Source organism: Rhipicephalus microplus, chromosome 9, assembly GCF_043290135.1.
Source record: "Rhipicephalus microplus isolate Deutch F79 chromosome 9, USDA_Rmic, whole genome shotgun sequence".
NCBI classification, from domain to species: Eukaryota; Metazoa; Arthropoda; class Arachnida; order Ixodida; family Ixodidae; genus Rhipicephalus; species Rhipicephalus microplus.
In genome coordinates this window covers 53,508,730-53,614,169 of record NC_134708.1, presented here as the reverse complement: position 1 = coordinate 53,614,169, position 105,440 = coordinate 53,508,730, and the positions used below count along the sequence as shown (strand labels likewise).

The following is a 105,440-nucleotide window of genomic DNA, read 5'->3' as shown; positions in this document are numbered from 1 at the left end:
GGAAAATTAGGTGGGTGGTCGACTGAATGCTCCTAATCACTGGGTTTAGAATCGCCCAATTGATTGATTTGATATGTGGTTTTTAAGGTGGTAGGCTACTCAAAAACAAAAAAAAGTTTAAGGGCAGGCAGCGTTGAAATAACTTTTTCCTCAAAACCAGCTTGTCTTATTTAATTTACCCAGCTATCTACAGTGCAAAATATTGAATATTTGTTTATTGAGAGGTTATCTTTGTCAAAAATTGAATTAAAAGTGCTTGCCACGCCAGCTGTGATAAGTGACTAATGAGTAGCTTTATTCAGTAAAGCTTCGACATTTTTGTAACTAATGGCTGGAGCTATGCAGTGAACTAGAATAAATATTATGCAGTGAATATCAAGGAATTAATGCTAAAAAACCGAAAAAATGGGGAAAAAGAGCTAATTTAGACTGAACCTGTTAGAGAATTCAGCTGTGAACTGAAAAATATTCGATGTATTTCTTTTATTCTAATTCACTGCACACGCATATTTGTTGTAAATCATTGTGCAAAATTTCAGTTCAAAGTATACGCTGAGAAATACGTTCCCATATACCATACGATTTCGAGAGACACCGTAGTGGAGGGCTACGGAAGTTTCGACCACCTGGGGTTGTTTAACGCGCATCTAAATCTGAGCACACTGGCGTATACAGCATTTTCACCTCCATTAAAAATGCAGCCGCGGCAGCCGGGATTCGATCCCGCGACCTGCGGGTCAGCAGCCGAGTACCATAGCCATCACACCACCACGTCAGGGCAACTCAATTTTGATACCTTTCCTTGAGCAACATTTTAAAGAGGCTTATGAACTTGGTGAACTTCCTCCTTCTTTCTATCAGGGCCGTACAACATCGAAAGTACTGATCCTGAAGCATTAAAGAGAGCTAACGTATATAGGCATATATCGTTATCTAACATTGGTTACGAAATATTTTTTTTATTTGCTGACAAATCAGCTACAGGTGGTGATCACTAACTGTGTAGGTGACCACCAAACATGTAGAATTTGAGGTCACTCTATATAGACAAATATCCATATAGCGCGGTCAGTCCTTGAGTGTATTGATCCGAGTAGCCATTTTTCAAACAGACCTTGATAAAGCATTTGATTAAGTACAGAATGCTTTTTTGTTCCGGCCCCTAACACATCTGCAGTCACGTAATGTACTGTACAATCGTATTTCACTCTGTTATAAAAGGTGCACTACAAGGTTGATTTTAAATCGTACACTCTACAATATAATAGAGTTGAATTCATCTGTGCGTCACGAATTTCCGCTTTCGCCTTTGCTCTTTGCAATTTATCTGGAACCATTACGTTTAGGTGTGCTTCTAAATTCTAGCATAACTGAGTACCGATATGAGGCTGAGTTCTTGTTTATGCAGATGACATTGCCTTCTTTTGTGTAGACAAGCCCAGTGTCCAAGGAGCAGTAAACGATACTTCAAGTTTCTGTGTTGTCGCTGGCACCAGTATAAATTTCGATAAAAGCAGAGGATTATGGCTAGGCATGTGGGCACAAACTCCTTCAGTCTTCTCATTCATTGAAATGCGACTCCTACATGGTATCTTGATATGCCTCTCGATAACTATCGTAACAGCGGCCCACATTAGACCTCTGCGATAGCTACGATCCGCCGAAAGATGGCAGCTTGACACGGGCGAGACCTATCCACTTTTGCGAGAGCGAAAACGTGTGATATATTCTTTGCATCAAAACTCATTCACGTTCTGCAGGTGTATTACTTCTCTCGTGTGCAAACTCAATTCTTTCACAGGAAATTTGCCTGTTTCATTCGGCGCTCTTCATGGGAATTCATGAGGAGAGACAACGTTTTTCTTCCTCTTTAAAAGGGTGGCCTCGGCCAGCTGCATTTGTCTGCGCAACAGTGGGTGTTGCGACCCCCCCCCCTTTTTAAATGCGAAGCATTTCTTAGCGAACTTCGCCGACTTTTAACGTATCTATCTATCTATCTATCTATCTATCTATCTATCTATCTATCTATCTATCTATCTATCTATCTTTCTCTCATTCTATCTATCTATCTATCTATCTATCTATCTATCTATCTATCTATCCACCTGCGACTATTAGCTCTCCAGGCCATTTGAATAATGGTATCGATACCAAACTTGGTATGGTATAACATGACTGTATGACAAGCATATCTAGTTATTACATGAAAATGATATGTATGTCATTAATATCATGATTTACATTTCATGATCTTGCTGCTCTAGTGGTGGTTTCGTACACATGACATGTTACAAAAATGGTATGGTACGATATGATTGCATGGCAAACAAGCGACAGACCCTAACATGTAAATTATGATATGCGTGTCATGTAACAACATGACTACATGCCACGCTCATGATGCTCTCACGGCTATTTCGCTAGCGTCACATATAGAAAATTTGGTATTACGGTACCTCAATGGATGATGAAGGTATGTGACTGGTGCAAACATGATGAGATGCGTGTCATGTAACAACATGACTACATGCCACGCTCATGATGTGCTGGCGGCCGTTTCACTAGCTTCACTTATACCAAATTTGTTATTACGGGACGTGAATGGATGACGAAGATATGAGACTGGTGCAAGCATGATAAACATGAGATTCATGTCACGTAACAACATGACTACATGCTACGCTCATGATGCACTCGCGGACGTTTCGCTAGCTTCACATGTATTACGCGACGTGAACAGATGACATAGGTAAATGACACATCCAAACATGATAAACATGAGATGCGTTAATGTAACAACATGACTACATGCTACGCTCATAACCATAACCAGTTACTCCTCAGCGAGATATTCATTAAGTCATCTTACCCTCCCATACCAATTTTGGTTTACCCTTAATTGAGAATGTTAACGAAAGCACCCAGACGTAGATAGATAGATAGATAGATAGATAGATAGATAGATAGATAGATAGATAGATAGATAGATAGATAGATAGATAGATAGATAGATAGATAGATAGATAGATAGATAGATAGATAGATAGACAGATAGACAGACAGACAGACAGACAGACAGACAGACAGACAGACAGACAGACAGACAGACAGATAGATAGATAGATAGATAGATAGATAGATAGATAGATAGATAGATAGATAGATAGATAGATAGATAGATAGATAGATAGATAGATAGATAGATAGATAGATAGATAGATAGATAGATAGATAGATAGATAGATAGATAGATAGATAGATAAATAGATAGATAGATAGATAGATAGATAGATAGATAGATAGATAGATAGATAGATAGATAGATAGATAGATAGATAGATAGATAGATAGATAGATAGATAGATAGATAGATAGATAGATAGATAGATAGATAGATAGATAGATAGATAGATAGATAGATAGATAGATAGATAGATAGATAGATAGATAGATAGATAGATAGATAGATAGATAGATAGATAGATAGATAGATAGATAGATAGATAGATAGATAGATACCAAATGTGCTTGCAGTAAGCAAGAAATGCTTCGCTTAGGTCGGCTTGGCCCTGTTTTGCAAGCGAAAACTTTAAAATGAAACGCCAGGTCCCTACACTACCAACAGACGCTCGCGATGACGTGCTGCTCTGCTACCAGATGTGTGCGCTCCGGCCATTCTCTCCTTAGACGCTGAGGAAGGGCATTCCAAGAGGTACAGATGAATCGGTGAACACGTTCACTGTAATCTGGTGGACGACTGTAACTCTGTGTACTCAAACACTTGTATCTGTAAAGACGAGTATTCCCATTCGACACCATGCATTCTTTAGGGCGCAAGCCCTACGCAAGGCAGTGTGACCTTAGGCTATTACTGGCCAGTGCGTGTACTAACCCTGTGGTTCTTCATGTCTTATACCCTGAACGGTATTCCAGGGCACACCGCCCTTCTTGTGGAGTATTAACAACATTCAACCATGTGTTGTGACAATGTGAAGCCATCGGCTCCGCCATCAACGAAGACGGGTGCGCAGCGCAATCGCACAGCCCACACAACCCTGGTCCTCCGGAGTGGCCGCGTACGCCAAGCTCGGCTTGGCGGTCATACGTGGCGCTAGCCGGGTGGCGCGGGGTCTCGATCACCTACGTCTTCACTGAACCCAAATAGAAGTTTCATTGTTATCATGATGATCATACACACCCACATTGTTTTTTCGAACTTCAAGCCTACATATATTTGCAGGGCACGGCGGCCAAGCTACGGCCAAGATCCTTGATGCGTGGTGAACCCTACGACCTGAGACAATGAGTTTGCGCGCAGCAGATGGGAGTCATTCAGATTCCCAGCGAAGTTCCCAGGCCGGGCGGGAGTGCACCGGTGGCCGGAGCCGCGGTTGCAGCCGCGGCCGCGGCAGCGGCCTCGAACGCTTCCTTGCGCGTAACGCTCGTGTAGATCTGCTCCAGTGACGTGTCCGAGATGAAGAAGTCCTGGAGCTTGAAACGCTTCTTGATCTTGGCCATACGCGTGAACATCTCGCTCCAGGGCATCTCCACATGCGACATGCGGAACTCCAGGAGACCCTATGGCAGTTCGAGAGGGTTAGTGGACCTGATAATGAAGGTATTATTAGTAGTGGTAGCAGTAGTACTAGCAGCAATAATTGTATTACTAGTAGCCCCATAGTCGTACTAGTAGTGCGGAGGCGATAGTACTTATACAGAGCTCACGAATACAGAGCTCACGGCAGAGGTAAGGACTAAAGGCAAACAAGCCAGACAAAGGTCCTTATGCATTCACAGTTCGCGACAGTTCATAATCCTCAAAATCAAAACATTCGAAAAAAGTTTCAGTAGGTCGGTTTTCAGAAGTCACACGATTACTCATTTGCCCAGGACTACTGGAAGGCAAAATTCATCTGTTCCTTTTCAGATATTCATATTGGTCTCCCCCCTCCGAATGCATTCCACATGCAACGTCATATTGCACTGCCTCCGGTATCAGAAGAATTGGAAGTTCTCTGCACCCCCCGTTTTGCTGTGCCTCCGTCACCAAGCTTTGATGTAATGTGAAGACGTAATCATGCGACCTCGAAAATTATGGGGAACTTTGACATGATTAAGAATTATTGCGTCCCTAGAGTTGACACCGCTGACGCCGATGGTAGGTTTTCGGGTGTGATATGATGTTTACCACCTTCGTCTCAATATTGTTGGGTTTTAACGTTTCGAAGTGACGATAAAATCATGAGAGCGGTTCCATAGTAGAAGACTCTGCAAGTTGCGACCACATCAGGTTCGTTCAAGTACACCTAAATCTAGGCACAAGGGCCTCGATCTGAATGCAGCCGCCACGACAGGGATTCCCTCCCGTGATCTTCATGTCCGCAGTCAAGCCGCCGCGGTGAGTAGAAGAACACTGATAGCCAAAAATAATTTATTTGGGATGTCTATGCTTTATTGAGTACCTATGTGTAGGATAAAGTTAAGAGGACATAGGTGTATGCTATAGTTAACAGTGGCTGTGTCTATGGGTATAGCTTTGTAAATGTTAGCGTGGTTAATCTTGGTCAAGATTGAATGTCACTTCGATGCAGCTCCTAGAAACAAACTGGCACGTCATGGCAGTGGATAGAGCATCAAACTACGGTGACCACAGGAACATCTGCTCACTCCTATCGGAGCCGTAGGTGCTTGCTTTTTGACGTGAAACAACCGGTAACATACTACTGGCCGAGCCCGACGTAAGTTCAAAAGGCGCGATTGGTCAGAGGCGCTTTTTGTCTCGCGTGGTACCGCCATGTGCCTCCGCCACGCTCCGTATATAGTCAGTTAACATTACGCAGTATTTGCAATGGGAGAGCGCGATGATGTTTAAGCACGCGGCCGTGCAGTGCACCGACAACTTTTTTTCGCCTTAATTCGACAAATTCAAGAAGTTTTGGGACAACTGATTCACGATTCAATAAACTGGAATACTGATATCATACAATAATCTTCATATTCAGAAAGTGCTGCAGAAGCCGATTAAGCTATACTGTAGCGTGATGAAAATAAACTGGATGTGTGAGGGTCGTAATACGGCGCGATCCGAGGGTTCTGCACGTTACAACGCATTCGTAAAGCGAGCCGATTCTGGGCATTCTTACGGCACGTGGTTTGTGCGCAGCCTGAGCGTTACGTATTAGCTGAAGCGACCGTAGAGAGATGCACAGTTTTTTACCTGGACACTGTGGACCATCTCGGTTTCGGGGAAGGTATTGCACACGGCATCGGCAACCTCCTTCTGGTATACGAAGTCCTGCTTCTTGTCAGGATACGTCTTCACGCCGATGGTGTAACCCTTGCCGAACTTCTCCTTGAGGTGCGTCAGGGAGCCGAGACACTGCAGCCGCCCTTCGCCCATGATGGCGATCCGGTTGCACAGAAACTCGACGTCCGACAGGCTGTGGCCGTTAATTGACGAGTGAGCGTATACCCGTGTTTATAATACAGCTTAGCGCACTTCTCACGACGAAGCACGAACCGACAGCTTTGAGAGCTCTGGTAGGTAGTTGTTACTTTCAAAATGCGCAGCATAACGACGTGGGGACAGAATATGGACGCATGGTTCGTACTCGCCCGTCTTTTTATCGGTGCTCGTTTTAGCATGCTTGATGGAGAGAAATGATATTTTGAGGGCATAACACTGTTTAAGGAGAGAAACAGTTTACAGGGTGCTATAGCTGCTAAAAGGATGAGCTCAAGCATTTGTTCCCCATGGTCAGTGCCTTAAATTTTTGGCAATAGCAAACGATGGCCTTAACGGAGACCAGCTAGCCGAATTTATTACACTGAGTTTGTTCTGCTCGAGTTTCTTTTCGTCGAAATCAGTCCGTGTAGCTCTAGCAGAACGATCGTTCAGGCGCACCTTTGGACACCCGGATTATGAAACGGACCCTACAGAGCAAGACTATTCGTCGCCTATTAGTAAGTACGCTATCCCAATCCTGAAAACACCGCTGTTATCAAGACACGGCACGACTTTTGGCAAGCAAAAAAGCGAGTGAGCGGAAAATGCGGGGGGGGGGGGGGGGGAGACGCCACGTTGAGATTCCCACAACAAATACCATGACGTCATAAATTTTGAAGACGTCTACTGGGCCTTCTAGTTAGGAGAAATTAAGTACACTTCGAGAATATTTTTACGTCACGCGTGGAGGTCGGCGCGAAATTTGCACCTTCATTTGATCCACTAATAATGAACTTGTGGTCCTGAAATCTTGGAGCTCCAAGAGTGCATTTTGTCGATCTGAACCTAGTCATCGTTTCTCTTTAGTGTCTTTTCAACAGCGGAGCTATCGAAGGGCTGGAACCGACGATAGATGAATGTCCGCAGGTCACGCTGCAGTTTCTAGATACGCCCACAAACGACATCACGGTCTCACCAGTGGACGACGCGATAGCTGCTCAGCGAAACGAGTGCCGGTGTCCTGCTGAAGCTGGTCCCCATATGTAACCACGGGTATACAGGGTAACTGCCTCGTTCACGGACCAAGCGGTAATCAAAGAGTGATAATAGAATATTGTGATGGAAACGCAGGCATTATGAAAGCGGTAATCGCATGAAGATGGGAACAAGAAGACGACACACAGAGTCCTCCGTGTGTCATCATCTTGTTCACGTCTTCGCGCGTTTACCGCTTTCATAATGTCGCTGTACCAACTAGCTCAGACCCATCCTCTGATTCAGAAAACAAAGGGGCATATTGGGCATGTCTGCGGATTTTACGCTGCACGGAAGTTGGGTAACCACAATATTTAGTTGGTAAAGTAGCGCATTTTTTACAAGGACGGATGATACACGACACTCGTAATAAGGTATAGTGATCAATTGCCAACTATAATTGGGTACAAGTAGAGACAAGAGCGGCTTTTCGCCGTAAAACTACTTCCCCACATTCTCCAGCTAACGGAGTCGCAGAGTCATCGTCACGTAGCGGCTCATCACCTCCACGTCGTGCTCAGGAGAGGAATCAAAAGCATGGTCTTGAGCACTGACGGACCTCAACCCAAATTGGGACCTCCACTGTTGGCGACGATCCACAGACGTCATTATTAAGATGGCGATCTGACATGCTGACTTGAGTGCCACTCATTCGTATTCAACAAAAAGCCACCAAAACCCTTGTTTGGGTAGTGTGTGCGTAACGCCGATCGCCCGTGGTGTTTCCTCTGCTGCGTATGCACTCGGCGCTCCTTACAGCTGCTACTGCACACAGTAGAATTTTTACGGCGCTTAAATACATTCTACGATAAAAGCGGTCGTCATCAGCCTGTGTGCGTGTTTTGTCCTGCGCGTGCAAGTTCAGCCCGTTCTGAATTTTTCTCCCTGCGGTGTCTTCTCTGCACTAAACCACTGACCAGTGAGAGCTGAGCAGGATGGACACCTTGCTGACCCGCTGTATAATATTGAACACACACCTGTTGTAATGCCAGGGTCCATGACTAGTATAGATAGCAGTTTGCTTATTTTTTCATCAATTACTGCATTAGATTGTTAAGGGGCCAGTAAACAACCCCGAAATAGAAACATTGTTATAAAAAGAAATATGTGCACTGTTCCTTTGTGAACATGCTGCCGCAAGAATTTTGAGAATCTGTGCTATATTAAGGAATTTGCAAGGGTTAGAACATTGGTTACAGCTGGTTTCAAATTTTCGCACAGCCTCGTCACCCTTCTCCTTCACAGGGAGGGGAAGGCGGATTCTGTCGTCGTCGCTGGTTTAGACCAATCGACTAGCTGCGTGCTACGTCAAGTCACCCGTCGGCGACTTCGCGTCGTTCCGCGTGAAAGGAGGATTTGTCAGGCGTAGGAAAGGAGCGCGGGAATCACTTTTCAATGGGAAGGCTCTGCGCTGCGAAGTGGGCTGTAATACTCGGAAAACGTGATTGCCACCGTCTGCTCTACGAAATAGAAAGCTTCTTTAGAGGATAAAAAAAAAAGTCGGAGCCTGTTGGCTGGTCTTTTGAAATTAAGGACAAGCGTGCACCAGCTATGGCACGCGTTGTATTGAAATCAAAGATTAATTAAGCTTTTTATCTTCGCTCTTAACAAAGGCTACCCGTAGAATTACTTCACGAAGGAGATGCAGTCATAGAAGCTCGGGCGGCTCCACGCAATCCCTTCAGGTGCAATGCGGTGTGGGCCGCGATTTCGCGATGACACAGAAATCTCGATTTGCTGGAGGTGGTTCCTTTGGCGGTGAAAACCTGCTTTTTTGGGATTTGTGTGCGAATATAGCCTGCAGCTTTCAACCCTGCTTGTGTAATAATTTGAAGCAGCCCTAAACCACCGACCTGTGAGAGCTGAGCAGGATGGACATCTTGCTGACCCGCTGCAGCTCGCTGATGTAGTTGACGATGCGTTTGCGCGCCGTGGTGGCGATCGTGTTGTACGGCTCGTCCAGAAGCAGCATCCGGGGCATTCCCATCATCGAGACGCAGATGGACAGTTTGCGCCGGTTACCAACACTGCGCGACACCGACAAGCCCTTCTCTGAACAAAACAGAAGTTAAAAACGTTTTTTTTTTTTCGAAAACTTCTAAACGGTTTTTTTTTTTACCAAGACAATCAGAGAATGGAACCTACTGCATTCTAGTATTGCCTATATCATGTGAAATGATTTGTTTTATTCTCTGTTAAAATGAGTTTGTTACATTTTTCTTGAGTGTGTTGCATTTTTATTGATATAGGTATTTGTGTTGCGAACTGTGAGGTGAATGATTATTTGTTTATCTGACAATGTATCTTTTTCTTTGTATTTTACTTTTTTGTAAACGCTCTCCCACTGTAATGCCAATTGGTGTTGTGGGTAATTAAATAAATAAACTCATGTAGTCTGCTATATGATACACTAGAGGCAACTCTGGCGCCAGTGAGAGCTGCAAATGCACGGCACTTCAGTGAGCACGGAACTGATGGGCAGTACACGGATTTGTCTGATCTTCGTACTTCCGGCTCTGTTTGCCTTCGCGTGGCTTAGAGCTGCTTTGTCAGGAAAAGAAAAATCGGCAAACGCTCAACAGTTACACTTCACCACTTTAACCTTTTCGGCTCACCATTCCAAACACGGAGTTCATAATCGGTCATTGTTTCATTGGAAACAAAACCAAAACGCAGCAATAAACACAACCACAAGCACCTTCAAAGTCCGCATTTAAGAAAATAAGGCAAATTCACAAACTGTTCCTCATTCCCATGGTCGTTGAACGATCGCATCGCCCTTTAGTTAATTTTAGGAAACTATGGTTTAACCATCAAGACACACTTTTTTACAGGGCACATGCATGTGATTGGTCCCCTATGTTATTATGGTGTGTGTGTGTCAGCAATAAAACATTGACGACCCAAGAGCGCAAAAAACGGGAGCATGATGATGATGTGTGGAGTTCAACGTCCCAAAACCGCCGTATGATTATGAGAGTCGCCGTAGTGAAAGGTTCCCAAAATTTCGACCACCTGGGAAAACGGGACCAGGACGGATTAAAGTGAACCACCATATATAGAGAACATACCTGCAATATCGAATGGTCAAGCAGCAGCACTTTGGCAGCCCATTCTTCTACGTGCGTCTGCCCTGCTCTCTTCAATGAATGTGAGGCGATCTTGAGGAATCGAAATGGGATTGAGCGCGAACTCGACGAACTTTCTCCAGATCAAGAAAAAATCTGTTGTACGCACGTGTGTCAGCGAACCACGAATCGCTGTCCCACAAAGGGAAATAATGTTCTTGTGAGATTAAATTGTGATACTGTGGCTCGCGGCGGACACTACGCATACGTCATACGCTATCGTCTCGGATGGCCACGTAAAGGTACGGAAGTAGAAGACAATTGTACAAAACAAACCGTCCAGCACCCACGGGAAAAGAGGCGTGGTGTGTAGAATGTTGGTGTTACGACGCGACTTGAATCTAGAGTGGACGTTTAGCAAGGCACCTGTACGTGACGACGAGGTGGTCGACGATTTCCTCGAGTCGGAAGATGTGCGCGAGCACGTTCAAGTACTGCGGCGTGATGTTTAGGCCCCTGAGACGCCCGAAGAGCAGCAGGGTCTCGGTGCCGGTCAGCATGTCTAGCAGGCCATCCCGCTGGGGGCAGTAGCCGAGGTACCGCTGGCACTGCGACGCACAAGAACGCAGTTTATTATGCCTTGCTATGTGGGAGGCTTGGGATAGTTGGTGCATGGCTGCAACAGCGGAAGAGAGGGCGCAATATTTTAAGGTAACGCAGGATTACGATGCAATGGCAATACTGATGCTGTTATCACCACTTCTAGACATGAAGTCGTTTCAAACTTTTGCACAGCTTTTCATCTGTTCCGAGTATATTCCGTGCGGCCATTATCTATAGACCACGTTGCACAGGCAATATGGCACCACGATGCTTTATCGCCCCACAGTCGTCGGCTCCGATCTCTATCATTACGAAGCAGGATGACGTCTGAAGAACTAGCGATACTTGCTTCCATCGTCACTCGTCTAATCGTTGGCCGCCGAGCCTTGTCATATTCAGACTTACCAATTTTCCCGCTCCTTATTAGGACCTAAACACGTGGTGCAAGTTGCGTGCAGCCTACCTTCATGTAAAATTTTGAAATATTGGGAGCCGTCGAACAAGCCTAGACGATATCAGATGCCACAATACATGCACAAAGGGGTTCAATAATAGTATTATGTGGGTTAAAGAGCCCCACATGGACAAGATAAATGCCGCAGTGGAGGGCACCGCAGATTTCGGCCATCTGGAGTTCTTTAACGAGCGCTGACAACGCAGAGTACGCGGTTCTCCACTATTTCAACTCCTTGGAAAGGCAACCGCCACGGCTAGGATCGAACCGATGACTTTCGGGTCTGCAGCCGACCACCCCAACCACTGCTCCATCACGGCGGACGACAAATTGGTCAAGTACTTGTAGAAACACCGCAGCGCCTGCAGAGAGTGCGACGTCTCCTTTCCCAGAAAAGTACAAAAGTTCACTCACATGCCGCGTCTGGTGGACGATGGAGAATCCAGAGACGTTGGCATCCCCGAAGTGCGGCAGGATGTCGCCCGTGAGCACCCGGAACGTGGTCGTCTTGCCCACGCCGTTGACGCCCAGCAGGCCGAAGCATTCGCCAGTGCGCACGGTGAAACTCAGCCCCTGTGAACAAACAACGCATAGAGGTACACGAATAAACCAGGTGATCGGAAAAAGAAAAATTCCATCATTTTTGTAGTCCTGGCATCTTCGCCAGCTCCGTCATTTTCAACGATCCCTTCACCCTCTGTTATGCATGCGTAAGGCACCCATTCAATTAGGAGTTTCCCGTCAACACGCCCTCCTTCCTCTTTTCTGTGTCTCCGGAGAGTTTCAACTCGGACTTGCTTATTCATCTCGATGGGGACTGGTGCGCCTAAAACTCAGGGACACAAGAATAAACACAGATGGACCATCTTATGAAGGCTCCTATCGAACTAAACCACGTGCAACGCGCGCCTTCACGCCATTTAGTGATAACTTCACGTATTGATAAATATGTGGGGTTTAATATGCCTCAAAACCACCATATGATTATTAGAGACGCCGTAGTGGAGGGCTCAGCAAATTTCGACCAGCTGGGGTTGCACGCCTATCTGGGCACACAGGCCTGCAGCATTTTCGCCATCTAAAATGCAGCCACCGCAGCCGGAATTCAATTGTGCGACCTGCGGGTCCGCAGCCGAGTAACTTAGCCACTAGACAACCACGGCGGGGTGATCACTTCACGTACTGCCACAGCAGTACGTCAAGTGATCTAGTGAATATTTTAAAAAGTATGGGGAGGCTATACTACAACGTAGAGACTGAGCCACAGCGTAAGGAACTTCGCCTCAAATACCTGCAGGCCCGGGAGGCCGAGTGCCGGCAGCCGCTGAGTACCGATGATCCAGCAGCCTCCGCCGCACTAAATCGTGAACGGAAACGCAAGCACCGGTGATGGATGGGTCCCGCAAAACACGCCGCTGAGTTAGCTCGCGACGTCAAATGCTTCCAATAACGCGGCGTCGCGGCTTCGATAGGAAGTTTTCGAATAGCGTACCGAAAAGCTATAGCGGACGTTGCGGGCACAGCGCTTGCGTATGGGCGCCATGTGAGTTTTCGAATATCATTTGGTCCCGCGAACTCTGACGCATGCTCGCCGCATGTTCGCTCACCGCAAAGGGGCTTTGGGGTTTTGCGAGCCACACCATATGACCAGACAATATTTCAGATTTCTTGAGGGGTTCACTTTACGACACATGCGCAGTGGCAGCGACCGCACCGCAAGGGATTGCAATACACTGTTCAAAACTCCCTATTGTGGTGATTGCGGGAGCGCGTTCAACAGGATTAATGCCCGCTTTCGTCGGGAGTTTCTCCAGCGGAAACATTGGCTTCGGCGGCGACGCGTATGTGACCACCTGTGATTGGAGCACAACCAATGATTAACGCATTGCGAAACGCATTTACCCACTCATTACACGCCGCCCTGACCGTGATCATGTGATGCACAATGTGCGGCATGTGAAATAAACGCTGTGGTAAACACATTCCAAGCGTGTGTCTGCCTCATAAGGAAAACGAACATGCAACCAATTATTAAGTGTGAATACACTTTATAAGCGACCCCAAACCATCCACCGCCGTCGGCGGCGTCCGCAGTCTTCTCTCTATCTTTAAAAGAAGGAGGACTTGGTGGGCCGCAGCGCGACGCTCTACCGAATAAGCCACGGACGCGACGCTGATATCGGTGTCAGTAACGCGCCTTATACCTCCTCTCCCTTCGCTCGCTCCTCCGCTCTCCTCGCTCGCTGCAGCTGCGCGCGCACCCCTTTCTCTCGCGCGCCCGCCTTCTCTCTCAGTCTCCCGTCGAGAGCGGGTCGTGCGATAGATGTCCCGGAGGCAACGCTACCATCAACAACGAATGCAGTACAACCGAATGCCAGCACTGCACTCGTCGTTGGAGGTGACGGTACCGCGGTTGTTTCGCCGACGTTGGAAAACAAGGCGGCGCTGCGAAGGGCTCGTGAGACCGAACGTAAGCGGGCGAAGCGTGCAGCGGATGCCGAACTGCGTGCTCGCGAGGCCGAGTGCAAGCGGGCGAAGCGTGCAGCGGATGCCGAACTGCGCGCTCGCGAGGCCGAGGACAAGCGGGCGAAGCGTGCAGATGATGCCGAACTTCGCGCTCGCGAGGCCGAGGACAAGCGGGCGAAGCGTGCAGCGGATGGTGAACTGCGCGCTCGCGAGGCCGAGATGAGGCGTCAGCATCGAGCCGCGAACGCGGCCCAAGAAGCGGAACGACAACGCAAGCGTCAGGCGGAGAAGGGCGATGAAGGCCGGCGTCAAGACGCCGCTCGCAATCGTCAACGGCGAGTGGACGTTCCCGAAGCCGTTCCAGCCAGTGAGCGTGCCGCGCGGGAGAGGGTGCGAGCCGTGGACTTTGCTCGTCCGGACGCGTCGTGAAGTGTAAATAAATAATACTTCGTATATAATGTATCTATGTACAAATGCTTCATGACAAACAACACTTAAATTCATTAATTACACTTTAATCATCATTATCAGTAATAAAGCTCCCAAGCATTTCCTCGAGGGTGAACATGGTTAAGTGTGAATGCACGGGGTGATGCTATGAGGGCGAGTAAAGTTAAAATCCGGTGGCATTCGCCAGTGAGTTAACGTAAACTCCCCCGTGTGATCAAATTGCGATTCCCAGGAACCATTACACCATAAAGGCACCATAGTGTGATTAACAAATATAATAGTGCGTATTAATAAACACCCCTCAGAGCATCACCCCGTGCATTCGCACTTAACCATGTTCACCCTCGGGGAAATGCTTCGGAATTTTCGTGAAAGGCTTCAGTACTACAACGGGTTGAAAGCACTGCTAACCACCGGGGCTGCACGCTTCAATTTTGGCTGGTTAACCATTTGTACGGGGCGCTTGGGTGGTGTTTTCTTTTCTTTGCATTCTCATAGTATATATCTCACAACGTCATATTCATGACATAATTACGTTAGTAGAGCCGTGGTGGGCCATGGCGTAAAAGACTTTAGCCTTAAGGAATAAATAGTACACTGTAGCGTCTACATAGGACAAATGTGAAAACGCATGCCATCGCGACAATGAAAGAGCTTGCCTGCAGCACAGGATTGCTCTCCAAGTAGCCGTAGGACTTGAAGAGGCGATTCACCACCATGAGAGGCCGCAATGCGCCCGTCGCGGTCGGGTTGTTCACCAATCCGTCTATCAGCCCGTTCTCCAGCATCACCTCCGTGTCTTCCGGCTGCTCGCAATGACAAAAAAAAGCAGCAACACACACAAACGCTGACGTCACTAACGATATCAGTCACGCACTGAGTTTGCTGCTCGTAATTCTTATATGAGGAGGCATATGTGCGGGAATGTTGTTGTGACGTGCTCTCTTGTCACACCTGAAAAAGCTGGCACACCGCCCGGCGAAGATGTTGGGGACGGGCGTGTGTATAAAGCAGTGTTGGCGGTAACGGGTTACAAGTAACACCGTTACCGGTAACAGCGTTACTCATTTCCGTAGCTTAGTAACGTACCTGTTACAATTTTAGGACTGTAGCGGATAAAAGGCTTACACGTTACAATTTTTTGCTAACTTGCTGTGTCACGTTACTCGTTCATTTTAATCTAGTAGGTGCCTTTCCTTTTTTCAGAGAGCTTACCCCAATTAACTCTTTTGTTGCAGCGTCAGACAGCTGTCCGCCTGCAGGCTTTGACAAAGAAACCACGGTTGTAAGCACTTTTTTTTTACAGTGAAAGCTGTTAACAGACCACAACAAGGATCCCGTGCGCCGTAGTTGTTCGCCGCCGCCACCACCACCGGTGTCCGTAACCGCTATCACGCGAAATATGAAAAAAGTAAGTAAAAATGCGAAACACCAAGCACACAATAGGATTCGAGCCCGGGTCGGCTGCCTGCCAGCCCAGTACTGTGCCACTGAGCCACACCAATGCTTGAAACGCCGTTGCAAACTGGCCTTAGGCAGGCTTGATGTCGGGAGAAAAAATCACGTTAACATTAGTAATAAAGCGTTTTAGAACAGCAAAGGAACAACCAGGCGTCACACAATGCGAATTGCGTAATGAGCGGGTCGTGGAATACGCCGACCCATTACCAAAGGTTCAGGCATAAATGTTAATTGTCGTCAGCTGCAGCATCAAAAATAAATTGCGTGAAATATCTTGCAATAGTGCAGTAAACAGCTCACTTCTCTTAATAATAATAATAATGATGATGATGATGATGATGATGACAACGACGACGGATGACATGGTGATCGCCTCTTTAGAACACAAAAAAATTATGGTTTCCTAAAAAGTGGTAGCCTAAAAGTGTGCTTTTAGTAGTTGACCATTCTCTTCGTTCCCGACGTCAGCGTTGTGCGGAGCACTGTTTATTTCCTGTGGCAATAAGAGTGTTTAAAAAAAAAGGCTCTGAAAGGCCACTCTTCCACCTTTCGCTGTTACTCCGCTGTGCATTCCGCGCCGGCCTGGCGGAGTTTTGTTTGTTTTGTTTTGTTTTAAAAATTTCACAGAAATTTCTAAAACGCGCTGACTCCAAGTGAGCAGCTTTGGGCCATCACCCCATAAAGCTTGAACAAAGCCACGGAATTCGCCATAAACTGTAGGAACAGGCGTTTGATGGAAGTGGATTGAAACAGGCGGGTTGCTGGCCCCTGCACCTTGCCTTGCTCAAAAGACAGGCTGCCCAAAAAGCACGGAGACACGGACGGACAACGGAGACACGGAGACACGGGCGTACAACGTTACACAGGCTGGTCAAAGAGCTGCTTCGCATCTAATATACCTGGACAAAACTTATCGTGAATCCCACACTAAGATGACACCAACAAGCACATAATCCACACTGGCACTCGATATGCGCTCGCGTCATCCCCTGCTGCTTTCTATAATGAAGAAGAATGTTCTTAAAAAAGTCAAACTGCAGCCTTGATATGTGGGGTTTAACGTCCCAAAACCTCCATTTGATTATGAGAGACGCCGTAGTGGAGGGCTCCGGAAATTTCGACCTCCTGGGGTTCTTTAACGTGCACCCAAATCTGAGCCCACGGGCCTACAACATTTCCGCCTCCATAGCAAACTGCAGCCTTTCAACTTATCTTTGCAAGCTCGATTTAAAAATTACAACAATACTCTTTTCGGCATCATTAAGCGTGCAAAACGAGAATATTATGAACGGCGCATACTTGAAAACGGAATAAATACTAGGCGCAATCGGGAGCTCATTAATGAATTTCTTAATATTACAGTCAGATACGGGTTTTAAAAAATAATTTACAATGATAGAGAATGCCCTAACGAGGTTGAAAACCAAACGTTTTTAGTGATCATTTTCCCGCATGCCAAAATACGTCTTCTTTTAGTGTTCCAGCCCATCTTCCACGTAGCTCTCGGTCTTTCTTACTTCGTCCTGTTTCATCAGAAGGAGTGTTTAATGTAATTTCTTCCCTGAAAGTTACGGAACCAGGGCTGAATTCTATCCAGCCTTCTAGAACATAACTGGTTGCTGCGGATATATCAATGGTTGTGGCAGATATTGCTAACAAAATTTTCGAGACAGGTAAATTTCCCGAGTTGTTGAAACGTGGTAAAGTGATTCTGGTGTTCAAAAAATGTGCTCGTGATAACATTAACAACTACCACCCAATTTGTATTTTGCCATTTTTATTAAAGTCATTGAAAAGCTTCTGTACACTCATTTGATGAACTATCTAAACAAATTTCATCTTCTCTCGCCACGCCAGTTTGGTTTTGGGAATGATTATTCGACGGAACCGGCCTTAATCAATTTCACAGACAGCATTACACAATAATTTATTGATGAAGGGTTTGTCGTAGGAGCCATATTTATTGACCTAACAAAAGCATTTGACACAATAGTACATTCAATTCTTCTCGATGAGCTGCAGCCTTTTGTTATTACTGGCCCACCATTAAACTTATTTCGCAGCTACTTGTCCGACAGGCCGCAAGTAGTGTATAATAATGGCCAATTTTCATCAAGTAAATTTATTAACTGCCGCGTTCCCCAAGGCTCTATATTAGGCACTTTGTTGTTTCTCCTATTCATTATTGTGTTACTTACTACGCTTACATCTTCTAACTGTTTGCTGTAGCTGATGATACAACAATTTATTCTCCACATAAAGCAGTGACCGCACTTCAGGAGATACTTATTACAGATCTTAAAAACGTTCACTCATGGTGTATGAATAACGATCTTAAAATTAATCTTCCTAAAACAACATTTGTGCTTTTTCATAGCCCCCAAACGGTGATTACTTCTTCCATGCTTGTCTCATGGAATAATCATGATATTCCGGCATCTGATAATGTTACGTTTCTGGTTATTACTCTGAACAAACATTTTAAATATAATATTCATGCCAACTCGCTCATCAAAAAGGTTTCTTTTGGTATCTGCGTTATCATTAAAACACGTTCTTTCTTTCAACCTCATATTCTTATCTCACTTTATCCCGTTTATATTAACAGCCATTTATCATACTGCCTATCATCTCCAACCGCTTCAGCGCCTTCAAAACAAGGCGATAAAGCTAATGACATAGAGCCCATTCCGTTCCCATTCTATACCCATCTATCAACAGCTGCGCATTCTAACAATTCAAGAGTCGTTTTATCACAGAATATCCCTCATCACATACCGTCTTATTCATCGTGAAATACCAATGGATAGTATTCCTTACCATGTTCTTGTTAATAACAATATTATCAGGTTTTCAGAGCAAAAAAAAACTTTTTTTGCCCAAAATAAGATTGAACTATGGAAGATTTGCAGCTCGTTTCTATGGTATTCATCTTTGGGATCGCATACCTTTTCATACTAAATCATCTCGGTCACTGCAATCAATTAACGCAACATGAAAAACATATTGTTAAAGGAACGTTTTGTTCATCCGTAATAAATTTATTTTCATCATCACTTCACACTTCTGTATTGGTATTTTTAAGCTTTGTATAATGCTACTATCGTAAATAAATATATATATATATATATATATATATATATATATATATATATATATATATATATATATATATATATATATATATATATATATATATATATATATCTTTCCTTTTTAGTATAGATCGTTCTTTTTTATTGCGTTTTCAATTTGTTCGCTCTTTTTGCTGCCGCTAGGTTTTATGTACGCCACTAATTATAGGAGGCCCCCTGACAGACTCGTACTTTGGGACCTTCTGATTCTGTATGTTTATAATGTAACCCGTTTTTGTACATGCAGTAACAATGAATAAACTTGAACTAAACTTGAACTTGAGGAAAGAAGCAGCATAGTGTAATCTACGCCTCAGCACATGCATACACTACCACTCTGCGCTTCAGCAACGCGAGAGGCACAGGTTCGTAACTTTCACCGCGAACGCGCGCAGGCTTTCCCGTCCCAATAGCCTCTGTGTCACTTCTTCGTCAACATTGTTGTCTTAATGGGTCGTCGTTTATTCATTTTCGGTGCTCGCTAGTGTGGTGACTAAGTACTTAAACGCTCACAGATGTCGCTACCACGCTGCCCCACCTAGCCCCGCCAATAGACGGCAACGTGCGAGAAAAAAATGTGTGAGAGATAAGGCGAATTTGTGAGGACTCGTTCATGTGCCCCGCTGGCAATGTTAGTAGTGCTGCCGGGCGCCTATCGTTTCTGATCGAGAGTCATGAATTCCCAGCGAGAGACCTTTTTTCTGGAGTTTCTTCTTCCTAATTTTACCGACGTCCTGTCTGTGACTGAACTAGGTCAATGAAGTCTTGCTGGACCCCGAAAGTACCCCCTTTTATATTTAAACTAATAATGCCGATACGCACTTATATTGTTTCCTTCTCGAGCACAAGCGCTTGATATTTTCTTGATAACTTGATGACAGCGTTCAACAACGACAAACATAAGATAAGGGTAACGGTGCTCAAAAGAATCTGCGGTGGTGTTCGGCTCTCGGAACAGCCTAGCAAAGTACAGCTGCACAGAACTGCTCATCGTGGACACGCGTGTGTTCCGCGGTCGCTGCTGGCATGTTCCGCTTTAAAAAAGTGACCGGCTGTAGTACATCGCAGACCCCAGCTTAGGCAGTCTGGTAAGAGTACGTTGACAAGCGATAAAAAGTCGGTAGCGGTATTGATTACCTTCTTTCTGCCGGCCAGTGCCTTGCCGACGGCGGGCGAGGGTGCGGACGCCGGAACCACGCCCTCCTTGTAGACGTTCTGGTCGAGCGAGCTGAGCGCCATGTCCACGGATGGTAGCCAAATTTCGATGCACACCAGCAGCGCAAACAGCACGGGTCCCTCGACGGTCAGAGTGACGAACTCGTAGAAGACCGAGTACGGGCTCACGTCCAGCGGCTTGATGGCGTACTCGGACGGGTCCGGCGCGTCGAGGTCTGTGGTATACGGACCACGCGAAGGCACATCGAGTCACGCATAGCATATTGCCACGCGTCATTCACCGTCATGACATCGAGAAAGTGCACGAGCACGGCGTTTCGTGGAGGAGCGGCCGCCCTTAGAGAGCCGAGTGTGGTACTAAAACACATCGTACATTCAGCTATAGTAACCACTGCTGCCCAAGACAATAGTAGATTCTCGGCTATTTAAGATTGAAAAACTTCAGTCGAGTGCCTTCTTTTTTTAATTCATGTGGGCAGGTTCCAAACTGACTTCATACAGGGTTGGCATACACCTGCTGCGGTGGTCTGCCTGCTGGTTATGGTGTTCCATTGCTGACGTGTACAGACCACGCGGTCCAATCCCGGCCACAGTAGCCACCCTTCTATGTACGCGTAATGGTAGATGAACATGTGCTTGAAGTTAGGCGCATGTGCAAAAACCATAGGTGGTCTAAATTTTCGTCGTCCTCAACGTCTGTCGTAGTGGCATTTTTGATTTTGTATGTGAAATCTTCCCGAAAATGGCCATTTTTTTTTCCATTACAAAGTGAGGTCATCAGGTGTACATCATCAGGTGATCAGATTCATCACGTCGCAGCGTGACTTTATTCATTACGCAAGTTACATTTACGCCATGGACACACTTGCCTTCGTTCGAGCATCCTGCGAGCTAACTGACCTTCATTATCTATTTGCATAATAAGTGCTGACGCCCCCGCAGCCACAAAGATCTCGCGGATTACCATCAAGTCACCCCAGAGACCTTTCACTCATGAAACATATCTCACACTTGAATCATTCTTGCACCATTGCGAACTAAGCGGTCGCCCTTCTTCGAGTAGAAAGCTGTCTAAGTAACAAAAAGTAAGTAAATAAGTGAAGGTTTGGCAGTACATGACTTACGCAAGCAGCACTGAAGCAGGGACAGTCTGCCCTGTGCCTGCCTGGTGTGGCAGCGGCTCTCCAGCTGCAACCCTCCCTTGCGGCAGATCCCTTTCTCCCTGGCCAGCTGGATGATCTTGGTCATGCCTCGAGAGTAGGACTGATTGGGCAGTAACCGCAGCACCTGCAGGGTCACTTCGATCACCGTGGTCAGCAGGGTACTGTGGAGGTCCTCTCCGAATTGCTCCATGAACACCGCGGCCAAGTTACCCCCGGACGCTGCGTATTTCGACAGAATCGGGTTGTCAGCTTTAAATACCTAGTTAGACCCAATCCACAATACCAAAAGGCGATTAAGCCAAGGAGAGCCAAGGTGGTGCAGCGTACTAATTATGGCGTCAATGTACAGACACGTCCAGCGTTCAGTGGAACACTCGAGCGGCCAGCATGGCTGAATTTCGCTATCTTACGGTAGCATAGACGCTTGAAAATTCAAAACACTACTTGTGGTTGAAATTTTACACTCCTCTTGACACAATGGTGACGCGCATTTGCTGTTAGAGGGCCACCAATGTTGATGGTGCGCATGCGATTGTTCCATTTACCAGTGGACGGTACTGCACTTGATTGAAGTGAATGAAAACTACACTTCGGAGAGATTGACATTGAACCTATAACTTTCGAGTAACGCTTGCGATGCTAAACCGATTTAGCTAAAGTAAATATTTTATCTGGGGTTTTACGTTCCAAAATCAGGACACCCTTACAGGATACGCCATAATGGTGGGGGGGGGGGGTGGCTCCTGAAATGTCAACCATACGGTGACATTGCACAGTACACGGGCCACTAGCATTTCACCTTCATCGAAAAGCGACAGCCGCTGCCGGAATCAAACCCGCCACCTTCAGCTCCCAATTTACATACAGTGGTGGCCGTAGAACAAATCGCCTTTTTTTGCATATATCAGGTTGTTTGATCTGGCGTCATCACAATGGTAAGTCCTCTGGGTCCTACAAGGACTCATAAATGACCGCAAGTACCACACACAGCTCGAATGCGTTATCTTCGGGTGTTTCCCCGTCTTTTAGGCACATTTCCTGAAGCCAGTGGACTGTTTACGTGACTTCACGCGAAAAGAAGGCCTAGATCGGTCCGCACACGGGTTAATATTAGTTTTGAATGGTCTCCTACCCTACTAAATTGCCATGCTGTCGCACGCCCATTCCGCGTAACTCAGCGCAAATATTCTGCTCGATCGATCGACTGCACTTCGTTGTGGTGCTTTTCACTGCGCAAGCAGTCATGATAGCGTGCATCTGAAAAGTGGTAAAAGTAGAGCTCAACGTTTATCACTTGCGCTTTCCGCACATTTTACGATGATGAAGACACCCCGAGATTATTAAAGTGGACGTGAATATCCTGACCACTCTTTTGAACTTCTGTGTAACCCCAGCCGCTGAACGCAAATTTTCACAGGCGGCCTTGGCACACGGCTGGCATTCCACATGATTGTTTAGGAGGGTTCCACAAAGCAGGTTCCACACTCCACATGGCAGGTTTATTCACGACTTTACAGCGTCTCAGAAGAAAAAAACTATTGTTGATCTCCAAGAGGCAAATATTTTAACAATTGTCATCAATCACCACCTCAGAGTAAGACAGCCTTCAATTCCTACAATCCTGAACACAAAAACACGGATGCACGCCTGTATGTATGTTTTTAGTTTCGTAGCAACTATGCGGACGCTCTCCACCGGCTTTGCCATCGCCGCCATGTTCATAATAAAGTCGAACTGCATGGATATCATCTCCCCGCGCGCAAGGGCTCCCGTCCATACCTCCTCAAGATGGCAGGGAAGCGCTTCCTTTCTTCTCCCCGGATTGAGACCCAAATGGGAAACGTGTGGCCCGCGCGTGCCGTACATCTTTATCAGTAAACTGTGCATACCCTTTTACATGCTCTGTTCTCACTGCTTACGTCACCTTCGCGTCAGACAATACGAAGCCCGATTAGCTCGTTGGAGCGGACGTACAATACACCAGCGTTTTGTAGAACTCCAGTCAGAAACCTTCAAAAGGAGTTTGCTGGTAGCTCTATTTCGTATCATTGAAATGTGTTGCCCAATCGCAATCATTGTTACGTCTTTGCGCGAAAACTACGGCTTGCTTTTTTTTAGACCGGAACTCAAATGGAACTAAAGGGAACTTGTTCTGATACCACAAAAACGTCCCAACCATAAATACATCATGCCTCACGTGTGCACTTCTAAAGATTCGAACGTGAAGCGCAGTTTATATTTTAAAAATAAGTTACGCATCGAATTGTTTGTCTTTTTTATTATTTTTACATATTATTGACCCTTAATATACTACTCACAGATTACGAAGGTGATAAGGACGATGGCCGAGTAAGCTGTAATCGGGCTGTCGAACAGGAAGGAGCAGATGTAGATTGTCGGGAGAGCAGCGTAGCCGTGAAGCAGGTTGAGCACGAAGATAAGATCTGCGAGCCGAAAAAAAAAGTGTGTCGCAATTTGGGCAGGATAATTTTCGGCGAGAGTACGGAAGAGTTTCCTTCTGGCTTACCACACGCATGTATAGTCTGTTTCACACTTATAGGGGGAAATCTCAAGGCAAATGGCGTCGCGATGCGTTTAGGACTGCAGTCGCGCGCCGGCGACACCTCGCGCATGCGTAGAAGCTTGTGGAGCGTGCTATTGAAACGCATTGTCTGTCACGGTGGTGCACGCTAGCCACATTGTCGGATAGCCCACTGATTTCGTCGTTGCTACAGAAACTAGGCCGATATTCTGTACCAAACGGTGTGCGATGCCTACTTCTCACCCCCGTATTCTAGAACGTCCCTCCACTCAACGCTTCCCCTTCACTTGAGAAGGCCGATGGGAGCGCAGTCTCTAGGCAGGGAAAGTCACTGCATATCAAAGATAATCTCCTGTGATTTTTGAGTAGCGCAGCGTCACTTTCAAACAAGCAGCGGTGCAGTGCTCAACTCTGTCAAGTGAAGGGTGAAAGTCGAGTCGAGGAGCGTTTGTGAATGTGGGGGTCAGCCTTCATTGGCGGTAATGGGTTTCTAAAAACAGTTTGACAGCATACGTTGTTTGCCCTTTCGAAACGCTGTGGTACTGAGTGCGTCCACGTAAATAGTTTTCTTTGTGTGTGAACCGTATATGTGCTCCGACGGGGAATACCGTATGAGCACGTACCATGCATGCCATTTATTTCACACTAAAAAAAAAAAAAAGCGGAGACTCTACAGCGACTACCGTGCATCTATGCGGCACCAACACGATAAAACAGATGACAGCTAGTTCAGGAATGCTCTAGGTTAAAATAACAACCTGATCATGCTTCTTCTTGATCGCATTTAATTACTTGAGGCAGCACTCACTCACTGGCACCGAAATGCACGCGTTAAGCTTCCAGCTTAATACTCCGTCGCGTCCCCAGCGGCTGCGATGACGGCCGCTGGGGACATGACGGCGTACTGTGACCGCGAGGTGTACTGTGGCACGATGAGAAATGTCGGTCCAGTTCCCGCAGCAACGATAGAATTCGCCCGCTGCCTGATAGATACATTTAGTTGGGCGCACGTAACGAGCCTACGTACGCGGCACGATACGTTTCGTACGCTGTATGCGAAGCGCTAAACGACACTTTTAGTTCACCGTATTGACCGTACTGAGATACGTTTGCTTCCGCTAGACGTACGTTATTAGAAATAAAACGGCTTTTGGGTGCTTTTTAGCGCACTTGTACGCTAGCAGCCGTCATAATGGCCACTAGCGTCCAAGCCAAGGCGAATCGTTTTGGATCCATGGTTTACGTCGGTTTGTTCCGGATGCCTAAACAGATCGCTGGTTTGTACATCCAATAACAGCGCGACATCGTCCCTCAATGTAAAATATACTCAATTCGGGCTGGCTTTGTTGCTCTCTGCATTCGACGCCATCACTGCCATTTTGCTATCTGGTTCCCATTTCGATCGAGATATCGCGAGAGCGTCACGCCGCGTACGCTCCGCCTTGCCACGTTTACGCACGCCCCGTTTTTTTTTTTTTTTCGGCGTACGCGCAAATCCATGGAGTAGACACGTTAGATACTGCGCATGCGTACTAGGCACGCTGCGTACGTAGTCTCGTTACGTACGCTACACTAAAGGTGTCTAGTGTGGCCAGCTTGCGCCGTGCCGACGATGCAGTTCAAACATTCAGCGCAATTTCCCTGAAGCGTCCGCGCATGCTGCCAGCAAACGAATGCCACGCTGGCCGCATCGCGAGGCCACGCGCTACGAGGTTTCTCCTGAGTGTGAAACAGACTGAACACAGACCTAAGCACACACCAAGAAAAATTCTAAATCCATCGTTCCCTGTAACGCCAATTATGATCCAACCCAGCGTAATTCTAAGGTCAATTCAGCTCTAATGTGGTTGTTTAGTTGGCCTTAAGGTGCGTTCACACGTGGCGTCGAAGAGAGCGAAAGAGGTGAAATTCTCTGGAAATCGACTCATTTGGCCGCCCAAGCGGCGGGAAAACCACGCCACGCAGCCGGCGCACAAGAATCGCTCCGAGACCGATTTTTCCGCCACACGAAACTGGATCTCGTTTCCACTTCACAGCCTTCGCTGTGCTACATCGGACCACGGGACATAACCAGCCGGCCGGAGATTCAACATGGCGACACAGGCGTCGGCGGTGGCTCGCATCGGCTCAAATCGCAAACAACCAGTGCAGCACGACGAAGCTTGATGGCCTCAACGAGGACGCGTTCATCTAGAACCTGACTATGATTACAATCGCCGAGAACTCTGGAAGTAGACGGTGCAGCGGCAGCGAGTCGGGATGCCCCAACATGTATCACTTTTGTGTACAGCCGGTTGAAACCACGCCGCCGCTGCTGGTGCGTTCGCTCGTGTCGTTCCTGCTGGCGTATTTCCCGAAACGACGTTTGAAAAGGTGCGAGCAGTTTCTTTTCACTACTTTGTGTCAATAACTATAGTACGAACTTTAGTTCTCAGAAAGCAGGCAAAATCGAGTTGTCAAGATAGCAACAGCAGCGGTGGCGGGATAGGGCAGAACGAATGTGAACACATTTGAGGCGCGCGGTCGTGGTTTTCCGGCCACTCTGGCGTTTTTCGTTTCTCTTCACTTCTCAAGTGTGAACGCACCATAAGCGGCCGGAAAACCACGCCGCGAGGCCTACGCGACAAAAAAAATCGATCCAAGACTGATTTTTTTCGCCACGTGCTAGCGGATCGTATTTTCCCTTCACGGCTTTGGCAGCACTAGCTCAAACAACGTGGTGCACGGTGTAAACAGCTGCAAGTTTAAAACGGTGCAAAAGCTTCAGCGCTGGTTCGCATCGCCGCAATTGCAGACTACCCGCGCAGCACAACAAAGCTGACGGCCTCAACAGGGACGCATTCACCGAGAGGCTCATTTAGATTATGATTACCGAGAAGAGTCAAGGTAGAAGAAGGTGCAGCAGGAGCGAGTCCGCATGCCCCCAAAGTGTCTCGCTTCTACGCAGCCGGCTGAATCCACACCACCAACGATGCGTCCACTCGAGTCATTTATGCTGGTGTATCTTCCGAAACAATGTAGGAAAAGGTGCAAACTGATTTATTTCAGTGCTTTGTATGCATGATTAGAATTCAGTACGAAATTCAATGCTCAGCAAGCGAGAAACATGGAATTAATTATCTCATTGGTGGTGGCATGTGCGCGGGGTGGAACGAATGCGAACGTTTTCCACGCACGCAGACACGCTTTTCCGGCCTCTCCGGCGTTTTCGCTTTCGCTTCCCTTCTCAAGTGTGAATGCGCCACTTGTGTGTCGACATTGTTTATTCTCTGGTGTCGTTCTCGCGCTTGCGTAAGTCTTGCCATAATTCTAAATCCTGCACTTAGTGAAACCCCACTACGGTAAAACCCGAGGAAGTGAACAGCACGGACATCACCGTAGTTCGCGCGGTAATCGCATGCTAGCCATCGTTTCGACATTCAGTCGCGTGCTTGCGGAGGCGCCCTTTCTTGCGCGGCGAGGAGTTCAGCCGGGGTGTTTCAGGAACGTTTTTAGCAAAAATAGTAGCTTTTCTTAGTTAGTCATTTAGCTTATACTATTGTAATCCTCGTTAGTTGATTTTTAACTCGTTATGAGCATTGCTAGCCCCGTTTTAAATCTACGTTGACGAATGCGTAAGCATGCGACACGAGGCAGTATATGGACGAAATACCCGCTCAGTGAAGCGCTAAAAAAATACGCGGGCAGTTCAGACTTCTAAAACGCATACTTTGTGTTTATGTCATCGAGGCATTTGTAGTCGTTGTGACCCACAGGCTGCGGGATCGAATCGCGGCCGCACTTTACCGAAAAAGCGTTAGAGAGCTCGTGCCGCAGAAATTCCGCCGTCGGCGTCGGCCCTGTTACGGTTGTGAGCGAAAAATCAAGAACAAAGCAAATATGATAAAGATTAAAATTTTCGGTGCCATTGAGGATCTAACCTGGGCCATTCGCGTGGCAAGCAGGTGTCCTACCACAAAGCTACGATGCTACTTGCAGCTGCTTCGGGAAAAAAACACTACATAAATGCCATGTAGTGGAAGGAGTCTCCTTAACGCATTGTGTTCGACAGGTGTCATGATGAAAACGAGCCCATTCGGCGATTAGCAGGCGCATTCGGGAGGCCATCAAACTACGTCGAAAAATGCCGGGATAGTGCAGCCAACACACAGGAACTTTCAGACAGCTCGGAAAATGAACAACTATGCCAATCTAGCGGAAAACATATGGCTTTCCAGAGGCATTCATCAAGCAAACAGCAAACGCTAGACAATGTGCTACGATCTCTCAAGCATTGTGGGACTCTTTATGGCTTCCGAGATGGCAAACGCGTGGCGTGTATCTTGGAGGATATGAGACTTTTGCTTTAGATCAAAAACCGCTTCTCCTTATTTTTTTTTCAATGGGAAGCATTTGGTTTTTTCTTCGTGGTCTTACAGCCGGTCGCTTGGCTACCTGCTTTTCACGTATATTACAGTCATGTACGTACATAGTCTGCTTTGGAATCCCCGTGAAACGTGTGGGGTGTGTGTGTGTGCGTGTGTGTGCGTGTGTGTGGGGTGTGTGCGCGCGTGTGTGTGTGGGGTGTGTGTGCGTGTGTGGGGTGTGTGTGCGTGTGTGTGGGGTGTGTGCGTGTGTGTGTGCGCGCGTGTGTGTGGGGTGTGTGCGCGCGTGTGTGTGTGGGGTGTGTGCGTGTGTGTGTGTGGGGTGTGTGCGTGTGTGTGTGTGGGGTGTGTGCGTGTGTGTGTGGTGTGTGCGTGTGTGTGTGTGCGCGTGTGTGTGGGGTGTGTGTGCGTGTGTTTGTGGGGTGTGTGTGCGTGAGTGTGGGGTGTGTGCGGGGTGTGTGTGTGCGCGCGTCTGTGTGCGCGCGCGTGTGTGTGTGCGTGTGTGCGTGCGTGTGTGTGTGCGCCCCCAGGATTCCGGCCCATGAGCAGGAGGCGCGCTTTCCCGCATGGTGTGGGTGGTGCCCCGCGTCACTCTATGGGAACGGAGAGCAAAACGATGATAACTCCTTTCCCTTTCTGATTTTCTCATTGCTTTCCTGGATTCAAGTAGCAACTGTATGAATCTTTCTTTTGCCGGAGTTATAGTATCGTGGTTGTAATAGTGCGAGTTCCCCAGCTTATTAAAACATAATGCACAGCGCCTATCGGCGCTCTCGGAAATATCGGCTGTTTTACCGCATTTGAATCGCTACCATGGAGCCGTGCTTGAAGATATCCAATTGCTTTCTGGGATTTAGGTACTGGCATATGTCTAGTTCATGATGGTATAGAGCGTGTTTGAATCGCGTGGTAAAAAAAAGTTCCCTGGCCAGTTTTGTTCGGGGTGTGAGAGCGGTCAGGCCCTTGTCGCTCCATCTATCGTTGAGATGGTGTACTCTACGGTGCCACGTAAAGTTTGAAATAGGGTACGCGTGAAAAAAGAGGATTCCTATGAAAGGCACTTTTATGACCCCGCTAAACAATATTTAGGGTTCATTGAGGTAAAGATTGATAGTATATCACATCAACAGGGTAATGTTAAAAAGGACGAAGTGCACGTTTTCGAACATTTAGTGTATGTACCATTTAGAGGCCTCAATTTACAGCTTATTCTCGAGTTTTACAAGTTACATGGAAGTTATAGTTATTGACTAATTAGTTAATAAGTACTAATAAACTATGGCATCTCAAGTCAGGGTTTGAAATTGCGAGCAATATTCACCGGGCGCGATATTACGGACGGGGGTATCAACTCACCGTCCGCGCCGCTTAAATCCGGCATACCTCAGGGACTCATTCGGGCCTCTTTCCTTTTCGGCTTATATCAATAATTCCACCCGTGATATCCCAGCAAATCTAAAGCTTTTTGCAGATGCATGTGTGCTTTAATGTAGTCAACGCTTCCAGTGAGCAGGTTCTTTTAAATAACTCTTTATCTAAAATTCCAGTTTGGTGCACAAAATGACAGATTACCTTTACCGCGGGAAAAATGGGGCGATAACCATAGCCCGCAAAACAGGTCCATTAAATATCCAATACAACCTAGGCAATCAATTCTTGTCCTGTGTCTCGCCTTGGTCTATACACACCTTGGTCTTATCATCACATCTGATTTAAGATGGAACGAACCTGTGTCGTATACTGAGAAAAAGGCTTTGAAAATACTAAGCTACCCAAAACGGGCGCTCGCTAAGGCATCCGACGAACCTAAATGACTGCATGTGAAACGTACGTATTACCAATACAAGAATATTCATCGGCTGTCTTGGACCCGCACACGCAAGCTAACACAGATAAACTTGAATCAATACAGCGAAAAGCTGTAAAATTCATATTCAATGCCTAAAAGTAACACATCTCCGTCAGTTTTTTCTGGAGAGCGCTAAACTAGAAACCCTGGAATGGAGACGTTATCGCGAAATAACGAAGCTGTTCTATCTCATATATAATAATAACCTGGCAATACAAAAAACTAATTATACCAAACCAATTTTGCGCCACGAAACACATGCCTCCAATCCTGAAAGAGTGACTGAGCCCCTATATATACACAGGCATGCTTTTTTTTTTCGCACAAGCAGAGAGTGGAACAATTTACCACCAAAAATTCTTGAAAGTGTCGATCTCAACTAGTTTCTTCGTGCGTTAGCTGTTTCACATTGCTCATAACTACACCTTCACATATATTACAGTGCGCTTCATTTTAATACCCACCTTGATCAGACTGATTATTGAGGTTCAATGCCTCGCTTCTGAACGATTCTTCAATGCTTCGATTCTGCATTGTCTCGATTCTTAATATTGCCGACTTTATTACTGCTACAGTTGGTATTTGAGTTCTTTTTACTTTTTGCCCAAACAACATAGCCTAGTGGGTACTGTTTTTATAGTTTTTTATTGTTTAGTGTATTATGGCCATTTTTGGGATATTGGACCGTATTTCATGTCGCTTCTCTTTTTTCATTTTGAATTTTTGCGCTTTCATTCAACACTATCTATCATGCTGTACCTCCTACACAATGTTGCGTCCACTGCGCCACACACCCCTGCCCAAATCCGGCATTAGACTGGCAGTTTTCTCTAAAAATTAACAAATCTCTAAATAAATAAATCCACTTCCTCTTTTTTATATGACACTCTCCAATTTAATGATATAATAATATTAAGGGAAGTAAGTTAAAAGAGAGAGGTATAATGCTGAAAGGTGGGGAGGTTAAATTCTTTAGGAACAAATAACCTTATTTGCACTGCGTTATGTCCACCGTAGCCGGAATAACAAGCGTACGTAACAGGGAACTAAGTTTATTACTTTCAAGAAAGGCATTTGCGCGCAGCACAGTCCAAATTGTCCGAGCGCTGGCTTTCGAGTCCGCTGTGGACCATAAAAGGGGCGAGGAGCACAAAGGAGAGGCCACCAGTGCGCGGGCGCACTGATTGCCCCGACAGTCAGTCAGTTCCCGGGCGCGCGGCGTCAAGTATCGTGAGGGGGGGGGGGGGGGGGGCAGGGCGCATCCCTGAAACTGGCGGGAAGGGTAGGGGGGAGTGATTATAAATGAAAAGAAAAGTGAGCCCCGTACCTCTCTCTCAAGGGGGAGGGCACCTCAACAGTAGCTCACGAGAGATGGGGTAGAGAAGGGAATAAAAGGATAGAATCAAAAGGTAGAGACATAGAGAGAGAGGGAGGAGAAGCAAGGCGCAGGGACGGGGAGTGACGGAAGTAAGGAGAAGATGGGAAAGATGGACACGGTTGCAGGAGTCCGAGGATGGGGCAACACAGGCGAGAGCTCTTGTCGGCGACAGGGTGGGGGCGGGAATTCCCGGTCTATAGCCCCTCCTTGCGTTTTCCGGTAGAAGATGCGATGGCGGGGTTTTAAATTCCACAAGCTGATATCTTCGGCTGAGACTTTTCTTTCTTTTTTTTTACGATGACCGCCGTCCATTCAGGCATTCTGTGAAAATGGCGGGCGACCACTGGTTGTCATTTGTGAAGTTTACAGCAACGTGAGGCGTCTTCTTTACCTGGTATGACCTTTCAAGGCGGTTCTGGTGAAGGGCTGAGATGTGTGTTCGCAGCTCGCAAGAAAACATGATATTCTCCGGTACTTGGCCCGTCTCGCCCGTTGTAAGTTGCTTGAAAGAAAAAACATGCAATGCGCCACTGTAATGACCTCATAGTAGAGTCTCTTGCATGAGCACGTTTTAGCTCTACCACGTAGCGTTTGGCCTGTCCTTTTGTGGCAGGGTGGTTCGGAGCACATTTCACCTCTGTGATGCAGTTGTCACTCGTAGGAGTTCTGTATTTTAGCTGACACAAATGCGATTCCGTTGTTTGAAACTACCTTGTGGGGTAATCCGAATGTTTCGAACAACCGCAGGAAATTGATGGCAGCTGTCGATGTTGTTTTGTTCACATGGCGAATTTGAACCCATTGGCTGTAGGCATCCGGAATTACCAGAAATGTCTGCCAAGGTGTGCTCGCTCTTCACCAGTCCGGTGCTGGATCTCGTGGCGGTGCGCGTTCATTTAAGTGGCGGGCTGTGCACTCTGCAGCTATCTCGATGCCCTTGTCGATTCCCGGTCACCACGTGTAGCTGCGGGTGCACTTCATTGTGATCACGCCTTGGTGTCCGGCATGAATGAGAGCCATTGCTCGGGCCATGAATGAAAACTCGTGATCCCAATTTGATACAACTACGATGACAGCTGTACTCCGTTTCTCTCTTGTGAAAAACGTTGAATTTCTCATTCTTGAAGTTTTGAGCTCTGCCCTCCATCAAGACGTTGTAGAGCTTGAACAATGTCGGGTCATCTTGCATGGCCATTGTGACTTCGTCCGCTGTTAGTGGGGGGCCTTGGTAGCGCTTTGAACATGAGCACGCAGCCAACTTGAGGTGTATCCCCAATGTTTTCGCTGAAGGGTAAGCGGCTCAGTGCGTTGGTATTTCCATGCTTGTTTCCAGGACAATACACGTCGTCGTAGTCGTATGCTGACATTTTAATGCACCGTCGGATCATACGACGCAAAAGTGTCTGTGGAATCGGCATCTGGGGCCCTAGGATACTCAGAAGTGGCCTAATAAATTTCTGTAACATAGCATAGGCTTTTGCAAACACAAGTGATGTTCATGAAGCTTTCATCACATTCTAGCTGCCTTAAGCATTTAGTTCAAAATGGTCCATATTTATTTACTGTTTTTTTTTATTTGTTTGCTGTGCCAGCAGTGTAGCCAGAAACTCTTTTTAAGTGGAGGCTTTACTGTTCCTTATGCATGCTGGTGCATCTATCTGTATGTGTACGTGTACAACCCCCCCCCCCCCATCCCAGCACTGCCTACGCCAGGGTTCTGTGCAATTTTTGCAGCTGAAGTGAGTAGTGGCAACGCCTGGTTGATGATGAGCTCTATCTCATAAAGAGAAAATTGTTGCTGAGCCTTGATAAGGACAAGAAATGAAAGTACTTGGAATACTTTATTTTTTACCTTTTGTTTGAATGTATACAAAGTGCATTTATTACTAAATACGGTGCTTGAACATATGTACCTACCTTGTGTTATAATCTTGGCATTTGCATATATTTATAGGTATAATTTGTAAACTTGTGCGCGCCATAGTTCTTTTATATTTGTATCGGGATATGTATATAGATTGCGCACATTTTTTGGCAGCCTTCGTGTTTGATTTTTCGCGCATTTATTTCAATTGTGTGCATAATGAATGTATAACAATCTTTTTATTTGTTAGGCACATTGTGCAAATAGATCATAATACAGTTTTACAAAATGCTTTTTTTTTTCAAAAAAAACGAGCTGCGTTGTATTTTGCATGTGCATTTTTTACAACAGAAGACAGCTCTATTGAGCCTATCACTCCACACAGGTACTTTACCTTATCAGTGGAAGGTATTTCCACTTCTCAAATCAAGTAACAAAAGCTTAACTACCAACTATCGCCCCAATTCTTTTACCAGCACATGCTTCTAACGATTATATAATCACTTCGTAATCAGAAGCATCCTCAATTTTTCTTGAAAATAACATCTTCTTTTCGCCTTCACAACATGGTTTTAGGAAATCATAATCATGTAAGACTCAACCTGTACCTTTCACTGATCTAATTCTTGATCGTTCATCATCCGCTGGCTGCATTTGTTTTAGATTTTGCAAAAGCATTTGATAAAGTGTGTCATAAACTTCTCATCCACAAGTTACGGAACTTAAATATTGACATTAACCTATTAAAATGGGTCGGATGCTGTCTTGCTAATCACTTACATTACGTTACTGCTTACGGCTACAGTTCATGAATGTGCCATGTCATCTCAGGAGTGCTCCAGGAGTTGGTAATTGGTCCTTTGTTGTTTCTAATATATATTATTGACCTACCCTCTCAAGTATAGCTTCCAATATCCACCTTTTTGATGATGATTGCGATACTTTTACAGCAGTTGCTTCAAACGACTATTGTAATCGCTTACACTCCGATTTAAATAAAATATCTCACTGGTGCAGCTTGTGGCTAATGGAACTAATCATTCACTTATGCAAAGTGAAGCATATATTTAGGTAACCAAACTCTTCTCGGGCATACTACTTAAATAACTTCCCTTGAGATCAAGTAACCTCATACAATACTTAGGAATTCATATCACATCCAATCTTACTATACACATGGACTTGTAATGGTGCAATGGTGACTACCCGGTGCCCTACACAAGCCAGGGTGTAGGAGGAGAATACCCATTTGACAGACAGACGTTTTTTGTTATCTCGTTGAACGCGAGCAAGGGTTTGTCTCGAGGTAGGCGGACTGGCTAGGCAGCATGGTCCTCTGGCGCCGTCATCCGCACAATAAAAATTCGGCGAACGCCTTCCTCAAACCACATTCCCACAAACACAAACGATGCGCTGGGGGAAGGGGGGTAGGATGGACGCCAACAATGGTCAGAGATCCAGCCTAGCTCCCAACGAAAGAGAATTAACATTTTTCTCTTTGCAAAGTCTACCCCCCCCCCTTTTTTTTTCTGTCAGTATAGTCGGCTTGATGGAGGGATAATCATTACGGCGGGAGCAGGTTTTTCTTGCCGAAGTGCCGGTGTGTGGACAAGTGCGGAGGAGTCATAATCGTGTCCGAGTCGGATACGTGGCAGGATTCCGACACTGCTTTCGGAAGCGATAACCACAGCATGCAGCCAGTGACCCAGTGCTTCCATTTTGGACTCGCTCGCTTCATATAAGGCCTTACGCTGGCTGCTCTCCGTCTCATCATATTTCGGTTCTGGTTTTACTGCGCGGTTGCTATTGAACACTCTTTGCTATTTTGTATTCTCTTTCTATGGTGTGCCTGGATGTTTATTCACTCGTGTTCTTACCGATGGAACGGGCACACGGGAGAGGTTTTCCTACATGATTCATTTCATTACAGTAAAAATTTGCAGATCCCACGTACAGTGAGAATCGATGATATGCGAAACATGCACAAATGAGAAATGTTGATGTCTCCCTTTAAAATCAGCGCAACGTTACGAGGTGGAAGTAATTGATGCCGTACATGACTTCCGTGTCATGATTATCATGTTTGGATGTGTCGTTTACCTTTTTCATCTGTTCACGTCGCGTGATACAAAATTTAGTATATGTGGAGCGAGCAAACTGGCCGCGAGCACGCTATGAGCGTGGTATGTTGACATGTTCCTACATGACACTCGTGTCCGGATTAGCATGTTTCCACCAGTCATATACCTTCGTCATCTATTGACGTCACGTAACACAGAATTTGGAATATGTGGAGCTAGCAAAACGGTGGCGAGAGCATTATGAAGGGCCCAATATCCTTCAATGTAGCGTCGACGCTCGAGCACACTGGGCACAGCGACGCTACGTTAGCAAAACGCGAGCACTGTATAACCTTACGCCAGGCGCGACCAGCGTCCGTCAGCGCCACCCGATGGCAAGTAGCATGAAATGCGACATGCTGCATTTAGTGCCGATGCGTTACCAAGACAACACTGCATCTTCCTCTTTTCAATATGGAGGTACGCTGGACGCGCTGAAACGCGCATGCTTCAAAGCAACGCAGCGCGCCTGCGGGTATATGGCAGGACCGGCGCCTGGCGGGGCAACGCCAGCGTGACGCGACGAAATGAATGCCGGCGAGCACGCGCACCGCGTCACGTCAAAATGTATTGTCGCCTTGACTTAGGCATGTAGTCATGTTCTCACATGACACGCATGTCATGACTATCATGTTTGCACCAGTCACATACGTTCGTCATCCATTGGCGTCACGTAATACGAAACTTGGCATATGTGAAGCTAGCGAAATGGCCGCGAGCGCATCAACAGTATAGAGGCTTCTAGCCTCTATAGTCATGCTGTTGCATGACAGGCATGTCGTGATTATCATGTTTGGATGTGTCATTTACCTATGCTGTCCGTTCGCGTCGCGTAATACCGAGTTTGGTAGATGTGAAGCTAGCGAAACGGCCTCGAGGGCATCGTGATCGTAGCATGTAGTCATGTTGTTACATGACATGCATGTCATGTTTATCATTTTTGCACCAATATCATACCTTCTTCATCCATTCCCGTCTCGTAGTACCAAATTTGGTATATGTGACGCTTCTGAAACGGCCGCGAGCACATAATGAGAATGGAATGCAGTCATGTTGTTACATGACACGCGTGTCATGATTTTCATGTTAAGTGTGTCGCGTGTGTTCGCCATGCAATCATACTATATAATACCAGTTTTGTAACATGCCATGTGAACAAAACCACCGCAAGAGCTACAGGACCATGAAAAGTAAATCATGACATTCATGACATACATGTTATGATTTTCATGTTATAACCAGTCAAATATGTTCTTCATACAGTCATGTTATGCCATACCAAGTTTGGTATCGATACCATTATTGAAACGGCCAGGAGAGCTAAAAGTCGTAGGCGGCTAGATAGATAGATACGCTGAGAGTCGCCGAAGTTCGCTAAGAAACGAAGGAAGGAAAATAGGAGCAAAAGAACGGCAGGGAGATTAACCAGCCCATAGGCCGCCGGTTTGCTACCCTGCACATGGGAAGGGGATGGGGGAGATGAAAGATAGAGAGCAGAGAGGGAAGAGAGATGAACACGTCACATTCGGCACCACACGCGCGCGCACTCAGTCATAGTCCAGTCTTGTCTTTCGCGGTGTGTGACATAGCTGTTACAGCCGCTTGTTCAAGTCCGTGTCGCGTAGGAATTTCAACAGAGCTTTTGTCGCCTTCTGTGTCAATGTCTTTTCTCGGGCACTTGACAGAATAGTGTCCACAGACATTTGGCGGCTGTCGATGCGCGCAAAAACGGACGCCAGTGACTGTATCTGGATGTCATACAGCGGACAGTCGAACAGGATGTGGTGTAGCGTCTCTTCGCAATGACAGGCATCGCAGAGAGCGTTGTCGCCCATTTCTATGACAAAGGAATAAGATTTTGTAAATCTCACTCCTAGCCATAAGCGATGAAGAAAGGTGGCTTCTCTTCGGTCGAGCCCAGTGGGCATGCGGAGAGCCATCAAAGAGGACAGGTGGTGTTCACGATTTGTCTCGTTGCTTGGTGGGCACCATAGTGAAAACGTGACTCAGGCGCAAATCGTCGAAGATTACTGGCAGCGTTGGTCCGCGAAAGTGGTATGGCTTCTTCGCGTGTTTCCTCAAGAGCTGCCCGCGCGGCATCGGCATGTTCGTTCCCTATGACGCCGCAGTGACTATACTGAAACGTCACATGATGCCCTTTCTCATGTGTTAAGGGGGCATTGAATTTTGAAAACAAGCTGTTCGTACGGACCGCGACGCAGTGCCGAGAACACAGATTGTAGGGCAGCCCTTGAGTCGCTGAAAATCGATCATTGTTGCGGTGGTTCCTCATTGACCACACAAAGTGCAGCGCGCAAAGTAGCTAGTTCCGCTGCTGTAGATGCCGTAGAGTGGTAGTCCTAAACCTGATGGTAATACATCTTGCTGGAACAACTACTGCAATGCTTCGCATTTAATATTGTGAGATGAGCAATGCGTGCGTGTGGGCGTGTCTACCCTCTCTATATGTAAAGTTTATTAGATCTTGTGGTACCACTCAAGCCTCGTGATGCTTTTCAGGCCACGTGCAGTAGTTTGTTCGAGTTTTAGGCCCGTAAGTTATTACTGAAATATTCTGAATTTCTACTTGAAGCTTATCAGCATAGTGATTGCCATGCATGTGTTGCAAATGACTAACGTTGATTACGAATCAACCTAACCTTATTTTTTGGTGAATGAGAGAAACATAGTAAGAGGCGTGGCTTTACTGTTAGTCCCCTAGCTAATTCCGCGTTTTTGCCGGACTGCCTAACATTGTTTTTGTTTTCTTCGGGCCCCTTTTTAGTCATACTTTAACGCGTATTTCTTTCACATCTCGAAATTATTATTTTTTTTTTGTGAATCATCGCCGGCATTACTAAAAAACGCGATATTGTCCGCAGAACTGAAATAACAAAGATATTAAACGTTAAGTCTTATTATTTTGTTTTCGTTCTACTTTTTTAATGTTATGAAAGTGTCGCGAATCAAATTAAAGACATTCTAACTTTTACTGACCGCATTATCGATCATGATTTTCTTGCTTTTCTTCAGGTATACTGTGGTTATGGGGTCGTTTAAAAGCACGTAATAAACTGTTATGTAGCATATGCTACTACGAATATGAGTATTGCTAATGACACTTTCTTTTATCATATTCGTACTTACGTCGTTGCCGTAAGTGTCTGCTTATATCTCAATATTCGTGTTTCTTTATAGGTTGATTTTTTCAATTTGTCAGGGGCAGCAAAATGTATGGAACCTTGTTCTAGAGGAGGAGGGGGAAGCAGGTGTTTAACCATACTTCATTATCTTCATACGGGTAGTTTGTATGTGTGCGCGTACATAAACACATGCATCCACGCACTCCTGCCTTGGCCAGGTGTCCGCACAATTTTCGCAGCTGTAGTTAGTTTTGATAGTAATTAGGTGTGCATAGCACTACCATGATTCTATGCTTGAGAGAACTGAAAGATGTAGCTTTAATAATCTATGGTCTCGAAACGGTGATAGGATCTTTCTCACGCCAAGAAAATTGTTGAGACTTGATAAGGACAAAAAACAAAAGTACTTTCAATGTAATATTTCATTTTTTCGTTCTTCGTTTTGAATATCTCCACAGTGAATATAACATTATATTGTGCATGCATATACGTGCCTTGTATTGTTATGATCCTGACAACCGTATTCGTTTACAGGTGAAGTTTGCAGATTTGCACAGCATAATTTTGTACATTTTAATCAGGACATGCACATACGTTTCACACACTATATTGAGGTATTTGTGTTATTAAAGAAAACTTATTTCTTATTGATTCCTTAAGAGCACACAATAAGTATCCAAATATTTTTAATATTTTAGACACATTACAAAATATACCATAATATTGATTTGTAGCGCATGTTTTATTACAAATGAACTGCGTCGTATTTTACAGGTATGTTTCTTGCTTTAGGCCACCACTCTATCAATGACAGAAATATTTCACTTTTCTCGGAATATTTTACAGACTCAATATTTTCGGAGTATTTTACATGACTCAATTCTACAAATTGACAACAAATTGAGTACCAATTGGGTTACTACTAATTGACTACAAGTTTGGTTACTATTATTCGGTTTGTGGTGGCAGCTATAAAACTCCGACGACAGAAAGACTCATGAAAACATGCAATTGACGACATCACTGCCGTCTATTCTTATATTTGCTCGAGTAGAAGAGTTTGCTCAGTATTATACACTGCACCATGATTCAGAAGCATAGCCTCAGAGGGACGGGACTTGGACAATGTCGGTAAAAGGATACATAGTTCCCACGCTGAGTGATAACACCTTCACACCTAAGATATTTTGTGTGTGCCAAGGCATCTACTAGAGCACACAGTGCTCTAGTGGATGCCTCAAGGCCTTCAACGTGCACTTTTGTGACGTTCAGGATGGTAACTATCTGTGGATGAGGGGGTTCTGACCCCCACCAGATTTTTTGTAATGCTTTAGCTTTTTGGGTGATACCAAAGTATCTCCACGCCTTCACATCGACCACCGTTGCCAAAGTTAGCCGATTTACACAAAACCAGGCGGGTATGCTTGAATTCGTTCAATTATTTCTTCGTAGTATCAACTTCCAAGACAAGCACGCTCCATGAATGGCGAAGACACGAACGCAGATCGAAGCAGCAATTCAATTACACAAAGTATAAATCTGCTACTTCAGGTGCTTATTAGCAAAGCAAGACACATACAGATATTGAGACACCCCCCTCCGCACACACACACTTATATATATATATATATATATATATATATATATATATATATATATATATATATATATATATATATATATATATATATATATATAGTGGGAGTAATAATTCAATGGGCCAGTTAGTCTTCGTGAAGGTATGGGATATGGCCCAACGGGAGCGTTGTCAACAAGGATAAATATATTTATTTCCCAACAGTTTTGGGAGGGGACCTCCCTTCATCAGGGGATGAGTTTACGACGTTTAAGTAAATATTCGTAATTCGACATTTATAAAAATTTATTGTTAAAGTCGTGAACACTAAGCTTCATGTGCCTGCACAGTACAAGCAACATTTTAGCAGCTAGCCCTACCAAAACATTTTTTTTTATTTTTCGCTTTTTTGGAGGTCGTTAATTTGGGGAGTGTGAATTCTATAAGCTTAAATGTAAGCATTTGGACTGAAATATGTTGGGCTCGGTAGAAGACTTAAAAATTTGGAAAGATCGTAGAGGGCCTGGGTTGTGAGGAACGACTTGGTAACTTTCTAAGGATATGTCTGTGTTTGTCACAAAAGAATCTCCGTGTCTTGTTTTGCCAAAGCGGTGGCTTCCCGTTTCCGACACGTTTCAAAAGCCATGAACGTATACTGAGGAGATTGTTCCTAGAGAGCGGTTCAAGTTTGTTGGCATGTTGTAAATGTGCCAGGATTCGCGCAAGGACATCATTTCGAAATTCCCTGTTTCTAGAACAGAAAAGCTGTAGAAATCAATCATATTGTCGGGCTTCTCAGGGGCTCTGCAAAAGCGCCGCGTTGCACTTCTGCCTTCCTGACGTCGTTCTTAAGTTGGCGTAATCTTAACGAGTGGGCGCGGAAGTTTATTGCGGCCCGGCAAGGCGCACGTTAGCGCTCAGCGGCTGACTCCCTCGTCAGGAACGCCAGTCGAAGCCTTTTGGCCGCTCCACGGGCTTTTTGAATGGAAACATCCGCTTTTGCCCACGTAGCTGGCTGGACACTCTAAACACGGCAACTTGCAGACTACTCGCTGGTGTTGCTTCTTCCTTCGGCCGTGGTAGCAAGCGGGTGAGCATCGAAGCAGGCTTGTGAACCACCTCGACCCCTGATTTTCCGAGAATCGCGGAGAGTTGGCTGGCTTCAACTATTTTTCTGCTAGTGGGGTGACCAGCGAGGGAAGGTTGTCACGTAGTGTGTCTTTCACGTGTCCCTCTACACGGTACAGTGATCGTTTTCTACCCATGGTGACGCCTGCTTAAATAACAAAAACGCAGGCAAAAAAAGGGAAAGAAAACAAGAGCTGTCTAAATGCACCTCACTGGGTAATATTTTTGTCAGTTTGTACCTCTCGAGGGGGCGTCACAAAAGTGTAAAGAGTGAACTTTTTCGTTGATAAATGTAAAACCAGGTTGCCGAGATGTATTAATAAAGGCAAGCTAACTGAAAAAAAAAATGTTAGGAGTGATTTATGTTGTTGTATACCATAATTAAAAAAAAAATGCCATAGGTAAATATTGTGTTACTGTGTTGCTTTCCGGCACTAAAACTCAGCTGTTCCTCCAGCAGTTCGTCACGTACACCTCAGCACCAAGAATGTAACCCTACCATCTGTGATCAATATTTTAATATGAGCATTTAGTGTGTTCACCTACCTGTACGGTGAACAGTTTAAAAAAAAAGCAGGCTTATCTACAGAATGCTATTCTAGTTCCATGATGCATTTTATTGTCGCTTCCCTTTGTAACATTTACAAACTAGACCACTCCGGGCGCTTTAGCACTGTGCGAAGAAATGTGAATTGTATAGCATTAGTATATAAACGATCTCGTTATTGCTAAGCTTAAGAAAAAAAAAGCAGATTTTACTGGGGCACACGAGAAGACTGTGGAAGCAACGACGCTGGGGGCCTACTCCAATTCCTTTCATTTACTTTACCTCTTCCTCTGTTTTCTTTCTCCCTTCTTGCTACATCAGTCTATCGGCTCGTTATATATATATATATATATATATATATATATATATATATATATATATATATATATATATATATATATATATATATATATATATATATATATATATATATATATATATATATATATATATATATATAATGCTTTGTTTCCGCTTAGGTGACACATGTGTTCCAAGTTCCGAGAGGCCGTCGGGGGCCAGGCTGGAAATGAAGCTTAAACACTCTGCCGTTGAAAATAAAATGCTACTTGTATCAAGCATGTAATTCACCTAAATTTTCATTCTACGCTCTTGTCTAAACTGTGGGAGGATTGAAGCTGTAACACTGTATACGATGGCACCAAACGTGAACATCAGTTTTCTTTCTTCCTGGAAGAAAAGTCAAAGCATATTGCTGCCCGTAATGACCTCACGTTAACAACTAATGGAATATTATCAATAGATACCTGTTTTATAGACTAAAAAAAATGTTCTGCATCACTTTTTTTTTCTTGGCTACAGCATGATTAGTGTTCCTGCCATTTCCATGTTTACAAATACATCAGCGAGATCATTGAGTTAAAAGGGGATTATCATCAATATTTTCCAATCTAATATAGGCAATAATTAGGGTTCATTCACTCTTCTATCGCAAAATCAAGCTCTGAATTCCGACAACATCCGGGGGCGAGAGGAAGCACTACGTACTTGAGATGTACACCTAAATAAACAGTGGGGGTTCAAAATTGCTTTTAAGTTAAGCATGCTAGCCCTTACATCGTACGCCAAGGACCCCATTCGATAGCTCTTTTATTGATGCACAGGCCTTCAACACATATATCAACAATGCGGAGATCGTTGCACATTCGACTATCTGTTGCATAAAGCACTTGTAATGTGCGCAATAACGCTATGAAATTTGCTTTCACATGTCGCAATGAAATCTCGCCAGATGAAGTGTTACATAAATAATTTATCTATTACTATTTGTAATATATCAAGGCGATTGAAATGAGCCAAAAACAAACAGACACAATAGTTCTAGGCGTATCAAATCTTTTGTTAAACACACGATGCTGCATAATCTGAAGTTGCGAAGCTCGTCAATTAAATGTTGTCAGGTAGTATAGTGCAAAAACAATCAGGCACACGCGGTCCCTTGAAGCAGGCATTGTTTGAAGTACATTTTACGGAACTATGCTGAGTACCTTATAAAATAAGACACCTGCAATGAGATGCCAGCAAATGAGATCTTAACACTAAATTACAAAAAGGTCTACAAAAGCCGCTCCTCCAGCTTACACTGTAACTGTGCTGTCCGTCCCGAGCATCTGGTGCTCTTTTCTCAATGGAACTATACGTAGCTCCTTACGCACATTGACGCAAAGAATAAGCGCTACAAAGAAATAAGAAAGCGAAAGAGCTTCCGCAAAGGATAACCGAACAGTACAATCTCGGAGGGTTTACTATGTAGTTAACAAGCACATTCCTTTCCTGCCCCTTGACTAATGCATTGAACACATTATTTATATTACTATTTATTTACAGTTACTCCAATCACCATTTGGTGATTTCAGCAGGGTGGTACATATACTTAGTCGCTGACAAAAACATGACGGTAAAAGTGATGAATAAAAGTAAGCAGAGCTACAGTCAGAACTAAAACCACTTTGGTAGCTTCTGTAAGGGTCGAGTAAGATGTTTTTAGGTGTAGTTCACCCTTCAGCTCCACCTATTTATCGGGCACTAGAAGTAATTGCGTAATCTACGCGAAACTGCGTGCGCATGATGCGTTCAAGTATACAAAAGTATTTCAGGACATATCTTTGCACCATTGAAATCATTTAAATTGTATGAGTTCTGTCATGTTTTTTCGATACATTGTTGCAAAAAATGTAGTGTTTCTAATAAGAACTTTGCTGGCAATGCGAAAATTACCTATGTCCAGTACACTCACACCAAGATGCAATTGGTGCACATCGTGCTCAATTTAGAAGGAAAAAAAAACAAGAGGTGGCTTGACGTGACACTCTTCAAGCCCAGTCATAGAAAAATAAAACTATGGCATGCTGGGAATCTATCAACAGCATGAAGCATGAAGAGGATCAGCGAAGAGGATCAACTTTTTCTCGGGACAAAACAAACCCCGCTTGTGTTTTATAAGACTATTAACCTAACAGGGCCAAAAGCAGCGCTCTATCTAAGAGAACAGCAGAATATGTGTACCTATTTCTTCAACAAATTAAGCCCAGTGTCCAATATACTGGACATGCTTCTCCTGTGAAAATCGTTCTACTGACATCTTTCTTAATTTTTTTGCGTGCTTTTCAATAGCCTAGTAGCTAAAAAAAAACAAGATTAAAAACTTTGTTCTGCCCTACAGAAAGTTCGGGTCGGAAAGTAATATGGCTTAGCCACAAATTAAGTATTGAACCTGATATTATAATTACAATAGATTACCTACGACGAGAAAAAAAACTAAAGAATGTAATGCAGTTGGTCGTAGCTTCTTCGTATATAAATTATGACTATATCAAAACTGTGAGGACTCGAATTCAACCAAGGCAAGGAAAAAAAGAAGTCCTCAGTCTGAAAAATTTTTCATGGCTGGTCCGGAACCTGTTCGCGTACTCTACACAGGCCGGCTCTTAAACGGCGGGGACGCTCCCTGGATTTCGTGCCGACCGGTTGTGCGCCCGCGCGCTCCGCGCGCTCGCGACCTTCGGCGTCATCGTAGCGCTGGCCGACTGGGCTCGTCCTACGTCATCTCCTGTCGCCGACGACCTTCGACGACAGCGCAGCTCTGATTTACTGGTCCTGCTCTACGCCATCTACAGACGCCGACACCATCTCTCGCAAGTGTACCCCGTCCTCGGACTCCAGTGACCGTTCTTCCATCTTTCCTGTCTCTCCTATCCCCTCAGTTTGTTGTTGCTTCTTCTTCCTCTTTCCTATACCTTTACTTCTACCCTTTTATCCCTCCTTACCCCCATCCCTTTGTGAGCTCTGTGGCGGTGTCGCTCACTGAAGCAGACAATAACGGGGCTCACTTTTCTCTTCCTTTCTCTCAAGAACCACTTCTTAAACGGCGTGAGCAAGAATGCACTGACAGAGGGTCGCTATTCTTCGGTTCCAGCAACGAGGGGCGGGCGAGAACAGGTTGAAAGAGCGAGGCCACTTCCGTAGGGAACTCGTCAGAGCCATGGTGGGAGGAGAAAAAAGGGAACGAGGGGGAGGGTTCAACTTCATGCGGCACGTGGTGGACGTTTAACGAACTAGCCCCTCGTGGGCCAGAATCCTGGCCTCGCGCGTGTGCGTGCGTGTGTGTGTGCGTGTGCGTGGGGTGTGCGTGTGTGTGTGCGTGCGTGTGTGCACGTGTGTGTGTGTGTGTGCGTGTGTGTGGGGTGTGTTGCGTGTGTGTGTGGAGTGTGTGTGCGTGTGTGTGGGGTGTGTGCAAGGTGTGTGTGTGTGCGTGTGTGTGGGGTGCGTGTGTGTGCGTGTGCGTGCGTGTGTGTGGGTGCGTGTGTGTGGGGTGTGTGTGCGCGTGTGTGCGTGCGTGTGTGCACGTGTGTGTATGCGTGTGTGTGTGTGTGTGTGTGTGTGTGTGTGTGTGTGTGTGTGTGTGTGTGTGTGTGTGTGTGGGGTGTGTTGCGTGTGTGTGTGGGGTGTGTGTGCGTATGTGTGGGGTGTGTGCAAGGTGTGTGTGTGTGCGTGTGTGTGGGGTGCGTGCGTGTGCGTGCGTGTGTGTGGGTGCGTGTGTGGGGGGTGTGTGTGCGCGTGTGTGTGTCCGTGTGTGTGCGTGCGTGTGTGTGTGCGTGTGCGTGGGGTGTGCGTGTGTGTGTGTGCGTGCGTGTGTGTATGCGTGTGTGTGTGTGTGCGTGTGTGGGGGGTGTGTGTGCGTGTGTGTGTGGGGTGTGTGTGTGTGTGTGTGGGGTGTGTGCGGGGTGTGTGTGTGCGTGTGTGTGGGGTGCGTGTGTGTGCGTGCGTGTGTGGGGGTGCGTGTGTGTGCGCGCACGTGTGCGTGTGTGTGCGTGTGTGTGTGCGTGTGCGTGTGTGTGCGTGTGTGTGTGCGTGTGCGTGGGGTGTGCGTGCGTGTGTGTATGCGTGCGTGTGTGTATGCGTGTGTGTGTGTGTGTGCGTGTGTGTGCGTGTGTGTGGGGTGTGCGTGTGCGCGTGTGTGTGTGCGTGTGTGTGTGCGTGTGCGTGTGCGTGGGGTGTGCGTGTGTGTGTGTGCGTGCGTGTGCGCACGTGTGTGTGCGTGCGTGTGTGTGTATGTGTGCGTGTGTGTGCGTGTGTGTGTGCGTGTGCGTGGGGTGTCCGTGTGTGTGTGCGTGCGTGTGTGTGTGTGCGTGTGTGTATGCGTGTATGCGTGTGTGTGTGCGTGCGTGTGCGTGCGTGCGTGTGTGTGCGTGCGTGTGTGCGTGCGTGCGTGTGTGTGTGTGTGTGTGTGTGTGTGTGTGTGCGCGTGTGTGTGTGTGTGCGTGCGTGCGCGCGCGCACCATTTTTGAGACATTGTGAAAATGTGTCTCGTCTACAGCAGAGCGCCGTTCTAGCAGAGGGAAGTGGCCACACTGGCCAGTCTTGCTCATCAAAGGGTGCCGGTAGGACATTAATGTCAAGCAGTGTCTCACAACTAACAAGCCAGAACGATGCTAACGTTCAAGCACGTGCAGCTGGAAGCACTACCCACACTGCCTTATCTGCGACACTTCATGCAGCATCTGTGTCAACTGGCGCTCGACGGCGATGGAGTATGCGGAAGTATGCACTTAGCGATTGAAGGGTGCCATAGGGCCCGGATTTCGCTATCGCGTTCAACTCTTAAAGGCGAAGCTTGAGGGTCCAACAATTCTTTGTTGGAGGCTAAAATGGTTGACGCGCGTGTACTTAGGTTTAGAGGCACGTTAAAGAACCCCAGGTGGTCGTAATTTCCGGAGCCCACCACTAAGGCGTTGCTGTTAGCGCAACCGACGCAGCTATAAGATGGAAAGTTATCCAGAATACATAAAGCACCTCGGCATGATGTTCGCGCGCTTGCTTCTGTCGAGTCATGTTGCTCTGCCTCGCCAAAAGAGACGCGCGCACACCCGCCCTAATTACTGGTGAACTTGTGAGAAAAACGTAAAGTTTTGTCCCTGCCCTTAGTTTCATTGAGGAGGTGGTTTGGCACCAGTATACCAGCCTGAGAATCAAAGTTTAGTCAGCGATTCCTTTTGCGCACGGTAATGTTGCAGCGTTTTATTGTATTTTAATATGCACGATATATTACGGAATGTATCCGAAATACAGATGCAGATACCCGTCTTGAGAGACGTATGTGTATCTCAAGACGTACGTCTTGAGATACAGATACAAAACTCACAAAGAGTACCTAATAGATTAACTATCTAAGATACGTGAACCTGACTGCTCAGCACTGTCTGTACTCTCCCACTGATGCAGAATTTACAGAGTTGTATACATAAGACAGAGCGAAACTGCCCTGGATATATGGTGTGTTGATAAAAACGTATTCACTCATCTATGGGATGCCATGTGTGTTTAGAAAAGGTTACTAACGGCTTAGAGTGCTTGGTACTATATATACAGTATGGGAGAGCTTAAAGCCGTCCCGCGGACCTCAATTATATATTTTGTGTTTAAAAGAAGTGTTTAACGATTTAGAGTAATTGGTACTCTACTATGCGAGAGCTGAAAGCCATTCCGGTCAAGGCGACGCTGAAATATTCAGCCCTCTTCCCTGGTGCAAATGCCTGCAGTAAATATTACATCGGACACGCCGATACCCGACCGTGGTCAAGGGAGCGAAATTCGTTATGTGAACCGGGGTTAATTTTTTAACATAGCCGTATGAAGTGCCCTACGAAACATTGTTATGAGTGTGTAGAATGTTCTTCAGTATGCAATTAGTTCAGTCGTAAAAGCGCTCTTAAAGTCAACTTCATCAGCAACAATCGTTCTTTAGTTCAAACGCCTCCGTTGCACTAGCCCAATCTGGAAAGTTTTTGAGAGATAATCATTGTTTTCTACCAACTTCTGCTATTCCTATGAAACTTCAATTCTAATATCAAACCATAACCTTTAGAGTTCTCGTTGTTCGTGCCGTTCAATTGACCTTGTGCCAACTACCAGAGTCGTTATCCGGCGCACTTCAAACGAGACATCCTGTCACCTAATCAAGACATACGGGCATTCATAATAACAGTGTTCAAGGCCTCGACTCCCATGACCACGATATGATTGGGAGAGACGCCGTAGTGGAGGGCTCCAGAAAGTTCGACGATCTGGTGTTTTTCAGGGGCGAAGTTCCTTACAGCGGCACCCGTTCGTTCCTCGTAGCCGTTGTAGTAGTGTGTAACAAATATAACATTTTGACCTCCAAGGTGGTGCCGGTGAGAAATTTCTTCTGTGCGTTGTTTAACAATAAAAAATAGTGCTCAACGTACATGCCAATGGCCGCTAAGGGGGAATGAGAGACAGGAGAATTCGGGTTTTAGTTAACGCGCACGCTGCGAATTTTTATTCTTCAACAACGCACAGAAGACAAGAAATGGTTGCTCCGTTATACTCGCTGGGCGCAACCTCCTTGGTTTTTGAAAGGTTTAGCGAGCGTTGGGCCGCAGTGCCATGAATACAGTGAACTAGTATATACTATGAACTCGAGGTGGTTAAAGGTGGGAAGTAGGCACGAAGCGCAAGCCGTAAGAAAGTGTGCGTGTGCCTCCTCTCATTCAGTCCTTGGAATGTCCGCTGGATGGTGGTGCTTCTATATGAGGAATATATCATGAAAAAATGCGAGATGGTGGTACTTGGAGTGTTGAATAGGTGGACGAACAGACACACAGACAGATGCATGGACGGACGCGCGGATGGCTGCACGGACGGATGGACGCATGGACGGACGCAGGAGCGGATGCATGGACGAAAGCAGGGACGGACGCACAGATGAACGTGTGGACGGGCAGATGGACGCACGGGCGGCCACACAGACGCACGCATGGATGGACGGAAACAAGAAGGAATGGACGGACGGATGCTTCGCCCCACTCTCCATCATTCACTCCGTGGATATGCTGCCATTTTTTAACGTGCACTGACATCACATAGTACACGGGCCTCTCCAGCGAAATGTGACCGCCGCGGCCGAGATCTAACCCGCGACATTGAGGACCCAGCATCGTAACCACGATTCCACCAAGGCGGACCATGTATGCGGGCATTTAGGCGAGTTCATTCGGGCTCCGAAGCGAGACCTGAACTAGATATGCGAGCAATTAGCATGAACATTTGTTGGGTATGGTCTTTGGCCATCACACTTTCCTATACAGGGACGAACTACGTATGTCCCGGCAGCGGTCCAAACAAGTTAGAAAATACGTTGCTTGAACAATGATTCTTAGGGCTCGTTAGCAGTGTTGCTCAGCTTCACGTTTTTTTTAGGCTGAAATTTTGTTTGCCAGTTACAATAGCAACGTGACTTCGTAAGAGTGATGTGAACACATTTGCACATGACCTTGAGAGATATTTATAAACCCTACGCACACTACAGCCCTCAATATATCTGACTCAATACATCAATATATGACCATTTATTTCAGTTGCGCAAAGATGTCAACAGCAACACGGATATTAGCAATACTAGAAGCAATCAGCTTATATACAGCGCTGGTGCTCGTGAGCGTGGTAGCCCTGGACACTGCTACTACGATTGACGTTAACCCGACGTGACGGCTGTATCGTAAAGATACATATGTGATGTTTATAAATTTGGATAGCCAGCACTGAAATCTGAATGGACATTTCACGAACATTGGGCTCTACTTGCAAAGTACTTCGAAGACCTTACGGGGCTATAGGGTAGAATACTTTATTTCCGCGTAGAATGTTGGTGTTTGATTCCCGGTGGGACCATGACATTTACTCTTTGCATTCGTCGGTGTCAATGCTGTCAGTGTCCGGTTTTTCTTAACGCTCACGCGTCAAAATTACCCATGTGCATTCTCACGGTTCCTGGGCAGACAAAAAGTGTCAGTCACCTGTGGCACATAACCGCGGGTGGGTATGGGCCACTGCCTGGCGGGAAGTGCTTGACGACGTGTGCGACGGGATTATGACATTGTTCATGTCATGAACAACGAGTCGTATTTGTCAAATCATCTTACCCTCCCATAAAAATTGGTTTCTACTCCAAGTTGGGGGGTGATCCCGAGACCACCCAGACGTAGGTGGAAAGAAAGAAAGAAAGAAAGAAAGAAAGAAAGAAAGAAAGAAAGAAAGAAAGAAAGAAAGAAAGAAAGAAAGAAAGAAAGAAAGAAAGAAAGAAAGAAAGAAAGAAAGAAAGAAAGAAAGAAAGAAAGGATTGATTGATCTCGGCTTATTTTTGCTCATAGTGCAGGTCCTCTATATTTCGTCAGAGTAAAAAGTGCGAGTTCACACATGCGCAGCGTCTTCGTGGACACTCCAAATATATGCTCCTTGTCCCGATTCAATCACTGCCATATGACTACGCGAAATTCATCGTGCGCCGCCAAGAGAGGAACGAAAAAATTGGGGAACCCTTAAGCTTCGCCTTTGAGAGTTGAATGCGATAGCAAAATCCGGCCCCTAGTGCACCCTTCAACCGCTAAGTGCATACTTATTCATATGTTTTGTTACATACACACGCACGCACACAGTAGATTGGACCAGCGCGCGCTATTACGGCTGAATTGGCTCGTTTTCGTCGTGACACCTGTAGAAGAAAATGCGTTAAGGGGGCCCTGAAACACTTGTTCAAGTAACCATGGAATGAATTTACTAGAAGAGCATATTGCCTCATAAATTCAACGCCACAAAACTTTTAAGAATCCGTCCAGTGCGAGTAGAGTTACAAAGGTGTGTCTCATGCTGAAATCGCACTATCTCTTCACTTATCCCGACGAAAGCGCAGGAAGCTAAGCAGGGAGGGGTGGCAGGGCAAAGAAACTACCGAGCCTCGTGACCTTGAGCGTTCTTTTTTTTTTTTTTGAATGCACGGCTTTTTCAGTGTGGTCGCGTGCGCACGCGTGGACAAGTAGTGGCTTCCCGCGGCTATCTCGGTAAGTTGATTTTTCGGTCACAGACGCACAGGCGATTTTTCGCTCACAACCAACGGGGCCGACGCCGGCGGTGAGTTTCCTGCGACACGAGCTCTTTCATGGTGTCACGTTAAAAGCTAGTTTCGCGAGGTTGAGGACTTACGGAAGTCTTCCGCGGCCAGCGTGGTGTAGGGGACGAACGGCAGCGGAAGCAGCACAATCAGCGCCGTGCCCATGTAGAACATGAAGTCGAAGGCGAAGTTGATGAGCCAGTAGGTGACGGGCCCCAGGCCAGAGATCATGTGCAACTGCTTGACCTGTCCCGAAACAATATCCGACAGTGAGAAGTGCGTGCACCTTAAGGCACCTCTAAAAACAATTTGGCTGTGCTCTACAAGCCCCTTTCAATGAAAGTACAGGTAATTTAGATTATTAACTGACCAATGTAAGCACCCGCGTGTATAAATTAAAAGTATTTGTGCCGGGGTTCTTCAAGAAATGCGTGGTAATTCCCCCCCTCCTTCCAAAAACAGGAAATGCGGCATTTGCTCGATACTGCAATCGTAATAATTCAGCCAAATTCATGTAAACGTCCAGTAACTCATACAGCTGAAAGGTGTTTTAGGACGTAGTTCATAACGCGCACAACGGCAATAGTGCAAGGTTGACAGCATAGTAGCACTGGTACTGCAGCAGATGGTGGCTTGAGACTAAGAAAAATGCTAATTTCCACAGCTTGGGATGTGTAATATTGATTTTGAGGATTTCATGACCCGAAACTACGATATAATTTTGAGGTTTTGACACAGTGTAGTAGTGCACTTTGAACAAGGACAAAGAGGACAGGAAGGGGTGGCTAGTTATTCTTCTCCCCCTGTTCCCCGTCCTAAGCGTGTTATTTGTAAAAGGTATATACTGATGATTATAGAGCATGCCGTAGTAGAGGGCTGCAAAAATTTGATAATGTTCTTTAAAGTGCATCGAAAGTTAAGCACACGAGACTCCAGCATTTCGCCGGCATAAAAATTTCGCTGCTGCCGCAGCGGGGATTGGATTCGGTGACCGGTCGGCGGTCGAGCACTATAACGAATTGGCCACCACAGTATGTCACCTATAATGGAGCCCTCCACAGCGACTTCCGCTACCAAAGACCTTAACTTTTTTTTTTGAAGGACTGTTCACGCCATGTTTGTGGTTTCGGACAACATTCGTGATAGCCAAGCCTTACACAAGAAGCCCACCTAGGACATGCAACTAACCAGGTACATACGTCTTCCTCGCCGACCTATCACATTGAGGAAACTGTTTTCCATTAAGTTCTTCTTTTGCACTATCATTCAAGGATCGATTATTTCGTCGATAACTTACGGGTTTTAAAGGGACCGACACCTACACAGAATATGAAGTGAGAGTACTCCACTGACAAGGATTGTCCGTCGCATTGACTCAAGCCAACTGTTTTTTTTTCTTTTAAGAGATGGACTCATATTTCTATTCCTTCATTAAAAGCTGCGATAGTTGATATGTGGCGCCTCTGGAGGCAAACACGTGAATGAACCGATGTACCTGCCCACTTGACCATTAATTTCCTGTCTGCGGTCGACAAATTTGTTGTTAGTAATGAAATATTGCTTGTTCCTATGTATGAAAGATATTATTAAAATGGGCGCGCAGGCCTGCGTAAACATTCCTTGCTCGTGTGATGCGATGATCTCATGTTCTTCAGCGCACCTTCAGCTACTTTTCAGCGCGCTCATAAAACCGCGCGCGTAGCTTCCAACTCGCTAAAATTTTGGAGTTGCTCTGTTTTGCTATTCACACTTCGCCTCAAAAATGATGCGCACTGCCAATAGGCGCGGCCGTGCACGTGCGCAGCGATGTGTTTCGGTGACTTGGCTTGGCTTGTGTATCGAGAGAGTAACGACGTTAGTAGGAGCCACTCATGACACAGGCACAGGCACGCCCTAGACACAGGCGCACACAACGGTGTACAAATACAAGGAAAGTGTATAATGTCACATCGTCTCGTCGTAAAAGCTTGCTATATTCAAAAATACTTGAACAGCTCGAAATGAAGGTGGTTAAGCGTAGTTACAGAAATTTCTTGCGAAGCAGAACGACGACAGCTTTCACAAACCACGAGAATGGCTAGCGGCATCACCATCGATTCTCAGCGTTGCTGGAAGAAAGTTACACCTGTGTTGATAGACTTTTAGATCGAAAATACTGCTTGTAAAATAACTACGCTTGGGACTAACTACTGCAGCTACAATTACTATGAATGGTCAGCTTTCTGTCGCACCGCAATATAAAAAAGATGGGTCGAGAAAAATGAGTTGTTGCTCTCTTCAAGATTGTGAGCATAAAGGGGCATACTTTTACAGGTTAGCACCAACAAAACCGAGCGCCGGCAAGGTTGGAGCACATCTCTTCTCCTTAAGCATATTGGTGGTAGCCAGCAGAAAATGTTAGCATAGAGCACAGTACTTTTCTCACGGGAAACAGAGGCTCAACACGCACCTGGAGTGCCCTTTCTGCGGTCGGAAAGATGACGAAGTTGCTGCACATGAGACTGGACACGAGAGGGAAGAAGATGGACCGCAGAACCTTGGGCAGTAGGGTGCTGTACGTGTTCTGGCTGCGGATGTGCTCCGCCAGGACGCCAGGGCCACCGCCCATTGCCGCGTGGAGCTCCTCGGATCCGCGCGCAGTCACCTCGAAGGAGAAGTCGGCGCTGGCGTCGTTGGTGACGTTGCGGAGACGCGCCGTGTTGTAGAGCGTCACCGTCAGGGGCGCCGTGTGCTGGATCTGGCCATTGTACCACAGAGCAATCCTGAAATCGATGATTTCGAAAGAACAAGGGTTGTTGTGTGCCGAATGTTGACAATGTTACACATGTGCTCATTTGTGAAGAGCTAAAAGAAAGCGCCGACAGGAACTTGGACAGTAAGAACGAAAACACTTTATTATCCGCCATGTTTGTGGCCTAAGACAGATCACGCAGCTAGGTACCAGGTTTTCTCTCCCTATAGTCGCCCTGGCCAGCTGGGTAGCCCATTTTCGGTACTGGACCTCCCGGCTAAGCAGCACTAGCCACCACCGCTTCCTAGGGGCTTTAGGAAAACTTGATAAGTTTGGACGTACACACAGTAATACGTTTTAAAGAGTCATTTCTGTTGTGCATAGTTTGCATTTTTGGTTCTTTTATATAGACATGGGTAGCTCCTATGGAGGTGCGAAGGATTTGGGTGGAACTTTGTAACTGTCGGTATTCAGATGCTTGTTGCCTGTCTAGACTCGGGTGAGAGAACAACAATTTGTAGCTAGTTACTGCTGCATGTGTGCAAAAGTACAATTGTTAGGTCGATCAGCAGCTGCGTTCTCGGCTTGTAAGCAAAGGTAAACAGTGAGAATGAGCAGCAGCTGCAATGGAATGAGCAGCAGCTCCAATGGCTGCCATTACTAAGTCATGACTAACCTGCCACTGTCTTCCAATGCGTAGCCAAGAGTTGTGTGAAGTTGGCGGAATCAGACCGCACGAAATCTTTCAATTTAGCATGTGTAGATACACACTTCCTAGTACAAAGCAGGCACGAACATACACACAAAGAGTCATTGAACCCCTCTCCCCCTACCGAGAAACATTTCTGGCGATTCCCAGGCTATGCTAACAACATGTGGGTCAGAAAAAGCGTAACAAGGAGACTCAATCAGTAGTTTTTCAGTACTCATTAGTAATTAATGAGTGAAAACTTCCAGACTCAAAGACAACAGTATATTAGAGGCGGGGCACGAGCATAGCTGATACCCCTGTTGACTGTTGATAAAATTCAATGGGCCAGGCGTGGTGCTAGTATAAAATTTAATGTGATTATGGAGTGTTGCGTGACAAGTGCTAACTGTGTGGATGCTGGCTACGCCATTCGTAGTAGATAAACCGTTCGATTGCGATGCCTTAATTTCTAGTAGAGAAGCTACGTAGTGGGCAGTACACTTCTCGTCTGTGAAACAAGCATAAAAGCTCAGACATCGTGATTGTGACATCAGCTCAGTCATCCAAAAAATAAATGCATTTTCGTTGAGCCTTCTCTTTGCACAACTTAATTAGAAAATGGAAGCAGAAGAGAAGGCCTGGATATCAATATGCCCAACACCAAAGTGAATTTTTCAGAGAGAACACTGCATTGCGATAGGTGGCTTTACAAAGGTAGTAGTAAAGTATTACAAGCAGTAACCATGGACTGAACCATGTGCATGAAGTCCAAAACAAGAATGGCTTCGGGCACATTTGGTTTGGCAAACATTATGAAATAATGAATGGTAGCATGCCCCTTTCCTTCGCGTGCACTTCAAACTAAGATAACAAATCGTTGGTTCAAAGCGAAGACCCCGCTTTGAAGTACGTTGCGGAGTTCATCAGCAGGACTATTTCTTAAATGGGCCCTGGCAACGAATTTTCGCTCTTAATCTGTGCTATGTTGGTTAGTGCTTGGGTGTTCACAAACAAGCTGGTAGTATTTCAACACATTTGACCGAGAACTTGATTTATAACAAGAATTTTTATAAACACGCCAGTGGCCCGAGAGCCGAGACAGGATTGGCGCACTTGCAAGCCGTGATGTAAGGAGCCAGTTATTCTGCAAGCGTCTGTATTCCGGCGAGATGTTCTGTTTTGCGGTCGGCTACGCGGCCCGCCTCGGTCTGAAAAGACCGGGCTTCATGACACAAATAAAGTTTTGTGAATGAATGAATGAATGAATGAATGAATGAATGAATGAATGAATGAATGAATGAATGAATGAATGAATGAATGAATGAATGAATTAATTAATGAATGAATGAATGCGCAAGCCATGAAACTATTAGAGCTTTGTTCAGTTCATCATTCAGATTTGAATGGTTCGCAGCGGCTAAATCTTAGGTAGACGACGGCGGCTCCACTCAACAAAACACATGACGTCACACACACCAGCTCAAAATAGCCTTCGCCGGTGTTGGGCGCGGTTGACAGCTGATGACTTCTGGGGCTCATGTTGCAATGAAGTATCCTTTCACAGTCCCTTTTTCATGCCCATAAAGACACAATAGAACCCCTTCTATATTTCTCCTAAAACCACAAATTGGTGGGCAGCCGGGCTATGGCCCATTTCAGTCGCGGCAGCGATTTACCGCACGCGCTTCTATCATGTCTTGTACGCGATTACACGCGTCTCGTGCAAGGAATTCGCGCAACGCACTCACCCCGTCTTTTTGACCAGCTGCACTCCGAAATGGATGTTGAAGACGTACTTCCGCAGCGTCTCCTTGGCGATGTCGAGTAGGTACAGCGTGAGGTCTGCGGACGGGCTCTCCTCTGTCATGTAGAAACCATTCGCGTCGCTGGTCAATGGTCGCAGCCACTTGTCGGCGAAGGACTCCTCAGTGTCCACTGCGTAGAAACCCTGCACGCGGAGAGTCCATTTCAACTTTAACAACCGTTAGGCATAGAGTTGTGTGCGGTTGGCGTCCCCCCAAATATTAACGCACCTTGCATTTGTGGTACCAAACATCAAGGAAGTTCGTAACTGAGAAGCCTTCTTTGTTCCTCTTTGGTTTTTTTCTTTCTTTCCGCCTTCATTTTCTCTTCTCCAGTTCTTTGTCTTTTTTATCTGTATTTATATGTGTTGATTGCTAGTTTTTCTTCCAATTTTTTTCTTTTTTTTTTCTCGACGCCTTGCTATGTTCCTCTTTTCTTTTTGTTGTCATGTGAATCTTCCCCGTTTCACGTGCTCGCACAACAGGAGGAAGAATAACTTCCTTGGCGCGAGCGTTCACTCAACATGCTGCAGACAGCTATTCTATACATTGTATGCATCACTTTGTTTGCGTCACACCGAGCGATAGCGGAATACAGCAAAACACGAGTGCATGCGACCTTATAAGACCATTCGGGCCCCTATAGACAACGCACCCGCACGGGACGATGCCTCGGTCGACACCGGTGAATCACGAGGGAACACTCGATACCATTCTCCATGGCAACTAAAGTCGATCTAGCATTCCCCAACGGCGCGGCTAGTAGCGTGGCTGCGAGTTCGTTTCTACCGTTACGCTATGGTATTTTTTTTATCTGTCAGTGACTCATGTCAGCCAATTCATTGTGCGGACGTGCTACACTCGTTGGAATAGTTTGTTTCGATTAGGCTTCACTTTGACGGACGTTACAACATGTACGTCACGGATTGTGCAACGACGCGTCAGTGTATCTGAAGTAAAGTTGGGTAAACGCATTAGCCATAGGCGCTTCTCGGCGTAGCCCTTAAATCATATGCATTGGTTGCCGTCCATACGCACGACGTTTCAAAATACTCATGCGGCCATGGTGGAAAAGTAGGAGAATGAATGCATAAAAATGCCACAAGTGTCCTCTAAGTAAGAGCTACCGAACCCCACTTTAGTATTAGTGCTGTGTAATGCCTATCCCACGGGAAGGCAAACACCTTTTAAAGAAAACGGCCAACCTAAACAAAAGCAAGAAATGTCACGCACCACTCAGTTTTCAAATTCGGCTATGGTCGTGTTGGGCAGGCGCTGCATACATTGCTCATGTGATCACTACCGAATTATCTATATAATAGACTTGTTTGATTTTTCATCTCCGGATCTGGTTAAGTATACGTATACGCTTCAGAAACCACGACGAGTTTTCTTTTACTGACGATGAACCCCTATGGGCTTTCCTTCAAACATTTGGCGTACATTCATGAGAATTGCAGGTTTCTTCACTTACTGATAAGAACAGCATGACACGTTAGCCTGCACCGGTGCGGCTTACCTGGGCGTCTCCGAACACTTCGGGGAAGGTGTAGCGCACTGCGTCACCGTCGTGCTCGACGCCAAAGCCGCTGCCCCGCAGGCCCACGTCCTCCAGGAAGAAGAGCAGCATGAGCAGCAGGGGCGGCAGCATCCAGCTGAACAGGGGCATCCTCTTCTCGCGCCACATGTACGTGGCCCGCTTGCTGAGTACGGCCCAGATGCAGGCAAACAGCGAGGGATCCGTCGCTGTCGTGCTGGCCATGATCCGGATTGCGGTCTCTGAGCGAGACCATTCGGTGCATTGGCATGCGTATCGTTCTCTTTCAGGGGCCCTCCAGTTGTGTCGATGTATGAAGCTGACCTCGATGCCCCCCCCCCCTCGATTGACAGCGCCGCCCTCTCTCTATTATGTCAATGTACGGGGGATAACATTGCGTCCCTCCTTCCTTGTCTCACAAGGAATGCAACTACTACACCCCTGCCCCCCCCCCGTTCGAAACGCCTATGATTCGGTGTACATTGTTTTCTAGGCTAAAGTCTTTGACGACTCATCAAACGTGAAAAGGGACCCTCGGTGACAGCACTATAGTTAAGCGAAATGTCATATACAGCCTGTTCTCCCTGGAGGGACTTCCGGAGTTACCTGTTCCGATGCTCAAAACGTTGATTTTCCGGAATTTTTATGGAGCAGAATGCGACATCCATCGCGGGCGACGGGGAAAGATGGTTCACCACTTTAGTCGTTAATCGACTGAAGTAAATTATTCATGACGTCTAAGTGTCCAGAAAAATTCGTCACCATGTCGTCTATATAGCCACAAATTCCTTTTAAAAAGTTATGACTCCATTGAACACGCAAATTTCACCTGAATGGAGTGGTTTGACCTGCAGCTACGACTGCTTACCAATACACATCATTGAGAATCTGCATACGGATTATAATGTATAGCCTGCGGGGTTTTAGCCAGCGCCACTCTGGAGCATGATGGCGACAGTTGGAATGTGTGTTTTCGACCGTAGGTGTCACGTAATGCGCGAACGTCGAACTAATCATTTGATGCGACTCAAATACAATGCACGGCATATTACAATGAGAGAGCGGGAGGTCTTACGTTTCGCATCGATGAACGATGGCCCGTCGCTCAGCGGAGACGCCACGTTCGGAACCTTGCGTTGGTGGACGTGCGCCTCTTCGCCTACGCGCAACAACACGTCCTCCAGTGCCGTCACGGTCAGGCCCACGGAGGCGATGCCGAGCTCGGAACTCCGACGCTCGAGCCCCTGGAAAAGCGAAATGTGGCCTGAATCATCTCAGCGCAAAGAGCAGAGATTTTTTGCGCATTATATCTTCACGGAATGGATTTACTAAAGGAGCACATGGCCTCACGAATCCAGTGCCACAAAAGTTTTTCACAATCCGTCTGGTACGAGCGGGGTCGCAAAGACCTGCCGCACACTGCGATTGCATTCTCTCCTTTCTCGTCCCGACGAAAGAGCTGGCAGCTAAGCAGGGAATAATGGCACGGAAATATAGGATTGGCCTATCAACCGCTACGGTTGCCATTGAAGGCCCGTTCGGTAAGCTTCGCACCGAAGCAGCTGTGTCTGCCGCGCTTCCCGATCGTTTTTCTTATCTTTTTCCTAATAACTCTGAGCAGCTTCTCAATGAGCAGGGTAAATTGTTCTTCTGCAACTTAGCGTACATGGCCCTCACGCGATCGCAAGCGCGGAAGCTTTCGCGAGAACTTGACCTCGTTCAGTGTAGTGAAACACCACCTGCTAAAGAGGCTGATCTGCGTGGTTTCGGGCGGCGAGGCGATGGTGCCTCGGACAGGTATTTCTCCGGATGAGACACTCGAGCCGCCCGTTGCTGAAGCCGTCTCTGTCGGCGGAGGAGACGACATGACACCATTGAATGAGAGCGAGAAGGATGCAACGCTCTCGCCTGTAGCGGAAAGTTGGAGCGAGCTGTGGAGTGTTGATCGAGAAACGCTCATTCAAGAGCTGCGTGAGGACCTCTCGATTGAAGCGCTAATAAAAAGCGTAAACTTGGGGAAAACGAAAAAGTATGCTTCCTTTTTTTTAGAAGGCAGGGTTCCTGCATCGGAGCTACACAAATGTGCAAGGTCGCAAGTATGAGCAGCTCTTGGTTCCACAAAAGTATCGTCGCCAGCTACTGGAACTGGCGCATTAAAACGCGTGGGCAGGGCATCTCGGCATAAAAAGGACCAAGGCTAGAGTTTCCCTTGAGTTTTATTGGCCGAAATGCTGGAAGTATATCGAAGACTTTGTACACTCATGCGACACTTGTCAGAAAGCGGGTAAATCCACGAACAAGTGGAAGGCACCCATGAAGCTTGTGCCAATTATCACAGAGCCTTTTGGGTGCCTAGTAATTGATATCGTCGGGCTATTGCGAGAGTCAAGGCAAGGTTGTCGGTACATCCTGACGGCCCTCTGTGTAGCCACAAAATTTCCAGAAGCGATACCACTTAAGGAGCTCAATTCCCTCATGTCGTGGATGCACTGCGATCTATATTTGCACGCGTCGGATTTCCTTCTGAAATTCAATGCGACAATGGTAGTGTCTTCACCAGCAGCCTTACCTCTACCTTTTTGGATAAATGCGGAATAAAAGTAGTGCACAGCCGGGTCCATCACCCACAATCAAATCCGGTAGAGCGTATGCATTCCGTTCTGAAACGGACACTGAGAGCTCTTTGCTACGAGCACAAATGCGACTGGGAAACGTGTATTCCTCCCACTATGTTCGTTTTGAGATCAGCTCCTCATGAAAGCACTGGTTTTAGCCCTGCAGAGCTTGTGTATGGCAGGAGTTTGAGAACAGCCTTGCAAATGCTACACCAGTCCTGGGAGGGCTTCGATGAGGACCCTACTGTAGTTGCGTATGTTCTAGACCTCCTTCACAGGCTCGTGAAAACGAAAGATCTTGTGGAAAGTCACATGGAGGTGGTACAAGTGTTGTTAAAGGAGTACTACCACAAATCGGCGAAGAAACGCACCATTGCAGTAGGTACTCAGGTAATGCTGCTGTGGCCGTCCAAAAAGAGCAAGGCTGAGGTTCATTGGCAAAGGCCCGCCAAAGTAATATCGAAGCTTTCTGATATCAATTATGAAGTGAAATTAGGAAGGCGGCCGAACAAAATTTACCACAGTAACTTGATGAAACCATACGTTCAACGTCAAACGGTCGTAAATCTGCTTTTGAATGCTTCAGAGGAAGAGGGAGCCAAAATATTGACCTCTAGTGATATAATTGAAAGGCGATCAGAGGTTATCTTAGAACAGTTGAACTTGGAGCCAATGTTAAGTGAAATCCACGAGGAGCACTGGAGAAGGGTTGTTTCCGAGTTCAAAGACGTGTCTTCGGACCGTCTCGGAAACACGACGGTGATTGAACACTATATCGAGCTAACTTGTGAGGAGTCAATTCATAGCAAGCCGTGTCGATGTTGCCCTATGCAAAAACAGATCCTGAAAGAGGATATCGATAAAATGCTATAGTTTGGAGCTGTTTTGTGCCAGGAAGACAGTGCTGGTAACGAAAGGCCAGTTTCGTATTTAAGTTGAAAACTGAGCTGCAGGGAAGAAACATACAGTGCCTCTGAAAAGGAAAGCGCTTGCCTCGTGTGGGCCGTACAAAACTAGCCTGTTATGTCTCTGGTTCGAGGTTTGTGGTCAAAACGGACCACTGTCCTCTAACCTGGTTGAATAGAACGTCACCTAAAAGTGGCCAGTTACTGAGGTGGAGCATGATACTCCAACAGCACAACTTAGACGTTCGCTACAAGAAACGAAAGCTAACCGCCAATAGAGGCACATTGAGTCGTGCGTTTCAGTGAGTACCTTCTCCACCTTTCGGCCTTTCACTGGCGAGTCGGGCAAAATTTTGCGCTCATCACCACAGCCGTGGTCAAACGGTTAGGGCGTCTTACTCGGCTGCGGGAGGTGGCACGTTCGAAACCCACCGCCAGATACCCACCGGTAAAATTGGGTACAAGCGTACGCCCGGCCAGGCGCCCGGCTTTTTTCAGGGTGTTGCGCTTGGGGGAAGCCTCGCAAACCCCGCTAAGCCCTTCGGGGCGAAAACCTAGTTTCGAACGCAAACCTAGCCTGCAAAGGTGGTTCTTGACGTTGACGTGGTTTCCACGCGGATGACCTTCGGGTCGGTTAAAAACCAAGGGTTCACCAGGTCGCATCTGTGTGACATGACAAACACAGAGCGAGTTATTTCTCGCAAAAGCGTACAAAGCGTTCCTACCATCACGGCCTTAGCTGAACACTCCAGTCCAGAGTAATCTCAAGGGATCAACTTTAAACCTTATGTTGTGTTATATTTTATTACGTTGTTGTACGTGTAAAATTTGAGTTCTCAGTTTAAGAGTCTTGTGTCCCACATGTGCCTCTTGATGTAGAGGGAACGAAATTCCGATGGACACGTAGCTAGGTATATGTTGTACACTACTTTATCTGGTGTTCTATCGGGTAACCGACAGCACTTGCTTGTGTCGTGTGCTGTCTGTTGTCGAACCAGTCTTGACAGGTTGCTGAACCATCGAGACCAAAAATCGTCAGAAGAGACGAGCGAAGCTAGTCGACAAGTTTTGGCGACAAGCCAGCGGAGCTGGGATCCGTCCTCAAGAATGGGATGTGTTCATGGAACTGAGCCTGAAGCTGAATCCTCCCTATGGCCCTGGAGGCGAACCTGGAGGGACCTGGCGAACGAGCGCGCCCGCCATCCGAGCCACGTGAAAGCAGCTCGTCTTTCCGGCGCATTGTCTGGTGGTGGGGGTGCTCTTACGCCTGGCAGTCCACACCTAACGTCATTACCTCTGCAAAGGCAATCTGTGTCAAGGCCAGCGAGTGAGCCCACCTGACGGCATCATCTCAACGACGTCATGCAAGTGGTGCCATCCAGTCTGGCGAGTCTTACGCAATGCGTGGCAACATCACTCGTCTTTGGGTGCAACCCAGCGCAGTGGCTCCGGATTTGAGGATCACGACGCAACCCAGTGGCAGTTCCCGACTGGAGGAATATGACATCACTGTCAGCGGCGCTTCTGATTGGACTTTGGTGACGTAAAGGTCCACCCGGTGCCTATAAAAAAAGCAACGTGGGCCGTTGCCAGCAGCTGACCTATGTGTCAGAGAGATCTCGGCTCTTCGAGTACCTAAACTGTCGGCCCCAGTGCCGAATATGTAGCGCCTCTATTTCTATGCTGCACATAAACCTTGCCTTAACTCACCGTCGTCTTGTCCGCTCGTCTATCAGCTCTGCGCAGAAGCAGTCACGAGCTGAGAAACGCACGCTACCAAACGGCTGCTGAGCTTAGCGGCGAGTTTCAGAGCAGTGGCGCCTTCTGGACTGTGTTGGCGTTACGCCTCGTAACAGCGTGCGCGCATGATCACACTTAAAAAGCCACGTATTCGAAGAAAAATGAAAGAAAAGAAGTGCGTAAGGTCAGGATGCGCGCGTGACGTTTTTCTGTGGCCCTGTCATCCCTCCCTGCTGAGCTTCCAGCGCTTTCATTGGGACGAGAGAAGAGAATGCAATTGGAGCATGCTATAAACCATTGTAACTCCACTCGCACTGGACGGATTCTTAAATTTCTTGCGGCGTTGAATTCGTGAGGCAATAAGCTTCTAGATGCGGAGCATCTTATACTCGCGCCTTGTAGTGCGCCGTCCGCGCCGTCCGCGCCGTCCGCACCGCTTCTCGAACATTCGACAGCTGACGCGCGCGCATGCGCCGTCGCGCCGTCGCCCACTCTTCCACCATCTGTGCATCCCTTCCTCCTCTACACACCGCGCGTGCTTCACTCCTCCACCATCTGTGCACCCTTCCTCCTCTACACACCGCGTTCGACATCTACAATTCTCCTGATTCTCCAGTGGACGCGCATGTGGCGTCGCGCTTCGAGAACATTCAACAGCTGACAGTGCATGCGCCGTCGAGCTGTATATATACTCAAGGTCGGCGCTCGCTCGCTCAGTTGCCGCTCGTCGGTTGGTTTGTACGGCGCGTCGACGTCCAAGGTCGCGGTGAAATGATTTCGAACGAATCCACAAACACAATGATCGACGTCTCTTCGACCAGCGCCGCCCTTTCGCATACGTGTGTACGTGTTCACTCATTTAACACCCCCTCCTACAACCACGTTAACCAATTTAGCCATCGACCCAAGTAAGTCGCAATTTAACACCCCATTTCACAACCACGTTAACCAATTTAGCCATCGACCCAAGTAAGTCGCACTTTAACACCCCGTTAACCAATTATATGCTCCGCATCCTCCTCAGTGTTCCCCCGAGGGAAGCTGCGGGCAATTTTTTTCAATGAATTCATTTCGTGGTTACTTTAAAAAGTGTTTCTGGGCTCCTTGAAGTTCTGCCTCGTTTAGGTCTTCACCTCTGGGGGTTTTCGGAAATAACAGCTCTTGAATCCCTTCAGAAATTCCTAGAAATTTCACTTGTGCGGCCCCTTGGTGTATTGTAAACTGGCGTTCATCTTCAGCCTCTCCTCAGAAATCAGAAGCGATTAAGTCTCGTGTTCACCTCCAATACAAACGTTGTGAAGTAAAATGTACGAGTTGACAGGAGAACATACGTACATTGCCGTACATTGAACGACCATTGCCACGGCACAAACAAGGGATCAGCTGTCTTACCTCTACCTTTTTGGTAGAGATTTTCATTATGACCCGTTTGTTCGGTGTAGCAAAGGAACACACTTGTTCTGGGGGCCGTTTCCCCTCAGCGTTATGACGCGAGCGCTGACCAACTGAAAGTATTTTCTGTTTTCACAGCGGTACCCAGATGGTCGAAATTTCCGGAGCCCTCTACTACGGCGTCTCTTATAATTATGTGGTCGTTTTAGGACGTTAAGTCCCACATGTCTATCTATCATCCACAACCATATTTTACTTTTAGGTCCCTCAGTGTGCACCCGATGGTTGATTCACGTGAAACTGCACCATCATGCATTAACATCCAGGTTCCTGACGGTCTCTGTCAAAAAACCACAGCATGGGCTTCACTGTGGCTTCGACAGAGCACAAATGCCAGGAATCGTTCAGACCGTAGTTACACCATCCATTCACCGTCGCCCAAAATTGCGAATCCAGGGTCCTGGTCAGTATTTCCATACTGAACTGATTGAAGGGAGGATACAAGCATATGTCGTGGCAACCATGAGCTCATTTGCTGCGCTTATTAGGAATCCGAAACACGCATGTAGTGTCCCCTGAAAATGGCAGCGGGTATCAAGGTATACGACAAGATTGGAGTAACGAAGGGCAAGCAGGTGGAAAAAGGGGGCGATTATGACAAATCAGTCGTTATTGAACTGGCATACTACGTGAATGGAAGACCTGAGAGACGAATGCTTCATTAAAGTAATATTCGCCAGACTTGAAAGTGGACAAGCACACCTTACACACAAAAATCTACTCACAAAAGACAACCATGTGAGATGTGAAGTCACAATCTACTACGACTAACTAACCTACCTTGAACATGGTGACGATCTTTCGGGTCTCAATGATGTGACCCAGCGTAAAGAGGACCTCGTTGTCAGAGTCACTCTGAAGTTTGACCTTGGGTGCGTACTTGCGAATCAGATCCTCGATGGCCTTGACGTTGCACAAGGGAAGCTTGAATATCTTCATGTGGTAGCCCGTGCCGAACCGCTGCTTCAGGAAAGCACTAGAGCCACCGCACCTGCGCAATAAGGCGGGGGAGGGGGGGAGTGAATAAACTTACAGGGTCTGCTAGGCACACACCAATGATGGCTGGAAGGTGAAAAGCCGTTTTTTTTTTATTTCTCAGTTGATGCATTGTTGCTGTGCCGGCACTCCCCGAAAGCGTTCTGCTGCCATGCGCTTTGCATAGCTTCCAGGATCGAAGGACCTCACCTGGTTTCGCGCTGGAATAACACTCCATTTTGTTGTTCATATATGCCTCCATTGTTCCACCTATTTAGCAAAATTGAGATTTTATTGCTACTGAACGGATTTGCGAATATTACATAGCCCCAGATACGAAATAATCGGTACTGATCTCTAGAATCACTGAAATCTGGACAGCCATTATAAAATATATGATGTTTCTGTGTCACGGTTGTGTTTTACAACTAGTTGGCCACATGGCGTACCTCATGGAAGAAACATGCTTGAGACGGTGGTGGCGTAAAACATTTTAGTGAAGGAATTAACCAGAAAGTCGCTGTATGTTTCAAGCGGCAGTCCTTAATCCAGGAAGCCATTGGAGATAACCGCTGCCCGGGCAAGTGCCGCCTAGGAGCGCTGCGCAAGCGAGGGAGAGCAGCTGCGCATGCGCCCTTCGCTCGCCTCACCAGGTGGGAGGAAGAAAGACAAAGACAGAGAGAGAAAATGATATGACTGGTCAGGCACGTGCCAGATATTTTCGGTATGACCCGTTTGTTTGGTGTAGCGAATGAACACACTTATTCTAGGGGCCGTTTCCCTTCAGCCTGACGAGCCATCGACATTTTATTTATTTTTATTTACAACATACTGCGTTATTGAAAAATACCAAGCAGGAGAGGCACAAACATTAAGTGGAAAACACACGTAAGCGTGATAGATGAACGATGTGCACAATATACAGAAGATAATGATTGGGGTTTAACGTCCCAAAACCACGATATGATTATGAGAGACGCCGTAGTGGAGGGCTCCGGAAATTTTGACCACCTGGGGTTCTTTAACGTGCACCCAAATCTGAGCACACGGGCCTACAACATTTCCGCCTCCATCGGAAATGCAGCCGCCGCAGCCGGGATTCGAACCCGCGCCCTGCGGGTCAGCAGCCGAGTAAATATACAGAAGATAAGTACATTATACAGAGATATATGGATGAGCCTAAACACAGGTTAATACGACCTTCAGAACAACGGTATGATGGGTCTATGTCCATATTATAAATTCACAATTGCGATAAACAGTAAAGCAAGTCGAGTACAGACTACAGTACAGACGATATGGCACGCTCAAAATGGCAAATAGACTGAGATGTGAAAACCACTTCAGGCAGTGAATTCCATTCCGATACTGTACGTGGGAAAACGAATTCTTAAACATGTTTGTGTGGGCTCGATACGGAAGCGAGTTGTGGGTGTGCCGATGTCTTGTCGGGCGCGATTGAAATGGCTGAATGTATGCCGATGCATTCACCTTTGTGGAACCAGTATAAAGAGCAAACAGCAGTTTCAGCCTATCGATTTTTCGTCTATCTTCCAGGGTTGAAATGCTATTCGCCAGCATTAGAGAAGTTGGCGAGTCGGTGGTCCTATATTTGTTGAAAATGAAGCGTATAGCGCGTCTTTGCATCATTTCAAGCCGGTACTTATCTTTTTTAAGGAAGGGGTCCTATACGACCGAAGCGTATTGCAGTTTAGGAAGTATTATCATTTTGAAGGCCAGTAATTTGACATGAGTTGGTGACGCTTTGAGTTTATGCCGTAAAAGGCCTAACTTGCGTGTGGCAGATGCGCAGATGTTTTCTATGTGCTTTGACCACGACAGAGTATTGGTGAACGTTGTCCCGACGTATTTGTACTGGCTTTTATCTACCACTAGTGCACCATTTAATGAATAGAAAAACTGAAAGGGTTGTTTTTTCTTCGTTACACGAAGTAGAACTGTTTTGTCAGCGTTCAAGCTCATACCCCAGGTAGTGCACCACTGACCAATTCCCGTCAAACTGCTGTTTAACAAGATTTGGTCATCGGTGCCCGTGATTTCCTTGAAGATAAGACAGTCGTCTGCAAACAATTTTATGGAAACTCTCGGGTCAATAGCAGATGTTATGTCATTGATGTAAATTTAAAAAAGAATCGGTCCCAAAACACTGCCCTGTAGAACGCCAGATGTCACACCAAGTCTTTCAGATGCGCACCCGTCGACTTCCACAATTTGTGTTTTGTTTGTTAAATATGGTTTGATCCAGTTAATTATAAACGCAGGAAGGCCCAGAGAAGAAAGCTTAGTGAGTAGTTTATTATGGGGTACGCGATCAACGGCTTTACTGAAGTCAAGAAAGACTAAATCTATTTGGCTGGATGAATCTAAAGCTTGTGCGATTTCATGAGTGGTTGTAACAAGTTGAGTAGTGGTAGAAAGGCTTTTGCGGAAGCCATGTTGGAACTCGGAAAGGACGCTGTTTGTTTCCAGAAATTTGTTAATAAAAGAGGCGATTATGTGTTCCAAAATTTTGCAGCAGGTCGATGTTAGTGAGATGGGTAGATTATTTTCCATTTTCAAGCTATTTCCTTTTTTAAAGATAGCCACAACGCGAGCTAGGCGCCAATCATCAGGCAAGACGGAGTGGAGCAAGCATAAACGAAAGATGGCGGTCAAAATGTGCGATATCGGTTTGGCATAACGGCGCAAAAAGCATTCGGAATCAGGTCTGGCCCTTCTGACAACTTTTCATTTATATCCAGCAGAAGTGCAAGAACACCTTCGCAAGATGTAAATTGAGGATCTATATCAGTCACATTCGTGAACAGCCCGTTTGTTTCAGTCTGGGGAGAGAAGACCGAATGGAAATACTCGTTCATTGTATTAGCAATGGTCCTCGGTTGAGTTATAAGGACGTTGTTTTGTTCAAATTGTTCCAAGCGTTTTTTTACTGCCGCCCAGATAGCGCCAGAACTTTTGTAGTTGTGTTTTTATAAAATTTGGCAACGTGGTCAAAAAGTCTTTCTTTCTGGCTGTAGATAAACTTGCTGAAAGCTGTGTTTTAAGACTGTGAAATCAGCTCTAGGTGGTTTTGTTTCTTGGCTCGTTTCAGTTTTCGCTTTAAATGAACGATATTCCTGTCTACCCAGGTACTAGCTCTGTTTGTTTTGATTTTTTTACGAGGGACATAGGTACGAATACAATCGAGGACTATGCTCTTAAATTCAAGCCATTGTGAGAGGGGATTTTCATTTGATACGTTGTCGGCAAACGCCCAAAGCTCGTCTAAAATTGCCTGGTCGTCAGCACAGGCAAAGTTACTAATAACTTTTGCCTTGGGCTTCGCGTTTTTGGCACAGTTTTCAACGGAACAAGTAATAAAAACGAACTTATGGTCCAATATACCCTCTTCTATGCAAACATCATCCTGTAACGTAGCTTTGCTGATAAAAACGAGATCCAAAATTGTGCCACCATCACCAGACGCACGGGTGACCTCCTTTACCACTTGGTCCTAGTCACATGCCATCATTATGTCAAGAAGTGGGTTATCATCCGTTTGGGAAAGGTGGTCACTCGTCCAGTTGATAGATGGCATGTTAAAATCACCCGCCATAATAATCTTGCCCAGATTTGTTGCTGTCATATAATCCAAAAGCATCGTTATAAACTCGGGTGGGGAAGACGGTGGCCTGTATACTGCGCAAACTGTAAACACATGACCCCAGAAAGTTACTTTCAAAAAGAGGCTTTCATGTGGGCGATGTTAACGCATTCGCCCTCCATGCCGTGGAGACGGCTGGCTCTTTTTAATCTGTGCTTCAGCCTCGCTCGTCTCCAGCATTCGCGCGTTTTTACCGTCTCGTAGAACATACGAGTCACGGGGCGGTGTTATTTATATGGACTTCGTGACAATTATGAAAGCAACCGAAACGGTGAAAAGTCACCGAGAGTGTCCATATAAGCGTTATTGCACTGAACTATGTATCGGACTAAGACAGTTATGTATAGGTCGGCACGCTAGCGAAACATCCGCGGGTCACGTGTGCGAAACCGCCGCACAGAGGGAAATTGAAAAAAAAAACCTGCACTCCGCCATTGTCTGCACCGAAGTGCGACACCTCAGCTGCACTTCACTAGGGAAGAGATAGGAGGAATTAGAAGAGAAAGTGTGAGAAGTGGCTATCGAGAGAAATGTAAAACCTTGGGATACGGTTAGAGAAGTCCGCGGATGGGGTCCCGATCGGCGAGCGGTCGTTGAAAAGAGGAGGTCAAGAACGGGACGACCATCAGCCACGAAATCCACCGAGCATCTCAACTAAGCGCGTACAGTGTAAAAATTTTGACAGGTGTGGCTAGAGCGACGGACTCGTACCTGATTTGTCCGTTGGCCATGATGACAATGCGGTCCCCGAGCACGTCCGCTTCGTCCAGGTGCTGAGTGGTGAGGAAGATGGAGCAGGTCCGACGCACCTTCAGCAACAGCTCCCACATCTCTCGACGGCCGTCAGGGTCCATATTGGCCGTTGGTTCGTCCAGGATAATAACCTAAATGGATACCGCAGGAAAGAGGCACGAAATGCTCATTAGTGTTGCGTCATGCCCAAAGAAACGAGCCTTCGAGATGTCCTTCCTTCATTCACTCTCGCTCAGTGAAGCAAACAGCGCAAACAACGACGGGTACAAATGAAGGAAACGCACACAGCGCTGAACTTACAATCTACTATGCTTCGCCAACATGCCTAGTTTTTTTATTGCTTGTTGCCAAACATTATAAACACCAACCGCAAAATAGACCTAACCAAACAGTGTCAGTCCTACAGGAGAGACACATACTTTAAAATTCCTTGAGCGCTGTCAAGAGTTCCACCCTCGAACACCAACCACTCCGTTACGAACTCCCCGGCTTTCTGATATTCAGTGAATTTCGATATGCATTCTCGGAAGTACATTTTTGCGGGCCTTGAATCTGGATCACAATGAAATCCCGCCATAAGCGCCCGCCATAAACAGTTGAGGCCTGAGTGAATAACTCAAAGGGCAAACAATCCTCACTCGATCGTACACTCGGCTCAGTCAGAAATAAACAATTTGGTGGGAACATGAGGGACATTTCTCAGCTTGCATGCATGCAAGACGCGATTAACGAGATTAATAACAACGGCGTGCGCCCGTTCGTCCTCTGACGGAAGCTGGTATCTATCCGCGAGATAACGTAACTGAACGACAGGAAATGCTTACTGCGACGATTCTATGGCGACCGACGTGTTCGGTGGCAACGCTGGTGTCTACAGTGCGTCATCATGTTACCCCGCGAAAGATGCGGCATGCCTTTCCAACTTCAGCTTCTAGCATGTTGCAGCTGAGTTTTCTATACCGAAACGTGCTTTTGTCTTCAAGTTGCGCAATTGCCCCGATAGGCAACAGTCGCCGTTTGCGGTCTGATGGTTGCTCGCCGCTGTAACTTCGTGTGCTAGATCGCGTCTCGCGATCATCTGAACGGTATGTACCTTACCCATGGTCATGAGCATGACCATAACTCTAACATTAATCAAGACACTAACCTAATAACTAGTAACTGGTTTATTTCGATGCCCTTATCCGAATATGAAATGCTTCCACCGGCACTAACCACTTCCGGGTAAGAAGTGGCACTCCTCACAGGGATAAACACTGAAGAGAACAGCGATTTGTTTATTGTTTTTTTTTTGTTGTTGTTTTTGCATAGGTATGCTAACCATTCACAATACCGAAATCACCACGCTCGCCGCAAGTAGCGAGAAAACAAGTAAAAATGAAATAGGTGTGGCGACGACACCTCGACGTTCTCACACCTGTCATCGTGACGTCATATGTGGATAGCGTCTACTGGGGCCTGCACAGTTCCTAGACAAAACTTGTCCTCCGAGGGGACTATATACACTTGACTAATTTCACAAAACTTCGTGGAGGCCAACAAAAAATACTGTGAAATCCATGACGTCACGCGCCGTAGATTTCGGCTCACAATTTTTAAATGAGAATAACTTAGTGGTCTTCTCTGTATGACAGATGCTTGGGCTAGTTGCTGTTTGTGAATCCAACATATTTCCACAGCGCAAGACTACAAGTAGTTACAGCGTAACTACGGGAAAAAACAGACAGAAAAAAGCGCTCTTTTTTGGCCTTGTCTCTTCTTCCTTGGTTACGCCGTAGCTACTCGTAGTCTTGCACTGCGCGAATATGTTGGTCTTCTCTGGGAACTTCATCGGTCTAAATTGACCCACTATTGTATTTTACTGTTTTTTTAAGGAAAGCAACCCGGTGGAAGATGCGTGTTTAGAATAAGTATTGAACGGTTTTGGGTACTTCGTACTCGACTATCGAAAACCAATGAGCTGTCCATTTGTGCTCCTCTGATGCACAGTACAAGCCATGAGTTTACAAAAAAAGAAGTGTAACGATTTCGAATACTTCATCCTCCACTATTGCTGTCAGTAATCTTTGTCCACATTGTGGGGAAATAGCTTCATTAGAACACATGCTCTGGCAGTGCACCAAATTCGCTCATTTATCGAACATCACCTCTGCCAGATGGGAGGCGGCAATCTGCAGCTCGTCCTTGGGCTGTCCACCAAGCCCGCGAGGAGGCTAAGGAGCTTGGCATCTCAGTCCCACGTGGGAGCTGCCCGCAACACAGTGATCTGCTTTTTGGAGGACCAAGTAAAAGTTTATCCAATCTACTATTGCTGTCATCCAATGGCAGATTCGGAGCACTTCTGGTAATACTTTCTGATGCTCCATGTGGAGCAAGTCTATTCTACTGGCAGATTGAGAGGGCTCCCTGTAAGTTCCATTGGCAGATATGGAGCATCTCCGTCGCAAAATCCACTCCACGGAGCAATTTTGCTTACTCCGAAAAAATTGGTGGATCTGACTGGAAGTTGCAAGGAGTGCCCCGTGACTTGAAAGCTCTTGAAACGGTGTGAACTTTGAGCGCGCCAACGGACGCCAGTCGCGCCAGTTGCGCTTGGTGTCGGAGCTCACGTTTTGCTAGCGTAGCGTCGCTGTGCCCCGCGTGCCCATTTAAGAAAGAAGAGAGACGCGCGCATGGCGTTCCAATCTGACCCTGCCATTTTCTTCAGAGGGAGCGCGTGTGTTTCATTGGTAGATTTCCTTCTGTGGCCCTCCACCAGAGAGTGCTCCGGCATAGAGTTCGTCAGTTACTCCAAATCCGCCAATGAATGACGCCATATGGGAAACCAGAGAAGACCTTCAATTTACTATTCCACTCTAATTCAAGTCAAGAAATGTGTTTAGGACAAACGTTCGACGATTCAGAGTACGGCACGTCTACTCCGGCATGGGACAGCAGAAAGCCAGTCACCGTAACTCCAGGACATACCAATAAAGCTTGTTTAGAAAAAAAAATTGGAAGATCCCACATAGAATGGGAATCGTTGATATGCGAAGCATGAATGAAAAATGTTAATAGGTCACTTTAAAATCAGCACAACCTTAAGAGGTGGAGGTATATGATGCGGTACATGACTTCCGTGTCATGATTATCATGTTTGAATGGGTCGTTTACCTCCGTAATCTATTCACATCACGTGATACCAAATTTAGTATGCGTGGAGCTAGCTAAACGGCCGCGAGCACGCTATGAGCGTGGTATGCTGTCATGTTCTTACATGACACGCGTGTCAGGACTATCACGTTTGCACCAGTCATATATTTCGTCATCCCTTGATGTCACGTAACACCAAATTTGGTAAATGTCGAGTTAGCAAAACGGCCACGAGCGCATCATGAAGGGCCCAATATACACCAAGGTAGCGTTGACGCGCGCGCATGCTGGGCACAGCGACGCTACGTTAGCGAAACGCGAGCACTCAATAGTCTGACGCCAGATGCGACCAGCGTCTGTCGGCGTGGCCCGACGGCAACCGGCGTGAAATGTGACATGCTGCATTTCGCGCCGATGCCTTAGAGTAACATTACTCTGGTGCGTTACCCGGCAACACTGCGTCTCCCTCTTTTCGTGATGGGGGGAGGCCGGACGCGTTGAAACGCGCATGCGTCAAAGCAACGCAGTGCGGCGCGCACCTGCTATATAGTATATGGCAGGATCGGCACCTGGCGTGGCAACGTCGGTGTTACGCGACGAAATGAACGCTGACGAGCACGCGCACTGCGTCATGCCGAAATGTGTTGGCGCCTTCACTGTGGCATGTAGTCATGTTCTCACATGACCCGCATCTCATGATTATTATGTTTGCACCAGTCACATACCTTCGTCATCCATTGGCGTCACGTAATCGCAAATTTGGCATATGTGAAGCTAGCGAAACGGCCGCAAGCGCATTTTGTGTGTGGCATGTCATGTTGTTACATGACACGCATGTCGTGCTTATCATGTTTGGATGTGTCATTAGCTGTGCCGTCCGTTCGCGTCGCGTAATACCGAGTTTGCTACATGTGAATCTGGCGAAACCACCGCGAGCGCATCATGAGCGTAGCATGTAGTCATGTTGTTCCATGACACGCATCTCATGTTTGTCATGTTCGCACCAGTATCATACCTTCGTCATCCATTGACGTACCGTACGCTGGCGGAGCGAGCGCGTCATGAGTGTTGCATGTTGTCATGTTGCAACATGACACGCATGTCATGAATTTCATGTTAAGGTCTGTCGCTTGTGTTTGCCATGCAATCATGTCATTTGTCACACACGTCCCGTTTATTAGGGAGGCGATCGCCGGGCTGATTCCAAGGGCCGAAGTATTGGCCCCCCGAACCGCACCACGAAAGCGTGGACAATTTAGAAGTGGTCCTTTTTGGCGCGCCAGCGGACGCCGGCTGTGGCCCAAAGAACAAGTCAGAGCCGAGAGTTGATAAACAAACAAAATTATATTCTCATTAACGGCAGATCAAAAACAATACACACGTATGCACACTCCACAATAGTTACATACAATACGTCACCAATCAAACAACGTACTACACAGTACAATCAGCCACACTCAAAACAACGGACATAGACAACGAACGATACGCTCTACAACGCAGTCGCATGCATTGAACAACCAAGACACTTAAAGACTAAAGAGATAGAAACCTATCCAGTCCAAAGTTCTTGGAACAAAAGTCTGGATGATACTCTTCCGAGAATCACTCACTCAAAGTCCAGCGTTGTTGTCGTTCCGCGCCCTCGAAGTTTCTCTTCCAGGAAACCTCGCGCCTTCAATTGGCCACTCTCCAAGCTTCAAACTTCTTCGCTCGAACACGTCGGCTTCACTCACGCAGCTGTCGCCACGCGTCCTCGCTCGATAGCGGTAAACACACACTCTTGCCTGTAGCCCGAGCCTTCACCCCTCAGGTGGAAATCCTCTTCATCTCCGGCTTCGTCCCTACGGACCAAAACCTTCGCCGACTACACGGCGGAATCCCTACGCGCTCTGGCGTTAACTTCCGTCTCCTCCTGCTTTCTCGTCTCGGCTGCTCGATTAAATACCTTCCGCGCCACCTTCCAGAAAGTTCCCGTCATTTCGTCGGCGCGATACGCAACGAAGGCTGGGGAGAGGTGCGAGACGGTTCGACTGCCCTCCCCGGAGGATGATTCAACTCGGTTTGACCACGCCCCGTTCGTTCTAGAAAAATCGCGGGCTTGCTGGGCCGCCGATGCGGGGTGAGGAGGTTCGTCTGCGAAGCCATGCTTCTGCGGGGAGAGCGCGCGCCCGGGAGCCTTGGATGTTTGTTTTTTTTTTTTTCTTTTGACCTCGCGGCGTTTCTCCCGCCCGTTGTCGCAAGAATTTGGCGGCGCGCTCATTTTTAGCGCTCGTTCTGTGACATCATTACATACCAGTTTTGCAACATGTCATGTGAACGAAACCACATCCAGAGCTGCAGGAGCATGAAATGTATATCATGACATTCATGACATACAATTCGTGATTCTCATGTCAAGACTAGTCAAATATGTTTTCCATACAGTCATGTTATGCCATACCAAGTTTGGTATCGATAACATTATCGAAACGGCCAGGAGAGCTAAAAGTCGTAGGCATCTAGATAGATTGATAGATAGATAAGCTCAAAGTGACCGAAGTTCGCTTAGAAATGCTTCGCATTTAATTAAAAGTAGGTACCAGTTTAGAATACTAGGTACTTTACTATGGTAGTGCATAATGCCATCCCGCGGGCTGCAGAGTTGATGAGGCCCTGTGTGTTTAGATAATTTTGTTAACGATTTAGAGTACTTGGTACTCTACTATGGTAGAGCAAAAAAGCCGTCTCGTGGGCCTCACATTTCACGAGGCCTTGCTCGATTCACAAACCAGTTGACAAGTAACCAGAACGTTGTACATGGGCGACGTTTTGAAGCGGTTGAGTACCTATGATCTTTATGACCCGGCTTTGAGTCGATGGGTAAAGCTGGTATCTTTTGCTATTTGGCCACGTTTCGACGCGTGAATTCACAATGACTCTTCTTCGTCTACAAGCTCTTCTTTACTCCGCCCTATCCTTTATTCGAAATATTGTAAAGAAAAACTCGCGCGCACAAAGGTAGCGATAATTCTGATTCACGTCACGCATGTCCCGCTCAGCACGAGCAATCCTTGGTATGGACCGCGGGAGCACGTGGCCGAGCCCACTATAAGGCGTGGGCTTCCGGGCTGTGGCTAGTCTAAAACTCTTCAGAAAAGAGGCGGAGACAGACCGATAGCCCTGTTTACTTGTCGAAACCTCGGCTGCAACTGGTTCGCTCGCAGGATTTCAAGGTGGACGGTTGTGCCCTCGCGATCTCCGACGCCAGCGTAGCTCCCGCCGACTGGTTCGCCCTCCGCGGTCTCCTGAAGCCGTGCAGCTCTCGCATTGTGGAGCCCCGCCCTTGGACTGCTTCGACCGGATCCCCACTTTCCTATCTCCTTCTTTTTTCTCTCGCTTGGCTGGCTTCTTCTCCGTCTATTTTCCTTCTATTTTTTTATCCCTCCTTCCCCCCACCCCTATAAGGCACTGCGCCGTGTCGCCTGAAGGCAGACAGAAATTAGGTGCCTTTTTCCTCTTACTTCTAACCACTACCACCACCACCAACTGGCTGCTGCCATCGGATGCCGCATGCCACACGGGCACCGGCGATCCTCGCCCTCCTCTTCTATGATCGGCGCGCTCGCAGCCGCAGCTCCCATAAAGGTTAAGGTCCCTAATAAAGGTTGTACCGAGGCGCCTATCGCGACATGTTTCAGGTTATCAGGGAACCGTTTCGCTGCTGCTGCTGCGAGTGCGCATCATCTCCGCTGGATTTCGTGTTCGCCCTCGCGTTAGGCTGCCCAGATATCAGCTCCAAAAGCTACACATGCCGCCTTGTAATCACCCCCAAACTTCGAATCTTCTTCAATAAGTCAAAACAGATGGCAAAACGTTCGTTGAAATCAATAATATCTACGTTTTTACGTCTCAAACCCATTACATGAGTACGAGATCCGCTGTAGTGAAGGACTCCGCGAATTTCGACCATCCAGTGTTCTTTAATTAGCACTGACGTCGTAGAGTAACACGGGCCTTTACCATTTCGCTTCCATTAAAACGTGACAGCCGTGGCCGGGATTTAATCTATGACCTTCGGGCCGGCAGCTGGTCACTCTAACCACTGCTTCACAAGAGTGAACTTTTTGAGGTGAATGAAAGTGAAGGTGAAGGCGAGCAAGTGGGAGCGATGCGCGCTCGCAGCAACAGCGGGAATACCTTCTGATAAAGGGAAAATACACCACGACTGACACCACTGCACAACATTGCAATGCGCGCGTCCACGCGCTCGCGTCCTGTATTTCATGCCGAGTGCTATAGTGCAGAGAAGCACACATGCACCACACCATGTGAGATGTGAATCCTAACCAATTAACCCTGACACATGCTTGTTTGTTATTTATACAACAAAAAAACAACAATATACAACAATATACAACAATATATGCAACAATAACAGCAACAGCATCAATAACAAGTACAATAGCAACAACGGTAACAACAAAAAAACTGTCTGTTGACATTGTCCTAGTACTATGTTCAAATTTAGCATGTCCATCGTGAGTAACGGCCAGAACTTTCTTGTAAAAACATTTGCAGAGTAGTACCTTCCCAGCGAAAGCCTTAGATGTCTTGCCAACGCGAAAATTGAGTGTCGGTGTCAACTTGAGTGATGCTGAATGTCATCGCACGATGACGTCACAGATCACCAAATTTTACGCCAACGTGACAACATATTATGTTATCAAATGACACCATGGCTTTATCAAATATGGGCCGATCACGGTGACATTGCAAATGTAGGCCAGGTGCCTAAAGCTTGCAACGCCTCAGCTTCTGAAGACTATACAAGGGAGAGATCGCATTTGAGTCTTGCGACACAAAACTTCACTATTCAATCAATCAAACAATCGATCGATCAATCAATAAATAAATAATAGAATAAATAAATAAATAAATAAATAAATAAATAAATAGATCATTGGGAGGTAGCGTAAGGAAAGACTCAGTGTATTGACCGAGAAGCAAAATAAAATGGATCTTGCACTCGAGTAGCCTTAGGCGAATGCACAAGAGATCCTGTCAATTCTTTTTGTTCGTTTTCATCTGAATAAGCGGACCAACTTTTTTTATGCTCTGTTCGTGCTCCATTGTAGATCAACGTCGCTTGCACGCGTACTCACCTTTGGCGTGGCTATTATGGCGATTGCCGTGCACAGCCGTCGCTGTTGTCCCAGCGAGAGCTCAACGGCAAGATTGGTTCGGTAATCCACCAGACCTACGTCGTTCAGGAGGTTGAACACCTCGCCTCGTGCTCGGTCGAGAGGCACACCCTTGATCTGCACGCGAAGGTAGGCCAGCGGTGACATAAATCATTGCGATGAATACGTGGGCGATTGTCACAAAGCTATGCATCTCACATGTGCCGCAGTAACTGCATTCAGCATCTCACAACTACTACATTACAGGATGGCGCGTAGTACCAGCACAAAACGGCAACGCCGACAACAAGCTGCTAAACACCAGCGGCTAATTAGCAAAAGCACATTTCATATACTGTACACACGAGTTGTCACTCATTTACATGCGCGAGTGAGCAATCCGACGCGTGATTTGTGGTAAGAACGATCCCCATTGCTTGGGCCACTCATGATTCACTTCGCGGAGATCCACCGGTTTTTTTTTTTTACATTTCAGCGGACCACCTCAAATATTATGTGTTGTAACCTCATTCTAAAATTGCTCCAAGCGAACTATACTTTCCCTCAAGTTCGAAAACGGGCAAGAAAACTAGATTGATAACTTCATTGATTTGCCCCGTTTCCAGTAGTTGCGAGACCCTTAAGGGATGCACGATTCAGAACTTAATAGGCAAGACTTCGGGGGAAGAGGTAAGTTTGATGAAGTACAAAATTCGTCGCCAATGCTGACAAATTTCAAGAAGTGGAGCCGACGTTTCAAGAAGCGGAATTTTCTTCTTTAAGGCTGCAACTTGAAAATTCTGCTTGTCGAAACGTCTTTTCGAGCGACAGTCCGTGCTGGCAAATTTTTCAAAAACTAAATAGGGCAACTTCAAACGCTAAGGGCAAGAAAAGAGATGCGCATTCGCTGAATAACAGATAGACGCTAACATTCAGCGCTTTTGTTTTTCTCCCCTTTACCCCCAGGTGTTTTAAGTAGCGTGGTCCAGTTTTTCATTACGTCTACGTATCCACTCGCCATTTTCGCGCTTAAGCGAGGAAGCAGAAAAGTTGCGTACGATGGCGAAGTACATCAGGTGTTCCTCAACGGTGAGTTCGTCTATGAGAATGTTGTACTGAGTGCAGTATCCGATGCTGTCGCGCGCATCCCTCGTGCAGATCTTGACGTCATAGCCGCCCACTAGAACGACACCGGAGCTGCAGTCCAAGAAGCCTGGAGAGGCGCGCACATCTCTTTGGTGAGCGGTATGTTCTACTTATTGCATGTAACATGACTCATGGCGTCACGCACTCTGGTTAGTTAGCAGAACAAAACTGCGATTCGACCACGTTTGAACACAATCATTTTGAAATATTCGCGCCAGCACACGGGGCCAAAGATTGGAAAAAATTGGAGACCCTTAAGCTTCGCCTTCTGTATTTAGAGCGTCGTCATCAGGTTAACGCAGCAGTTGATAGCTGTCGCAGTATTTTCCCACATAAGCGAGTGATGCAACTGAATTGGAGTTACATTACTGTTGTTTCCGTTAGTGGGCACCCTGATTGTGACCGTTTCGGTCAATGTGGTCAGTATATTTCGATGTTCTATGGTCATCACGTTGCGCTGAAATTATACATTCAATGAGCAAATGCCACGGGTCGAAATAAAGGGTACGATACAGAGGCACTAAACCAAGATGTCGTAAATAGTGAACAAAAAAGATGGTACGGGGTAAGCTCAAAGGCGGTATCGTGGAAGCTATTGTATAACGAAACGTAATTGTTACGTAAGTGTTAGTAAACAACAAGATAAGAGGGGGAATATCAGATTCCGTATCGAAACAGTTATTGCGTCGAACACACTGCGCGATAGAGCAACCACATCAATGACTTATAATGTTTAGTATACGTGTGGGTTCGATGTCTTCGGCGGCAATAATTGTTACAATTACTTCGCCTTTTCGCCGTGACTTGCGCATCCGAGCACCAGTCGTTCGTGTTGGAAAATGCACTACTATATTTACTGCAGCTATGACAGACGCTTCCCAAAAAGCACACCGGTGATCATGTTGAGCAGAGTCGTCTTCCCTGCACCGTTGTGTCCGAGAAGCACCGTGATCTGGTTCTCGAAAATGCGCAGCGATGCGTCCTGCACGGCCACGGCGCCGTCGTAGTCCTGCGGGCAAAAGCGCGACACGAGAGCTCGACTAAACTTTGCGTGCACTTCTTGATCGACTGCTGAAACGAATCTTACGTCGCAAATGTGCTCCTGGACTGTATAGTATCAACATATTTCGCAGAAAAACACGATACGACCAGAAAACAATGGCATGCAGGCCAAGCTGTGCCCTGAAGGCGCAGCATAGTACCCTCTGCTTGGCACACCTTGGAATGCAAAGAAATAACCGGGATACTGAATGCAGCTTGCCCACTTTCACGCTTCATAACCGGGATACGTCGGTTGAATGTGAAAAGGGTGCGGTATATATAATTCTATTGTGATGTGGCTAGTGCTATATCGCGCAAACCGGGATGCGTTCAAATAACCATCTAATGGACCGCAGGGCATCGCTGGAGGACCACCCTTTGTCGAATCTGTGCCTACATTGCAGACATTGGAAGTGTCACCCTTTACTTCGTGAATCAAATGCGTTGTGATAGGACAGTGAGAGAAGTTGCAGAGGCTTTTTTTACATCCACAAGTATAGCTACACATGTGTCGCCAGGCCTTCGGTCGCATTGCACCAACTAGAGATAGATTATGTAACTGCCAACCTCTGATCTTTTACGTCATTTCTTGCTATTTGTGTCAATGCAACGCACACTGATAGACCACCAGATATACCAGGAACTTGCACATCAACAGAAATACTTCAGGCGAACTTCGGAATACCACAAGACATCTTTAGTTTGTTATAGAGGAGATATTGATGTACTTATTAACAGGGTACTTTGCTAAGTTTCACGACGCTGTTGCGAATATTGTGCGAATGCATTTTGACGAAAGTACAAAGTTCTGGTTTAGAGAAAGGACAAGATGACACACAGGCTACAAAGGATGCCAGTATAATGATACTTGCCAAAGTGTTGATGGTTTTATGGTGTTTAAAGATACGAAAAGAAGAACGACAACTTTTACTAGCAGTAATAGTGATAAAGCATTCACAGATCCTCGTTTACTGCTGTAGAATGCATTCATAAAATCTGCATACGGAATCCTACAGAGGTACAGTTGTGACCAATATGAGTTGCAACATGTTTTCAGTGCTCAAAGTGGCGCCAACACTGCAAAGTGACCCCCACATAGCAAAAATGAGCAAAGCAGACGCTGTTTCAGTTACTAGTATTCTCTACGTCAGCTTAACACTTTGACGGGGTAACTGCTCTAGCTTGGAGTCATTTCAACCACCGAAACCATGTTGCGGCTCAAATTGACCGCCACTGTACATATCGATGATATTGCTAAAAAGCAAATCACTGTACAATGTCTAAAAAAGAAATTGGGCTTCTTCTGAAACTGATCAGTGACCTGTTTTCGGACGCCGTTAGCTGACCAGACGGTATTCTGTCTAATGAACACCTCTTTTATTTAATTCAATGCCAATGCGAATGCCCGTTTTTTAACGGGAGCCGTCAGTCTGCCTTACTTCAGAGAGAGCTCGTGATGCAGCGCTACAAGAAGGGTATAGCGTTGCTCACGTCACACTTGTGTTAGGTACGCTTTTACTCGAAGATGTGACAGACGTGTATCCCACTCCAATATCATACGTCCGTAAGATTCTTTTTTTTTTTCGTGCTCCTTCTTTGTGGCTCGAAGCCATGCCACCGCTGTATCACAGACTAAGTCAGCGCATGCAGTAGCGTTTCAGTGACGCATCCCCGTTGGTTGCCCACATAACGCCACGAACGGCTCGACGAAATTCCTAAATACCATATCTTTTACAGAGCCAGGGTGATCACCAACATTGTGAACACGAGGAATGCAAGACGCAGTCCCACGGATCTGTACACAACGGAACAAAAAATTAACTTGAATGATTTCTGTCTTGGGGTACTGAGTGAGGGGTCCTCTCTGCCATGATCGCAGAGCACACGCGAAGGCTAAGCAACAGACGATAGCAGGAAAGGGCTAGAGGAGAGGATTATGAACGGCTGGATGGGGCACATCTGGCTGGCATCAATAATATAGAGTCGTTGGTCGAACTCTCAACGACATACCCACGGCATGCCCTTCTACGGCACGTACTTCTGCTAACTAGCCCGGCAATCTCCTCTGCTCCAAATGACGTTCTTGTTCAGCTGAAAGTTCCGTTAAAAGTACGACGCTGCTTGCATGGCTATAATAGCGCGTGCGTACCTTGCTGACGTTGACAATCTCGATGGCAGCTAGCTGGTCCGTCGGCTCGGCCTCAAAGTTAGGCTGTTCCTCGATCGACTTGGGTGGAGCCCGAAGAGTTGATGTAGTCGGAAACCAATAGCTCCCCTGAGCATGGCGAGGGAATGATATACCAACGGTATCCGTGGTTACTACTCTACATTATTTAGATTTCGACAGGCTGTGAAGAGCAGTAAAATTTAGGCAATAAATTACGAAATTCGTCTATTGACTATTTTTCGTAAGACAAATGGGTGCCGCCTTTTTGGGCAGTAGAGCCGATGTTTTCTCGTTTCTGTAGATCACGACGTAAATTGATAAGTCTACGAAACATCGTATGCGCCAACCGAACTGTTTGCACGAGTGCACACTGGCGTTTTCTAATGAAAGGGAACACGCGATCGCGCGACCTGCTCTCTACAACGACTGCCTACAGTATCTCGCAGCGCTTGTCCAGCGGCCATAACTCGTTTTGTTTGCCAATAGATGACGCCAAAAGCCAACGTCTTTTCTCTTGCTGTCGGTTGATGATGGTCCTGTAGGCAGCCGCCGCAGAGCGCAGGCCACGCGCTCACGTGTTCCCTTTCATGAAGAACGATGGTGTACATTTACTATAACACCTTTTGTTTAATAGTTAGAGATTGAAAAAACAAAGGTTAACCACACGGTATGGCGGCATTCAAACCTATCCGTGAACTGAAGAAGCCAACGGTAGCAGAGAAACAAGCAATAATTTACATCGCAGGCCAAACAAATTTGACAAAACAAAAACAGTACGAAGCGGCAATAAACGAAACAAAAGCCAAAGTTAGACAGGATCATAAGTATCGGTCATTCAGCACTGCTGAGGAGTCTCGGCTCCTAAGCCTAGACAGGTAATTACAGGGAGTGGAGTTGAAGGCACACGTAGAAACAGTGTACAGTAAATTAAATCGTGCATCACTCATTGCACAGATGCCAACAAAAAATGCAGACACCTTGTAAGCAGAAAGGGCGAAAAAAAGTTCATAGAATATTGGCAAATTTACCACAGATACATACCACACTGGCTCGATCCGTCAGAACAAGCCAGGAAACCACGTTTTCCGAAGAAAGGTTGAATAGAGATGGCTTTAAAATTTTTCCCGTGGTGCCGAAACATAAAGAACGAAAGAACTCTCGGTAATAAACATTTAAAGTGTTTATATTGACTGCGTGGCTTTGCGTGCGCAAAATACCGGATATGTAGAAAGCCCCAAATTGTATAAGGAGATGCCGCGCAACCTAATTACGCTGCATAATTTGCATGCCATGTCATTGTTGCAATTTAGAATTAGCTCATTTGTTATGCCTGCTGTCGAAATGTACACACCTCGAAGCCGTAGGTGACATTGCACAAAACCGCGAAATATTCTTATATTGTGCTGCTTTTGCTGGGCAACAGTCAGCTAACTGTCGACGCTTTAGTGCCTTTTTAAGTGGTCCTGGTCGTTTTTCTCGCTTTTGGCACGACCTTGCGCTTTGGTTCTTCATTACATGACCTAACTCACACTAGCAAATACGGTAGCATGTCCGCGATAGTATGCGCATCAAGACTGGCATACCCGTCTTTGAAGGTCTCCTGGCAGCAAATTTGTAAACTCGGGATGCTTGTATTGTTTAATAGTCCTACCTGCGTGGGCACTTCTGACCGATTATGACAAACGAACGTTGCCTTTAAAAGTATACTAATAAGGAAAACGATTTTCCGAGTATTCATAATTGCCACCATTATCATCATCAGCCGCACTACGTCTTTTCAGGACAAAGGCCTCTCCCATGTTCCGCCAGTCAACTCAGTTCTGTGCTTGCTGCTGCCATTTTATACCCGCAAACTTCTTAATCTCATCTTCCCACCTAACCTTCTGTCTCCCCCTAACCCACTTTCCTTCTCTGGGGATCCAGTTAGTTACCCTTAATGACCAGCGGTTATGCTGTCTACGCGCTACATGCCCGGTCCATGTCCATTTCCTCTTCTTGATTTCAACTATGATATCCTTAACCCCGGTTTGTACCCTGATCTACTCTGCTCTTTTCTTGTCTATTAAGGTTACACCTATATTTCTCCTTTCCATTGCTCGCTGCGTCGTCCTCAATTTAAGCTAAACCTTATTTGTAAGTCTCCACGTCTCTGCTCCGTAGCAAAGTACCGGCAAGATACAGCTGTTATATACCTTCCTTTTGAGGGATATATAGTGTCAGTCTACCAGTCATGATTTGAGAATGTTTGCAAAACGTGCTCCACCCCATTCTTATTCTTCTAGTTACTTCAATCTCATGGTTTAGCTCTGCGGTTATTTTCTGTCCTAAGTAAACAAACACTTACAACTTGAAGTGCACTATTACCTATCTCGAAGCGCTGTTTTCTTTCGAGGTCATCGTACATTACTTTCCTTTTCTGCAGCTTAATTTTAAGCTCCCCTTTCTGCCCTCCTTCCCCACCTTTCTGCTCTCCTTGTCTAACTCCATAATCATGAGTTGCAATTCGTCCCCCGAGTTACTCAGCAATGAAATGTCATCGGCGAAGCGCAGATTACTAAGGTACTCTCCATTAACTCTTGTCCCTGACTGTTCCCAATATTATTATTAAAGTACACATCCAGGAGACACCACTCTTACCACAATACAAAGCTTAATAAGCAAGACAACACGCAAACGAAAATGGGAGGGGAGAAGCCACCTTGAGGTTCCCGCACCAGCACCGTAACATCGTAGATTTTGAAGGCGTCTACTGTGTTCTACATAGCTTCTAATTGATAAATAAGTACATTGTAACCTGTGGGTGCCATAGCCGAAGGTTGGGTGTATACCCTAGACGAAGATGTATGTATACCAGATAGACGAAGATGTGGTTGTATACGAAGATTTAGAAACGTTCATTAGGTCAATGCCACGAAAATAGCACAAAAAGACGTTCTAAGAGTTCTTACGTCACGCGTTGATATTCTGGTGCGTAATTTAAAAATGAAACTCCAACCTTGATTATTTTTCGCTAATAACGAACATTAGTGAAACATGTGGCATTATGGTTCTAAGAGTGCAGTCAGTTAATTTAAACCAAATCATTGTTGCTCTTTCGTGTCCCTTGAAGTTATTTTGTTATGATCTTAAAGTAGGCGTGAGTGCTCATCCGAGTTTTAAACCCCTTACGACATCGCCACTAGTATGACGCAAACAGAGGTGCGTTGTGACGTTCCGCGAAACAAGCGAGTATTTTCACCGCTTTATGAAGATTGACGGAGCGCACACAAAACCATAATTGGCTCCCAACGAGAACTTCTTCCACAAGAAATGAGTTTGTTTTTTTCCTAAGGGGGGTCTTCTCATTTGAAAACTGCACGTTGTCTGTTCACTCTCACCGAAGCTTGAGCGCATGAGGTCTCAGATACTCCCCCGTAGTGCGGCCCTGGTTTCTCACAATTTCAACCTAGCATATTGATTTGACGTCAAGGCTGGTGGCAGTTGACAGCACTACCATTATTTTTCAGTGCGTTGGAGCGTTTTCAATCCAATTTTGGCGTTATGCCTGCAAACTACAATAAAAAAGGTCACAAACAAATTTTGCTTAAGTTAAGGGGGTCTTTATTGAGACGTCATTGGCTTTCTGCTAAACATCTCAACCAATCGTGTTTCTGTCTTCTATTATTACATAATATATCAGTCTAGTGACGTGTTCTGTTCCAGTTGGCACTCTCCATAGGTCGGACGGCTGTCGTACGTTTCAAAAGGAGCAGTGACCGCACGAGTAACGTCAACGCGGTCCAGAACTAGTGTGCGCGTCAGCGTCAAGCCCTCCCTCCCCCTCCCACACACACACTCCCTCCCTCCCCACACACACACACAACCATTATTCAACTGAAGCCAAACGTTCACGCGACACCTCGCCATCGGAAAGTTTACTGAGCTTCGCTGGTTTTCCCTCTTTAAAACACGCGTGAAAGGCGCTATTTTTTTTTAGTGTCATCCTTACAACATAGGAATCCGTCACACACGTCGTACAAGAAGAAGTCATTACCTTGAATGGGAATAGGAATGGCTTCGATATTCCTGGGCCGATGTGCAGCACGTTGTCCAAGTACCACACTAGGAAGATGATGGTACAGTCGCATACCAGGCCAACGAACAAGATCTCGGCCAACGTGATGTTGTCCGGCGTCGCGGCGCGGTCGTAGAAATTGCTCCAGTTCGCCCCATCGGGGACTGCAAGGGGCGACGCAAGAGTACGACACCGCTCTACAGGCTCAGGCACCGTGCAAAATCAACTCGTTAAGGCACCTCTGGCGGCAACAAGCGCAGATTTGAAAGGATGTTCCCAACCACTCGCGCCGGAGAAAACTCGCGGAACGACGCTTTTTTCCGATGCCAATGCTTTTCCTGCTTTTCGCGCTTGGCCAGTCGTCCAGAGCGACGCTTTTTCCGCGTTATCAACGCGATCAGCTAGCCACGAGTGTTGGACGATAAGAATAGCATAATATAAGGCGTAATGCATCGCTGCGCGATAACACCGCTGTACCGCCCATGACAGTACCAATCGCTGCTGCCGGCTGTTTCAAGCTGCTGCAGACTTCGCTGTGAGCTAGCCCGAGGATGAAAAGCATGCACAGTTTAGTCAGAGAGGAACATACTTACATAAAGAGCGGACACTCCCGTAGGGCCCTGCGGCCCAGCTACTGCGCTGCTTTCAGCGCCACGAGTGGCTGGTCGGACCCGATAATGTATTTTGCGGAAATACGATAACAGAATTTCTTCTTTCCGATGCTGGGATTCGAGCCCATACCCTCATGCTCCGAAAGCGAGTGTCTTTACCACTAGTCTACACGCCCATCCGTGCACGAAAGAAATAAATCTACAGCACATCTAAAGCACATGAATCTGTACCCTTCGTGCAAAATAAATGCAGAAAGACTACACTTTCTCGTCAAACTTTACTGATTTTTGTGGTAAAGCATTCAACGTTCTCATTGGGACATGTAAAGCGGATGTGGAAAATCGCACAAATCAATAAAGTTTCTTTTTTGCAAAAATTTGGTGCCAAACTTTTGTTTTCATTGACCTCCTGAGGCGGCTATTATACGCCGTGACAGAAGAGAGAAAGCGAGCACGGGCGCGCCATCTAGTGATTAGTCAGAGCCAATCTTGCTGGGCCGCGAAGAGGTTCGAGTGGCCACTCTTTTAGTATGTTTCTCTATGGTTTAGTGAGCAAAGCGGCTAAGAATTTGATGCTGACAATTTGACGTGGCCACGTTCGCCTGAGGGTGCGTGAAGTGTGGCGAAAAAAAAAAAGCGCTAGAGTTGACACTACGGTTCTCGCACACTGCTAACATTTTACCGTCTCTTGAAAGCAAACGGCAACGAAAACGCCTCAAGCGCACCACTAAAGCACGGCACAATAGCTTACCGCCGCTTGCGTCGCCTGTTCCCGTACCCCGCCAAATCTGCTGCACTTGGCGCCAAAGCTGACACGGAAGCAGTTTTGGCGGTATACGGGAGCGGCTGTGGCAGCTCTTAACTTATGCGCAGTGTCTATTCGACGATTTCTCGCATGACAGGGATGCGTGACACATGCACCACCAGTTTGATTGATTGATTGATTGATTGATTGATTGATTGATTGATTGATTGATTGATTGATTGATTGATTGATTGATTGATTGATTGATTGATTACGCTTATAACTAAGCAAATACTAATCATGAGCCAATTCCAACAAAAACGTCACGCCTACTATCTGCGTAGTCATCGCAGTACTACATTATGACACCTTTCGCGATGTCATCATTTTTTATGTATTTGACATTGTACAGTATCCAAATCACCAAGAGTAATACTTCTCAGTGGGTGCGAAGATTGTGCAGGTGTCTATAAGATCACATTTTGAGTGTGTAGCTTTCCAAATAAATCATTCGCTGTCGGTGTGGGGAGCAAAGTCTGAGCAAGTTCAAGAAAACTCATTTTGTCTTTAATTCATTTCACTGTTCCCCAGCCATTTCTCCTGATACATTAGTTTCTTCTCTTACTTCGTAGAGAAAGCAAGAGGTTCTATATTAATCAAAATATACCACTGTTCTTTATAAATGATTCTCGGGTATTTTTGGAGACAAAGATGGACGACGCGAAATAAAGGAGATGTTCAATTTACTGCAAAGCTCGAAAAGACTGAGAAATAAACGATGAAAGAGGAGTAGCCTGAGAAAAAGTAAATGTGAAAACGACTGAGAACAAAATAATCTAAATATCCTCAACGCATAAGTCCCCTGTTATAGCGAAAGGAGACAAGCAATATCCTTTGACAGCATAGCAGGCGCGGAGGGGGGGGGGGGGGGAAGGCGCCTCCCTATTTCCTCTAAAAGGGAGGGGGATTCATCGACATAAGAAAGGTTCCCCGTAGATTGACATAAGAAAGGGTCCGCTGCTGCTAACTTTTGCCCCTCCTGAAGGCGAACCCTGTCACCACAATATCTTGATGCATGCGTGCTCGATAAATAGTTGACAAGTAACCAAAATGCTACACCATTGAATGTCTTGTGAGGCCTCCTGTAGCACATTCGGCGTTAGGCTATCGTATGTAATTTCAAGAGCTACGCACCAATTAGTTGCCTGTGGAGCACATTGTAGGCCCTTGGCTACACTTTTTTGTTTTAAGAACCCGGAAAATTACATATTGTCCGGCATATGAGAAATGTTAAGCGAAATCTATCAACCATAACCGTAATTCTTAAATACGACCAAATCTACGTTGATATACTCATCGAGCATGGAGATTTTCCGTACGCATATTAGGCAAACGTTTTGTGTGTTGCTTGATGTGCTGAAGCGTCGCTGCGATAGGACATGTAGGGAAACACGGGTAGCAGTCCGACGATTTAGAATATACTAAAGTGGCGGCTGCTGGCACGTAACAGTCCAACCATACCAAATACGCGAAGGGTCTAAGTGAAAAATGTGCGCAGCATATACTTTTATTGCGTTTTTCTTTTTGAGCAACCGTTATCAAACGTTTTTTTTTCTACGTGTACATTCGTGACCTTGCATGATTCTCCCTTTTGTAAAATATTTATAAGCCTCCAACATTTTTGGATACATGTTTTTGCGTAAGGCGAGTACCTCTCTGCGCTCATTTTTTTTTTGTAATCAGCTAAAAAAAGATCTTTATTTTGTGTATACCACTACCATGTAATTGATCCTTGAGATTCGACAAACTTTTCTGCTCAAATGTCGAGTTAACTTTGTTTTTAAGTGAATAATTATGTTTATATAAAAACAGACAGGTTGGTTCTCAAGTAGATTCTCCACCATATCATTCTCTATTTCGTAACGCGAAAATACATACGTTATACGTAACGCGAAACATACGTTATATGTGTGCATAGAACTCTTGTAAATAAAGATTGGAGCCAACAGATGGAAACACGCCGTGGGATAAGCAGGATAAACAGTGGAAGAGCCTCAGACATTTCGATAGGCGGACCTACCTTTGTCGAAAGACCTACCTTTGACAAAGATAGGTCCTCCTATGGAAACGTCGGCCAGCCTGTCTGAGGCAGCTCCACTGTTGATCTTGCTTATGTCACTGCATGTGTGAACGAAAGACATAACGGCAGTGCCAACTTACAACGTTTATTTGCTACCCTACGTGATAATACAGTACAACACGAAGCAGTCCACCTTCGTTACACATATTTTGCGAAGTTGGCCCATTCGCACTTGGTACGTGCTTATCTCGTTATTATTCGATCACTTCGATTGCTGTCGCTTCATCTCATTCTGGGCTCTGAGATTAGTTACAGCTAACAGTACGATCACCGAGGTAATGTTATCCGGAAGACGCAAGTCGATTCCTCCGAGTAGCGCGTTGCGTCGTACCGAACTTCTCGAAGCGTTCCAGGACGCGGAAGCTCCAGTGGAGGCTCATGCCGGGAAATATGGAAGTCCACAGCTTGTCCGTTCGTTGTATATAGTAGTAGCCCTGGCCGCCGGCCTGCTCCAGCGTCAGGAAGGGCATCACGCAACTGAAGGTCCAGTAAAGCATGGCTCCAGCGATCGCGTACTGAGCTGCAGGGGACATGAACGGCATAGTCAGCGCACGGACACGCCAGGGGGCACTCCGACAATGCGTCGCCGCAACGTGGAGAGCCCGCAAATAAGGCATGTACAGGATCGTTAAAACCCGCCAGTATGGTAAGTAGTTATGGTGGTTTTGGGATATACAACGCGTGCCCTTCGGCGAAAACTTGCCGTGAGGCCTTCGTACTCGAATTTGAGGGATTCATCTGGCCAGCACAGTCTCTATATGCGCGCTTCAACTGGAAGGATGGGTACTGAGATAATTTACTGTTTCTTGGTTTGACTAAGAAGTAACGACGACCAGATCAGCACGATGACGAGCTGAAACAATGGTTCTAGATAAGTTTACTTCCCTCGCACGTAATTTTTTTCATTCAATGCGAGCTTCATCGGTATGTCTATGGTCTGTTACCACGGGTGCTCTAAAGATGTGGTCTGTGACCAGTGATCCTTACAGCTGTGGTCGGTGACCATAGATGTTCTTAATTTTTTGTACGTCAGTGCTGCCACGCAGAATTTGGAGACCCTTTTGTTGCGGGCATTGAATTGTGTCCTACATTGACTTGAAGTATGTGTTCCAAGTACACCCACGAAAAAAAAACTGTTTCATTGTAAAACGAGTACAGCAGCGAAGCTTGACACTCACGGCTGCCGAAGAACATGGAGAGCAGCATGGCGTGCATCTGGCAGTTGCTGCAGAAGCACATCAGGATAGTGAAGAGCAGGAAAGGGTCGCTGAATTGGATGAAGGCGCGACCCTCTTCGTTCCTCTTGACGCTCACGAAGAGCATCATGAGGGTGACGGTGATCGTGTGCATGAAGAAGCCGCTCAGATAATGGCTCACCCAGTAGACCCAGTCGCTCAACCCGACCAGGCGCAGCATCTCCTTCATACCTGCGAGACGATGCAGCAGAGACGCTGTCAGCTCCAAGTCACCAAACCGGAGGGCACAATTTGGTGACTTGGAGCACTATTGTGACTTTTGTGAGCCACAACTTGGCGACTTGCAGCACTTCGTGCACTGACGAAGAGATGCCATCTTTGTTAAAGATCCATGCTTGAATAGACAATATAGAGCCATGTTTAAAGGGATACAAATACAAAATGAATAACAAACGGGGATTAAAGATATCATATATTGTTGAAATCAAGGAAGAAATGGGCATGGGTAGGGAACGTAGCACGTAGGGTGGATAACCGCTGGTCATCAAGAATAATACTCTGGATTCCAAAAAAGGCAAACGTTTGAGTGGGAGACCAAAAATTAGGTGGGCATACGAGGTTAGGAGGTTTGGTAAAACGTGGTACCAGAAAGCACAGGACAGGGGTTGATCCTGAAATGGGCGTAGTTAAACTGATGATGAAAAAAAAAATATTAGCTTTGATTTCGTTTATGTTTTGCTGGTACTTGGGTCATATCCCTTCCTGCAGGCCGATAAACGATCTTTCTTCATCGAAAATTGGTGTTACGGGGTAACGAGAGCACAGTGTCTCTTCAATAAGTCGTCCCGGGCTATCCTGGACTGTACGGGACGACTCGAGAAACCGCATGGGGAAAGTGATTGGCTAAAAAATGCATTGAGTATTTCGTCAATACTCAAGAGAAACAGTACACAAGGTCCACTGCTGCCGAAGCAGCTGAACATGCAGCATGCCGCGCTCACCGGTCGCTTTCTCGTCGGTGAGTTTAGCGACGAAGAAGGAGAAGGGAATGAGCATGCCGATGCAGAACCGGGTGAGCACCAGCGCGTAGTTCTTGGTGTCCTTGTACTCGATGTAGGCCGGGTAGGGAAAGCGCTGCAGCCTCAGCTCCTCGATAGGTTCCACGTAGCTCGCGCGGTCGGCCTGCAACTCGAGGTGTCGTTGCTGCAGGGCTCCCATGATCGGCAGCAGGGTGTTCATCTCCGGGAAACGTTCCTCGGCCACGGGACCCTCGGGCTGGGAGATGAGCCTCTGCGGGTACAGAAGCTGCACGCAGACAGTTGGGAGGCCGTGTAAATCACTCTTGGCAGTTTATTGCGGAAGATAATACTCCGTATAGCAGCATCACCGGCCGAAGGATAGACGACATCCGCGGTTCGTTGGGAACAGACCACGGCCAGAAAGAAAACACGGACGGGAAAAAGAGAAGGACAAGCGCAGTCCTTGCGCTTGTCCTTGTCTTTTTCCCGTTCGTGTTTTCTACCCCGTAGTACACTAAGATCATGTATCACCAACTGGCCCAATCGTCCACTTTGACCAGAAAGAAAAGCTAAGACGGCTCGTGACAAAGCCCTAGCAGACGGTGCGACGCTCTCTCTGGCCATTTTCCGCCAACGAAGATGCTCTGTCACTTGGAGCGTTCTTTCTACTCTTAAACGTGGCTCGTCATAACCACTGCCTTCGCATGCCACAGATTAAATACGATATGTGATGGTTTGAAAAAATAAACGCTACCCACCGATCATGTGTCCTGTTGTTTAGGGAGCGGGTCACCACCTAAGACGCTTACCATAAGTACAGTAAATGGTATTAGCACATTAAATTTTTCATCACTGTTTATTCCTTCAAACTTTCAGGTTCCCTTTAGCTACAGTTTCGACTAGATATATAGACGTGTGCTATGTGAACGTGTTCATGTTAGACATCATTGACGCGCGCTATTTTTCTCGTCTTCATTTTAACAATGCTCGTGTGCAATGTTCTACTGGCGTATACAGGAGGGTGGGGTAACATTGGCAGGTGTGCATACAGAGGCATTCATAAAAGCGAACGGACCAACATACGCAGAGTATGGGTGAACTATGCCTCCCTCCTCACCCGCAAATAATTACTGACTACGCTACAACCATGTCCACTGACACTGCAAATGGTTTCTCCGGCAGGAGTCCATCTTGAGAACGCGTAACGAAGACGTCGTGCCGGCTGCACACGCTTCAGCAGACGTGGGGCTGATACGACAAAAAGAAGCCTGCGTACCGCAAGTTTTGCATGGACGCACGCAAAAATAGGTATAGTACTACACACCTCACTTGGGTTTACGTTAAGGCATCACCTTTTTTTTATCATTCTCATCCTCTACCTTGTCCCCTTTTAGCAGCCCGTGAATTTATTAGGTTTACGACCGCGCAACGTGATGTTCTTGCTTCTTCAGTAATGACGCCCTGTTAATTATCAAGGCATGACGTGACGACAAGCTGAGCAGGTAATGTGGCTGGAGTCACAGTGCGTTTACTGTGTCGTAGTTGCTGTTAGCGCGATGAAGCCCTCCCTAGACGGTATTCCTTCACGCTCCTTGGCGCGACGAAAGACGGGTGAGTCGTTTCCTCTGATTTTGAAGAGCCATTGACGCCAGGCCTCCCTCGCGGGACGACTTTATTCCATGTGCCCTCCGTGCGACGGCAACTGCCAGCTCCCTTTCATCTGTGATTCATCCCTACTTGACTCCAGCACTCGCATGCCTTTACTTGCGCGTAGAACATGAGATACGCGGGACAATGCTGTCGATGTGGACTTTGAGAGGGAGCATGACGGCGACGGCGAAAACCCTCCGAAGGTGTCCATGCAATCGCTATTGCAATGAAAAGATAATCGGGCCAGGTCACTAAAAAATGCTCCGGAGCACGCGTGAAGCGCTAATTGTTCAATACTTCGGTTATGAAGTGTTCCGCATTTAGTACAGTGTCATCTCACCTGCAAATCAAACGGCAAGCGTCCTGCGAACATGGACACGTGCAGGCTTATGGGCACCGGCGCCGTGTCGTTGATGCCAACGAAATTTGTGTAAAATAGCAGCACGCTGGTGGCCGGCAGCGTGCCGTTGGCGTCGACGCGGGCGCCCTCGATCAGCTGCTGCTCGCTCGGCACTTCGATCACTTTGTGCACGTTGAGCTTGGCGAACGCCGAGCGCGTCAACGCCGACAGGTACTTGCCCTTCGGTGCGAAGTAGACCTGTGAAGAAGCATAGTAATGCTTCATGGAGCCATTTCTACGTTCCTTTATGTGCCCACGCAGAGGAGTTTTCTTTAACTGGACTACTGAATAGCGTTTGAAACAGAGCCAGGCGACTACACAAGGCGCTGTCTACCTGTCTTAAAAACCACACTTATTACCAAGCGAGTGATTACCTGAAAATACGCATGGTTAGATAGGCTAAGCTACAAGATAGAAAAACAGAACGTAAGCAGAAATGTCTAGGCGAGAGCGATGACAGACAGACAGACAGACAGACAGACAGACAGACAGACAGACAGACAGACAGACAGACAGACAGACAGACAGACAGACAGACAGACAGACAGACAGACAGACAGACAGACAGACAGACAGACAGATAGATAGATAGATAGATAGATAGATAGATAGATAGATAGATAGATAGATAGATAGATAGATAGATAGATAAATAGATAGATAGATAGATAGATAGATAGATAGATAGATAGATAGATAGATAGATAGATAGATAGATAGATAGATAGATAGATAGATAGATAGATAGATAGATAGATAGATAGATAGATAGATAGATAGATAGATAGATAGATAGATAGATAGATAGATAGATAGATAGATAGATAGATAGATAGATAGATAGATAGATAGATAGATAGATAGATAGATAGATAGATAGATAGATAGATAGATAGACAGATAGATAGATAGATAGATAGATAGATAGATAGATAGATAGATAGATAGATAGATAGATAGATAGATAGATAGATAGATAGATAGATGTCCTGTCTTGATATTCCGAGGCCCCCGAGATATTAAAATAAAGGATCGCAAACTGGACACCGGAGCAGAAAGTCGGACGAGCGCTTTAACATCCTACTTCGGCAGGGCGTGTAGCACTGACCGTGTCTATGCGGGCAATGTCGGGCTGCGTGTTCCAGAAGGTCGAGGTGTTGATCGGGTCGAACACGGTGTCCACTCGGCGCACCAGGGGCTCCCTGGTGACCGAGTCCTCCTGGATGCCCAGCAGCAGCGTCACCATGAGCGCCACCTCGAGCAGGGTGGTCAGGTAGTGACGGCTGATCCGCTTCACGTACACGTTCTTCCAGAGGATGATGTACAACTGTCGGCACCACAGCAGAGACGTGGAGCGTATGGTCCGCGACGCCGTCATGCCAACGTCACCGGCTGCGTCGATAGCACGGAAATTCTTTACCGTATCGAGATTTGATTAAGGTGATAGTATTACCTAGATACGTCATTAAACGTGGAAAACGACGACGACGTCGGAAACATTAATACGAGTGATTACGTCAGAAGTCACCCGAAGTTTTGACGTCATTGTGATGTCACTAGGACATTACTCCGCGCCATGTCCTGTTACGACATCAACGCACGAATTCACCTCTTATTTGTATATAAGCCGCGCAGAGACGCTCGCGTGGTGCAGTGCAGCGAGATTGCAACTACTCTGATCCTGAAGGAAGTGCAATACCACGCTATGTGCAGAAAGCATGCGGGGTGAACCCCTGACATGAATATACTGACACTAAAAAGAAAATAATTACTGGCTTTCGTCTTACAGCCACCCTAGGAGACAGCCACCCTAGGAGAATGCAAGAGGGACTCTGTTAATTATGGCGACATAATCAAGTCGAAACCGATAGCATGGCACTGCCGTGAGTCAAAGCATGCTTTCTCTTGTCGCGCATAGGGCGAGCAGAGAGAGGAACCGGAGGAAAGGCTGCGCGCCACCGGCTGAAAATGCCAACTGGGCGCAATCCCACGCGGTCTCGCGGTCCGTATTTTTAGAGGTGGTCAGCACACGGCTTGTACTTTCCTACGTGTTGTGCCACCATTGTAAAGCTTGTTGAACTCATAGACAGCCCGAACGTCGCTTCACTCGCTGCATCTACCACGTTTCGTAAGGAGTGGGTTGCGCTGCTTTACTTCGCACAGACATTTCTATTTGCACCTATCACATTATTCGCATCAGCCTAGCGACTTTGTAGCGAAACTAACTTCTAGTAGGCAACGTCGTCGGAGCGGGCAGTGACGGGTGGTATTTTACCAATACGACTTTCTACTAGTCCAAAGACACACTTACTTTGTATATCGCCGCTATGGTAGCTCATCCGCTAAGGTGTGGCGCTCCTGGATTCAGAGGCGTGGCTTGTATTTCCCGTAAAAAAGGGCGCGGGCACACGGGACAAGAAAGATGGCGGGTCTGTCCGCGCTATTTTTTAGGGGCGAAGCTCCTTAAGGCGTGGGTCGGTCGTCCCCGATGTATTTAGTAGTAGTAAGTAGACAGCTGTAGTTTAGTTCTTCGATTGTTCACTAGATGGTGGTACTTGTAGTTAATTAAGTATTACGGCTTGGTGGCGCTATCCACCACGCTATCTAAAGGGTACAGCCATATCCATTCATCCATCCATCGATGAGCAAGCGAACCAGAAAATTGACTGGTAAATACTTAAAAGCAGCAGGGGGCCAAACCAAAAAGAATTCACGGTTAAGAAGAAGGTGAAGGAAGCTGAGACCTATATGTGGAGAATTGGCATGATTAAGAAGTCCGCACTAGAGATCTATCGAACTTTTAAGTAGGAAATTGCCAAGGAAAGGATCTATGCTAATACTCGGGGCAGTTCTTTACTGTTTGAGGCCAGGACGGGAGTATTGCGAACCAAGACATATCGGGCCAAATGCGAAAGGGTAGACACGGTATGCAGTGCGTGTGGAGAGGAAGAAGAAACTGCCGAACAGTTAATAATGTTCTGTAAAGGGCTTTACCCTATAGTTCAGGATGATGGCGCAGAGTTTTTCAAAGCACTGGGGTTCAGGGACAGAGAGGGCAAAATAGACTTTAAGCGGGTCGAATTAACTAGAAGGAGGTTATCTGATTGGTGGCTAAAGTCAAGGCACGAGTGAAAATTAAACCCTTCACTGCAAAGTACGAATCCTCAACCTTACTATTTAAAGGAAAAAATAAATCTAGTTTTTGGTTCATTAAGTATTACGGCTTGGTGGCTCTAACCACCGCCCGATCTAAAGGGTACATACAGCCATATCAATCCATCCAATCCATCCATTCATCGTTCGCTGTTGGCGCGCCCTCGGAGTGTTTCACATTTAATTGTGGGGCCGATTGCACGGAAAAGTTTCAAGGTTTACCGATGATTCCTTCCGGAGCTTCGCCCCACTCGTCATCATTCACCCTGTGAATATGCTGTGATAATTTTTTACAGTGAAGTCACGCTAACAAGCTGAATTTATACCTTTTTTAGATTTCCCGTTTCTCGGCACGCGCTTTTTATACGGACTAAATGCGAAAGAAAACACAATTTACCTAGATTTAAGCTAACGTTTAAGAAACCACGTGACAATAAATTATTTTGAAGGCAGCCACTGTGGCGTGCCTCTGTCATATCGTGGTCTTGGCGCGTATAAGGCAAATTATTTTGCAATTTAGTTTATTTGTTCATTATTTTGTGTTAAATCACCTATTTCTTGAATTTCTGGACAATTGTGCTCCTAAATACATCGGTTTGATCATGCTACCCGAAGGACTGTTCAGACTTGCAGCTAGTCAATGAAGATTTTCCTCGGCAAATTTCCAACGCTCGCTCACGATTTCAAGCAGTGTACATGTGAAACATGTCATTCATACATCGTGGTTGGCCACAGTCTCACTGATGGGTGGGTTTCCGCAAAATAATGTACATTGGTTTAATGACACCAGCGAGATGACTAACGTGGCATTATGGAAAGTGCATGATCACTACACTCGAATTACACAAGCAGCATCGAGTTAGTAAGCGACGTCGGCAAAGCAGAAGTTAGATCCCGTAAATAACTCCTACTATTATCAGTGTAATGTCGAATTCGCTCATTTCCTAAACGCAGAGAAAATTCCTACTCGCACAATTTTCAGCAATGTCCCATACCGTCTAAAAGAACCAAGTAGTATAGTTGCACAGTTTCATGCCTGGAGTAACGACCCACAGGTGTCGGGTGGCGAACTCTAAAAATATGATGTAGGGTGTCTATTCTCCCGGTAACCGGGATAATTGATCATAAAAATTCTCCCGGCAGTCGCCTCACATTGGCTCTCATAAGTCACGTGACTAACTGCCGGGATGAACTTCTTGTATGATTCTCCCGGAAACCGGTAGAACTTAGCCTAACCTATTCAACATAACCTAACGTAACCTAACCTAACCCAACGCACTCTGGGCCACGTCTGTCCAGTCTGTCCCGCAGCCTAACCTAACCTAATCTAACGCACGCTAGGCTATGTATGCCCAGTCTGTCTCGCAGCAGCCCGTTTTTCCTCTTCTCACGGCAGTTAGCACGTGACATATGACAGCCAATGGGAGGCGACCATTGGAAGAATTTTTTTTTTTTTGAGAAATTATCTCGGTTGCCGGGAGAATTGACGCTCGTTCACACCTTCAAACAGCGGCGGTCACAGGACCAAGTTAGTCGAGGGGCCGCATTGGACACAAGGTGACTGCTGGGCTCATTCGCTCGCTGCTCAATTTTTCAGTCGAGCGACTGCAGTCGCAAATGGCTCAACCTATCAAATGCACCAGCACCGAATGTCAGCCGATTTTATTGGGCAGTGCCAACACGAGCCGGCGATTCCCGTACGGCGACGGACAGGTCACATTCGCTCGTGTGAACACCGGCCGCCCTTTAAGACGCTTTTTGATCACCTACGGCAAATGGTCGCGCGACCAATCTAGTCATATCCTCCAGGGTGATGGTGTCGCCACCGTGGTACTGCGCCACATCTACCCCAAAAAAAACGACCCTAGCTAAGGCTGGTGCCAATTATGCAGGTTGTCTAAGTAAATCGAGATTGCGGAAACCACTCACTTGGGGGCATTTTCTGGCTGGGTTGCTGCGGCTGCTTCTCCACACCGGTACCGAAGAACGAACGAGCTGGCAGGCGAGCGTTGCGTTGCAAGCGCAAGGATTCTTCTCTCGCGGATGTCGCGAGCTGTCGCGAGATCTGCGACGGGGCGCTCGGCACTTATCGCCACGGGTGATGCCGGTGCGCGATCGTGGCAATGATTGTACGAAGATGCTCGATTTTGGCGCGTTTTCCGAAGTGGCAGTTGCCCACTGCATACTAGGGCGCCTCCCGCTGCACTTCATTCAAGTTACTTCAATCAATCGATCCCTCCAAGGAGCACTATTAGAACCGGTGGTCAGAAACTCGGAGTAACTTCATTCAGACGACCCAGACGCGGCTTCCGATCACCTTCTCGAGTAAAGAAATAGCCTCAGCGCGTCCCATTGGTGTGAGCTTGTGTGCATTCACCTTAAAGGGAAAAATTCCGCTGATTTCTAAAGTTCTATCGGACAACCGGAATAAATACAAGCCCCTTCCGCGAAATGAAGCCATGCCTGTGAATTCCCTGTGCAAGAGAGTCGTGCAAGTTGGGTTTCTTTCAAGCCCTGTGTACTTTTGAAGCATATTGAAGATTAAGGTTTCGTCGTTTCACCTAAATTTTGTCGTTTGGCTGAACAGTGATGTCCCAACGTCCGATGAAATGAGCCAAAGCACCAAAGCTTGTCGTGACTGTATGGGTAACCGAACTATAGTATACTGAAACAACCCAAGTGCTTCGCGTAGTAGCAATGACAGAATGTGAAAAAATCTCCGTGCAAATTCTTGTTCGGACAGTGACTGCAGATATGTAGCTTGTATTTATTGTTAAAAAACAAAAAGCTACAGTCTCTCGCTCTGAATCGCGCTTGAATGGAGTATTACTACAAATAAACATTGTAACAGCAACCACTCAACACCTGGAAACAATATTTTAAAGAAACCGGAAACAATATTATCAAGAACCAGCACACAATAATGCCTAGAAAAGTATAAGATATGTCATTAGAAGGAATTGTAGTGAAATCGTGAAGATCAGCCTTTGCTGAGTCAAACATACACCACCCAAAGCACTCCGAGTCAGCGAAGCTGAAACGAGTGCCAAAGATGTTCATGACTGGTCCGATACCCAATGTTCATCAAACTCTTTCCTAATTACTGGTTAAACAACAGTCCCAAAATTCATTGCTCTTTGCCACCCGTGTGTTGTCTTCTCCATCAATAATGGACGGGTGGTGAGCAGTCAAATTTAAACGCGATTGCGTTACAGAGCTCGTGTCGCAGAAATACCACCGTCGGCGTCAGCACCGTCGGGTGTGAGCAAAAAATCGTCCGTGAGCAAAAAAGCAAGTAACGAAGATCGCCGCGAAAGGCCGCTACTTGTCCACGCATGCTGGAGTTACTATATATTCTACCTTTAGGTAAAGGTAGCATATACAGTAACTCTAACGCATGCGCACGCGATCACACTGACAAAGCCGCGCATTCAAAGAAAGAGAAGTGCTCAAGGTCACGAGATGCGGGTGACGTAGATTTTTTTTTTTTTTTGGCCCTTGCCACCCCTTCTTGCTTAGCTTCGAGCGCTTTCGTCGGGACGACACAAGAGATAATGCAATTGCAGCATGCGACAAACCTTTGTAACTCCACTCGCACTAAACGGATTCTTAAAATTTTTGCGGCGTTGAATTCGTGATTTAATAAGCTCTTCTAGTGAATTCATTCAATCGTTACATGAAAAAATGTTTCAGGGCCCCTTTAACGCATTTTGTTCGAGAGGTGTGACGACAAAAGCGAATCCATTCGGCGATTTGTTGGCGCATTTGGGAGGCCTCAAACTACGTCGAAAAAGGCAGGAATAGTGCCGCCATCGCCCCTAAAAACACACAGGAACTTTCAAACAGCTCTAAAAAGGGACAACTATGTCCATCTAGCGGAAAACCTATTAGGCCTTTCCAGAGGCGTTGACCAAGCTAACAGCAAACGCTAGATAATGTGCTGCTACTTGTGAGGCATTGTGAGACTCTTAATGGCCTACGAGATGGCGAGGGCGTGGTGTGTGTCTTGGAGGCCATACGTCTCTTGCTTTAGATCAAAAACCTGTTTCGCGCGCGCGAGCGCGCTGGTACAAACTACTGTGTACGTGTGTGTTGCATGCGTGTGTATGTAACAAAACATATTCATAAGTATGCACTTAGCGGTTGAAGGGTGCACTGGGGGCCAAATTTCGCTATCGCAATCAACTCTTAAAGGCGAAGCTTAAGGGCACCCCAATTCGTTTCCCCTATTCTTGTGGCGCATTCACTCCAGTCTTTTCACGCGTCAGTTAACCATCAAACCTTCCCTGTAAAGCGCCAGCTACTGCAGTAAAGGTTGCCCGCAGGCTCCCGCTAATTATGTATCCAGAATAGGCACATAGGCCACAGGTGCATCGACAGGTGGAGTCTGTGCGCAAAGTGCAACTTCCCCGCATGCACTATTTGCATTCCATTAGCAATCCAAGGAGAACAAGCATTATAAAAAAAACGAATTACACATCTGCCGAGCGTGTAACAGTTCCGTTCTTTCTATAATGTGGAGTCGTACTAAGCCTTCAGAAGCCGTCCCTTTAAGATGAACCTCTCGAGAGTAACGATTCTCAGGGACAAACCACTTTCAGACAGAGACTTTGAGAGAGGCAAGGTGCGCCGGCTGACCAACTAGCCATGCTCAACCGACCGACGACCCACGTAGGGCCAGCCAGCCAGTTCCAAGCATGGACAGCCCCAGCGCACGTTACACGCGCTACGGCTCCTCTGCCGATTGAGTCAACCGGTTTCGAAGCCGGAAGACCAGCGCACCTGCCAAACAGTCAAGACCCACTCCTGAGCTGTAACAACCTGGACGCATATCAACTCCACCCGGTCCGTGCGTATGCATGGCACCGTAACCCTGATAGAGATTCGGGACCACCCATAGTAATTAAACACAGACCTCCCATCACAGTCCCCACTATGACAATCAACCGTGGAGAGTAGAAACCATGAGAACTGCTCTGGTGATAGTTACGGAGAATAAAGGCACATACATGTCTCCATGAAACAGCTCTTGCTAACAGCATGGTGCTAGTGAATCACCACGTTGGCTTCGCTGAACACGCAAAATGACGAGGCAGCAGGCTAGATGTACCGATAACTACATTTGTTGTCTCTCATTGCATACTAATATATAAATGTAGACAACGTTCAAATTTGTTCGAGCGCACACCTCTCTATGCCATCTGCGGTTGACGAAGTGCTCAACAGCGTAGTTGACACAGGTATACTCTCACCAATAAGTGCACGAAGGATAGCTACATGCATGCTCGTTCTACAGCAGTTGCACACAGCTACGAGTTGGGAATACATGGCAGCACGTGACTGTGCAGGAACCATAACGAAGAAGCCAAGCCTATCGTACGTAGCTTGAACGTTCCACGAGCCTGCAATAGCTTCTCCTCAGGTTTTCTCAGTATATGCAGCGACATTCTAGGAAGAACGCACACCTAAACTGAAATCACTACCCATGAAAACATTTCTGTATTTTTATTGTGCTTTGCACTCACGTCACGAACGGTAATTTTTAATAATCTTTTTTTAAAAGTGCTGATAAAACATGAAAAAGCGAAAAATTGGCAGATCCCCCGTACAGTAGGAATCGATGATATGCGAAGCACAAATTAGAAAGGTTGATATCTCTCTCACTTTAAAACCAGCACAACGTCACGAGGTGGAGGTAAATGATGCCGTACATGACTTCCGTGTCATAATTATCATGTTTGCATGTGTCGCTTACTTTCGTCATTACGTGACGTGATACAAAATTTAGTATATGTGGAGCTAGCGAAACAGTCGTGAGCTGCTATGAGCGTGGTATGATGCCATGTTCTTACATGACACGCGTATCAGCTTTATCATGTGTTCACCAGTCATATATTTCGTCATCGATTAACGTCTGGTAACACCAAATTTGGTATATCTGGAGCTAGCAAAACGGCCGTGAGCGCATCATGAAGGGCCCATTATACATCAATGTAGTGTTGACGCGCGCGCACGCTGGGCACAGCGACGCTACGTTAGCAAAACGCGAGCACTCTATAGTCTGACGGCAGGTACGACCGGCACGACCAGCGTCCGTCGGCGCGGCCCTACGGCAACCGATGCGAAATGCAACAAGCTGCATTTCGCGCCGATCCGTTACCCAGACAACACTGCGTCATCCTCTTTTCGTGACGGAAGGACGCCAAACGCGCTGAAAGACGCATGTGTCAAAGCGACGCAGCGCGGCACACGCTTGCGAGTATATAGCAGGACCGGCGCTTGGCGTCGCAACGCCGGCGTGCCGCGTCGAAATGAACGCCTGCGAGCACGCGCACCGCGTCAAGTCTATATGTATTGGCGCCTTGACTGTGGCATGATGTCATGTTCTCACATGGCACGAATCTCATCATTATCATGTTTGCACCAGTCGCATACTTTCATCATCCATTGCCATCACGTAATACCAAATTTCGCATATGTAAAGCTAGCAAAAACAGCCGCGAGCACATCATGAGTGTGGCTTGTAGTCATGTTGTTACATTATATACACGCATGACATGATTATCGTGTTTGTATGTGTCATTTACCTATGTCATCCGTTCGCGTCACGTAACACCGAGTTTGGTACATGTGAAGCTAGCGAAACAGCCCTGAGCGCGTCATGAGCGTAGCATGTAGTCATGTTGTTACATGACGTGCATCTCATCTTTATCATGTTTGCACCAGTATCATACCTTCGTCACCCATTCACGTCCCGTAATACCAAATTCGGTATAAGTGAAGCTAGCGAAACGGTCGCCAGCGCATCATTAGCGTGGCATGTAGTCATGTTGTTACATGACACGCATCTCATGATTATCATGTTTGCACCCGTCACATACCTTCGTTATCTATTCACGTACCGTAATACCGAGTTTGGTATATGTGACGCTATTGAAATGGCCGAGAGTGCATCATGACCGTGGCATGTAGTCCTGTTGTTACATGACACGCATGTCATGATTTTCATGTTAGGCTCTGTCGCTTGTGTTCGTCATGCAATCATGTCATACCATACCAGTTCCGCAAAATGTCATGTCAACGAAACCACCGCAAGACCTGCAGGACCATGTAATGTATATCATGACATTCATGGCATCCATGTCATGATTTTCATGACTACTCAAATATGTTCTTCGTGCAGTCATGTTATGTCATACCTGTTTGGTATCGATACCATTATCGAAACGACCAGGAGAGTTAAATTTCATAGGTGGCTAGATAGATGGATACGCTCAAAGTCGCCGAAGTTTGCTAAGAAATGCTTCGCATTTAAAACTCGTTAGTGAGGTACACTGAGGAAAAGAATAATGTAATCGTACTGAACCAGTTTTGCCTGCAAAGCACTGAATGTTCATCTTCACAATAGTGTGATGCTTTTGAGATCTAGGTTAAACTGGCACAACCTTCCATGCGACCTGCCTCGACAGATGTCACTGGGCGGCCTCGTTGAACTAAGCCATGCTCAAGGCAGGCACGAGGCAGTGCAGCTGCATGCTATGACCCGTCCGACTTATCCGTGCGGGC

At 46.5% G+C, this 105,440-nt stretch overlaps 2 protein-coding genes across 2 annotated transcripts; both read right to left on the bottom strand.

Moving 5' to 3' along the window:
* Positions 1 to 4,332: 4,332 nt before the first annotated feature.
* Positions 4,333 to 78,720, bottom strand: LOC119165052 (phospholipid-transporting ATPase ABCA3). The gene is made up of 17 exons (XM_075874465.1): positions 78,535 to 78,720; positions 70,217 to 70,389; positions 65,647 to 65,857; positions 59,230 to 59,398; positions 58,137 to 58,396; positions 56,564 to 56,763; positions 53,843 to 54,155; positions 51,486 to 51,639; positions 23,774 to 23,899; positions 21,417 to 21,674; positions 20,254 to 20,507; positions 15,181 to 15,327; positions 12,020 to 12,178; positions 10,975 to 11,156; positions 9,334 to 9,507; positions 6,218 to 6,440; positions 4,333 to 4,578 (listed from the first exon to the last, which is right to left on the bottom strand). Exons 1-17 carry the CDS (start codon positions 78,718 to 78,720, stop codon positions 4,333 to 4,335), a joined length of 3,435 nt encoding a protein of 1,144 aa, XP_075730580.1.
* Positions 78,721 to 90,525: 11,805 nt separating this feature from the next.
* LOC142771800 (phospholipid-transporting ATPase ABCA3-like) lies at positions 90,526 to 99,940 on the bottom strand. Its single transcript, XM_075873672.1, has 6 exons — positions 99,804 to 99,940; positions 95,830 to 96,113; positions 94,662 to 94,919; positions 92,654 to 92,957; positions 91,635 to 91,883; positions 90,526 to 90,976 (listed from the first exon to the last, which is right to left on the bottom strand). Exons 1-6 carry the CDS (start codon positions 99,811 to 99,813, stop codon positions 90,738 to 90,740), a joined length of 1,344 nt encoding a protein of 447 aa, XP_075729787.1. The 5' UTR covers positions 99,814 to 99,940; the 3' UTR covers positions 90,526 to 90,737.
* Positions 99,941 to 105,440: the final 5,500 nt, after the last annotated feature.

Excerpts from the sequence above, each read along its gene's own strand:
- LOC119165052 (XM_075874465.1), bottom strand. The coding sequence starts at position 78,720 with ATGTCACCGCTGGCCTACCTTCGCGTGCAGATCAAGGGTGTGCCTCTC. Across the intron at positions 70,390-78,534 it reads CCATAATAGCCACGCCAAAG|GTTATTATCCTGGACGAACC; the intron begins GTGAGTACGCGT and ends GTATCCATTTAG. Across the intron at positions 4,579-6,217 it reads AGATGGTCCACAGTGTCCAG|GGTCTCCTGGAGTTCCGCAT; the intron begins GTAAAAAACTGT and ends GAACTGCCATAG.
- LOC142771800 (XM_075873672.1), bottom strand. Across the intron at positions 94,920-95,829 it reads ACATTGCCCGCATAGACACG|GTCTACTTCGCACCGAAGGG; the intron begins GTCAGTGCTACA and ends GCTTCTTCACAG. Across the intron at positions 90,977-91,634 it reads CTCCATGTTCTTCGGCAGCC|CTCAGTACGCGATCGCTGGA; the intron begins GTGAGTGTCAAG and ends TGTCCCCTGCAG.